The sequence below is a fragment of the Staurois parvus genome, unplaced genomic scaffold, assembly GCF_062004578.1.
Source record: "Staurois parvus isolate SC_StPar_1 unplaced genomic scaffold, SC_StPar_1.0 ptg000989l, whole genome shotgun sequence".
NCBI lineage: Eukaryota > Metazoa > Chordata > Amphibia > Anura > Ranidae > Staurois > Staurois parvus.
The window spans coordinates 177,726-321,904 of record NW_028318785.1 but is presented as its reverse complement, the minus strand read 5'-3'; the positions used below and the strand labels follow the sequence as shown (position 1 = coordinate 321,904).

The 144,179-nt window shown below is 43.6% G+C and overlaps 1 protein-coding gene across 1 annotated transcript; it reads right to left on the bottom strand.

Moving 5' to 3' along the window:
- Positions 1 to 23,574: 23,574 nt before the first annotated feature.
- Positions 23,575 to 123,197, bottom strand: LOC149441393 (solute carrier family 22 member 6-A-like). Its single transcript, XM_089657404.1, has 10 exons — positions 122,832 to 123,197; positions 118,445 to 118,548; positions 112,943 to 113,097; positions 84,595 to 84,763; positions 75,284 to 75,407; positions 66,420 to 66,535; positions 64,322 to 64,536; positions 40,320 to 40,428; positions 28,619 to 28,822; positions 23,575 to 23,792 (listed from the first exon to the last, which is right to left on the bottom strand). Exons 1-10 carry the CDS (start codon positions 123,195 to 123,197, stop codon positions 23,684 to 23,686), a joined length of 1,671 nt encoding a protein of 556 aa, XP_089513530.1. The 3' UTR covers positions 23,575 to 23,683.
- Positions 123,198 to 144,179: the final 20,982 nt, after the last annotated feature.

Below are 144,179 nucleotides of genomic sequence, written 5' to 3'. Positions count from 1 at the left end.
AGTGGAAATTTGAATGAGGTGAGGGGTATGGAAGGAGGAGTAAAAGGGGAAGAAAGGTGGGAGGGTAGAGGTGGGGCAGGGGGGAAGGAGGGGGTCAGGACGGTCTCAGATAAGGTGGGGAAGACAAGGCTTCACAGGGAGTTGGACAGCTCATTGAAGTAGGTATCAGTTTATACGAAATAGCTCCATGGTCTCCAACTTTCAGTACACAATTCTTCCATGTCACGTGGCGTAGCTGTAAGGTCCTCCATATCCCAGAGGTCACTGACTCCAAACCAGAGAACCTTCGTAGGAAGGTCAGCACTTCTGCAGCAAAGCAGAATGCATAAAGAATCTTTTATGGTACCATACTATATAGTCCAAATCAACACATAACCATTCTTAAAATACTATTCATATTCAATGATTTACACTGCTAAAATAAATATTTAAAATAACTTTTGATGCTGTTTACAGTCTACATAAGTATGTTTGATTTAGTGCTTTAACAGAAAACCTCTAAAATATATTCCCCCACTACAGTCAATTCATTCATACGGATATGGCATAAATTTTCACCTTTGTTATCTTGGCTGGAAGGAAGAGCTCACAACGTGTTTTTCAGGTCAATGGACTTGCTTCCTCATGTTATCACATAACTCATTTGAACAATAAATCTGAGATGGCAACCATTGTCTAAAACATTTAGGGCAAGATGGCATCCAGGGTAATAGTCACAATCCGCTATTCGGGTATCAACCACAGAGAGGGGAATATAGGCAAGTGTCTACCCAGTAAGCACAGGAGTAATGGATCAATGGTCACTTATTAGGATAGATCAAAAGAGAACCTTTAGAAATGCAGCAAAGGAGCTAATATCTAGATAAGGGATCCAATAAAGTTATCAAGGTGTCAACAGCAAGTGAGAATGCCAAAAGATATATACTGATTAAATTGGCTACTCATATACAGTACTAGCAAAGTACTCCCAATAGAGGTTATTAAAAACAGGGCTTATACCTTTAGAGTGTCAGTGCATCCATGTAGGAGGAACTTCCCTTTATGACAACATACTGTTGGTGGAAAGGTTTCCCTATCAATTAGAGCCTTTCCCTGTCCCTGGTCCCGTGCCACTACTGCCACGCCAAAGCATGCGTTTCGGTGCAATGACATCATGATGCTTCTGCGCACCATACTGTATTGGTGAGTGGCAACTTCACTACACAAAGCACAGGAACATATCCACCACCAGTGCCAGATGATTGGCACTGCATGAGAGGAGATAGCCATCCCCCAGTCCAGGCCACACCTGCTGGTATGCCCGGAGCAAGGAGGGGGCACAGCATCTAGCACAAGCACTGGATATGACACATGCATGGCAATGCAGTCACTGAAAAGCACCCTGAGCCATTGACTGATAATGTCACTATGTTGGACACAGAAACCTACACCCAACGCAGGATAACTGGTGTCATAGTAGATGGGCATTTTGGGAGGAGGGGTTCCACAGTCCAATAGTCCAGCCACAGAAAGTGAGATAGGTTGGAAGGCATCTCCATCCAAAATGAATTACCCTGCCCACTTAAATGCTTTCAAAGATGCACATAGTGCATTAAAGGGCCACTCCACCCCTCAGAGCATGGCATTACCAAGCTTTAGGGTAGGGACCCACAAGTGGGTACTCAGCCCCAAACTAAATAAAAGGGCCTGGACCCTACCCATCTTTTACAATTAAACAAGTTACAATGAATCCATATTGTATATTGTGTTCAGTACATATAACAAAATAATACAAATATACCATATAGCAAAGGTACAACATATACAGTTAATAATATAGGCGATTGTCAACAGATAAATTGTCTCAGGAGCATTTGCTTATAGCATACATACAGATTACAAAAAAGGTTTCTAACTTATGGATTTGTTCAGTCCAGCGGCTATAGTTGCCTGTAGCTAATGTATTCACTCTAATTCTACGTGTGGCTAGGGGTGCCAGGGAGTCAAGGGCAGCTGACAGTGAGTCGTTGTATGCAGTAGTGGCCAGGTCAGGGCATGACAGGGGGAGGATGCTGTCATACAGACGGTCAGCTGCTGGGTGGAGATGGGTCGGGTTCAGATTGCGGAGGTTGCGGGTGATGGTTAGACGCTTCGGGGGGGGGTGAGTTGAGGGAGGGGGAGATGGAGAATGTGAGGAGGTGGTGGTCAGAGAGAGGGAAGGGGGTGTTAGTGAAGTCGTGGGGGGTGCAGAGGTGGGAGAAAACGAGGTCCAGGGTGTTTCCATTGGAGTGGGTGAAGGACTGAGTGTGCTGTGTGAGCGCGAAGGAAGAGGATAGAAGGAGGAGTTGGGAAGTAGCCAGGCTGTTGGCGTTGATCGGGATATTGAAGTCGCCTAGAATGATGGTCGGTAGCTCGGAGTAGAGGAAGAAGGGAAGCCAGGCGGCAAAGTCGTCTAGGAAGGAGGATGCGGAACCAGGAGGCCGATAAATTACCACAATCCATAGGGGGGTGGGAGAGAAGAGCCAGATGCAGTGGGCCTCGAAGGAGGAGAAGGATAGGGAGGGGGGGTTAGGGAGGACCTGGAAGGTGCTAAGCGGTGGTAGGAGCATACCAACCCCTCCGCCTCTGCATCCGCTTGGTCTGGTTGAATGGGTCCAGACGAGGCCTCCATAGGAGAGGGCAGCAGGGGAGGTGGAGTCAGTGGCTTGGATCCAGGTTTCGGTAACCGCTAGGAGGTTGAGGGAGTGGGAGACAAAGAGGTCATGGATGGCGGTGAGCTTGTTGCAAACCGAACGGGCGTTCAGGAGTGCAACCGAGAGGGGAGGGGTGGATGTGGGGAGGAGGGGGACAGATATGAGATTGAGGGGGTTGCGGTGGTTGGCGTGAGTAGGGGCGTGCCGGGTGGGGGAGTGGGGGGATGGAGGGCCAGGGTTCGGGGAGATGTCACCGGCGGTTAGGAGAAGGAGGAGGGTGAGGAGGGTGGCATGGGAACGGGAGGTGCAGGAGCACGTGGGTCAGTTGGTGGTGGCTTCTGGGTCGGCGGGGGAGTGGAGTAATAGGAGGAGGTGGTGAGAGCCGTAGAGGGGGAGGGAAGAAGTGAGGGTGCGATGTAGAGGTGTTTTGGGGGAGTAGGGGGGTAGGATCCGGTGTCCGCTGTGTCCTCCAGACACAGTGAAACACCAATCGTTGGACGGGACCTGTCAGTGATCACATGCAAAGTAGTAAGCAAGATGTCACTTGTGACATCATTGCTTACTACGTGTGAAATCTGTGAATAATCACAGAGGTCACATGGTACAAGGCTATTCACAACAGCCTTGTACCATGTGACAAGCTCTGACCAATCACAACTCACACAGTATTTCTCAATGGCTGCAAGAATGCAGACAGAGAGAAAGAGAAATGATTGCTTTTACATCCTATATGGGTGTAAAAGCAATCACTGTAAAAAAAAAAAAAATCTTCATCACCCCCCACAAGTAGTACAGTGTTACCATGGTGACACTGTACTGCTAGGGTGATGGTATGTAAAAAAAACAAAAAACAAAACAAATATAAATATTAAAAAAATAAGAATGTAAAAAAAATGTTTAAAAATTATAATTTTTGGTTATAAACTAATTTGGCGTATTTTTTTTTTTTACTAAAAAGATAACAGAATACATTTCGGCCAAGATTTATGATGAAATATTATTTATTTGCAAAATTTTATAAGAAAAACACTTTTTTCAAAATTTTTGGACTTTTTCATTTACATAGCAAAAAAAATAAAAATCCCAGCGGTGAATAAATACCACCAAAATAAAGCTTTATCTGTCTCACAGAAATGGTAAAAAATTCATATGGGTACAGTGTTGCATGACCGCGCAATTTTCATTCAAAGTGTGATAGCACTGAAAGCTGAAAATTGCCCTGGACAGGAAGGGGGTAAAAGTGTCCGGACAGGAAGTGGTTAAACAGCCCACGAACACTCTAAAAGATCACTTAATAGAAGGTGGATTTGAAACTATTTCAGTTAGTGGTCAACACCCAGCCAGGGCTATCATCCTTATCCTTCCTTTACTACTTGATCAGCCACTGACCTGAAATGTTCATAGTTCTTCTGGATTTATAGAACTAAACACTGCAGACAGTATAAGAAATATAGCCCTGGAGCATGTAATTTAAAAAGTGATTAAAAGACGTAATCCCTTGTATTTCTATGTTGACAGTCTCTCTTTAGACTGTTAACTAGTGTCAATTAAGTAGATTTGGTATTTAGCTAGTAGTCATTATAAAAGGCTGGTATCCACAAAGCTAAACCTTTTAAAATAGAATGCTAGACAAAACGTTTTTCTATTTATGGATGGGGTTTGAAAGGGTTAGAACTTCTGTCAGCTTTTTATTGCTGTCTGTATTCCTGTAGAGGAGATCCACCCCATTATTTATTTTTATTGGTCACCACTGTCGCTGAAAGTCACAGTTGTCATTGGAACAGGAGAAAAGGGGAAATCTTCCAATGAGAACACTTGTTCTGATAGAACCTATATAAGATATCCATCATACATCAACATGGACACAGACAGCAATCAAAACCTGAGAAAGGTTTTACACGCCCACCCAATCAAAACTAAAAAACAAAGTTTTAGTTGGAGTTCTACATTAGTTGACATTTTTTGAAAAAAAAAAAGGTAACTGTTAACAATTCTAGGTACTACAGCCAAAAAAGCAACACTGATCCTAGTTGAAGTATTTTTTAATAAGTAACAATCTGGTATTTTATGGTCTATCCTTTTATGAGAGATACTAGATATATTTTATCAGGCTAACGCATTAATATGCATTTATTATAAAACATTTAACAAGATGGAAAAGTTCCCCATGGTTTAGAAATGTATTAGCAGATACACCTACTGGGTGTGTCCAGGCTTCTCACAGGAGGAGTCTTGATATGGTGTCCTATTGAACCATTGGTATGAATAAAAAAAAACAAAAAGAAAAAACACAGGCTTATAATTAGGATAGGGACATTTTAGTCGGCAGCTGAGATACCAATTGCTGGATCCTGCATCCAAAGGAGAATCCCATCCTTGGACTGTTTGAGAAGCTAAAGAAGCATACCCAGGACACTGGCAGCAGCATCCAGAAGAAAAATGGGCTGAAAGTGTGAAGTTTTCCATTGCAAGAGGTCACAGGGTTTTTAAGGACATCCTTCTGGTAAAACGTATTTGTTTCATCTTTTTCAGCAAAAGTCACACAAGGTAAAGTGAAGAAAGATGTGCAGCCGACTGTGTCACAAAGAACTGTTATGTAAATGGTTCAAGGTTTAAAGCCTAAACTTGCAGACTTTATGCTTAACATTGCATAACAAGTTTTGTATTAGTGTACTTGCTTGAAATCTTGAAGTAATAATAGAGGAGAAAAGACTTTTCCAAATTGTGTAGATTTCCTGCTTCTTTTATACATAATCTGAATTCCTGGGCCTGTCTTCATATTAAACATGCATGTAAGTCTTTAGTTACACTGTTAAAGACTTCAGATGTTAAAGCCAAGATGTGTAAGCCCAAAACCAAAAATGTTATTTATTGCAGCTTTTTTTTTGGAAAGTACAGAAAATACCTGTTGCTCTTGCCAGAAATGCAGTGTCCTTGTCAATTCATGTGAACTGAAAAGACAGCATAAACAATGTTGTCTCCGTTTTGTGAACTATTAGTTCCATCAATCCACTATGTAATGGATATGATCAAAGGCAGACATGTTTGAAGTCCAGCCTTTGTGAGAACCATGGCTTCTTCCATAGATACAATCAAGATACATTCATTATCTGCAGCTTTACCAGGCAAAAAGGAAGGAAAAAAAATTAAACCAATGACGCCACCATAGCTAAGGACTGGTAAGCTGTAACATAGTACATTTTTCGGTTTCAAATTTAGATACACTTTATATCTGAAGTCTTTACTGATGTAACTAAAAACCACGGTATGTTGGCAAGGGTATCCCTTATATCTAGCATCCTATAAAGAAACATCCTATGGGGCTTCATCATGCCAGTAATACATGGTTTTAGGGAGTTCAGTTTACTGTTCAAACAATACAAGCGAGGACCATGTGTACAGAGGGCACACAGCATTATTTTCATATCATAAAGATTTCAGTGTGGACTGGATGTTGCTATCACAGAAGCGATGAATGCTTTGTAGTACGCATGAGCACTGTATTCACTTTATTAGGACTCATTTTTGGCAGGCAAGATTTATTTCACTCCCTTTAGGCATTTTGGGTTCCTATTTTGCTGGGATCAGTAGGCAAAATCATTGAACCTTAAAGGATTCTGTTGCAAAATTACAATGCCAGTAAGCATCCCTCTTGCTATGTCACCAGCATACAGTCTTTGCTAAAGAGAATGCAAAGGTCAAGAACCATTGGGACTAGATGAGCAGGTTGAATTCCCATAAACATTACTACAAGAGTACTGTATATAAACCCAAGAACACCTGGCAATGTTTCCAAAAACACACTGCCTGTCCTCACACATGCTTCAGGTCTATAGAAACCTACCCCCACACCATCCTTCTCCATTATATAGAGGGGAGAGGTTTTTATCCCTCAGAAAGAACAAGAAATAATGCAGAATAGGCAGAGTAATTATCAACTCATAAAAAACTTTCTGGCAGGATCAACGGGTCTGTTTTTTTTGGACATTGAACAAATAAAGCAAAATGTTTCGTTGGCATATTTAACAGACCAAAATGGAGTAAATAATAGAAGTTACCATAATTGTTAGGGTTTACATACACTTGCCTATTTAAATCATCCTAGATTTCAAATGCTCTGATTCATTCTTTTTACACCCAATAGGGTTCACTATACCCTATGTCTTGCTGTGTATCTCTGTTATTTGGAAATCTTTTATAATTTGTGTACCATCGAAAATCTCTGTGCACATCCTGAAATCTACTTTGCCATTGTGGCTACTCATACAATGAATTACATGCACACTGTATTAATTATTTAAAAAGTGTATCAAGTCTAAACCTTTTCTTGCTAGTTTTAGATAGTGAGCATGGGTTTAAATTTATTGGGTTTATACTGCTCTCGAGGGCTCTGGTATAAAGATTTCCTCTCTTTGCTGCCTAGAGGGAACTCTCCAACAGGAACACAATCTGAAATAAAAAGGAGATGGAGATTTAGCCTCCCCCTCTTCTATTTCTAACTTTTTTTTGACTGTTTTGCTTTTCCTCTATAGTTACAGTTCTTAACTCTATCCAAAGCTAAGAAAAAAGGCTAAACATACCTAAGGAAAAAACAATTAACAGTAATTAACAGCTTGCAGGGGACCATAAAGAGTGGGGGGCCTATTTAAAAAAAATGCATTGCTATCCGTTCAGCAAATCAGCATGTGCATTCATTCTATGCGAATTGTGCATTAACAAATATCATGAATAAAGGTTGTTTTATTATAGGCAGTTGTGAAATAACACATTATGGCCACTAGAGGAAATTAGCAAATAAATGTAAAGTAACCTTTGTTACTGGCCAAATGAAGTGTATAACTGGCCAGATCACCAGGTGAAAATAAAAAAAAAAACAAAAAAAACTCACCTAAAAAAAAAACTATTGCAGCCAAAAAAATTAAGGATTGGTAACTTGTAATATATTACATTTTTGTTTTGGGTTTAGATGCACTTTAACCACTTGCCGCCCACCCATAGTAGTGTAGCACCCTCCTAGTCAGGTTCTAGGATTTGTATAGTTAGGTTAGGCATAGCTGTGTTTCTCTGCTTAACAGAGTGTTGTGATGGATTAGTCAGGTCTGCTCATGATTCTTCAGTGCTGTTGAGTTTGTGTGAGCTCTGCCCATCTTCAGGAAGCTATGAGAGCCATCCAGAACATGGGTCGGGGCTAGGCAAATGAACAGCATGAATATGGATACAGCCCTGGCCAATTGCAGGGGAGGGTGACCCCATTGCATGCTGGGAGTGGTATTTATGCTCTGTGAGAACATGGGTTCAGTGTCTTTCCTAGGAGTGGATTGCACCAAGCCAGGCTGGAGGCAGGCTTCCTTGCCTGGCTGCCTCAGCCTGTACCTGAGGACCTCAGCCCTGCAACTACTACTACTGCTAAAGGGTCTTAGCTCACTCCTGAAACTACTTGTTGTGACTATCGCGGCGTCAGACCTCCGCCCTTCTCACCAAACTCGTGACCGAAGAACTAGCCATTCTAAAACCGCGCTGTCACAAGCATAACAATGCCACGCCCAGCTGCACCCTGCACAACGATTTTCCAGCTAATGGACCACAATCTGTGTACCGGCAGCCTGGGAGCGATTGTTACTGGGTCAGGTTAATTACGCAATTAACCCTTCACACTGCCACCCCCTCCTTTTTGTACAGAGAAAGAGGAAACTCGGCAATATCAGCAGTAACACTATGATGTTTGAATAATCGTCATTATACCACTGTCACCGCAGGCAGAGATATACCGAAGTTTAAAACACACACACAGTAGCGCTTTTCAGAAGCAGGGATTCTTAGTTCGCATTAAAGAGGTTTAGAAACAGTTCAACACTTTCAGAAAGTAAGATTTATTACTAAAAGGTCAAAAGGGTGCTAAAAAATATTTACAGAAAAAGATGTAGCCAATATATATAAATATACAGAAAACAATAGCACAGCAAAGAGATAACAGAAGTTTAGAGGGATAAAGTACTTGCCGGTCCGCCTTGGGTTAAGCAGATCAGGTTTCAGAGCCAAAAGGGTCTTATCTCCCCAAAGTTAGTTCCGATGTTAAAAAGGGAGATTCTTCAACTTTTTTCAACTCAGCTCAGCTTAGCTTTTTCTAGGAACTCCACAGGGTGTTCTCCCTGAAGCATAGGACCAATCGCCTCATTTGGGGAGGGGGTTGTGTAGGCTGGGAGCTCAGGCTTTGACCAAAGCCTTCCCAAATTATACTATGGCCAATAACTTTTCCTAGGTACATATAACATTCTATCCATGAGTAGATTAATACCTAGAATCATCTGCTGAACGGTTAGATATGAAATATCTGCTTGAATGGTTAAGGAGATATAATTTTCTGCTTTCCTGTGTATGTCAGATAGGGGGTGTAATGTATCAGGTGATTTGTATTAGAGTGAGCCATCCGAATATGTGCTCCATGTTTGTGTAATTATTTCCTATTTGAAGATATAAAATTATATGGAAAAGTGAGTTTTTAAATGTAAGCCTGTTTTTACAACTACCTGGAATGTCTGTGAACTCAGTGAAGGACTTGGTTTATGGTTTTACGATATCCCAAATTGCGAAGCTAACAGGCATCTAACACAGCTCGGCTGGGGGTTTTATAGCCATGGAGCTCTCCCACTGGGGTCTGTTGCATTTTGAACTCTGCATCAAACAGACCACATTTCACTCAACGGAGAGGGAGGGGGGATATCGGAGGAATCTGATTTGGGAGAGAGAGATACAACATGGAGGGGTTTGGAGCAAAATGGATGATCGCGTCCATCTCTGTGTGCATGATTGCTACACTTGTTGCTACACTTTAAAGAGAAGTCTGCTGCTTTCAGTTAGGACTTCAATATTGCTCAACTAATAGAACAGCTAGATGTCCTCAGTGTAAGCAGTTCTAATTTTTGAGTATCCTACTACATCCTCTATCCCTATCCCCAGTTCTACAATAACACTCCTAAAACAAACATCCCAAAGACTGGTCATTGAAGACAGCGAGCTGAAGTGTGTGTGTGTATTTGGCTGAAGAAATACACTGTGCATGGCTGTGGGGCGAAGTAAGGGGAAACGGGGCAAAAATACAAACAGCCCTTGTGAGGGTAGTGCTACAGTACGGGTGGGCAGGCGAGCAGCACAGCCAGGCCGGATGATGTACTGGTATGTCTCCTGGCACGTGCATATGAGCGCATGAGTTTGGAGACTCTATAACTGTCACACAGACTAAATAACATACACTGATTTGGGTTATTATTACCAAAGAAATTTAGTAGAATACATGGCACTATTAATAATATTAAAATATTAATTATTAATATGAATATATATTCATATATATATATATATATATATATACCGTATTTTCCGGCGTATAAGACGACTGGGCGTATAAGACGACCCCCTACTTTTCCTGTTAAAATATAGGGTTTGAGCTATACTCGCCGTATAAGACTACCCCTCTTCCAACGCACACCAAATAAAAATGAAAAAACATCAGATTTGATTTCAATATGGTATGCTATTTCAGTATGGTATTCCAATGATGGGGTGCTATTCCTCCCACTGACACCAATGATGAGGCACTACTCCTCCCACTGACACCAATGATGGGGCACGATTTCATCCACTGACACCAATGATGGGGCACTATTCCTCCCACTGATACCAATGATGGGACACTATTCCTCCCACTGACACCAATGATGGTGCCCCATCATTAGTCAGTGGGAGGAATAGTGCCCCATCATTAGTCAGTGGGAGGAATAGTGCCCCATCATTAGTCAGTGGGAGGAATAGTGCCCCATCATTGGTGTCAGTGGGAAGAATCGTGCCCCATCATTGGTGTCAGTGGGAGGAATAGTGTCCCTTCATTAGTGTCAGTGGGAGGAATAGTGTCCCATCATTGGTGTCAGTGGGAGGAATAGTCCTCCATCATTGGTGTCAGTGGGAGGAATAGTGCTCCATCATTGGTATCAGTGGGAGGAATAGCACCCCATCATTGGTGTCAGTGGGAGGAATAGCACCCCATCATTGGTGTCAGTGGGAGGAATAGTGCCCCATCATTGGTGTCAGTGGGAGGAATAGCACCCCATCATTGGTGTCAGTGGGAGGAATAGTGCCCCATCATTGGTGTCAGTGGGGAGAATAGTGCCCCATCATTGTTGTCAGTGGGGAGGAGGAATAGTGCCCCATCGTTGGTGTCAGTGGGGAGGAGGAATAGTGCCCCATTGTTGGTGTCAGTGGGAGGAATAGTGCCCCATCGTTGGTATCAGTGGGAGGAATAGTGCCCCATCGTTGGTGTCAGTGGGAGGAATAGTGCCCCATCGTTGGTGTCAGTGGGGGAGGAATAGTGCCCCATCATTGGTATCAGTGGGGAGAATAGTGCCCCATCATTGGTATCAGTGGGGAGGAGGAATAGTGCCCCATCATTGGTATCAGTTGGGAGAACAGTGCCTCATCGTTGGTGTCAGTGGGGGAGAAACAGTGTCTCATCATTGGTGTCAGTGGGGGAGAGGAGCGGCTGCTCCTTCTTCCAGTTCTGCCGCTCGATTTTCGCGGGGCCGCTCGGCTCCGCCTCCTCACCGGTGATTGGTCGCCTGTGTGCCTTTCCAGTGCTGGCGCCCAATCACCGGTGAGGAGGTGGAGCCGAGCGGCCGCGTGACCATCGAGCGGCCGAACTGAAAGAAGGAGCAGCCGCGCTTCCTGGACCGGATCGTCGTGGGACCGGAGCCAGGTAAGGTACAGCAGCCCCTCTGCCCACCCCTGTACTTAGTGTCCCTTGGAGGAGGAGGGGGGGCGGCACCACGCCGCCCCTCGAAAAAGTGCCGCCCTGACACCGGCTCGCACCGGCGTATAAGACGACCCCCGACGTTTCAGAAGATTTTCAGGGGTTGAAAAGTCGTCTTATACACCGGAAAATACGGTATATATATATATATATATATATATATATATATATATATATATATAATTAATAATAATAATGGCCCTAAATGTATAAAAAAAAGAAAGAAAATTTTGATTTTTCTTTTCAAATATTTCAGTATTTTTACATTTATATAGCAAAGAGAAAAAAACAAGTAATGATTAAATACCACCAAAAGAAAGCTCTATTTGTGTGAAAAAAATGATAAAATTTTAATTTGGGTACAGTGTTGCATGACTGAGCAATTGCCACAATTGTAGTATGACCACAGAGATAGAATTTAGGCAAAGGGTTATTTTGACTATACTCTTTAAATGGCAAGATGTTTGTACTGGTATATTGTATTATATACTGTTACGTGAATTTTGTTGTTATATCACTCGTTGTATTTACTGTCTGAGGTATCACAGTGATATCACAAGATTATGCTTACTTTCATAATTGGGTTATAAACATCGATATGTCCAGTATAAACATAAAAAATCTGAGAACTCGTGGTGAGAGTCCAGAATAAAAACAATAGTGTTCATGACCAGCAGACAATGTAAAATAGTTTATTGGAACAATAAAACCAAATCACCATAGGGATGTATCCATAAATGTATGTCATATAGGGATCGGTGCAAACCATAGACTGAAGGCATGATGGGAGCAACTTACTTTTGTGTAGACATGGCAATGGAGAGCCTGGGTGGTGAGTGCTGTGCGTGGAACATGGGAGAGCCACAATGGATGGTGTGAAGATGTCCAAGGCCAGCAGTCTAAGGAAACACCACTAGAGGGATGAGAGGAGAAGACAGGACCTCCTCCGTGTGTCGGAGATTGCGCACCCGAAGTGACGTCACAGTGCACTGGAAATGACCTCAGTGGAACACAAGGAAGCCAAAAGCAACCATCGAAGGCCCTCACTGGGAAGGAGACCAATCACAACAAGTCCCGGTTCTCCTTCCCACTGAGGGAAGCGTCTGCATCATATGGTGCAGGATTATCTAGGGGCAAGAGCAGACTTGGAGACCTTTCCAACTGAGGATCCGCTGGGTCTTGAGGATGGATCACTGGCCAGAACTTGCTCAAAATGTAATTGAGCTACTGTCCTGCATTCAGCGTGCTTTCTTAACAGACATTGAGAGCTGCTGATTTTTAATTTTTTTTAAATAAAGGACTTGTCAGAAACTGGTGTTGTTTTGTTCAATAAAGGAATTTTTCAAATGTCTGGCGTGTTTATTTTTTTCCCAAAAATAGGTTTTTTAGAGCAGTGCCAATTCCTGCGCTCATCAAGAGTAACTGTAAGGGTTTACAGTGCAGGGGCATCAACACCCAAGGCCCATTTTTTCAACACACTGTGTGACAGGTGCATATAATTTGAATTTTTAGAGCAGAGTCCAATCCTGCACTCAGCAAGAATAACTCTGAAGCAGGGGCGGACTGACCATTTGGAAACTCGGGCACTGCCCGAGAGCCCGGGTCAGTAGGGGGCCCCATGAGATGCCCCTGGTACCTTTTTCATAGGCTTTTTTGAGTTTGGGCAAGGACACAGGGGCCCCATGATCCCCTATTGCCCAGGGGGGCCCCATGAGTTATCAGTCCGCCCCCGCTCTGAAGGGTTACGATGTGAAGGCACCACCAACTCTTCAACCGCCAAACATCCCACAATACACAGCGCTCTCACAGTGCACTGTCCCCGCCCCTCACTGTATAAGACAAAGGGGAGAATACTTTCCCCAAAAAAATAAATCAATTAATAATAATACCAATAATTAAGAAATACTAAAAAAACCCAAATAAAAATAAAACAAAAAATATATTAAAAAAAGCAGTGTGCCCCCCCATCCCCATCCATACCAGTCCCTTTAGGTCTGGTAGAAAGGTTAGAAGGGACTCCACAGTAAAAAAAAAATTAAAAAGTGAGTGGGTGCCGAAATTGTTATATTATTTTCGCACCCTCCCGGTGCGGGTTCCCCCTCACTTTCTTCGGTTGCTTCAGGCGAAGTTCATGCATTTTATCTGGGCCGATAAACACCCCAGAGTCTCTAGAAATACGCTCTTTGCTCATAGACTCCAGGGTGGTCTTGGGGTACCCAATGTAGCTAAGTATTATCAGGCGAGCCAGATTGCCCCGCTGTCTATGTTGCACGCTTCCTCCGATGTTCCTCTCTGGGTCCTGCTGGAACTACCTAATTGTGCCCCTATCGCACTGTCGATACTCCTATGGCTTCCCCCTGCCCTGCGCCCTATGGCGCTGAGTCCGATGTTGCTCCATGGCCTACAAGTCTGGGTCTCAGTACGTTACTCCAGTGGTCTGATGTCGCCTTTCTTGCCCTTGCTTCCAATCGTTAATAACCCTCTTTTCCCGCCGGGTCTAGATTGCCCGAGGGCATTTTCTTGGTGGGTGGCTCATGGTTTCTCACAGGTGCAACACTTTTTGACTTTTTGGTCCTTTCCCGCCTGGAATGTCCTTCGGGAGTCTAGGGATGTTCCCCCAGTGGAATTTTTTCGGTACCTTCAATTGCGGCACTGGCTACTTTCGCTGAGGGCCACTTCTGCTTTCCCATATCAGAAATCTGCCTTTGAACGGCTTTGCCAGCAGCACCCGGGCGCCCCGGGCCTTATCTCCCTTCTTTACGCAGCTTTGAACAGACGCTCGTCTCACACTTCTCTTTCATATGTTGTTCAGTGGGAACGCGACCTGGGAGTGGCTGTGGATCCGGAGGACTGGAGTAGGGCCTGGTCACTCATAGCTAAATGTTCATTTAATACGACCACGCTGGAAGCAGCCTACAAAGTATTGTTTCGTTGGTACTGGGTTCCGGCTCGTCTGGCCCAGGCTAACCCTGCCTGTAGTGATCGATGTTTTCGGGGTTGTGGCCATCGTGGCGATGTACTGCATATCTGGTGGTCATGCCCGAGGTTGGTTCGTTTTTGGTCTCGTGTGTTTGGCCTCCTTTTCACTTTGTTCCATCTCTCCATACGCCGGGATGCTCGGTATGCTTTGCTTCATTGCCCCATACCGGGCCTCTTGGCTCGTCATCAGCGGTTGGCTTCCTATTTGTTTTTATCGGCTACTAGGACAATTGCTCAGGCCTGGAAGAGTCCGTTTGTACTTTTCCAGGGGGTGCGGGATCGTATGACTACTATGATGCTCAACGAACAGATGTCGAGTATATGCAACGACTCTCAACATAAATTTTTGAAAGTATGGGAGCCGTGGTTGCAATACGCCTTTCCCACACTCCCCCCGGCCAGTGTGGGGAGGTAATGGAGTTTGGTATTGGCGCTCGTGGACCCCTGCTCTTTGGTTTTTTTTTTTTTTTGTTTTTTTTTTCCCTTTCTTCTCTGCTCTTCTTCTCTCCTTTTCTGTTTGTTTTGATGTAACAGTGGACAGCTGTCTTTAGTTGCGATAGTCAGAGTCTTATTGATGTTATTGTAACCTATGTGCCATTGATAGCCCCTGCGTGGGCATACGTTTTGCCTTATTGGAATTAGAGCGTTGTCTGCTCTATTATGCCTATTTTATTGGTGCAATTGATAGCCCCTGCGTGGGTGTGTTTTGCTGCCTCTGTTTTATACTGTTTAAAATTAATAAAAACCATTGAATTACAAAAAAAAAAAAAAAAGTGAGTGGGATTCCCCCTAAAAGCCATACCAGGCCCTTTAGGCCCGGAAGGATGTTTAATGGTACACCCCCCCCACCAAAAATGGGGGGGGGAAAGCATAGGGTCCCCCCTAAATTCCTACCAGACCCTTGATCCGAGCACAGGCCTGGAAAGCCAGGGGCACACTGATGCTGCCCCCCTTGTGAATGAGTAAGGGGTACTAAATGGTAACATTTGGAAAAATTAAACGTGCCAGACTTTTGACAAATTCCTTTATTGAACGAAAAACAAAACAACAGTTTTTGACAAGTCTAGCAGTGACGTCTGGTCTAAAGGGTCTGGTACGTATTGGGGGGGAACCCTACGCTGTTTGTTTGTTTTTTTAAATGTCAGTCCTGCTGAAGCAGGCTCTATACATTGTACAGATGTGCAGCTTTGCAGATAGTTTAGGGGACCCCCCAGGCAAGATATTAAAAGGAATTTTTCTTTCTTTTTTTTACTGCCCCTTTAAAAATTGTACTTTTGAAAAAATGTTTCCACTGATTCATGTCCCTCAGGGCAGTACCAGAGTCCCCATACCCCTTTTATGCCCATTTAACTTGCATATAAGCCTTCAAAATAGGCACTTTTGAATTTGCACGTTCGAGTCCCATAAACTTGCATTGACTTTGAAGTTTGCGGTTGAACTTTCGTTAGGTTCGAATGTTTGACCGCGAACTGAACACATCATTTACTAATGACAACATTGTTCACTGCAATAAGACATAGCATCTACTTTTAAGTGCGCAAGTAGGCACATCTTTCTATATGTTCAGCACACAAGACCATATGCCATGAGGTTCAGTTGCTGTCACTCTGTTATTCTTTCTTTGATGCAAAGGTAGAAAGTTACCTTTTATTGAGCAGAAGATCTTATGGGCAGAATAAGAGAAAGACTAACCACAAAGCTTCTAATGTCAAACACAGAACAGCTCCAAGAAAACTTAGAACATCAAAAAACTAAAAATACACCAGTTAATAGCTTTTTCGGTAATCTCATCAGCACATTTCAATGACATAAATTGGAAATTTTTTAAGTCATACAGAGGCATTTTTTGGCCAGTGGTGGCAAATTGTACCAAATGAAGATATTTTTCAACTGCTCCATGAAGTATGTGTTTTTTTTTGCCTCTCCTGCCAATATGGTCTGCTGTATGTTGGAAAAACAGCTCAGCGAAGCTGGGCCCCCTACAATCAGCACAAATAAAAACTCCAGTGTGCTATGTTTGTGCTGTTTTGTGCCATAAAAATTTTAATTTGTGCTGCTTTTATTTTTAAGATATTGGCAATTGTATTTTTTCCAGATGATGACATCACCCAGCCCCCCTACAACAGCCAAAAGATATGAAACAAGGCTGGTTGGTTAGTGTCACATTTGTGCTGATTTATGCTGTTCAACTCTCTCTTCTATCGTTTATCATTTTTGCATTATTAACGATTTATTAAAGGTCACCAAAGGCCCCACTACAGTAGCCAAAAGACACAAAACTGGGCTGAAGTTCAGTAAAGCTGCCCCCGTACAATCAGCATAAATAAAAAGTCCAGTGTGTTTATTTAGTGCTACATAGTGTAAAAAAGATAAAAGATAGATTGGAGATTTCAACGGCACAAACCAGCAAAAATGCAGCACTAACCAACCAGCCCAGTTTTATGTCTTTTGGCTGTTGTAGGGGGGCTGGGTGATGTCATCATCTGGAAAAAAAACAATTGCAAATAACTTAAATATAAAAAAACAGCACAAATGAACATTTTTTCAGCACAAACGTAGCAAACTGCAGTGTTTATTTGTGCTGATTGTAGGGAGCCAGCTTCGCTGGGCTTGGACAAACCATCAGAACACTTAGGTGTAGAGTTGGAGAACATCAAAGACTTATCGAAAAGGGCAGCCTGGACCATAATGTCCCAAGTGGTTACAAGATTTCACCAACTTGTCAACTTGAGACTTTTTGAACCTTTACACTACTGTAAATATGTTAGCTCCCATGCGTTTATATGAGTAATTAGGAGTCAATACTTTATTATAGTAGAGATCTGACTTCCAATGACTATTTCCCCCTCATCATTTTTTAAATTAAAGTGGAACTTTAGTCAGAAAATTAAAGTCCTGCTAGACCACTTCATGTTGACCCTTTTGCAGGTATAGCAATGTAAAACATTCAAAATAAGTGCTTATTATCTTTAAAATCCAGTAATACACTGTCTCAACCTGCATAAGCTCAGTTGCTCTCTATATTTCGGCACTGTGCTGAATTTGTATAGGTTGATCTGCTAACCAAACAAGAGTTACTACTGGCCAGGGTCACTGGGCTTCAGCAAAATGGCAGCCTCCAGCAAGAAGAAACAGGAACAATGCTGGAGGCAATTTACAGCACTAATGTTGGTAGCATAATTATTAATGTGAAATGTATGTTCCTTGCTAAAGAACATTACTTTTTTCAAATTGTTAAGAGTAAAGTTCTGCTTGAATTATTATAATTTTTACCATAGATGAGCCTCTTTGTTAATATTATATATCTAATTTCAATTGTTTTTAAACTAATTGCATTGCTCAGGTCCAGTTTTATATGTATTGGAGTTTATCTGCTACACTGTTATGGAAAAGTAACAAAAGATTTGATATAATGTATCTAACAGTGGTTTCATCACAATTGTGTGCTACTATTCCTTGGATTCCTGACTGATTTTAAAATAGCATATATTAAATGATGCATTTTATTTAGAGTAATTCCACATACAAAGCAAATGATGTTAGAATTTTAAATATTTATGGATTAATTTTATCCTTTGGACAAACATGCAGTGGGACTCAGGTTGTATAAAGATTTTTCAAATGTATATTTCTTTTAGCCCCATTGTTTTGTCATGGCACAGACAGTATTTAAATCCATTCAGCCAGTTTTCCCAATAGGCTTGAGAAAGAGTCAGAGCCATGCAATGCGTTGTCTGTACTAAGGAGCCCAGGAAGCAGTCTCATCTGGTGAGACTCTAGCAGCCTGTCAGCTAGAGGAAGAGAAAAGACACTGCTGTACTCCACAGTATCAGAAAAAGCAGTCTTTATCTTGTTAACCTAAATATTTATTTTTTTCTATGTGTGTGTTCACATACGTGTATTTTATAATTTATAGTCTCTATAATTTTCATGCATTTTTTCCATCTATAGTACCTGGTTGACCCTGCCAGTCACCTTTCTTCTTTGTTCTAAACTGACCACACCAAGCGCAGACTGTGCTTGTGTGGTCAGTTTTCATCCTTTGGCTACAGGACACTGTGCAGACACACAGGATGCCTTTAATAAGTAGTTTGTTTAGTACCCACATTCCCTGACCAACTACAGCCTGCCTCTGGCACACACACCCTTTCAGTCACAGCCTGCCTCTTGAACCCCCCCCTGCCCCCCCCCCCCCAAGCACAGCCTGCATCTTGCCTCATGCTGAACAGACTATGGAATACAGGCACACTGTATGTCTGCATGATGTCCTGTAACCCCACTCCCAGGTATCAGGAAGAAGAGATGATAGTGTCTATAACACTATACTGTATGTTCACAAATAATTTAAATGATATTTAAACACTAACATTTAAAGTGTATTTTTTTAAATCTGGTTGAGAAGTGTAAAAAATACCTGTTGATCCTGCCAGAAATTTTGAGAGCTGATAACATCCTGTGCTGCCGGGCTTTGCTGACTCTTATGTAAGCATTGCTCCCAGTTCTATGTTTGGACTGCAGAACAATTATGACAAAAAGGAGAAGTGGGGGTGTTCTGTAATCTTAAAACACTTAGATATAATCATCTTAGGATAGGTTTTGTGTTACTGGCAGGATCAGCAGTTGAAAGGAAGAATAAGAGCCTAAACTAAGAAAATGAATGCAGCCGTTACATCCAAGGACAGTTAAGCTGTAATATAGTTTAATTTTCTTCTTTTTTGTTTAAGGAAGATTTATTCTCTTTACGACAACATTAAACATAAGTAGTGGCCTGGTGAGTCTTAATGTCCAGTCAAGCATATATGTGTTGCTCCATCTACATCCCCACAAACAATGACACTCAGGAGCTGGTAGGTCCAAGCCCCCAATGATGTCAGCACTGTATGGTAAATCACAAAGCGGAAAGATCTGGAGTCCTGGCTACTCATTCCGTGCATCGCAGCCCACCAGAAGTGCCCACTCTGCTCAGCGTAAAGGGCTTAAAATATATCTCTAGGAAAAACATTTTTTTTGTAGTTTTCTGATAGTGTGGGATAGGGTTAGATCCTTTATTAAGTTTTTATTGCTGCCAATGTCCTACCTGGGGAGAGTCACCCTTCTATTTCTACTGGTGAAGAAACAATTGAGTACTGACGTGATACTTTTTTTATTTGCACTAACATACAATTTTAAGGACAAGCTTTTGGGGTATGTCCCCTTCTTCAAGGTCCAGGCAGTACTACTACAAAGTTTTAGCAGAATGTTAGAAGATATGTTGAAAGGGGGAGGAAAAAAAACAGAAAGAAACACACACAAATAGATGTACACAGCAATGGTTAAAAGACTAGGATTAGACTAGAGATAAGACACAGCAAAAGCAAAGACTGGGGGGGGGGGGGGCAGGGGCGGACTGACCATTTGAGCACTCGGGCACTGCCCGAGGGCCCGGGGTCAGTAGGGGGAACCATTAAATGCCCCTGGTACCTTTTTTATAGGCTTTTTTGAGCGTGGGCAAGGACACAGGGGTCCCATTATTATTATACAGTATTTATATAGCGCCAAAGGGTTTGCTCAGGGCTGTACAATAGCAAGGGGGGCAGAACATGAGACAAAATGGTAACAATACAATACACGAGGGGTTTGAGGGCCCTGCTCTTTCGAGCTTACAATCTAGGAGGGAGGGGAAAGTGGTACAGGAGGAAGTGGCTGTGGGGGATGGAGTGGTGGGAGAAACGTAGGAGATCAGTTGTTAGGGGAGGGTGGGGTAGGCTTCCCTGAAGAGATGGGTTTTCAGGGTGCGCCTGAAGGTGAGGAGGGTAGGTGACAGTCTGATGGATTGGGGTAGGGAGTTCCAGAGGATGGGAGAAGTCTTGGAGAAGTCCTGCAGTCGGGCGTGGGAGGAGGAGACCAGGGAGCTAGAGAGTAGGAGGTCCTGTGAGGAGCGAAGGGCACGGGTAGGGTGCTATTTGGGTATCAGGTCAGTTAGGTAGTTTGGGGCGGCGTTGTGAATGGCTTTGTAGCTCAGAGTTAGTAATTTGAATTTGATGCGCTGGGCAATCGGGAGCCAGTGAAGGGATAGGCAGAGGGGGGTGGCAGATGTGGAGCGGTTGGTGAGGTGGATGAGCCTCGCCGCTGAGTTCAGGATAGACTGGAGTGGAGATAGCATTTGTTTGGGTAGGCCAGTGAGAAGGGAGTTGCAGTAGTCCAGGAGTGAGATGATGAGGGAGTGTACAAGTTGTTTAGTAGTGTCTGGGGTGAGGAATGTACGTATCTTGGAGATGTTGCGGAGGTGGAGCCTGCATGACTTTGATAGTGATTGGACATGAGATTGGAAGGAAAGGTTTGAGTCCAGGGTGACACCCAGGACTTTGGCGTGTGGGGTGGGAATGATGGTGGTGTTGCTAGTAGTGATGGAGAGGATGGGGGGGTAGCGGGCTGGGGGGAAAACCAGGAGCTCGGTTTTGGACAGGTTTAACTTGAGGAAATGGAACGACATCCAGTCTGATATGCCGTTCAGGAGGTGGGCGATGCGGGCGGAGAGTGAGGGGGTGAGGTGGGGGGTGGAGGGGTAAATTTGTGTGTCGTCAGCATAGAGGTGATAATTGAAGCCGTGGGAGTGTATTAGTTTGCCAAAGGAGGAGGTGTAGATGGAGAAGAGGAGGGGTCCGAGGACAGAGCCTTGGGGGATGGTCAGCTGCCGGGTGGAGATGGGCCGGGTTCAGGTTGCGGAGGTTATGGCTGGTGATGGTTTGACGCTTTGGGGGGGGAGTTAGAGGAGGGGGAGATGGAAAATGTGAGGAGGTGGTGGTCAGAGAGGGGGAAGGGGGTGTTAGTGAAGTTGTGGGGGGTGCAGAGGTGGGGGAAAACGAGGTCCAGGGTGTTTCCATTGGTGTGGGTGGAGGACAGTGTGTGCTGTGTGAGCGCGAAGGAGGAGGTTAGGAGGAGGAGTTGGGAAGTAGCCGGGTTGTTGGCGTTGATGGGGATGTTGAAGTTCCCGAGGATGATGGTCGGTATCTCGGAGGAGAGGAAGAAGGGAAGCCAGGTGGCAAAGTCGTCTAGGAAGAGGGATGCGGATCCAGGAGGCCGATAGATTACCGCAATCCTCAGGGGGGGGGGGTGGGAGAGAAGAGCTGGATGCAGTGGGCTTCGAAGGAGAAGGATAGGGAGGGGGGGTTAGGGAGGACCTGGAAGGTGCTCAGCGGTGGCAGGAGCATACCGACCCCACCGCCTCTGCGACCACTCGGTCTGGGTGAGTGGGTCCAGACGAGGCCTCTATAGGTGAGTGCTGCAGGGGAGGTGGAGTCAGTGGCTTGGATCCAGGTTTCGGGTGACCGCTAGGAGGTTGAGGGAGTGGGAGACAAAGAGGTCATGGATGGCGGTTAGCTTGTTGCAAACCAAACGGGCGTTCAGGAGTGCAACCGAGAGAGGAGGGGTGGATGCGGGGAAGAGGGGGACAGGTATAAGGTTGAGGGGGTTGCGGCGGCTGGCGGGAGCAGGGGGATGCCGAGAGAGGGAGTGGGGAGGTGGGGGGCCAGGGTTCGGGGAGATGTCCCCGGCAGTTAGGAGAAGGAGAAGGGTGAGGAAGGTGGCATGGGAACGGGATGTGCAGGAGCGTGTGGGTCTGTTGGTGGTGGCGTGTGGGTCAGCAGGGGAGTGGAGTATCAGGAGGAGGTGGTGAGAGCCGTAGTGGGGAGAAGAAAGAAGTAAAGGTGCAATGTAGAGCTGTTTTGGGGGAGTAGGGGGGTAGAGGGAGGCGAGTTTGGGAATGGAGGAGAGGAGGAGGAGTGCAGGTGGCATGTTAGGGTGAGCGGAGTGCTGGTCGGATTGGGGAGGAGGGAGGTTTCAGTCAGGACCTGAGGATGCGGAGAGTCTGTCATGCAATATGCGGTGCGATGTGCAGAATCGGATCGCATAGGTGTGAATACCCATGCGATCCGATTCAGCTGTAGGGGGATTCTGAATTATACTTTGATGTTTTTAATCAAAAATTTTTTAAAAACTATCTAATTGTAGTGCAAACGTTATTGAGTATATTAATGTGACTCTGCCTAAGAGCAGACATTATAAGATGCCTGCAATTAGTAGCCGAAAAACCTCCTTCTGGCACCAGGACAAGAATAGGGGGGAAATCTTTCAATGGGCACACTAGTTCTGGTGGCCCTGGTGACAACAGTGAGGGAATCCAGGCATTTCTTCTCACTTCCTGTTTTGGCTATAGGACAGGAAGTGAGGGGTATAACCTTTGTTTACTTTATCCACAATTAAAAAAAGTTTTGCCTTTAAATTTACCATTTTTTTTAACCTTTAGTTCTACTTTAAGTTTAAATGGCTGACAGGTTCACTTTAAAGCCCAGTTGAGGTCACAGAAGTGTGTCTACACATAGGCACTCCAATAGGCACCACTCTGTCCAGTACACTCTTACTGACTTGGCTGGTCTCTTTCTCCATGGTATAGGTTTGTATGAGAATGCCTATGATAAGGGGTGTGGCCATCAGTCATTTATGTCAACATAAAGTAGCTCTTGGAAATTGAAAATTCTTAATATACAGAAGTACAGCAGTGAGACAGAAAAAATGTGAGACTTCTGTTTGTCTTTAAGCTGTTAAGGTAAGCTTAATTACAGTCCAGGGAACCAGAAACACTGTTTTTTTGTATTGCCCCTAGCTGCACAACATGGATCTGTACCCCACAAACTTCTCCTTTAAATGTTTGAAAGCTGTAAAATTAATTCCTCTTGAACACTGATCTTGTTTCTGAAGTATACCATTAACCTGCAAACCAGAGATATGTCTATTTTTGAGAAATGCTTCAAAGTAGATGGTGATGAATGTTTAAATAACGCAGATGCATGATGTAGCTGGCCAGTTATGTAATCCAACATTATGTAGAACCAACAACAGCAATAATAATACTATGAACAAACAGTATGTCCACAGTAGTAATCTGAATTAGAAGCTTCAGTTTTCAACTAAGAAGAGGTTTAAGGTTGCGGTTTAAATATAAAAATGCTTGCAGCTGTTCAATCTGTCAGAAAATACCTTATACACACACAATGTGAATTGTATAATTACCAGAAATGTCTATTTTGTCATATGAATTTAAACATTGTCTTTTATTCCCTAAATACATAGTAATGAAAATTGGTTTTGGTGTCTTGATTATTTGCAATTTGAGCACATGATTTCTGCTCCCATGGACAAATTGTCAACGTATCATACTGAATGCGTTGTATCCATGCCTATAGCTTAGGGCTGATTACACCGTTTCCACTAAGAGTCTTTTTGAAGGATGAGCTTGAGGTTGACTCTCTGTAAGGGGGACTTCCTCTTTTGGGATGATCCTGTGTATATCTTTACCTTTAGATCTGTAAAAAGATAAAGTTTATTTGGGTATTGTCTTCTGATTTTGGGACAAGCAGGTAAAATTTGATTTAATGTTTGGAAAAGGATATAGTCAGTTAAAGTCACCCTTTTGCTTCCAAAAAAAATATATACAAAAATGGCTTCTGTAATATAAGACTTACTTCTGGACGGCACTATCTTTAAGTACTAAATCTCTGGCAGAATCTTCAGTATTCAACACTTTTGAGACTCTCAGATGCCTGCATCTCTCTCGCTGTGCACTATGATTCCATTCTGCTAGGTCTATGTCATTGCAATACTGATGTAAGGACTGATGAGAGAAACCATTGAGCACAGTGGGGGACCAGGGTGTTGGATATAAAGATTCTGCTGTAGGCTTTAGAATTTGGAGACAAGAGTTCTAGAGTCACCACTTGCCAGAGATGTACACACAGTGAAGGAAATAAGTATTTGATCCCCTGTGGATTTTGAATGTTTGCCTACTCACAAAGAAATGATCAGTCTAAAAATCGAATGGTAGGTGTATTGTAACACTGAGAGACAGAATAGCAACACACATTTCAAAAGAAATGCAATTTTAACAAATTATGCACTGATTTGCATGTTCATGAGGGAAATAAGTATTTGATCCCCTATCATTCATCAGGATTTGAGGCTACCAGGTGTCTTTCATACAGGTAACAAGCTGAGATTAGAAGCAGTCTCTTAAAGGGAGTGCTGTTAATCTCATTTTGTTAGCTGTCTAAAAGACACCTGTTCACAGGAGCAATCAAACAATCGGATTCCAAACTCTCCACCATGGCAAAGGGCAAAGAGCTGTCCTAGGATGTCTGGGACAAGATTGTGGGATCGCTTTCTCAGGAATTACTCTGAACACCATCTCACTTTGTAAGTAATTAAACCATAGTACATAGGATTACATTCAGAAAATAAATCCCATGGTATAGCTTATATTTGTATTATTATTTCATTTCTCTTATTGTTTAATATACTTTATTTTATCTGCAGTAAAGTGGGTATAGGGATTACATTTCCTAAGTGTCAATTAACTTTTTAGAGAATCTATAGCCATTTTATTGTTGTAACATCTGTAATTGAAAGGAAGATCAGCTAGATTTTTATTTATGTATCGCTTATAATTGTATATATAGAGAAGGCCTCCATATCTGCTCATTATTATAGTAGGCTTCAAATACCCCTGGTCTTCATAACTACAGAGTTTCACAGCTTGCATAGGTTTTCAGATTGAAACATACACCTGCCCTTCAAGTTTAACCAAAAGGAAAAAATTACCAAAAGTCTTGCGTTGTAAGAACCCTTAACCTGCAGAAGTGACAGAGAAAGCCAGAAACCCCTATAAAGCAATGTTAAGGTGACTAGAGTCTATTTTTTAAATAACAAAGATGTTATACTTACCTGAATTGCACAAAGTGGGTTCTGAACCTGATTGTGGGGGGTCCCCTGCCGGCACTCCTGGCTTTTCATCTTCTCAGTGTGCCACCATAGGAAGTTGCTTCATGGTGGAACACCTCTGGAATCGATCCCGAGCTGCACTGCTCACGTCCATAAACACAAACAGCGTGGCTCGCCACTGCCCTCTGCTCCCCCATCACAGGATTAGGCTGACAGCAGCGGGGGCCAATGACTACTTCTGCATCAGTAATGCCTGTGAGAGTGAGGAGAGCTGCTACAGATGGGCACAGCACTGGATTGAGTAAGAATTCAAGTATAAGGGGGGGGGGGGGGGGTGAGGGGGAGATACAAGCACTGAAAGGTTTTTTTACCTTAATGCAGGGAACGCATTAGCGTAAAAAATGTTTAGGCATTTGAATCACTTTAAGCTTGCTCTAACAGAAAATTACCCTGATTGGTATTTATTTATATACAGTACATGCTGGATCAACATTCTACAGTTATTTTCTTATAAAAATTAATAACCGTTTATAGTTTGCATTAAAAAACATGTACACAGCCCTTTGTTTAGGAATTCAACTGAGCTGGCTAAAAGTAGCTCTTGTGGAAGACTATTTAACATTTTTCACATCCCTTATTATCTATTTAAAGCGGAAATCTTTCATACAGGTAACAAGCTGAGATTAGCAGCTGTCTCTTAAAGGGAGTGCTGCTAATCTCATTTTGTTACCTGTATAAAAGACACCTGTCCACAGGAGCAATCAAACAATCAGATTCCAAACTCTCCACCATGGCAAAGACCAAAGAGCTGTCCAAGGATGTCAGGGACAAGATTGTAGACCTACACAAGGCTGGACTGGGCTACCAAACTATCGGCAAGCAGCTTGGTGAGAAGGTGACACCAGTTGGTGCAATCATTCGCAAATGGAAGAAACACAAAACAACTGTCAGTCTCCCTAGATCTGGTGCATCATGCAAGATCTCACCTCGTGGAGTGTAAATGATCATGAGAACAGTGAGGAATCATCCCAGAACTACAAGTGAGGATCTTGTCAATGATCTCCAGGCAGCTGGGATCACAGTCACCAAGAAAACAATTGGTAACACACTACGCCGACAAGGATTGAAATCCTACAGTGCCCGCAAGGTCCCTCTGCTCAAAAAAGCACATGTCAAGGCCTGTCTGAAGTTTGCCACTGAACATCTGAATGATGCAGAGGAGGACTGGTTGAAAGTGTTGTGGTCAGATGAGACCAAAATCGAGCTCTTTAGCATCAACTCAACTTGCTGTTTGGAGGAGGAATACTGCCTATGACCCCAAAAACACCATCCCAACTGTCAAACATGGTGGTGGAAACATTCTGCTTTGGGGGTGCTTTTCTGCTAAGGGGGCAGGACAACTGCACTGCATCAAAGGGACGATGAAAGGGGCAATGTACCATCAAATCTTGGGTGAGAACCTTCTTCCCTCAGCCAGGACATTGAAAATGGGTCGTGGATGGGTGTTCCAGCAGGACAATGACCCAGAACACATGGTCAAGGCAACAAAGCAGTGGTTCAGGAAGAAGCACATTAAGGTCCTGGAGAGGCCTAGCCAGTCTCGAGAACTTAATCCGATTGAAAATCTGTGGAGAGAGCTGAAAGTTCAAATTGCCAAACATCAGCCACCAAACCTTAATGACTTGGAGAGGATCTGCAAAAAGGAGTGGGCAAAAATCCCTCCTGAGATGTGTGCAAACCTGGTGGCCAACTACAGGAAACATCTGACCTCTGTGATTGCCAACAAGGGATTTGCCAACAAGTACTAAGTCATGTTTTGTGAAGGGGATCAAATACTTATTTCCCTCATGAACATGCAAATCAGTGCATAATTTGTTAGACAGCCATTTCTTTTGAATTTTTTGTTGCTATTCTGTCTCTCAGTGTTACAATACACCTACCATTTGATTTTTAGACTGATCATTTCTTTGTGAGTGGTCAAACATTCAAAATCAGCAGGGGATAAAATACTTATTTCCTTCATTATATATATGTACATAGTTTATAAACTTTTTTATCATGATTTGAACTGTGCTTATAAATGGTGATGGGCTGTATGTTCAAGTCGAACGTTAGTTCGAACTTCAGCCATGACAGGTTGTATGTTCGAGTCGAGTGAACCCCTGGGTCACCAGAACTAGTGTCCCCACTGAAAGATTACTTTTCTGGGGATAACAAAAATTTGTGATTTTCTTTACTTTCAATGATATTGGTAGACAGGAAAAATAGAGAGGATGAACCTCCTTTACAGAGGCACACACGGCAATAAAAAAAACAGACAGGTATTCTAATTCATCTCCATTCTATCCAAAAAAAAAAAAAAAAGTTTTGCCCATAGTTATACTTTAATTTGTTTAAAGTTGCATTAAAAAAAGTGCAAAACTGAAAAAAGTCTTCTATATAGAAATAAAGAACTTAAGATGTAAAGTAAATAACTTTGCAATGCCTTGTAACAAAATCATAATTTCAATATAATTTTAAACCCGACAAGTTGTAGAGTATAAATTATAGAATAAAATACTTTAATAATAACATTACTGTATATATATAGTAACACTGACCACTGATAATTTTAGATAATTGCAGGCATTCTATTCTTTGTATACCTTTATTTTTTTCTTTTCCTCCCGAATATTCTTACAGTGGTCAGTTCTACAAGGGCAGATGAATCCATCTTTTTATGTCCTGGAACTCTGCCCAGAACTTTGGGTCTACCTACTGGAACAAGTGACAGGAAGTTCCCAGGATGCAGCTGTGAGGCCAGAGTTACATCACCAGTACCTCACATAACCAGGAAGTGAAAAATAATTGTATGTAAAACAAAAACAGCTTAGCTAATAAATGTAAGATGATTTCAGATCAGCATGCAGAACTTTATGCTGCTGTGATTATTAGCAAAAGGATAGAAAGATTTGCTTTATGAAATGACAATATTATTGTAGAATGAATAGGCCCAGAGCACAATTGTGAAAACTGCGTTGGTCAATTGGAGGTGTACAAATATGAGAGCTTGTACCTCTGCAAGTCTACAGATACACACCTAAGATGGTCATATACAACTTGATTAAAACAAATTATGAACAGTATTAGATTTTAGCTTTGTTACATTGCTTGGGCTGTGTAAAGACAGAACATGAATCATTCCCTGTTCTAAAAGGTGTAGAAATTCTTCGAAAAGAAGAAATTGATTTAATTTGAACAAAGACAAGCACGTTTCTTAATGTATTTCCTATATTTTATACAGATCTGCAGCACAATTTTTGGCTTGCTTCAGCAGAGGAGAAATGTAAAGTAACACTCAAAAACGTTAGACGTTTTTTTGTATAATGGCAGGAATCAAGATCTGAAAATTGTATATATTTTATGTTCACCTTACCTGGCTTCAACCTCTTCTATTGTATCTGGCAACTGCAGATTACAAGTTTCATTCAAAAACACAGCTACAATCCCGGATATTATTGCTGCCACTCCATATGTTGCTGAAGGAAAGATAGGAGAAATCTCTGATAACATCAAAACCAATGGAGCAACCATGGAGCCCATGCGGGCTTTCACCGCAACAATCCCCATTCCACTCTGTCTGGAAAAGAATGGAAAATAATTTTAATAAAACAAAAATGCAATATATGTATTCCAGTGCTGACTTTTATATGACAGAATATATTCCTAAAGTTGATTTGTATTTATTGTAACTCCCCCAAGTTGCAGGCAGCTGTGCAAAGTGAATACGTATAAGTGTCAAAACACACAAGCAGATTCTTTTTTATGTTTTGGGAACAACTATTGCGCAATTCTTATAAAACTGCAGTGCTTGTGAGCTACTATGGTGTATTTAAATGAATTTATAATGTGAAACAATGTGTATTATTCCTGTGGTTCGCTTACACTTATACACATACCCATATAAATGTGTGATAATGATTGTTAATTGTATTAAATTAGTGTCACACTCCACTATAATATATTAATTGTGTTGTGTGATAAAGTGACAATATTTCTATGCATATAAAAAGATGCTTAAAAACTCAACTCATTTACATGCAATCTGTGCTCTAATTAAAAAGACTTTCAAAAATAAATAAATAAAATATATTAGTGATCATTAATAACTTAATTAGAATAAAATATATTAGTGTCCCAAATTCAAATATATAAATATAGAAAATATATAAAAAAAATTTAAAAAGTCCACCCTGTGATTACTTTCAGAATAATATTCCTTCTCCTCTATGCGCTCACCTTATTTTTAGCCAAACTGTTAAGTGAGGCTAAAACAGTTTGTGTCCGTAATTTGGACTAGTGGGTAATTTTCAAGATTTATCTTTATTCCAGGGAGATGGGTAGATGGATGTAATTATAAACTTTTTCCACAGGGGGTCTTATGAGCTTGCTGATCCCTGTTTTGATGGTTTAATATGGATGAATGGATTTCTCCCTCTTTCCTCCAGGGGTTTTTCCACTTCCTTCTCCTCTCCTTATTTCTCCATATTTGTATGGTACCATGCAATCAAAAGAATAAATATAGTGCCTTATCCTTTTTATATTATTTATTGTTGTAACGGACCGCCTGGCGGTACCACTAGCACTCCACTGGTCAGGTGCCCCCAGAGTACGGAATCTAAGCCCCAGAGCACTTGTTCACCAGGGCCCCTGATGGTGGGGATGGACTTGGAGCGCTCTGAGACCAGGTTGTGACTACTGAGTACACCCACCAGTGGTAGGGGTGTTCGCCAGGGGCTCCCACAGGGGAGAGCCTGATATGAGGAGGTCGGGTGACCCCGATGGGATGGATGGCTGAGCAGGTGCGAGGTCAGACAAGCCGGGTCGATAGCCGTGGGGACGGTGCGGTACAAAGCAGCGGGCAGAGAATAGTCTGGTCACACGCCAGGTCAGCAACAGAAGATCAGATCCAATAGGGGGCATCCAGGAGAGAGGTCAGGCAAGCCAAGGGTCAGAGCAGGAGAATACAGCGTGGTCAAGGACAATCCGGGTCAGCAACAATCAGGATACAGGTTCACAGGTAACAGGAATGCAGAAAAAACCAGACGGAACTCAATGACAGTTCAGGGCTGTTTAAATATCGCGCCCTGCGCTGTCATTGGTGCCAGGCACGCGCCCGCAGCCTCTAGTGTGCATGCGCAAGTTTGGCCGGCCCAGACCTAGTGCCCACGTCCCTGCACAAAGTGGCGCACTGCGCCTGCGCCGGGACCAGCGACGCGGTGATCCCTGACAATTGTGCTTCAAAATAAATCCACTCACATTTAAAATAGGTAAAAAAACGCTTTGTATATAGTATTGATGTCCTCTGTGTGTTCTGCTCTGGATCGAATCCCCCAGATGAAGCCACGTGACCCGGTGGCGTAACGTGTAGGGGAGGGGCTATGACATCACGACGCTTAAATGAGTATCACACGGCGAGTGCATACAGTGTGCAGAGGACACAGAGGACATCAATACTATATACAAAGCATTTTTTTACCTATTTTAAATGTGAGTGGATCTATTTTGAAACACAATAAATAATATAAAAAGGATAAAGCACTATATTTATTCTTTTGATTGCATGGTACCATAAAAATATGGAGAAATAAGGAGAGGAGGAGAAGGAAGTGGAAAGACTCCTGGAGGAAAGAGGGAGAAATCCATCCATCCATATTTAACCATCAAAACAGGGATCAGCAAGCTCATAAGACCCCCTGTGGAAAAAGTTTATAATTACATCCATCTACCCATCTGCCTGGAATAAAGATAAAGCTTGAAAATTATCCACTAGTCCAAATTAAGGACACAAACTGTTTTAGCCTCACTTAATGGTTTGGCTAAAAATAAGGTGAGCGCATAGAGGAGAAGGAATATTATTCTGAAAGTAATCACGGAGAGGACTTTTTTGAATTTTTTTATATATTTTTTATATTTATATATTTGAATTTGGGACACTAATATATTTTATTCTACTTAATTTATTAATGATCACTAATACATTTTATTTATTTATGAAAGTCTTTTTAATTAAAGCACAGATTGCATGTAAATGATTTGAGTTTTGAAGCATCTTTTAATATGCATAGAAATATTGTCACTTTATCACACAACACAATTAATATATTATCGTGGTGTGCGACACTAATTTAATACAATTATTAATCCTGTGCAATTCTTACATAAAAGTAGCGAGTTCACTTGCCGAGGTTGTAATTTGTCTACCCCAGTGGTCGGCAAGCCGCGGCTCGCGAGCCACATGCGGCTCTTTACCCACTCTAATGCGGCTCTTCTGTGTGCCGGGCGCCTGCTCCCCTCCCTCCTCTCGGTCGGCCGCTCCCCTGCCTCCTCTCGGTTGGCAGCCCCAAAAGTCCGCGCGGACCTTTTAATCCGGCCCGCGGATGTGGCTGTCAGGATGTGTGTAGGCGGGGCAGCGTGCCGAACGTGAGGGGAGGGGAGCTAGGCTCCTCTCACAGTCCGCCCTGAAGACCCGAACGGCGCAGGAAGACAGCGAGAGGAACGCAAAAGGTAAGTGAATTGACACGGGGGACTTGGCTTACTAGAAGGGGGGAAGGGGGGATAGTACTGTGGGGGATGAAATACTATATGAGGGATGAATTACTTTATGAGGGATGAATTACTATATGGGGGGATGAAATACTATATGAGGGATGAAATACTATATGAGGGATGAATTACTATATGAGGGATGAAATACTATATGAGGGGATGAAATACTATATGAGGGATGAAATACTATATGAGGGATGAATTACTATATGGGGGGATGAAATACTATATGAGGGATGAAATACTATATGAGGGATGAAATACTATATGAGGGATGAATTACTTTATGAGGGATGAATTACTTTATGAGGGATGAATTACTATATGGGGGATGAAATACTATATGGGGGGATGAAATACTATATGGGGGGATGAAATGCTATATGGGGGGATGAAATACTATATGAGGGATGAATTACTATATGAGGGATGAATTACTATATGGGGGATGAATTACTATATGAGGGATGAATTACTATATGAGGGATGAAATACTATATGAGGGATGAATTACTATATGGGGGGATGAAATACTATATGAGGGATGAAATACTATATGAGGGATGAATTACTATATGAGAGATGAAATACTATATGGGGGGATGAAATACTATATGGGGGATGAATTACTATATGAGGGATGAAATACTATATGAGGGATGAAATACTATATGGGGGGATGAAATACTATATGAGGGATGAAATACTATATGAGGGATGAATTACTATATGAGGGATGAAATACTATATGAGGGATGAAATACTATATGAGGGATGAAATACTATATGGGGGGATGAAATACTATATGAGGGATGAAATACTATATGAGGGATGAATTACTATATGAGGGATGAAATACTATATGGGGGGATGAAATACTATATGGGGGGATGAAATACTATATGAGGGATGAAATACTATATGAGGGATGAAATACTATATGAGGGATGAATTACTATATGGGGGATGAAATACTATATGAGGGATGAAATACTATATGAGGGATGAAATACTATACGGGGGATGAAATACTATACGAGGGATGAAATACTATACGGGGGATGAATTGCTATGGGGGATGAATTACTATATGGGGGATGAATTACTATGGGGGATGAATTACTATATGGGGGATGAATTACTATGGGGGATGAATTACTATATGGGGGATGAATTACTATGGGGGATGAATTACTATATGGAGGATGAATTACTATATGGGGGATGAATTACTATGGGGGATGAATTACGATGGGGGATGAATTACTGTATGGGGGATGAATTACTATGGGGGATGAATTACACTATGGGGGATGAATTACTATATGGGGGATGAATTACTATGGGGGATGAATTACTATATGGGAGATGTATTTTCAGTTTTAAAAATGTGGCTCTCAAAATAAATTTCAATCATGGTTTTGGCGAGATTTGGCTCAGTTGAAAAAAAAGGTTGCCCACCACTGGTCTACCCCATCTGTCTTCCATGCATCTTTCAAGAATGTACTAATAGTGCAGAAAAGAAATAAGGATGGGGCAGGGTCAAGCAGGACTTCAAGCAATAAAGTACCTTTTGCATATTACAACTCCCAAAGCTTTGGGGATCCTGGGGAGTTCTACAAGGCATTTCACAATTTCTCTTTCCTCCAGTATGTACAAACACATGCATGTTCATATCTTATGTGCACAGAATACTACTTTGTTCATAGTAGAAAATCCCAGAGCATATGTAATACTAGAGGTACAGTAAGTGACTGGCATCAAAATCCAACAGTTATTAGATTTTTCCCTTTTCCATAAAAGGTTCTGTGCCAAGTCTATGGAAATTTGCAGATATTGTAATCTTTGCTTGATCACCTGATGCTCTTTAAAACATGAGATGTTACTTGCCTGATCACTAAGTGAAAACAGAGGGGAAAACCCAAAAATACGAATGCAGCCACTACATTTAAAGTGGTTGTACACCTCAGACATGAAATATGAACAAAGCACATATTTCTATAGTGATTAATTGCCTTTCTTCAAAGCACTAAGCGTCATTTCTCTCTGCTTCTCTTTTCCCCTGCTATCAGCATGAGTAGTGCCAAGCAAGTTTTCCTGACACTAAGAGCTAAAAAGGTGACAGGGGAGGGCACAGGCTGCAATTGACAGCTTCAGCTCTGTACCTGTTAGCTGTGTGACCCTTCCCTCCAATCAGCCCTTTAAGCTCTTGTACAGTGTGCAACTGCAGCTTCCCTGTCCCCTGCTTTGTGAATTTGAGAAAAATCCTTGTCATCTGAGATTTACAAGAATGTACAGGACACATAGCTTCAAATAAACAGGTACAACTTCCAGTGCCTTGAAAAGGTATTCATACCCCTTGAAAATGTTCACATTTTGTCATGTTACAACCAAAAATGTAAATGTATTTTATTGGTATTTTATGTGATCAACATAATCTGGCACATGATTGTGAAGTGGAAGGAAAATGATAAATGGTTTTCAAAATTTTTTACAAACAAATATCTGAAAAGTGTGGTGTGCATTTATATTCACCACCTTTTACTCTGTTACCCCTAACTAAAATCCAGTGGAACTAATTGCCTTCAGAAGTCACCTAATTAGTAAATAAAGTCCACCTGTGTGCAATTTAATCTCAGTTTGTTAGAGAACATTAGTGAACAAACAGCATCATGAAGGCCAAGGAACACGCCAGACAGGTCCAGGATAAAGTTGTGAAGAAGTTTAAAGCAGGGTTAAGTTATAAAAAAATATTCCAAGCTTTGAACATCTCATGGAGCACCGTTCAATCCATTATACAAAAATGGAAAGAGTATGGCACAACTGCAAGCCTACCAAGACATTGCCGTCCACCTAAACTGATAGGCCGGGTAATGAAAAGCATTAATCAGAGAAGAAGCCAAAAGGCCCATGGTAACTCTGGAGGAGCTGCAGAGATCCACAGATCAGGTGGGAGAATCTGTCCACAGGACAACTATTAGTAGTGTGCTGCACAAATCTGGCCTTTATGGAAGACTGGCAAGAAGAAAGCCATTGTTGAAAGAAAGCCATAAGAAGTCGCATTTGCAGTTTGTGAGAAGCCATGTGGGGGACTCAGCAAACATGTGGAAGAAGGTGCTCTGGTCAGATGAAACCAAAATTGAACTTTTTGGCCTAAAAGCAAAATGCTATGTGTGGCAGAAAACTAACACTGCACATCACCCTGAACACACCATCCCCACTGTGAAACATGGTGGTGGCAGCATCATGTTGAGGGGATGCCTTTCTTCAGCAGGGACAGGGAAGCTGGTCAGAATTCATGGGAAGATGGATGGAGCCAAATACAGGGCAATCTTAGAAGAAAACCTGTTACAGTCTGCAAAAGACTTGAGACTGGGGTGGAGTTTCACCTTCCAGCAGGACAATGACTCTAAATATACAGCCAGAGCTACAATGGAAATTGGAATGGTTTAGATCAAAGCATATTCATGTGTTAGAATGGCCCAGTCAAAGTCCAGACCTAAATCCAATTGAGAATCTGTGGCAAGACTTGAAAATTGCTGTTCACAGACGCTCTCCATCCAATCAGACAGAGCTTGAGCTATTTTTCAAAAAACAATGGGCAAAAATGTCACTCTCTAGATGTGCAAAGCTGGTAGAGACATCCCCAAAAAGACTTGCAGCTGTAATTGCAGCAAAAGGTGGTTCTACAAAGTATTGACTCAGGGGGGCTGAATACAAATCATTGCCACACTTGTCACATATTTATTTGTAAAAAAAATTCTGAAACCCATTTATCATTTTTCTTCCACTTCACAATTATGTGTCATTTTGTGTTGGTCTATCACATAAAATCTCAATAAAATACATTGACGTTTTTTGTTGTAACATGAAAAAATGTTGAAAATTGTCAAGGGGTATGAATACCATTTCAAGGCACAGTATGCAGGGGGATTTCACCTTTATGTATTGCCTGAGGCTGGTCACTTGGGTATAGGAAAGGGTTTATAACCACTTTAAATATCGGTAAGCTGCAAAATAAAACAATTTGGTTTTGTGATTAATACCACTTCAAAATTCACAACAAAGTCGTTGAATTTTTTCAAGGTGTTTTCTCACCACATCAGCCTCCCAGTGGTACTGAATTTGTGTTTACATTAGAAAAGAGTTCTGGAAGACTGTTGGGAGGGAAAACTAAACTGAACTGTTTTGGACAAAGAATTCAGTGCTTCTACTGAACATTTTGAAGATGAATTGCTCCACAGTGCCTACAGCTACAGAGATTATTGATGGTTTGTTGTAAAGCTCATGTACTGTTTGTTATGAATATATAAATATTTGAATGTATATGGGACCTGTTTGCACCTGTAATCTATCCCAAGCAGTATCCAATCCAAAGCCCAGTTGTAGTGATGCAGTGGTACAAGAGAGTGCTACCATGTGAGCAAACAGAACTGTCCATGCTCCCAAAGAATTCAGCACAAATGCATTGCATGTTACAAATCAGAGCTACCACATTGCAAACTATAGCTGAGTTGGATGAGAGACTGGTTCTTTGAAAACACTGCATTCTCAACCTTATTATACAATGTATGACTTCAAATTCATGCAACAGCTCCCAAGGTCTGGCCTTTGTATATATACATATTTCTGACCTGTATATATTAAGAGCAAGTTTGCAGTTATTTTGTACACATGTTCTTGGTTTATAATGGTTAAAGAAAATGAACATATTTCAGGTTAATATTAAATATTCCATATGAATGTTTGTGTTTTCATTTACAGTCAGCAGCTGTAGTTCTTGGCATATTTTCATATGTTTTAGGATCTCCTGTCCAATTTTGAACCACCTGTTGTCAATGGAGTTCAATAGCTCAAACTGAAATTTACCCACACAAGTGTATGAGTCAGAGCAGTGACAGCAACAAAGTACCTTTTGACTATACAGCATGTATATTTATCAGCAAGCTTGATACACAGTGAGAAATAGTGTGTGGCAGTGTATTAAAGAAATACACCTAAAGGATAAGTTCACCTACATGTTACATGCAAAAGTACAAGAAGTGCAGCGCTACATCAAATTAAATGGCAAAGAAAAAGTACAGTAAATTATCAATATAATCAAATAATACTAATATTGAAATAAGTCCACTGTAATATAAATATATGGATTCCTCAGTCCACAGTGAAATATCAGACGTTATAGGTGCAATCCGGTCTCCCGTTGTGATAATATGAATAGATTGCCTACTCACCAGAAACCCAGTAATAAACGCATATCTGTATCACATGCATCCTAGGATCTTGAATAAAGACAGCCTGGAAATGAAATCCTCTGATGGACCCTCAGTGGTGAAAGAAAGGATACCGATCTGATCTCCAAGTATTTACTTCATCAAGTCTGCAGCAATACCTAAATCACTGGGGCAGTATACATCTAATGTGGGCCGCCGGACCTCCTGATCCGGCGGCGTAGCGTCAAAGCGTGCAGGGGCTCCTCCTAGACGCGTTTCGTGTAAACACACATCTGCAGTAGGGGTGATGCCATAGGATGCCTTTCTTTCACCACTGAGGGTCCATCAGAGGATTTCATTTCCGGGCTGTCTTTATTCAAGATCCTAGGATGCATGTGATACAGATATGCGTTTATTACTGGGTTTCTGGTGAGTAGGCAATCTATTCATATTATCACAACGGGAGACCGGATTGCACCTATAACGTCTGATATTTCAGTGTGGACTGAGGAATCCATATATTTATATTACAGTGGACTTATTTTAATATTAGTATTATTTGATTATATTGATAATTTACTGTATTGTTTCTTTGCCATTTAATTTGATGTAGCGCTGCACTCCTTGTACTTTTGAGTTTATTAGAAAGGTTTTGTGGTTCCTTTTAGTGCATTGGTCACTTGTCGGATTGCGCTCACTAACTTATATATTTTTTGATACATGTTACATGCAATTCGGTTTTGGGCACCAATTCACAAAAAGAACACTGGGGAACTGGAGAAAGTACAGAGAAGGGCAACCAAACAGATAGGAGGCATGCTGGAGATCAGCTATGAGGCAAGATTAGAGGAACTGAATTTATTCTCTCTTGAGAAGAGGAGATTAACCACTTCCCGACCGGCCGTTGCATATAAACGGCCAGACGGTGGCACTGCAGGGACGGGTGGCCATTTATAAACGGCCTCCCCGCACCCTGCTTGTGCAGCTCCCTGGGAGCACGCAGCACCGCGATCCGGTGCCCGCTGTGTCCTCCGGACACAGTGAAACACCAATCGTTGGACGGGACCTCTGTACGAGGTCCCGATCATGTGATCACTGATTGGCCAATCAGTGATCACATGCAAAGTTGTAAGCAAGATGTCACTTCTGACATCATTGCTTACTACGTGTGAAATCTGTGAATGATCACAAAGGTCACATGGTACAAGTCTATTCACAAAAGCCTTGTACCATGTGACAAGCTGTGACCAATCACAACTCACTCAGTACTTCTCAATGAGTGAAAGAATGCACACAGAGAGAAAGAGAAATGATTGCTTTTACATCCTATATGGGTGTAAAAGCAATCAGTGTAAAAAAAAAAAAAAAAATCTTCATCACCCCCCACAAGTTGTACAGTGTCACCATGGTGACACTGTACTGCTAGGGTGACAGTATGTAAAAAAAAATAAAATAAAATAAAAAATAATAATATAAAAAAATAAAATAAAAATGTAAAAAAAAAGTTTAAAAATTATAATTTTTGGTTATAAACTAATTTGGATTTTTTTTTTTACTAAAAAGATAACGAAATAAATTTTGGCTAAGATTTATGATGAAATATTATTTATTTGCAAAATTTTATTAAAAAAACACTTTTTTTCAAAATTTTTGGACATTTCATTTACATAGAAAAAAAAATACAAATCCCAGTGGTGAATAAATACCACCAAAATAAAGCTTTATCTGTCTAAAAAAAATGGTAAAAAATTCATTTGGGTACAGAGTTGCATGACCGCGCAATTGTCATTCAAAGTGTGATAGCGCTAAAAGCTGAAAATTGCCCTGGTCAGGAAAGGGGTAAAAGTGTCCGGTCTGGAAGTGGTTAAGGGGGGATATGATCAACATGTATAAATACATCAGTGGTTCATATAGTGAACTCGGTGTAGAGCTATTCACCTTGAGGTCATCACAGAGGACAAGGGGGCACTCTTTACGTCTGGAGGAAAAAAAATGTAATCTCCACATACAGAAAGGTTTCTAGAAAATATGGAATAGACTCCCTGAAGAGTTGGTTCTGGCCAGCTCAGTGGATTGCTTTAAAAAAAGGCCTGGGTTCTTTCCTAGATACACAGAATATAACTGGATACTAAAATTTAGAGGTAAAGTTGATGCAGGGAATATCCAATTGCCTCTCGGGGGATCAGGCAGGAATTTTTTTCCCTGCAGGAGCAAATTGGATCATGCTTTGCTGGTTTTTTTTGCTTTCCTCTGGATCAACTGTGGGTATAGGATTATAATTTTTTTTTTTAATGGTTGAACTGGATGGATTTCTGTCTTTTTTTTTTCAGCCAGACTATTTATGTAACTATGTTACAATCCTATTCAGGGTGTAACTTCTCCTCGCTGTCACAATTTTTTTAAAATGTGGCTTCGCCCGCCTGGCCTTGTCATTCATTCACGGTGTTCTGTGAATGAATGAACTACAAATCCCGACAGTCTTTGTGGCTGTCAGCTTGTAGTTCTCAGTGAACTACCACTGCGCTGTGGAACGCATGGTAGTTCATTGATTCTTTCTGTCAGTATATATGCTTGCCCGTACATTACGTACAGGCAAGCAGATATAGTGAAAGGTCCGCAGGAGACCTGTATGGCAACAGAAATCTGATGATCAGTGGTGCAATGCTTTAGAGGCTTTAGAAACCAAAAATAATAAACGTACATATTTTTACCTGCAAACATATGTGCATTTATTATTTTTTTCAAAAAGGTGAACTTATCCTTTAATATTTGAAAAGGAAAAAATTGTTATTCTGAGTTTACCTAAAAAGTAATGAACCTGTGGGAGGAACCCCCTTGGGCTAGAATCAGTAAAATCTAGGAGCCTGGAAGAAGTTTTAGGCTGGATTCACAGTTCCGAAGTGCAGTCAAGTCTGGCCTTACTGCAATACAAAGTAAGTGCATTAGGGCAATGCACTTGTATTGTAGTGTGTTAATGTGTTGTATGAAAAAAAAAGGGTTATGTGCGATTTTAAGCATATTCATTTGCCTTAATGCAAAGCACATTAACAAGCAACATAACGCACATTAACATGCATGCATTAACTCATCGCATGTACATACAATAGGGCCTTAAAGATCAGATCTTTCCAGTGAGAGTAACAAAAAAGATTATAGATGTTGTACAGCTTAAGAAAAACCCTTCGGCCAGCCAATTAGAGAGGGCTCAGCAACTTTTACCAGTATTATCTAATATCGCACGGGCAGTCCTGGTAAACCTTTCCAGTCCAGTCATTAAGTCCTCCAGTGATTGTGTTGTGAATATGTCAATATACCTGATTACAGTTGGGAAGAGCTCACTAGAATACAGGTAAGCACAGCAAAATGAGGAGGCCAGACAGCCTTTCCCGATAACAGCCAACACTATTCTCACAATTCTCAGATCTAAAAAGGAGCAAAAAGAAAATATTTTTTTTAACAAATAAGGCTGTAACAAAGATGACCAATATGACACAAATTAATTTTCTTAGCCAAACAGCCTAGAGTATCTACCTTCTTCTGACATGTATCAGCTTTAGATAAGGGTGACCATACATGGATCAAGTTTTGGCAGGCTAAATTTTGATCCATTATTTGTTTTTTCCTAAACTGATCAGTGAATTCTGATGGGAGGAATGAGGGGATGTCTCCCTGTAATCAGAACACAATAGCTCAGTGGGAGCATGGATGGGGTAATTGTGTAATTGTTTTTCTTTGTTCGTTCAACCTGCTGGATGGATGAAATAAGGAATTACTCTATGGCCAGCTTTAGTTTAAATGGGGGTTGATCTCCATCTACACTGGAGAGTAATTTCAATACCAAAACTTACAACACACAGAATTTTGTGGAACATTACTTGAATAAACAGGGGCAGTGTGAACCCCATTAAATCAAAGTCCATCAAGTCAAATAAATGCCAGAAGCTATAGAAAATACATATAATCAGCTGTGCCATCTTAATTAGACATATTAATTATGGGTTAATGCATAAAAATGCATTTTCCCATGTTTAAAAAACAGTGCAAATTAAAAAAATGTCTGATGTTCCCTAACTTTTTGTAGCAAGATGACAGCACTGTCTCTGCTGTGATGAAATCCCCAGTAGCGTTATCAACCATGCTTGTGGTATTCCTTGCGAGACTACAGAACACTTCTCCTTATGTTATGGAGATGATGAGGGGGCTGTTCTGTAGTTCAACAGGGGAGATCGGGGTAGGCTTGACAACTGTGCTTGGGATTTCAGTGCGACAGAGGCCCTGCATTGTCAGCTAACTACAGGAAGTTAGGAGCCGAGTTTATTTCAGCCAGGATCATTAGGTATTTTGAAAGAGACAAAACATGAGGATATGTGTATGTATTGCAGAGATGTCCTGCATATTTTTTTATTTTGCCCAGGCATACGCTTTAAAGCCATTGCTTACATCAATACCTTATTTCTCATTATTTCGTTTATTTATTACAGGTATTTGTATAGCTCTGCCAATTTACATAGTGGTTTATGTTCGCATCAGTCCCTGCCCTAGAGGAGCTTACAATTTAAGGTCACTATCTCACATGCATACATACTCATACTAATGACAATTTAGACAGGAGCCAATAACTACCAACATGTCTATGGAGTTTGAGAGGAAACCAGAGTATCCAGAGGAAACCAACACAAGCAGAAGGAGAACATTCAAACTCCACGCAGCCAGTATCCTGGTTGAGATTCGAAACAAGGACCCCAATGCTGCAAGGCAGAGGGCCAACCACTAAGGCCCCATGTACACGGGATGTTTCTGAATGATGGAAACTGACTGTTGGAAAATGTAGATTACAAAACGTCTGTTTAGCCGCGTTTGCATAACGCGTTGATGTGCGTTTGCGTTTAGAAGCGTTTTTTAAAGCTAAGCACAGGAGAACCTCCCAAATGCCCAGAATGCACTGAAAAGTGGTAAATTATTAACTATTTCAGACTGTTTCAGAGAAATACACACAGTAGAAGCAGAGACAGCAGTATGTGTTGAGATAGGTGTGAGTTGCTCATTAAAATAAAAGTCTAAAATGTAATAAGTATTTTTAAAAACATATATCCCTTTTTTTCATTCTGTGTAAGGCTCCACGCACACTAGCGTTTTTTTAAGCTCCTTGAAGCTATTATCAGCATATTTATTTCTGCTCCTAGAAGCTAAATAGTGTTATATCATATGTGACCATGCACACTACTTTAGGCTATTAGCATTTTTTGAGCTTCAGTGTCTAGAAGAAGAAAAAAAATTGTTTTTGTAGAGTTTTTTTGTGCGTTTTTCCTGCAGAAAAAGATGCTAAACACTACTAAAACGCTCCTAACAGCTTTTTACTAGCTTTTTTTCCCCTCTATATGCACTGGAAAAATGTTAATAAAATGCAAACGCTCCCAAACTCTTCTGAAGGCTACTGAAATGCTACTAAAAACGCTATTGCCAGAGGTTTTTTCCAGCATTGTTTGAGTTTTAAAAAACGCTAGTGTGCATGGGGCCTAAAAGCGAAGACATAATGTGCATAAAGTGGGGTTTACTCAAATTTGATTGCAAAAGTGGAAATAAACTCTTTATTTACACAGCAGAGAATGTTTAACAATGATAAAAACACTGTTATATGGTTGGTATAATTCTGACTCCCTCAAGTCACTATTTGCATAGGAGGAGCTAACTTTCCCCATAATAATGTCATTGTCTACACAAAAAAGCACCAGGCATGCATTGTGGAATGGGAGCAGGGACTAATCCTAATCTCTTCTGCAGGAGGTGAAGAAGCATAAGGGGCTTTGGGTGGTTCTGTGCACCAATGCTACAATTTGTATGTCATGTACAGACAGCTTATTCTCTCAGCTCAGCTTGCCACATTTTGCTGGCTGGAAGCTGAAAAGTTGGAAATTTGGGTAGAGTTAAACACAGGAGTGGTACTTTTGATTGCTGATGGTTGTTTGTGGTTGCAATTGTTTTATTTCCTCTTTTTGGGATCTTTACTAACAACTTTTAAAACACCCTTACTGTCACATTTTAAACATTCTGCTAATTAAAGAGAGTGGTTATTTGTTCACAGGTGCTACAAGTACTCCATAACTTTCTGTAGAGCTCACATTAGAGCTTGCTGGAACTTTCAAAAAGTGGAAAATTTGAGTAAGTGGTGAGTTAAAAACAAGAATTTAAAACAAAATACTTCTAACCTGCAAGTACAGTCTGAAATTTCCTGAGTAATATTGATATTGTAACTGGGATAATGAGTGCAAGCGGAGATTTTGCACAGTGTGCCGCATGTATACAATAATAGAGCAACAGCCCCAGGATGTATACCGCTGCGACAGATGTGAGTGGGTTGCCCTTCTGGAAGTTCAAATTAGAGATCTGGAGGAGCAAACTGCAACACTGTGCAGAACTGACAACCTTGAATGGAATCTTCTGTTCTGAGAATGTAGTTAAAGGGATTAATATAGTTAAAGGGAGGGGTAAATCAGGATTTTCAGATAGGAAAATGGGTTACTGTAGTTAGAGGTAGTGGTAGGGGCTCACAGAACAGGAAGGCCAGCCCTGGGTTTGAGCATCCAAACAGATTTGCCAAGTTGAGTGAAGATGTTGGGGTGGCAAAATTTAAGGTTGATGTGGCAGCCCTAGATGTCACTGCTACCCCTAACAGATGGGAGAACAGGCGTGGAGAGGGTAGTGCAAGAAGGCCTAGACAGTTTTTGGTAAGAGGGGATTCTATAATCAGAAGGACTACAATCATTTGTTGTCAGGATCGCCTCAACCAAATGGTTTGCTGTCTCCCTGGTTCAAGGGTTTGACATGTGGTGGATTGGGATGATAAATTACTGGGAGGGGCTGGGCATGACCCAGCTGCCTTGGTCCATGTTGGAACCAATAACAAAATACACATAAGGTGGAGGCCCCTTAAGAATAAATTTAAAGAACTAGGCTGGAAGTTGCAAGACAAGGGGAGCTTAAAGAACTGAATGCATGGCTAAAGACCTGGATTTGGGGTTCTAGAGAACTGGGCTGACTTTTCATTGGGGTACAACCTATATACTAAGGATGATTTTCACATAAATGGGAGGGGGGCTGCTGTGCTGTTCATTTATGGGAAGGCTGGAAGAGTACTTAACCACTTGCCTACCAGGCACTTATACCCCCTTATTTACCAGGCCAATTTTCAGCTTTCAGCGCTGCCACACTTTGACAATTGCGCGGTCATGCAACATTGTACCCATATGAAATTTTGATCATTTTTTTCTCACAAATAGAGCTTTCTTTTGGTGGTATTTAATCGCCACTGGGTGCTTTACTTTTTGCGCTATAAATAAAAAAAGTGCAAAAAATTTGAAAAAAAAAAAAAGTTTCTTTGTTTCTATTATAAAATTTTTCAAACAGGTATTTTTTCGCCTTCACTGATGTGCGTTGATGAGGCAGCACTGATGGGCACTGATAGGCGGCACTGATGGGCACTGATAGACAGCACTAAAGGGCACTGATAGGCAGTACTAATGAGGTGGCACGGATAGGCGGCACTGATAGACAGCACTAATGATGTGTCACGGATAGGCGGCACTAATATGCAGCACTGATAGGCGGCACTGATAGGTGACACTGATGATGGGTACTGATAGACGGCACTGACTGGCATCACTGCTGGGCACTGACTGGCGGCACTGACTGGCACAACCCCTGGGCACTGACTGGTGGCACTGACTGGCAGCACTGCTGGGCTGCACTGGTGGGTGGCACTGGTGGGAAGCACTGGTGGGTGGGCACAGGTGGGTGGCATTGGTGGGCACAGGTGGGTGGGCACAGGTGGGTGGCACTGCTGGGCACAGGTAGGTGGCACTTCTGGGCACAGGTGTGTGACACTGCAGAGTGGCACAGGTGGGTGCACTGCTGGGCACAGGTGGGTGCACTGCTGGGCACAGGTGGGTGATCTGCTGGACACGGGTGGGCGGAGCTAGTGGGCGCACTGCTGGGCACAGGTGGGCGGAACTTGCGGGTGGCACTGCTGGGCACCGATCATCAGGGCACTGATCATCAGTGCCCTGATGATCGGTGCCGATCCTCGCTCTGACAACTGCCGGTACTCGGCAGTACTTTCCTCACGATCTGACAGCGTGAGGAAAGTGCAGCCGAGAACCGGCATTTGCATTTCCCTGTGATCAGCGTGTCATTGGACACCGCTGATCACGTGGTAAAAGGCCGCTGTGATTGGCCTTTTACCACATCACGTGATCAGCTGTGTCCGTGGGACACAGCGATCACGGAGATCGCCGGGTGCGCGCCCCCTGGGGCGCGCAGGAGAGCGCGTTCTGGGAGGACGTCATATGACATCCACTCAGAACTGGCCGGCCGCAGTGCAGCCGTCATTCGGCTATCTGCGGTCGGCAACTAGTTAAACTATGATTGAGGGGGGAGTGTGAATTAGATTATACTGGGGCAGACAGGTCAAAAGGAGTCAGTCCCCAATGGTGGGTGGCATGGGGGAAGATGGGGGGAGGGCCATGGTAGGTGATAAGAAGGATACGTTTAAAAACAACACTGGAAATGGTACTATTTGTACTACAAAAAATGTGGCTGAGTGAGTTTGGGGTGCAAGAACTTGACTGGCCTGCACAGAGTCCTGACTTCAACCTGATAGAACCCATTTGGGATGAATTAAAGTGCAGACTGTGAGCCAGGACATCTTGTCCGACATCAGTGCCTGACCTCACAAATGTGCTTTTGGAAGAATGGTCAAACATTCCCATAGACACACAAAGCTGTTCATAACACTGCCCCAAACTACATCACCGACCTGATATCCAAATACCACCCAAAACGTACTCTCCGCTCCTCACAAGAACTCCTACTCTTTAGTTCCCTGGTCTCCTCCTCCTATACCCGTCTCCAGGACTTCTCCAGGGCTTCCCCCATCCTGTGGAACTTCCTACCCCAATCCATCAGACTATCACCTACTCTCCTCTCCTTTAGGCGCACCCTGAAAACCCATCTCTTCAGGGAAGCCTACCCCGCCCTCAGCTAATTGCCGATCTCCTCCACTCTTCCTACCACTCCATCCCACACAGCTATTTCCTCCTGTACCACTATCCCCTCCCTCCTAGATTGTAAGCTCCAAGGATCAGGGCCCTCGAACCCCTCGTGTATTGAATTGTATTGTTACTGTACTGTCTCGTGTACTGTCTCCCATTGTAATGTACAGCGCTGAGCAAACTGTTAGCGCTATATAAATACTGTATAATAATAATCTAAACCTTGTGGACAGCCTTCCCAGAAGAGTTGAGGCTGTTCTAGCTGCAAAGGGTGGGCTAACTCAATATGGAATCCTACAGACTAAGACTGGGATGCCACTACAGTTCATGTGCGTGTAATGGCAGGTGTCCCAATACTTTTGGCAATATAGTGTATATTCTCATAGGCAACATGTGTAACCACTTTTAGCTCTGGAAGGTTTTACCCCCTTCATAACTAGGCCATTTTTTGATATTCTGCACTGCGCTACTTTAACTGGTAATTACGTGACCATTAAACGCAGCACCCAAAAGAAATTTATATCTTTTTTTTTAACACAAAAAAGTGTTTTTTATTTTTTGCACTACAAATGAAAAGACTGAACATTTTGGGAAAAAAAAATCAATATTCTTTAGATTCTGTTATAAAACATATCCAATAAAAAGTTTTTAAAAAATCTAATTTCTTCATACATTTTGGCCAAAATGTATTCTGCTACATGTCTTTGAAAAAAAAAGTCCCAGTAAGTGTATATTGATTGGTTTGCATGAAAGTAATAGCGCCTACAAACTATGTTATATATACAGTGAGGAACAGAAGTATTTGAACACCCTGCGATTTTGCAAGTTCTCCCACTTAGAAATCATGGAGGGGTCTGAAATTCACATTGTAGGTGCATTCCCACTCTGAGGAGCTGGTCAATGAGATGAAGAGAGCTGGGACCACAGTTTCAAAGGTCACTGTCAGTAGAACACTACGCCGTCATGGTTTCAAATCATGCATTGCACGGAAGGTTCCCCTGCTCAAATCATCACATGTCCAGGCCCGTCTGAAGTTTGCCAATGACCATCTGGATGATCCAGAGGAGGCATGGGAGAAAGATCATTGGTCAGATGAGACCAAAGTAGAACTTTTTGGTCTAAACTTCACTCGTTGTGTTTGGAGGAAAAAGAAGGATGAGTTGCATCCCAAGGACACCATCCCTACTGTGAAGCATGGGGGTGGTAACATCATGCTTTGGGGGTGCTTTTCTGCAAAGGGGACAGGATGACTGCACTGTATTAAGGAGAGGAGGAAAGGGGCCATTTATTGTGAGATTTTGAGCAACAACCTCCTTCCCTCAGTCAGAGCATTGAAGATGGGTCGTGGCTGGGTCTTCCAACATGACAACGACCCAAAGCACACAGCTAAGATAACCAAGGAGTGGCTCCGTAAGAAGCATATCAAGGTTCTGGAGTGGCCTAGCCAGTCTCCAGACCTAAATCCAATAGAACATCTTTGGAGGGAGCTGAAACTCCATGTTGTTCAGCTAAGCCTCCGATCTAGAGGAGATCTGTGTGGAGGAGTGGGCCAAAATCCCTGTTGCAGTGTGTGCATACCTGGTCAAGAACTACAGGAAACGTTTGACTTCCGTAATTGCAAACAAAGGCTTCTGTACCGAATATTAACACTGATTTTCTAAGCTGTTCAAATACTTATGTTCAGCAGTGCAAGACAAATAAATTCTTTAAAAATCATACAATGTGATTTCCTGAATTTTTTTTTTAATTCTGTCTCTCAGCGTGGGAATGCACCTACAATGTGAATTTCAGACCCCTCCATGATTTGTAAGTGGGAGAACTTGCAAAATCGCAGGGTGTTCAAATACTTCTGTTCCTCACTGTATATGGGAACTTTTTTTATACTACTTATGGCGGTGATCAGTGACTTATAATGGGACTGTGGGCAGAGTGCAATCTGATGTTGATTAAATGCTACTGACATCACCATTGACATTAATACAGTGATCAATGATCATACTATGCACTGTCACTGTACTAATGGCACTGGCTGGGAAGGGGTTAACATCTAGGTCGATCAAGGGGCTAAAGTGTGCCTAACTATGTGTAATGTGTGTAAAGTGTACTGCTTTTACTAAACAATCTCTAAGTTTATCATCCCTGCTTTACAGAGATGAGAAACATACAGATCACTCCCTCTGTACAGAACTCTGTGTTGTTTACCAACACAGAACTATGGGGCTGTGATCATACACAGCCGATCAGCATGTCCCAGCTGTGAATCGTTGGCTGGGACTTGCTGACAGGTTCCTGCTGTGCAAAATCACAGCAAGTGCCAGCAGGGCGGCGCATGCACCCAAAACCTGGAAGTAGGTAGTGACGTATGCTGCTTTGCCTACAGTGGTCACCCATCCACAGTACATTGCGCGCAAGCGGTCGTGAAGAGGTTAAAAGGCCAAAAATAAAATGTATGTGGCTCACAGCCAAAGTTAAAGAAACTATAAATAATAAGAATAAAGGAAGGAACGCTATTATCATTTAAACGTTACAAAGAACATAACAGAATATGTAAAGGATGTATAAGGAAATCAAGGCCGCAAAAATTCGAAACACTAGAGAGATTGCAAAAGAAAAAGGACAAACCCCCAGAAATTCTTCAAGTATATTAATAGCAAAAAGGTCAGTCCTGAGTAGAGATGAGCGAATCGAAGTATCCGAAGTGGAATTCGAGTCGAATATCGGAAAAATTTCGATTCGTGCCGAATCCGAAAAACAGCCTAATTCGGACGCGCGAATCGAAATTTTTCCGAAAATGGCGGCTGACATGTGCGGCGACGGAGCGGGGATGTCGGGGAAGGCGCGCAGACAAGGCGCGCTGCCCCATAATGCATTCCTCAACGACATGTGATCGCATCAGCCAATCAGCAGCCAGCCAGCCAGCACTGTGTAATGGTCGAGGTATATATAGCGGCCATTTTGGAAATCTTCATTTGCCTGCAGTCATTGAACAGAGGCAGACCGCTCTGTACTAGGGACAGGGACAGAGTTAGGGCCACAGAAACGAGAATTGGGGACAGAGAGAAGTTACTTAGGGACAGAGAACCATTACTCAGGGACACAGACTTGTTAATGAGGGCCACAGAATCGTTATTTAGGGACAAAGAAACGCTAGTTAGGGCCACAGAATTCATACTCAGGGACAGACAGAATTTTCACTCAGTGCCAGAGAATTGTTACTTAGGGCCACAGAAACGTTATTAGGGCCACAGAATTTTTACTCAGGGACAGACAGAATTGTTACTGAGTGCCAGAGAATTGTTACTCAGGGACAGACAGAATTGTTACTGAGTGCCAGAGAATTCTTACTCAGGGCCACAGAATTCATTCTCAGGGACAGACAGAATTGTTACTCAGGGACAGACAGAATTGTTACTGAGTGCCAGAGAATTGTTACTCAGGGACAGACAGAATTGTTACTGAGTGCCAGAGAATTGTTACTCAGGGACAGACAGAATTGTTACTGAGTGCCAGAGAATTGTTACTCAGGGACAGACAGAATTGTTACTGAGTGCCAGAGAATTGTTACTCGCACAGACACAAAATTGTTATTGCACAGACACAGAATTGTTACTCGCACAGACAGAATTGTTACTCAGGGCCACAGAATTCATACTCAGGGACAGACAGAATTGTTACTGAGTGCCAGAGAATTGTTACTCAGGGACAGACAGAATTGTTACTGAGTGCCAGAGAATTGTTACTCAGGGACAGACAGAATTGTTACTGAGTGCCAGAGAATTGTTACTCAGGGACAGACAGAATTGTTACTGAGTGCCAGAGAATTGTTACTCGCACAGACACAAAATTGTTACTTGCACAGACACAGAATTGTTACTCGCACAGACACAGAATTGTTACTCAGGGCCACAGAATTCATACTCAGGGACAGACAGAATTGTTACTGAGTGCCAGAGAATTGTTACTCAGGGACAGACAGAATTGTTACTGAGTGCCAGAGAATTGTTACTCAGGGACAGACAGAATTGTTACTGAGTGCCAGAGAATTGTTACTCGCACAGACACAAAATTGTTACTTGCACAGACACAGAATTGTTACTCGCACAGACACAGAATTATTACTCAGGGCCACAGAATTCATACTCAGGGACAGACAGAATTGTTACTGAGTGCCAGAGAATTGTTACTCAGGGACAGACAGAATTGTTACTGAGTGCCAGAGAATTGTTACTCAGGGACAGACAGAATTGTTACTGAGTGCCAGAGAATTGTTACTCGCACAGACACAAAATTGTTACTTGCACAGACACAGAATTGTTACTCGCACAGACACATAATTGTTACTCAGGGCCACAGAATTCATACTCAGGGACAGACATAATTGTTACTGAGTGCCAGAGAATTGTTACTTAGGGACAGACAGAATTGTTACTGAGTGCCAGAGAATTGTTACTCAGGGACAGACAGAATTGTTACTGAGTGCCAGAGAATTGTTACTCGCACAGACACAAAATTGTTACTTGCACAGACACAGAATTGTTACTCGCACAGACACAGAATTGTTACTCAGGGCCACAGAATTCATACTCAGGGACAGACAGAATTGTTACTGAGTGCCAGAGAATTGTTACTCAGGGACAGACAGAATTGTTACTGAGTGCCAGAGAATTGTTACTCAGGGACAGACAGAATTGTTACTGAGTGCCAGAGAATTGTTACTCGCACAGACACAAAATTGTTACTTGCACAGACACAGAATTGTTACTCGCACAGACACAGAATTGTTACTCAGGGCCACAGAATTCATACTCAGGGACAGACAGAATTGTTACTGAGTGCCAGAGAATTGTTACTCAGGGACAGACAGAATTGTTACTGAGTGCCAGAGAATTGTTACTCAGGGACAGACAGAATTGTTACTGAGAGCCAGAGAATTGTTACTCGCACAGACACAAAATTGTTACTTGCACAGACACAGAATTGTTACTCGCACAGACACAGAATTGTTACTCAGGGCCACAGAATTCATACTCAGGGACAGACAGAATTGTTACTGAGTGCCAGAGAATTGTTACTCAGGGACAGACAGAATTGTTACTGAGTGCCAGAGAATTGTTACTCAGGGACAGACAGAATTGTTACTGAGTGCCAGAGAATTGTTACTCAGGGACAGACAGAATTGTTACTGAGTGCCAGAGAATTGTTACTCAGGGACAGACAGAATTGTTACTGAGTGCCAGAGAATTGTTACTCGCACAGACACAAAATTGTTACTTGCACAGACACAGAATTGTTACTCGCACAGACACAGAATTGTTACTCAGGGCCACAGAATTCATACTCAGGGACAGACAGAATTGTTACTGAGTGCCAGAGAATTGTTACTCAGGGACAGACAGAATTGTTACTGAGTGCCAGAGAATTGTTACTCAGGGACAGACAGAATTGTTACTGAGTGCCAGAGAATTGTTACTCGCACAGACACAAAATTGTTACTTGCACAGACACAGAATTGTTACTCGCACAGACACAGAATTGTTACTCAGTGCCAGAGAATTGTTACTCAGGGACAGACAGAATTGTTACTGAGTGCCAGAGAATTGTTACTCAGGGACAGACAGAATTGTTACTGAGTGCCAGAGAATTGTTACTCAGGGACAGACAGAATTGTTACTGAGTGGCAGAGAATTGTTACTCGCACAGACACAAAATTGTTACTTGCACAGACACAGAATTGTTACTCGCACAGACACAGAATTGTTACTCAGGGCCACAGAATTCATACTCAGGGACAGACAGAATTGTTACTGAGTGCCAGAGAATTGTTACTCAGGGACAGACAGAATTGTTACTGAGTGCCAGAGAATTGTTACTCGCACAGACACAAAATTGTTACTTGCACAGACACAGAATTGTTACTCGCACAGACACAGAATTGTTACTCAGGGCCACAGAATTCATACTCAGGGACAGACAGAATTGTTACTGAGTGCCAGAGAATTGTTACTCAGGGACAGACAGAATTGTTACTGAGTGCCAGAGAATTGTTACTCAGGGACAGACAGAATTGTTACTGAGTGCCAGAGAATTGTTACTCGCACAGACACAAAATTGTTACTTGCACAGACACAGAATTGTTACTCGCACAGACACAGAATTGTTACTCGCACAGACACAGAATTGTTACTCAGGGCCACAGAATTCATACTCAGGGACAGACAGAATTGTTACTGAGTGCCAGAGAATTGTTACTCAGGGACACCTAATCGTTGAATTAAATAGTATGTCAGACAACATGCAGAGGAGTGGCAGAGGAGGCAATGTTTTAGGAGCGAGCAGACGTGGCAGCAGAGGAAGGGGTCGAGGCAGCAGTATTCGCAGCCAGAGGCCAGTGCTCCCGGTGTCATCCAGCGGTCGTGTCTCCACCGACAACCCTGCCGTCATTGATTGGTTGGCTCGGTCGTCTTCCTCTTCCCAGGTCACCTCTGACACCTACAGCCAACGGTCGGTGGGTACGTCAGACACAACCGTTAGTTGGCATGGCCCGGGAGCAAGCCCACAGAAATCACGTGTCCTCTACCTGCCCCTGTCCTTTGCTGTTCCCTCACCAAGCGAAGTATCGCATGCTGTGGGCTCAGCCCCACTGTACAGTGAGGAAGAGCTAACAGAGGGCGGTCAGGAACGGGGGGAGACATCGGCCTTTTCAGCAGCCAAGCGAACAAGTACTGGCGAGGAGAGTGGCTCGGTAGCCGGTCTAGAGACAGGTCTGTCTCCTGACCCAGACGCAGCCGAGGGGGCTAGTAGTGAGGCGGAGACCCTACTTGATGATGAGGAGGTTGATCGCACTTGGCAGCCTCGTCGTCATCAGGCAATTTCTTCCGCATCATCAGGAGAAGAGGGTGGCAGCTTGGCAGCGAGCAAAACAGTCGGTGGGTTGCCCAGGAGACAGCAGCAGGGTCGCATCAGTGTCAGTGGAGCCAAACGTCCACGGAGTAGAGCACCAGCTCCACTGCAGCCTACCACCACGGCCAGTAGTGGTGCCGGTGCGCACGGAGGAAGTAGCAGTCAGCCAGTGAAGAGTAGCGGGGGCAAAGTTTCCTACTCGGTGGTGTGGCAATTTTTCCTCAAGCCGCCCGAGGAAGTAAACGTAGCCGTATGTCGACTATGTGGCCAGAAATGCAAGCGTGGCCAGGGGGCCCATGTTGGGACTACAGCGTTGCGTCAGCATATGCAGCGTCACCATTCGGTGGCCTGGGAAAACCGTGATAAACATACGGCGGTTCTGCCTGCCCCAGCCCCCGCTCCATCACCCGCTCCGTTACTTGCTCCGTCACCCGACGTCGTCAATCGCCCTCTATCAGCCAGTCAAGGCTCCAACACCTCTGCTGAGGGGAGTTGTCGCTCGTTGGCATCTTCCGCTCGTTCAGATGCTCCTTCTCCTGCTACTCCTCTTCTCGGATTCCGTCAACAGTCTTTCTTGGAATTCGTATCCAAGAGACAACAGTTTGCGAGCACGCACCCGACGGTGCAAAAGCTGAACGTCCTCCTGTCCAAGTTGCTGGTGCTGCAGTCCCTCCCTTTCCAACTGGTGGACTCAGCACCTTTCCGAGAAATGATGGCTTGTGCCGCGCCGCGGTGGAGAGTGCCAAGCCGTCATTTCTTTGCCCAAAAGGCAGTGCCAGCCCTGCATTCACATGTAGAAGAGATGGTGGGCCAGTCTTTGAGCATGTCGGTCTCTGCCAAAGTGCACGGCAGCGCCGACGTGTGGAGCTGTAACTACGGTCAGGGACAGTACATGTCATTTACGGCCCACTGGGTGAACGTGGTGCCGGCACAGCCGCACCAGCAACTTGGACAGGTCACGACGCTTTTGCCTCCACGTTTGCACGTCCTTGGTCCAGCAAGCATGTCCGCCTCTACCACCTCTTTTTCCGCCGTGTCCTCAGCCGCCACCCCCGTGCCAAGTCCCATTACCCGACCGGCATATCACATGTGCAGGGCGCAACGGTGTCACGCTGTGCTGCACCTGGTATGCCTTGGCGAACGTAGTCACACAGGGGAGGAACTGCTGAGTGTAATGAACAGAGAAATCGACAGATGGCTGTCTCCGCGCAAACTAAAAATCGGAACCATGTTGACTGACAACGGAAAGAACATGGTGTCTGCTCTGCGTCAAGGAAGGTTGTGCCATGCGCCATGCATGGCTCACGTGTTCAATCTGGTTGTCAAGCGGTTCCTAAAATCCACCATCCCACTGCAAGACATCCTTAAAATGTCACGTAAACTGTGCATGCATTTCAGCCATTCCTACACCGCAAAGAACACCCTCATTGAGCTGCAGCGGCAGAACGGAATTCCACAGCATCGCCTGATCTGCGACGTTGCAACAAGGTGGAATTCAACCCTACACATGTTAGACCGCCTTTACGAGCAGCGAAAGGCCATCACCGATTTCCTGATGTTACAAGCGGATAAAGGTACTCCCCTGTGTAACTTAGATGTCAGCCATTGGCAGCTCATGCGTGACACCTGCCGCTTGCTCAGGCCCTTTGAGGAGGCCACGCTATTCGTGAGTCGGCAGGACTATGGGATGAACGACGTCATTCCTCTGTTGCACGTCCTGGAACAAATGCTGTTAACAATGGCTGGTCAGGGTGCGGTAGACGTGGCGCACAGATCTCAACGCCACATGACCCCTGTGGGGGCAGGACAGGAAGAAGAGGAGGAGGTAGAGGAGGACATTTGTGCTCAGGAATTATTGAGTGAAATGGGTGGTTTTTCCACTCAGCGGACAGGAGTGGAGGAGCAGGAGCATCTGGTAGAGGAGGAGGAGGAGGAGACAGAGGACCCAGACGCACCGTGGCAGTATGCTGTGGAGATGGAGGCAGGGAGTCCCTCGCATTCCTTGGCACAAATGGCCCATAGCATGCTCGGTTGCTTGCGTAGCGACAGCCGAATAATAACCATCAGACAGAGGGATGACTTTTGGCTGTCCACCTTGTTGGACCCTCGCTACCGGTCCAAAATGGTGGCCTTTTTCACACCTGCTGAGAGGGAGGCCAAAATTACGTACTATAAAAACCACCTATGTAGTCAGTTGGTCTCTGCCTTTGTGCGCCAACGTCCATCCTCAGACACTGTGGGCCCTGTGCGCTCGCGTTCCGCTGGCATGGCAGCAGGGGAGGGGTGGGGTGGTAGGAGCAGTGGCAGCTCCACCAGCAGTGGCTGCCTCAGTCTGCAGTCGATGATGAGTAGCTTTCTTCACCAGCGCAGTGAGGAAACTACTAACCAGCCGCAGCAGCAGCAGCAGCATCAGGTGGACCTGGAGCAGGAGCTCAAACAACAGGCTTGGGCCTACTTGGACAGCACCCTGCCAACCGAGGTAGACAATCCCCTTGACTACTGGGCAACGAAACTTGACCTTTGGCCCCAACTAGCTGAATTTGCCCTTGAAAGGCTGTCATGCCCGGCCAGTAGCGTGGCATCGGAGCGCGTGTTTAGTGCGGCAGGAGGTATTGTAACTCCGCGGAGGACACGACTGTCCACCCAAAGTGTGGAGAGACTCACGTTTGTGAAAATGAATCAGGCGTGGATTAGTCTGGATTTCAAACCACCAGTTCCTGACACAACTGACTAAATCCGCCATGAATCATGCCTCAAACATGTGCCACTTTCAGGTCTCCTCACACTGCTGGTGTGTTTAATTTTTTGACATAGGGTGCTGGCAGATTACGGGCCTCCTATAGCTGCTGCCAGGCCCCTAATCTGCCATAGGCCCCTATATACCGCCTCCTCATGCTGCTGCTAGGTCCAGAGTCTCTCATGGGTCCCTGTACGGCCTCCCATTGCTGCTGTCTCCATCGCCACACTCTGCTGCCATGTGCCACTTTCAGGTCTCTTCACACTGCTGGTGTGTTTAATTTTTTGACATAGGGTGCAGGCAGATTACGGGCCTCACATAGCTGCTGCCAGGCCCCTAATCTGCCATGGGCCCCTATATACCGCCTCCTCATGCTGCTGCCAAGTCTAGAGTCTGTCATGGGTCCCTGTACGGCCTCCCATTGCTGCTGTCTCCATCGCCACACTCTGCCATGTGCCACTTTCAGGTCTCTTCACACTGCTGGTGTGTTTAATTTTTTGACATAGGGTGCAGGCAGATTACGGGCCTCACATAGCTGCTGCCAGGCCCCTAATCTGCCATGGGCCCCTATATACCGCCTCCTCATGCTGCTGCCAAGTCCAGAGTCTCTCATGGGTCCCTGTACGGCCTCCCATTGTTGCTGTCTCCATCGCCACACTCTGCTGCCATGTGCCACTTTCAGGTCTCTTCACACTGCTGGTGTGTTTAATTTTTTGACATAGGGTGCAGGCAGATTACGGGCCTCACATAGCTGCTGCCAGGCCCCTAATCTGCCATGGGCCCCTATATACCGCCTCCTCATGCTGCTGCCAAGTCTAGAGTCTCTCATGGGTCCCTGTACGGCCTCCCATTGCTGCTGTCTCCATCGCCACACTCTGCTGCCATGTGCCACTTTCAGGTCTCTTCACACTGCTGGTGTGTTTAATTTTTTGACATAGGGTGCTGCAAGATAACGGGCCTCACATAGCTGCTGCCAGGCCCCTAATCTGCCATGGGCCCCTATATACCGCCTCCTCATGCTGCTGCCAAGTCCAGAGTCTCTCATGGGTCCCTGTACGGCCTCCCATTGCTGCTGTCTCCATCGCCACACTCTGCTGCCATGTGCCACTTTCAGGTCTCTTCACACTGCTGGTGTGTTAAATTTTTTGACATAGGGTGCAGGCAGATTACGGGCCTCACATAGCTGCTGCCAGGCCCCTAATCTGCCATGGGCCCCTATAAACCGCCTCCTCATGCTGCTGCCAAGTCTAGAGTCTGTCATGGGTCCCTGTACGGCCTCCCATTGCTGCTGTCTCCATCGCCACACTCTGCCATGTGCCACTTTCAGGTCTCTTCACACTGCTGGTGTGTTTAATTTTTTGACATAGGGTGCAGGCAGATTACGGGCCTCACATAGCTGCTGCCAGGCCCCTAATCTGCCATGGGCCCCTATATACCGCCTCCTCATGCTGCTGCCAAGTCCAGAGTCTCTCATGGGTCCCTGTACGGCCTCCCATTGCTGCTGTCTCCATCGCCACACTCTGCTGCCATGTGCCACTTTCAGGTCTCTTCACACTGCTGGTGTGTTAAATTTTTTGACATAGGGTGCAGGCAGATTACGGGCCTCACATAGCTGCTGCCAGGCCCCTAATCTGCCATGGGCCCCTATATACCGCCTCCTCATGCTGCTGCCAAGTCTAGAGTCTCTCATGGGTCCCTGTACGGCCTCCCATTGCTGCTGTCTCCATCGCCACACTCTGCCATGTGCCACTTTCAGGTCTCTTCACACTGCTGGTGTGTTTAATTTTTTGACATAGGGTGCAGGCAGATTACGGGCCTCACATAGCTGCTGCCAGGCCCCTAATCTGCCATGGGCCCCTATATACCGCCTCCTCATGCTGCTGCCAAGTCTAGAGTCTCTCATGGGTCCCTGTACGGCCTCCCATTGCTGCTGTCTCCATCGCCACACTCTGCTGCCATGTGCCACTTTCAGGTCTCTTCACACTGCTGGTGTGTTTAATTTTTTGACATAGGGTGCTGCAAGATAACGGGCCTCACATAGCTGCTGCCAGGCCCCTAATCTGCCATGGGCCCCTATATACCGCCTCCTCATGCTGCTGCCAAGTCCAGAGTCTCTCATGGGTCCCTGTACGGCCTCCCATTGCTGCTGTCTCCATCGCCACACTCTGCTGCCATGTGCCACTTTCAGGTCTCTTCACACTGCTGGTGTGTTAAATTTTTTGACATAGGGTGCAGGCAGATTACGGGCCTCACATAGCTGCTGCCAGGCCCCTAATCTGCCATGGGCCCCTATAAACCGCCTCCTCATGCTGCTGCCAAGTCTAGAGTCTGTCATGGGTCCCTGTACGGCCTCCCATTGCTGCTGTCTCCATCGCCACACTCTGCCATGTGCCACTTTCAGGTCTCTTCACACTGCTGGTGTGTTTAATTTTTTGACATAGGGTGCAGGCAGATTACGGGCCTCACATAGCTGCTGCCAGGCCCCTAATCTGCCATGGGCCCCTATATACCGCCTCCTCATGCTGCTGCCAAGTCCAGAGTCTCTCATGGGTCCCTGTACGGCCTCCCATTGCTGCTGTCTCCATCGCCACACTCTGCTGCCATGTGCCACTTTCAGGTCTCTTCACACTGCTGGTGTGTTTAATTTTTTGACATAGGGTGCAGGCAGATTACGGGCCTCACATAGCTGCTGCCAGGCCCCTAATCTGCCATGGGCCCCTATATACCGCCTCCTCATGCTGCTGCCAAGTCTAGAGTCTCTCATGGGTCCCTGTACGGCCTCCCATTGCTGCTGTCTCCATCGCCACACTCTGCTGCCATGTGCCACTTTCAGGTCTCTTCACACTGCTGGTGTGTTTAATTTTTTGACATAGGGTGCAGGCAGATTACGGGCCTCACATAGCTGCTGCCAGGCCCCTAATCTGCCATGGGCCCCTATATACCGCCTCCTCATGCTGCTGCCAAGTCTAGAGTCTGTCATGGGTCCCTGTACGGCCTCCCATTGCTGCTGTCTCCATCGCCACACTCTGCCATGTGCCACTTTCAGGTCTCTTCACACTGCTGGTGTGTTTAATTTTTTGACATAGGGTGCAGGCAGATTACGGGCCTCACATAGCTGCTGCCAGGCCCCTAATCTGCCATGGGCCCCTATATACCGCCTCCTCATGCTGCTGCCAAGTCTAGAGTCTCTCATGGGTCCCTGTACGGCCTCCCATTGCTGCTGTCTCCATCGCCACACTCTGCTGCCATGTGCCACTTTCAGGTCTCTTCACACTGCTGGTGTGTTAAATTTTTTGACATAGGGTGCAGGCAGATTACGGGCCTCACATAGCTGCTGCCAGGCCCCTAATCTGCCATGGGCCCCTATATACCGCCTCCTCATGCTGCTGCCAAGTCTAGAGTCTCTCATGGGTCCCTGTACGGCCTCCCATTGCTGCTGTCTCCATCGCCACACTCTGCCATGTGCCACTTTCAGGTCTCTTCACACTGCTGGTGTGTTTAATTTTTTGACATAGGGTGCAGGCAGATTACGGGCCTCACATAGCTGCTGCCAGGCCCCTAATCTGCCATGGGCCCCTATATACCGCCTCCTCATGCTGCTGCCAAGTCTAGAGTCTCTCATGGGTCCCTGTACGGCCTCCCATTGCTGCTGTCTCCATCGCCACACTCTGCTGCCATGTGCCACTTTCAGGTCTCTTCACACTGCTGGTGTGTTAAATTTTTTGACATAGGGTGCAGGCAGATTACGGGCCTCACATAGCTGCTGCCAGGCCCCTAATCTGCCATGGGCCCCTATATACCGCCTCCTCATGCTGCTGCCAAGTCTAGAGTCTCTCATGGGTCCCTGTACGGCCTCCCATTGCTGCTGTCTCCATCGCCACACTCTGCCATGTGCCACTTTCAGGTCTCTTCACACTGCTGGTGTGTTTAATTTTTTGACATAGGGTGCAGGCAGATTACGGGCCTCACATAGCTGCTGCCAGGCCCCTAATCTGCCATGGGCCCCTATATACCGCCTCCTCATGCTGCTGCCAAGTCCAGAGTCTCTCATGGGTCCCTGTACGGCCTCCCATTGTTGCTGTCTCCATCGCCACACTCTGCTGCCATGTGCCACTTTCAGGTCTCTTCACACTGCTGGTGTGTTTAATTTTTTGACATAGGGTGCAGGCAGATTACGGGCCTCACATAGCTGCTGCCAGGCCCCTAATCTGCCATGGGCCCCTATATACCGCCTCCTCATGCTGCTGCCAAGTCTAGAGTCTCTCATGGGTCCCTGTACGGCCTCCCATTGCTGCTGTCTCCATCGCCACACTCTGCTGCCATGTGCCACTTTCAGGTCTCTTCACACTGCTGGTGTGTTTAATTTTTTGACATAGGGTGCTGCAAGATAACGGGCCTCACATAGCTGCTGCCAGGCCCCTAATCTGCCATGGGCCCCTATATACCGCCTCCTCATGCTGCTGCCAAGTCCAGAGTCTCTCATGGGTCCCTGTACGGCCTCCCATTGCTGCTGTCTCCATCGCCACACTCTGCTGCCATGTGCCACTTTCAGGTCTCTTCACACTGCTGGTGTGTTAAATTTTTTGACATAGGGTGCAGGCAGATTACGGGCCTCACATAGCTGCTGCCAGGCCCCTAATCTGCCATGGGCCCCTATAAACCGCCTCCTCATGCTGCTGCCAAGTCTAGAGTCTGTCATGGGTCCCTGTACGGCCTCCCATTGCTGCTGTCTCCATCGCCACACTCTGCCATGTGCCACTTTCAGGTCTCTTCACACTGCTGGTGTGTTTAATTTTTTGACATAGGGTGCAGGCAGATTACGGGCCTCACATAGCTGCTGCCAGGCCCCTAATCTGCCATGGGCCCCTATATACCGCCTCCTCATGCTGCTGCCAAGTCCAGAGTCTCTCATGGGTCCCTGTACGGCCTCCCATTGCTGCTGTCTCCATCGCCACACTCTGCTGCCATGTGCCACTTTCAGGTCTCTTCACACTGCTGGTGTGTTTAATTTTTTGACATAGGGTGCAGGCAGATTACGGGCCTCACATAGCTGCTGCCAGGCCCCTAATCTGCCATGGGCCCCTATATACCGCCTCCTCATGCTGCTGCCAAGTCTAGAGTCTCTCATGGGTCCCTGTACGGCCTCCCATTGCTGCTGTCTCCATCGCCACACTCTGCTGCCATGTGCCACTTTCAGGTCTCTTCACACTGCTGGTGTGTTTAATTTTTTGACATAGGGTGCAGGCAGATTACGGGCCTCACATAGCTGCTGCCAGGCCCCTAATCTGCCATGGGCCCCTATATACCGCCTCCTCATGCTGCTGCCAAGTCCAGAGTCTCTCATGGGTCCCTGTACGGCCTCCCATTGCTGCTGTCTCCATCGCCACACTCTCCTGCCATGTGCCACTTTCAGGTCTCTTCACACTGCTGGTGTGTTAAATTTTTTTACATAGGGTGCTGGCAGATTACGGGCCTCCCATTGCTGCTGCCAGACATGTAATCTGCCATGGGCCCCCGTACCGACTCCTCATGCTGTGACGTTGCAACAAGGTGTAATTCAACCCTACATATGTTAGACCGCCTTTACGAACAGCTAAAGGCCATCACAGATTTCCTGATGTTAAAAGCGGATAAAGGTACTCCCTGTGTAACTTAGATGTCAGCCATTGTCAGCTCATGTGTGACACCTGCGCTTGCTCAGGCCCTTTGAGGAGGCCACGCTATTCGTGAGTCGGCAGGACTATGGGATGAATGAGGTCAAATCGGCCATGGGCCACCGTACCGCCTGTTCACGCTGATGCTGGTCCCACAGTGTGACCTGGGTCCCTGTACGGCCTCCCATTGCTTCCACTCTGCCATGTACCTCTTTGAAATCTCCTCACACTCCTGCGGTTGTCCATTTTGTCATAGGTTGCTGGCAGATTAGCGGCCTTCCATAGGTGCCGCCAGGCCCCATATCGACCATGGGCCCCCGTACCTCCTGGTCACGCTGCTGCTGAGCCCACAGTGTGACCTGGGTCCCTGTACGGCCTCCCATTGCTTCCACTCTGCCATGTGCCACTTTGAAATCTCCTCACACTCCTGCGGTTGTCCATTTTGTCATAGGTCGCTGGCAGATTACAGGCCTTCCATAGGTGCCACCAAGCCCCATATCGGCCATGGGCCCCCGTACCGCCTGGTCACGCTGCTGCTGGGCCCACAGTGTGACCTGGGTCCCTGTACCGCCTCCCATTGCTCCCACTCTGCCATGTGCCACTTTCAGGTCTCCTCACGCTCCTGCTGGTTTCCATTTTGTCATAGGTTGCTGTATGGCCTCCCATTGCTGCTGCCTCCACCGCCACACTGTGGCTCCAAACACTGGTTTTGGCCCCGTGACTGGCCAAAGGAGTGAAGTGTGCAGTGATTCTAAGATCGACGGCACTCATCTGCATGTCATACTGACAGACAGTATTATTTCTCTTCCCCAGCAGACTCCAAGGGCATTTAAATTAAAGGTACAGTGTTCTGCACTAATATTAAGTCTCTCTGAAGCCTAGAAACACCCTTTTTTAAGTTAAATTCACAGCGAATTTATTCGACTCGAATCGAATATTGTCCACGAATTCGCCGAATCAGTCGAATCGAATTTTTCATTTCTTCGCTCATCTCTAGTCCTGAGCATGTATGCACTTTACAAAATAATCCAGAATAGGTGACTGGTGACAAAGAGAAGGCAAATCTATTAAATACCTTCTTCAGCCCTGTGTATACAAAGGAGCATGATGGAGCTCTTGTCCATAATGGGGCTGACATTGACACTGCTCCAAATTATCCACAATAGCTCAAAATTGATATTGTCCAGAAATATTTAGACAAAATAAAGGTGGGTAAAGCACCTGGACCGGATGACATACACCCACGGATCCTAAACTAATTGAGCTCTGTCATTTCAAAGCCATTGTTTCTCATTTTTAGGGACTCTTTAATTACTGGCATAGTACCACTGGATTGGCTTAAGGCCAATGTAGTGCCAATATTTAAAAAGGAATAAAAATATTTACGAAGTAATTATAGACCTATTAATTTAACTTTTATATTTGGGAAGATACTGGAGAGTTTAATAAAAGACCACATAGATGAGTTCTTGCTGGAAAAAAATTCATGAAAGACAAAAGTTGTCAAACAAACCTGATTTCTTTTTATGAGGAGGTAAGCAAAAACCCTAGACAAAGGAGTGGCTGTGGACATAGTATACTTGGATTTTGCAAAATCGTTTGACACAGTTCCCCACACACAGCTAATGTGTAAGGTAAAGTCTACAAGCTTGGAAAAATCTGTATGTAAATGGATAGAAAACTGGCCAAAAGATCGTATTCAGAGAGTAGTGGTTAATGATTCATACTCTGAATGGTCTAGAGTTGTCAGTGGTGTACCCCAAGGCTCAGTGTTGGGACCCTTACTATTTATTATATTTATAAACGATATAGGGTCTGGGATTAAAAGTACCGTTTCAGTCTTTGCAGATGACACCAAGCTGTGCAGTGGCAGAACATCATTAGAGGATGTCTCCAACTTACAAACTGACCTCAATACACTGTATAATTGGACAACCATGTGACAAGTGAGGTTTATTGTTGGTAAATGTAAAGTTATGCACTTGAAGGCTAAAAACATACATGCAACATAGATGCTAGAGGGAGAACAGTTGGCGGAATCAATGGTGGAGAAGGATCTGGGTGTTCTTGTACATCATAGGCTTATTGATAGCATACAGTGCCATGCTGCAGTTTCCAGAGAACGCAAAAAGAGGTATAGAGTCCAGAGAGAAAGAAATCATTTTATCCCTGTACAAATCATTAGTAAGACCTCATCAGAAACATACTGTTGAGTTTTGTGCACCAATTCACAAAAAGGATATTGGGGAGAAAGTGCAGAGAAGAACAACCAAACTGATAAGAGGCATGGAGGAGCTCAAATATGAGGAAAGATTAAGAAAAAGAAGATTAAGGGGGGATATGATCAACATGTATAAATACAAACAGTAAGTGATCCATATAGTGAACTCGGTGTAGAGTTATTCACCCTGAAGTCATCACAGAGGACAAGGGGGCACTCTTAACGTCTGGAGGAAAAAGAGATTTAACCTCCAAATACGGAAAGGCTTCTTCACAGTAAGAGCTGTGAAAATGTGGAATAGATTCCGTCAAGAGTTGGTTCTGGCCAGCTCCGTAGATTGCTTTTAAAAAAGGCCTGGATTCTTTCCTATATGCACAAAATATAACTTGATAATATTTATAGGTAAAGTTGATCCAGGGAAAATCTGATTGCTTCTTGCGGGATCAGGAAGGTATATTTTTACCCGGCTGGAGCAAATTGGATCGTGCTTTACTGGTGTTTTTTTTTTGCCTTCCTCTGGATCAACTGTGGATATAGGATTGTGTATATTGGATTTTATATAATTTTTCCGCTTCTATTGGTTGAACTGGATGGACTTGTGTCTTTTTCAACCAGACTAACTATGTAACTATGCAGCTGTTTCTCAGGATGCTCTTTTTTATGCATGAGCTTGCTGTAAATCATAATGTAATGCAACCAAAAAAATGTTTTTGCTTGTTTTTGACACCTCCACCTCTCCACTGTTGGATGAACTGACCTTGAGGTAGAAAAGCATTACAAAGTAATACAACTCCAGCAAGAATCAGGGACCCTGATTGTGTCACTCTGCGCCCTATACAGCTCATCAGAATGGCTGATGCCAGTTTAGCTGGTAATTCAATGCTTCCAAAGACAAACTGCAACAAGAAAATGCTGATTCCAAAATTCTGCAAGTCCATGCCAAGGCCGTAAAATGCAAAACTAGTGGAGAACCTGTAAAACATAATAAATTAGCAACTTCTGTAAAATATATATATATATATAATATTTAAAAAATGTTCAATTAGTTACAGTGGCCATTGTAACACAACCAACCCTTGGTTCTTTTAGTATACTCAATACAACACTGCTGTAGGGCCATGGCACAGTAGAGATCCTGTTGCTGGCAGTACTGGGAAGAAAAATAGGGAAGACCTAGGAACATGAAATAAAGAAGCCAAAAGCTCTATATTCTGTCTGCATATGAAAATTCTGTATTTCATATTTACCTTATTAAAGGAAAAAAAAATAAAACAAATATATATTTTTTAGTCCTGACAAGAATAATGAAAGAATAAAAATGCAAAACCACCACATATTCCCTCCAACAGTTGAGATAACATATGCAGGGCTTTTTTTGAGCTGCAACTTGGCAGAACTCAGTTCCACCACCTCTGGCTCAGGCCCTCTGTTCTCTACTCACTACTATCACTTGTAAACACAGAAGTCCAGCTTGTTTCCCAACAGTTTCCACAAATATGATCTCCTGAGTGGCTCCCACTGAGTGCAAGACGGGGACAAGGGAGATGCAGGTGCAATACCAGAGCCAGCTAGGTGCTTCAGATTAATCCAGCAACAAAAGTAAGACGTGAAAGATGGTGGAGCTTTTAAGGAGGGGGGGAGAAGATGGAGGAAGTGGATGGGAGGTTGCTTGCAGAGATCAGAGCTGAAGAGGGGTGAAAGTGAGATGTGGATGGGGGATGCAGAGGTATGCAGCTGTGGAAGAAGGCTGAACTCTGCACTCTGTGTATAGCACACCCCTGAACTCTGCAATCTGTGTGTACCACACCACTGAACCCCACACCAGGGGCGGACTGACAACTCATGGGGCAATGGGGGATCATGGGGAGCCTGTGTCCTTGCCCAAACTCCAAAAAGCCTATGAAAAAGGTACCAGGGGCATCTCATGGGGCACCCTACTGACCCCGGGCCCTCAGGCAGTGCCCGAGTTTCCAAATGATCAGTCCGCCCCTGCCCCACATTCTGTATGCAGTGCACCCCTGAACTCTGCACTCTGTGTGTAGCATACCACTGAACCATGCACTCTGTATGCAGTGCACCCCTGAACTCTGCACTCTGTGTGTAGCAAACCCCTGAACCCTGTGTTTGCAGGGGAGAGGGTTGTTTTCAGGGTTGTGGTTAAGTTCCAGCACCTGTTTTCTGAGAAAAAAATCCCTGCATATCAGTCACATAAGTAGTGTTTTGTTTTCACAGAGTTAGCAAATCATAGACCTGCATTACCAGAAGAAGCTGTAAAGTCACAATTGTGCATAGGGGAAGCCATAGCTGTTGATTAACCACTTGAGCGCCAGAGGATTTACCCCCCTTAATGACCAGGCCTTTTTTTGCTGTTTGGCGCTGCACTAATTCAAATGATAAAACCAAACTCTCCCTCCCACTCTCCTGCCACTGAGCAGGCTCCCTAGCTAAACTAGAGGGTGCTACACATGTTCTCCAGGGCAGTCCCCAGCCCTATGCGATTTTTTTTACAATACCTTTGACTAATAACCCAGAAAATGGCCGTTACTGTTTTTTTACCATTTGGCACCCATTGACTTCAATGGAGTTTGGATTCAGCACACGAACCTCAGTATAGTTCACTGAATCCACCCTGGTGCGTTCAGCTCATCCCCATTAAAGATTAAAAATACATAAATAAATGAGCCCTTAAATGTTAAGAGCAAATAGAAAATGTGCATTATTAAGGATATCATTATTAGAATTAACATGTTGATTAGCTAAAGTAGAGAGATAAGTGCATTGTTTTTCTCAGCAGCAGCTCCAGGGACAAAGCGTAATGTATATTATGTAATGTATATCATTAAATAGGTACTTACCAAACCAGCATGAGAAAGATTGTGATCTGGCGTATCCCAGGAGTGCGAAAAAGATCCAGAAGGGAATGAGTTTGCTTTATGCTAGATAACTCAGATTGCATGTGAGCGATTAAGTCCTATAATGACAGGTTTTAGAACTTTATTAAATTAATACTAAAGGGTTTTTCTTCAAATTAAAATTTAAAAAAAGGTTATACATACCTGCTCTGTGCAATGATAAAGCACAGATCCATCCCTTATCTACTGTTTGCAAGTCCCCTGCCGACACTCCTCCTTCCTCAGGGTGCCATGGAGGCACCACAGACAGACAGTACTGCTAAGCCACACCCCCCACTCCCTCTTCACAGGAGTTTGACTGACAACAGCAGAAGCCTATAGTTCCCACTGCTCTCAGTGTCTCTTGTGAAACCAGAAAGTAAGAGGAGTGGAGCTGCAGCTGGGACAGCGCTGCTTCAGTGACCGGAATTAGGTAAGTGCTTATGGATGAGGGTGCGCAGGATAGGTAGAGTGGTGTTTTGTACCTTAAAGCTAAGTTCACTTTTGGAACATCTTACATGTTCCATCCATATTTAGGGTGCAACATGTAACATGCTCCAGCTTCCACAGCCTCTTCTCTCGATGCCTTTTGCATTATGACAGTGGGTGAGGGATATTTTCCCTGCACCTGCTGGCAAAATTCAAAAGCAGTATGGCTGTGCGGAGCTCTGTCCACGCAGCTACGTCATTCATACACAGAATCCTGTGGGAGAATAAACTACAACTACCATTAGTCATTGTGGCTGACAGTTTGTAGTTCTGAATGGAGGGTGCACTGAGCACCACTGATCACAGGTGCAATGCTTTCCAGGCTCCCACAGGAAAAAACAATAAATGCACATTTTTTCTGCAAAAATAAGTGCATTTATTAATTTTTCTTAAAAAGTAAACATAGCCTTTAACCATTTCTTGCCTACCCTCCTGCAATGTACTGTGGCTGGGCAGCAGCTACAGGCAAAGCAACCTACCCAAGCAGGCGCGCAACATTTCCCCCCTGCGACTGGCGGACATCGCAGAATGAAGATCCTGGTGAACGGGACCCGGTTCCGATGTAAGCAGGCTGTTATGAATCAATCTTATTCATAACAGCTCTGCTTCTTTTCCTAGTGAGCTGTTATTGGCCCACAGCTGTCACATGATACATGGGGCCAATCACAGCACCCTGTACCATGTGACCAGCTTCAGCCAATCACAGATCACTATCTTGAGCTGCCAAAAACCTAACTTATTCATGACTTAATCTTGCGTTGCTTCCTATTTTGGGGTGTGAACGTGCTACCCTCCCCCCCATTCGGTGCAGGGAGAGAAGAGCAAACACTGCACCAAGTAAAAGCACTACATTTTACACACACGTTAGAGTAGCACATTTAACCGTTTGATCGCCTCTATTAACCCTTTGATTGCCCTGTCACCCAGCCAGTGCCATTAGTACAGTGTCAGTATATAACATTTTTCACTGATCACTGCATTCCTGCCACTAGTAACATCAGATGGCCTCAGGGTCTGTAAGTGCCCCTCCCAGCCAGGGTCAGCTAGCATTAGATTGCCTGCACACTATCACACTCACGCTATAGGTCGCTGATCACCGCCATTACTAGTTTAGTGTTTGTACGGATCAATATAATGATCATGAGCAGAACTATACTAGTGCTTGTTCAGTATAGTGTCCCCAAAAATGCAGTGTTAGGAGGATTAGCCCGTTCGTTGCTAGCACTAGTGTTTAGCCCCTCCACTATTTTTCATGGAAGATTTGTACAAATTGATTGTGGGCCAAAGCAATTTATACGCACAACAATACATCGCCACACACCCAAATTCAGCTCTTGCCAGACAATTTGCATGGAAACCTATAACGGTTTCTGAATTTAAAACTTTTTGAGCCTAACCCTCCTCCTGCCGCCTTCCACAGTTTACTTGGACTTTCCTGTCCCACAGGAAAATCCAAGAATGCAGCCGGCAGATCCGCTGCCTGACCATAGAGCTGATCAGAGATCAGAATGGCACCAATCATCTCTATAGTCTAAGAAATCAGAAGCTAGGAGCGTTTCATCACTTCAGTTTTGCAGGTTATAAACAGCACCATTTGTAAATTGGTAAAGCATCTGATCACACAGATCTTGGTGAGATCAGATGATGTAAGGGCAGCGGAGATATCTAGAGTCTAATAGACCCCAGATTTCTCAAAAAAGAATACCTGTCAATGCATAATGCAGTCAGAGGGGATAATTACATTCCCTGTGATAGCAATAAAAGTGATAAAAAAAGGGACAGTGTAAAAATAATTTAAAAAATAAAAATAATTAAAAAAAAAAAAAAAGCACCCTTGCCCCCCTGCGCGCGTGCACCTGTGTGAGCAAGCGTTGATCCTGTGCTGGTATGTAAACAGTAGTTGCATCATACATGTGAGGTATCGCCACGAACGTCAGATCAATGGCAGTAATTCTAGCACTAGACCCTCTATGTAATATAAATTGGGGACCTGTGAAGGCTTTTAAAGCGTCACCTATCGATAATAAAAATGTATGTACTTTGTTGTAATTGCTCGGGCATGCGCAATTTTAAAGCGTGTCATGTTTGATAACTATTTACTCGGCTTAACATCATCTTTTATATTTTCCCACAAACAATTGAGCAATATATTTTGGTTTTGTGCATTAAAATTCTAAAAAGTGTATTTTTCCCAAAAGATTTGCGTTTGAAAAAAATCGCTGCACAAACACTGTGTGGCATAAAAAATGTCAACACCCACTGTTTTATTCTCTAGGGCCTCTGCTTTATAAAATATATAATGTTTGGGGGTTCAAAGTAATTTTCTAGCAAAAAAAACAGTTTTTTCATGTGAACAAAGTGTCAGAAAAGGCTTGGTCTTCAAGAGTGGGTGATGTGTGGCATAAGCTTCTAATGTTGGCTCTGAAATGCCAGGATAGTAGAAGCAACCCCTCCAAATGACCCCTTTTTGGAAAGTAGACACTCCAAGGTATTTTCTAACAGGCATGGTGAGTATTTTGCAGATCTTACTTGTCGCCACGTTTGTGGAAAACGAAGAAAGAAAACAAAAATGTATTTTTTCTTTTCTTTTTTTTTTCTTTTTCAAAACCCTGTGACAAAAATGATATGTGTAAAATACTCATCATGCCTCTTATAAAATTCTTTGGGGTGTCTACTTTCCAAAAAGAAGTCATTTGAGGTTGGGGGGGGGGGTGTTTGTACTATCCTGCCATTTTAGGGCCTCCGAAAATGTGATGTAGTAGGTAGTGGGGAAGTGATATGAGGAAATATGCCCTTGAAAGCCTGGAGGTAGTCATTGGATTTTGGGAGCCTGTATGTAGCTAGGCTGCCAAAAAGTCTCTCACATTTGGTATCCCCATACTCGGGAGTAGAAGAATGTGTTTTGTGGCATTATTCCACATATACCCATGGCATGCATGAGCAATATATCACTAAAATGACAACTCTGTGTAAAGAAAATGAAAAACAAATTGTAATTTTCAAAAAATTTGAGGCAAAAAATAAAATGTTCCGTGGACTCAACAAGCCTCTATGCCAAACCCCTGGGGGGGGGGGGGGGTTGTACTGCCCTGGTATTTTAGCACCTCAAGAAATGTGATGGGCAGTCAGAAATTCAAAGCTATGTTAATTCCAATATATATACCATAGTTTGTAGACACTATAACTTTCACACAAACCAATTAATATACATGTATTGGGCTTATTTTTACCAAAGACATGTAGCAAAATACATTTTGGCCTAAATTTATGACTAACTTTGAGTTTATTGGATATATTTTATAACCAAAAGTGAAAAATATTGTTTACTTTCAAAATTTTTGGTCTTTTTTGTTTAAAGCGCAAAAAGTAAAAACCGCAGAGGTGATCAAATATCACCAAAAGAAATCTCTATTTGTGTGAAAAAAGGACATACCGTATTTTTCGCTCCATAAGACGCACTTTGTCACCCCAAAAAATGGGGGGAAATGTCTGTGCGTCTTATGGAGCAAATATGGAGAGACCGGACCGGTATTCCCCCTGTGTTAGAATACCAGGCCGGTTGCTCGGCTTTTCTCTGCAGACCTCCAGCGGTCCTACCTGTTCCTCGGTCCAGCAGTGTCCTCAGTCTTCTCTCCCCGGCTCCGGCACAGGCATTCGGCTGTGACAGCTTGTGGCTTCTCAGCCGGGAGCCCACTGCGCATGCGCGACAAGCGCTACGCCTTGTGGATGGCCCTGTAATCTTCCGAGACCTGTCACATGTCCCAGAAGATTACGGGGAGGGAGGGGGGAAGGACAACTCTGCGGAAGTGGGAGCGGGTACCTGTCAAATTTTGGTACCTGCCCCCCCCCTGCTCCCCAAAGGTCCTTAGTCTCTGGTCTTCTGTACTATGTCCTTAATCTCTGGTCTTCTGTACTATGTCCTTAATATCTGGTCTTCTGTACTATGTCCTTAGTCTCTGGTCACCTGTACTATGTCTGCAGTCTCTGGTCATCTCCTGTACTGTGCTTGCAGTCTCTGGTCATCTCCTGTACTATGTCTGCAGTCTCTGGTCATCTCCTGTACTATGTCCACAGTCTCTGGTCATCTCCTGTACTATGTCTGCAGTCTCTGGTCATCTCCTGTACTGTGTCTGCAGTCTCTGGTCATCTCCTGTACTATGTCAGCAGTCTCTGGTCATCTCCTGTAGTATGCCAGCAGTCTCTGGTCATCTGTACTATGTCCGCTGTCTCTGGTCTTCTGTACTGTGTCTTCAGTCTCTGGTTATCTCCTGTACTATGTCCACAGTCTCTGGTCATCTCCTGTACTATGTCCACAGTCTCTGGTCATCTCCTGTACTGTGTCTACAGTCTCTGGTCATCTCCTGTACTGTGTCCGCAATCTCTGGTCATTTCCTGTACTGTGTTTACAGTTTCTGGTCATCTCCTGTACTAAATCAGCAGTCTCTGGTCATCTCCTGTACTATGTCTACAGTCTCTGGTCATCTCCTGTACTATGTCAGCAGTCTCTGGTCATCTCCTGTACTATGTCCGCTGTCTCTGGTCTTCTGTACTGTGTCTTCAGTCTCTGGTTATCTCCTGTACTATGTCCACAGTCTCTTGTCATCTCCTGTACTATGTCCACAGTCTCTGGTCATCTCCTGTACTGTGTCCGCAATCTCTGGTCATTTACTGTACTGTGTTTACAGTTTCTGGTCATCTCCTGTACTAAATCAGCAGTCTCTGGTCATCTCCTGTACTATGTCTGCAGTCTCTGGTCATCTCCTGTACTATGTCAGCAGTCTCTGGTCATCTCCTGTACTATGTCCGCTGTCTCTGGTCTTCTGTACTGTGTCTTCAGTCTCTGGTTATCTCCTGTACTATGTCCACAGTCTCTGGTCATCTCCTGTACTATGTCCACAGTCTCTGGTCATCTCCTGTACTGTGTCTACAGTCTCTGGTCATCTCCTGTACTGTGTCCGCAATCTCTGGTCATTTCCTGTACTGTGTTTACAGTTTCTGGTCATCTCCTGTACTATGTCTGCAGTCTCTGGTCATCTCCTGTACTATGTCAGCAGTCTCTGGTCATCTCCTGTACTATGTCAGCAGTCTCTGGTCATCTCCTGTACTATGTCATCAGTCTCTGGTCATCTCCTGTAGTATGCCAGCAGTCCCTTGTCATCTCCTGTACTATGTCTGCAGTCTCTGGTCATCTCCTGTACTATGTCTGCAGTCCATTGGCTCAGAATATTTTTTTTTCCTGTTTTCCACCTCTAAAATCTAGGTGCATCTTATGGTCAGGTGCGTCTTACAGTGCGAAAAATATGGTAAATTTTGTTTGGGTACAGCATTGCACAACCATGCAATTACCAGTTGAAATACAGCATTGCCGAACAGCAAAAAAATGGCCTGGTCATGAAGGGGGGTAAATCCTCTGGAGGGCAAGTAGTTAAAGTGGAGAATGCATTAAGGGGAAAAACATTTAGACTTTAGAACCACTTTAAGAATGTGCTCATGTGCATTAAAAATAACCGTGTGTACCATATGCCTTTGCTAACTCTGTTACTTTATAAAAGTAGCAATGGCATCATCAATGTACTGCACACAGCCTGTGCAGAAAGCAGAGTTGTGGGAGGGACCCAGCAGGCCCAATCACTATGGGTTGCCCTTGGAAAACTAGAGGTGGGGGTGGATCCAAGACCAGTCACCTGATACAACAGGAAGAACAGCAGTGACTGGTTTTTAATATAGGGAGCTCCTGCAGAGAGGAAAAGTTTTGTGCTGGATTACTGCACAAATCTTGAAGAAATACACAAAGCACATCAAAATTCAAGTAAGAATACACATGACGTTTGTGTTTAGGCAATATTTGCTTATCTCCAATTTCAAGAGAAGTTCAGGAATGAAAAAAAAATAACATATATACTCACCTAGGTGGATGCATCTGTCCCCTGCCACTTCTAAGACTGAGAATTTAGCAATCAAAGACCGCAGATTGCTCAGTTCTCAGTCTTCGCTAACCGTTTTTGATGCATTTTGCCATGCTCTAGTGCAGTTCCATGCAGAAAGAAATGCAGCATTTATTACTTTTGTTGACTGCACTGGAATGCACTGCACTGGTGTGAACTAGGGCCATTGGAATACATGGACAACACTGTGCATGCGTTTTTGATGCAGATCAAAAATGCAGTTGACTGCATGTGGTGTGAATCAGCCCTCAGTCACAGGCTCTGTGCTCTGCCCCTCCAGTGCTCCCTGGAGTGCTGGACTGTGAAGGAGACAAGAGCGGCTGGATCAAGTTCTCAGCTGCTCTCTGAGAACCTGAGCCATCTGCTGGTCCAGACATTTAGGTGGACCCCGACATTAAAGTCATGATCTCTCCAGAGTCTGGACCGGCTCTGCGATGTCGGCCAACAGCAGGCTTTAGCGCGCTGATGGTTGAAAACAGGTCACAGGAGTGCAGAATGAAGTGCACTCCTGTAATCCCCAGGAGAAGTATGGCCAAAAGAACTTTGGCCCTATTTCTCCTTTAAATTGCAGACCTAACTTTCAAAACTACTTTTGAATACAGTAGGCATAAAGTACTGCAGAGTGAAAGTGCCTAAAGGGGATCTTTGCTCAAGTATTTCATAATATAACCAAAATCTACTTACAGATAAACCTACAGCTCTTTAACAACTTTATAAAAAGGGGTAGGTAGGTTTTGAAGGTGCTACACTATATTGCCAAAAGTATTGGGACCCCGCCAAATCATTGGATTCAGGTGTTACAATCACCTCTATGGCCACGGGTGTATAAAATCAAGTACCTAGGCATGCAGACTGCTTCTACAAACATTTGTGAAAGAATGGGTCGCTCACAGGAGCTCAGTGAAAAGCGTGGTACCATGATAAGTTGCCACCTGTGCAAGAAGTCCATCCGTGAAATTTCCTTGCTAGTAAATATTCCACGGTCAGCTGTTAGCGGTATTATAACACAGTGGAAGCAACTGGGAACAACAGCAACTCAGCCACCAAGTGGTTGGCCATGTAAAAATGACAGAGTGGGCTCAGCGTATGCTGAAGTGCACAGTGCACAGAAGTCACCAACTGTCTGCAGCGTCAATAGCTAAATACCTCTGAACTTCATGTGGCCTTCAGATTAGCACAACACTGCGTAGAGAGCTTCATGGAATGGGTTTCCATGGCCGAGCAGCTGCATCCAAGCTTTACATCAACAAGTTCAATGCAAAGCGTCGGATGCAGTGGTGTAAAGAACGCCGCCACTGGACTCTACAGCAGTGGAGACATGTTCTCTGGAGTGATGAATCACGCTTCTCTGTCTGGCAATCTGGACATGTCTGGGTTTCCCAGTTGCCAGGAGAGGAGTACTTGCTTGACTGCATTGTGCCAAGTGTGAAGTTTGGTGGATGGGGGATTATGGTGTGCGATTGTTTTTCGGGGGTTGGGCTTGGCCGCTTGGTTCCAGTGAAGGGAACACTTATGGCGTCAGCATACCAAGACATTTTGGACAATTTCAAGCTGCCAACTTTGTGGGAACAGTTTGGGGATGTTCTCTTCCTGTTCCAACATGACTCCGCACCATTGCACAAAGCCAGACCTTCTCATCCAACATCATTGCCTGACCTCACAAATGCGCTTCTGGAAGAATGGTCAAACATTCCCATAGACACACTCCTAAACCTTGTGGACAGCCTTCCCAGAAGAGTTGAGGCTGTTATAGCTGCAAAGGGTGGACCAATTCAATATTGAACCCTATAGACTAAGACGGGGATACCATTAAAGATCATGTGCGCAGCCATTCCAATACTTTTGGAAATATAGTGCATGTCCAGTCCCTTTTTTTGTCACAGGTGTGGGAAGAAGGGGCATTTTGCAAAGGATTTTAGGAAGACCCAAGTGCAAAAGTACAGAGTGGTTTTTCCTGAGAAAAAAAAACAATAAAAAAACCTAAATGAACAAACGTTTGTTTTTTCTAAACCAGACTCACTATGTAACTATGTGTTCAAAGTATAAGTGAAACATTTCAGGTGTTCACCAGCAATGTTAACAGTGTTAAACCTTTTGTTTGGATAAAGTGGAAAGGGTTAGAGCCTCTGTCAGATATTTATTGCTGGCTGTGCTTTTTGGGAAATTTCCCCTCACTGCCTGTTAAAACAGGAAATATGTGGAAATTTCTTTATTGAGGCATGCACAAAATAATAAGGGATAAAAAACCCTTTTTATCCTGAAATTACTTTTCAGTTAATTTATGTGAAAAGGATAGCTGTAAAATCACATTATAGAAGGGTCATGTGTTTCTGTGTTGCAGATGGCTTATTAAAAACTAACAAATAAAAGAAACAGTAGATATTTAAAATTCACCTTTTCTGTGAGTTTTTTGCCCTCTTCTTTTTTCCCATTTATCCAGGCTACTCTCTGAAGATTTCTAAGAGCATGAAATGAGCGCCCTTTAACAATAAGCCAACGAGCCGATTCTGGCAGAAACCTGCAGCCATAAAGACAGTTTATTTTTTTTTCTAGGGGTGATTTAGAGAAACTAGAGGTAACAAAATCTGAACATATATAAACTGGATCAGCTGTAGCAGTTACCCATAGCATCTATATTGCCTGCTTCATATGAGGTTTGAAACATTATTGGCTGTTGTGGGAAAGTTAGCCAGTTTTAGTAAAGCAGTTTTATATATCCCTGTAGAGTCTAGACTAGGGTTCTGCAAACCTTTGAAACAAAGGGCCAGTTTACTGCCCTTCAAACTTTAAGAGGGCCGGACTGTGGCCAACGGGAGTAGAAAATGTCCTGGCATTGGTGGGATTAAACAATGCCTCAGGCTTGGTGGTCAGTATTACATCTTTATCTTCAGTGGGAAGAATAGTGCCCCATAACTGGTGTCAGTGGAAGGAATAGTGCCCCAAGGACTGGATAAAGGCAATCAAAATTTAAAATTGAATGACAGATGCTTACTGTAATTTTCCTTTCCTGATGAGCTTCATGTCAGCACAGCTGGGTATGGGCCCCACCCTCCCATGCTTCCAGGACCTAACTCATAAATTTAAGCCCACCTTCAGCCTCTTCATTCTGTAATTAGTCCTACCAAGCTGGGTGTGAATTGTGCTGATATGGAGCTCGTCAGGAAAGGAAAATTATGGGAAGTATTTGTCATTCAATTTTTCATTTTCCTGAGGCTCCATGTCAGCACAGCTGGGAACTAACTAGCCACACAGAGAAAGGATAATGCTATACACTCCTTAATTCTGGCTAAAAGCAGAAGCCAGGTTGCCTCTGCCAAACTCAACTGAACGTATATTTATTTCAGGTACTTGTATAGCGTCGTCAATTTACGCAGTGCTTTACATACAGAAAAACTAGAATATCATGCAAAAGTTCATTTATTTCAGTAATGCAACTTAAAAGGTGAAACTAATATATGAGATAGACTCATTACATGCAAAGCAAGATAGTTCAAGCCGTGATTTGTCATTATTGTGATGATTATGGCTTACAGCTCATGAAAACCCCAAATCCACAATCTCAGAAAATTAGAATATTACATGCAATCAATAAAACAAGGATTGTACATAGAACAATATCAGACCTCTGAAAAGTATAAGCATGCATATGTACTCAGTACTTGGTTTGGGCCCCTTTTGCAGCAATTACTGCCTCAATGCGGCGTGGCATGGAAGCTATCAGCCTGTGGCACTGCTGAGGTGTTATGGAAGACCAGGATGCTTCAATAGCGGCCTTGAGCTCTTCTGCATTGTTCGGTCTCATGTCTCTCATCTTTCTCTTGGCAGTACCCCATAGATTCTCTATGGGGTTCAGGTCAGGCGAGTTTGCTGGCCAATCAAGCACAGTAATCCCACGGTCATTGAACCAGGTTTTGGTACTTTTGGCAGTGTGGGCAGGTGCCAAGTCCTGCTAGAAAATGAAGTCAGCATCTCCATAAAGCTCATCTGTGGAAGGAAGCATGAAGTGCTCCAAAATCTCCTGGTAGATGGCTGCGTTGACCCTGGACTTTTTAGAAGCACAGTGGACCAACACCAGCAGATGACATGGCTCCCCAAATCAACACAGACTGTGGAAACTTCACATTGGACTTGAAGCATCTTGCAGTGTGTACCTCTCCATTCTTCCTCCATACTCTGGGTCCTTGGTTTCCAAATGAGATGCAAAAGTTGCTCTCATCAGAAAAGAGGACTTTGGACCACCGAGCAACAGACCAGGTCTGTTTTTCTTTAGCCCAGGCAAGACACTTCTGACGTTGTTTGTTGTTCAAGAGCGGCTTGACAAATGGAATACGACATTTGAAGCCCATGTCCAGGATCCGTCTGTGTGTGATGGGTCTTGATGCACTGACTCCAGCCTCAGTCCACTCCTTGTGAAAGTACCCAACCCTTTTGAATGGCCTTTTCGTGACAGTCCTCTCCAGGCTGCGGTCATCCCTGCTGCTTGTGCACCTTTTTCTTCCACACTTTTCCCTTCCACATAACCTTCTATTAATGTGCTTTGATAAAGCACTTTGGGAGCATCCAACTTCTTTTGCAATTACCTTTTGAGGCTTTCCCTCCTTATGGAGGGTGTCAATGATGGTTTTCTGCTCAACTGTCCGGTCAGCAGTCTTTCCCATGATTGTGATTCCTACTGAACCAGACTGAGAGACAATTTAAAGGCTCAGGAACCCTTTGCAGGTGTTATGGCTTAATTAGCTGATTAGAGTGGGACACTTTGAGCCTAGAAAATTGCACCTTTTCACAATATTCTATTTTTCTGAGATTACGGATTTGGGGTTTTCATGAGCTGTAAGCCATAATCATCACAATTATGACAAATCACACCTTGAACTATCTTGCTTTGCATGTAATGAGTCTATCTCATATATTAGTTTCACCTTTTAAGTTGCATTACTGAAATAAATGAACTTTTGCATGATATTCTAATTTTTCAAGTTTCACCTGTATATATTGTACATTCACATCAGTCCCTAACCCTCAAGGGGCGTACAATCTAAGGTCCCTAACTTACATTCATACATACTAGGGACAATTTAGACAGGAGCCAATTAACCTAGCAGCATGTCTTTGGAGTATGGGAGGAAACCGGAGCACCCGGAGGAAACCCACCTTTAAACCTGTTAGCCAAGGAGATGAGCTTCACCAACCAAGAGACAATAATTTCGTTGGAAGCTGTGAAATCATTACACGCTCCACCTGGAATGACAAACAAGTGCTCTGACTTTTTGATGCCAGATTACGCCTTGATATAACATTTTAAAGCTTGGCCCACAAGAGTAACATTGGAAGGACAACTTCTTGTGTGATATGGAATCTGAAGGCCACTTTAGGCACAAATTCGAGCACTGGCATGAGTACCACTCTGTCTGGGAAGAACACAAGAAAGGGTTCTTTAAACCCCAAGACAGCTAATACCGACACTCTTCTGGCTGATGTAATTGCCACCAGGAAAGCAGTTTTAGGTGAGAGGTACCACAGGAGGCCACTTTGATTGAAGGCAACTGATGCAACAAAGTCCAACACCAAGAGGAAATCCCACTTTGGGAACAACAATCCCTTATGGAGGTTTCAACCAAATTGCAGCTTTAAGAACAGTTTAATTAAGTGTTGAGTTCTTACTCTATGTCTGTGAAGGCAGAGATAGCTGAAATGTGGGCCTATAGTGTACTTACGCATAAACCTAAATCAAGCCCTGCCCGCAGAAACTTAAGTTTGTGTCTGACTTGTGAAGAGCCCAGTGTATGCCATATTCCACTATAGACACTATTAGTGAATTTCTTCCTTGCTTTCATAAGAGTATTCACAACCTTTACAAAGCACCCACTATCTATTAACCTCTGCCTCTCAAGACCCAAGCCATCAGCTTGAGCCTGTTGGGTGATGGATGAGTGGGACTTTGGAGAAGATCTGACCTCACCGCAGAGGAAGTGGATCCTTGATACTCATTAGGATGAGCAGAGGGTACCAAGGCCCCTTTGACCAATCTGGGATCACCACCAAATCTGTCACCTTCTCCCAAACGCCTCAGCAAGAAGCTGAGAATGAGAGGGAGCAGCAGAAAAGCATAAGCTGTCTTGAAGATCCACTCTGTGATCACCATCTCCACCCCAATTGCTTGTGGATGCTGGACATAGAGCTCTTCACTAACCACTAGGAGTATGTGCTGACTTACCAATTTTTCCTGGGCTCCGAGCCTGAAATGCAGAAGCTACCTTCTCTAGATTGAGCATGGAAACTGACTCTTAAACTTCGGTCTCCTATAACTCAACAGACGTTCATTTTGAGGCAGGACACCAAACTGACCGTTATTAATTACAGTTACAGTGATTGAGTACGCTCTTGAACACCACAGCATCTTCTAATGGTAAGGTCATATATCTGGCAAATTTCATAAGGGACACATCAACCAAAGGGGTGATTCCAAACCCTGAACACCATCCCTGGGCATAATTTTGACATCCTGCTGTAACAACATGCTCCAATCTTGTAGAATGAGCACTTGATTCAGTCACCAGAAGAGAATTATCAAGCAGTCCTCTGGAGGCATTTGAAATACTTTCACAGCTTTGCTTATATTTAAAGGCATTACATCAACCTTACAAAAGGAGGAATCAAAAACCTGGACAGAGGTAATCTTCTGATCGTCATCGTCATGTTGTTCAGAAGGGACTGAAGAGGATTGATTGGCTTGAGAAAGTTCTGAGGCCAGTTTTAATGGCCCTGAAAAGAAAACTGGACATTGCCAGAAAAGATGGCCCCTGCAGAAGGTGAATTCAGCAACTCCTTTAGAGTTGCTGAATTCTAGTGGTAAGGTCTTCTAATGGTAAGGTCATATATCTGGCAAATTTCATAAGAAACACATCAACCAAAGGGGTGATTCCAAACCCTGGACACCATCCCTGGGCATAATTTTGACATCCTGCTGTAACAACATGCTCCAATCTTGTAGAATGAGCACTTGATTCAGTCACCAGAAGAGAATTATCAAGCAGTCCTCTGGAGGCATTTGAAATACTTTCACAGCTTTGCTTATATTTAAAGGCATTACATCAACCTTACAAAAGGAGGAATCAAAAACCTGGACAGAGGTAATCTTCTGATCGTCATCGTCATCTTGTTCAGAAGGGACTGAAGAGGATTGATTGGCTTGAGAAAGTTCTGAGGCCAGTTTTAATGGCCCTGAAAAGAAAACTGGACATTGCCAGAAAAGATGGCCCCTGCAGAAGGTGAATTCAGCAACTCCTTTAGAGTGTCTTGACGCAGTGGTGTATTTACTGCAAGGCAAACAAGGCATTTGCCTAGGGTGCAATTTCCAGAGGGGCGGTTTCTCCCCCTGCTGTCATAAGACAGTGGCTCTCCTGCAGGTTCCTTGCTTCTGCCCCTGCAAGCCATTCCCTCGGTTGGCGTTGAGGATTTTCTGACTGCTCATTGATAGAATAGATAACCCTTTTACGGGGTGAGTGGAAACACTCCTTTACAGTGTGTTAGCCTCATGTGACAACCTGTAAGGTGTTGTCATCATTATCCTTGGTTGCTTGACTAAAGCAGTATACGTGCAGTCATGTTCATCTGCATCGTCCTCCTTGGAAACTCTGAAGAAGGCTGTTTCGCCCGGGAGGCTAGGTGGCTTCTCATTGCCAGAGCAGATAAACCTTTCAAAGTGTGAGTGGAAACTACTCCTTTAGAGCAAGGGGCTGCGGCATGTGTACACCTTTGGTTGGGGGTAGGGACTGGGGTGGTAAAACTGTGACTCAACCACAGGGTTTTACCACTCCCCAACTTTACATGTGAACGAGCCGTAAGAGTGCCGCTAGTGGATGCAACTAAGGGCGCATTCACAAGTGCAGCAGGCACTGCTGCTCCTCTGTAAAGTGCTCTAAGTGTGTTTGACAGGTGGTGATATGTTTCCTCCTCACCACCTGATTTGAACCCATGATTGCTGTGCATTGCATGCAACTGTGACACAGTAGTACAGCAATTAGAGGTTTAAATCAGATGTGAGGAGGTGACACTGGACGACACTGCGCCTGGTGATCTTTGACTTCTTCATTGTTGTTCAGGTAGATCTCCATCTCTTTAAGGTTGCCTGCCCCTGCTGTAGAGTGTATTAACAATGTGCTTATTAAATGCGACATCCTGTTAGGTGTCATCATCTCTATCCCTGGCTGCTTAAACCAGCAGGATACATACAGTCATGCTCATCCACATCTCCCTCTTTATAAAGTCTGAAGAGGGCTAAGTTGCCTGGGAATGCTTTGAGACTGTTTATTGCCACAACATATACCGTATTTTCCGGCGTATAAGACGACTTTTCAACCCATAAAAATCTGATGAAAAGTCGGGGGTCGTTTTATACGCCGGTATACGGCGAGCTGGTGTCAGGACGGCACTTTTTCGAGGGGTGGCGCGGCGCTGCCCCCCCTCCTCCTCCAATGGACACTAAGTACAGGGGTGGGCAGAGGGGCTGCTGTACCTTACCTGGCTCCGGTCCCAGTCCCACGACGATCCGGTCCAGGAAGCGTCGCTGCACCTTCTTTCAGTTCGGCCGCTCGATGGTCGCGCGGCCGCTCGGTTCCGCCTCCTCACCGGTGATTGGTCGCCAGCACTGGAAAGGCACACAGGCGACCAATCACTGGCGAGGAGGCGGAGCTGAGCGGCCCCGCGAAAATCGAGCGGCCGAACAGGAAAGAAGGAGCAGCCGCTCCTCTCCCCCACTGACACTAACGACGGGGCACTATTTCTCCTCCACACTGACACCAACAATGAGGCACTGTTCCTCCCCCACTGACACTAACGATGGGGCACTGTTCCTCCCCCCACTGACACCAACGATGGGGCACTATTCCTCCTCCACTGACACCAACGATGGGGCACTATTCCTCCTCCACTGACACCAACGATGGGGCACTATTCCTCCTCCACTGACACCAACGATTGGGCACTATTCCTCCTCCACTGACACCAACGATGGGGCACTATTCCTCCTCCACTGACACCAACGATGGGGCACTATTCCTCCTCCACTGACACCAACGATGGGGCACTATTCCTCCTCCACTGACACCAACGATGGGACACTATTCCTCCTCCACTGACACCAACGATGAGGCACTGTTCCTCCCCCCACTGACACCAACGATGGGGCACTATTCCTCCTCCACTGACACCAACGATGGGGCACTATTCCTCCTCCACTGACACCAACGATGGGGCACTATTCCTCCCCCACTGACACCAATGATGGGGCACTATTCTCCCCACTGATACCAACGATGGAGCACTATTCCTCCCACTGACACTAATGATGGGACACTATTCCTCACACACTGACACTAATGATGGGGCACCATCATTGGTGTCAGTGGGAGGAATAGTGTTCCATCATTGGTATCAGTGGGAGGAATAGTGCCCCATCATTGGTGTCAGTGGGAGGAGTAGTGCCTCATCATTGGTATCAGTGGGAGGAATCGTGCCCCATCATTGGTGTCAGTGGGAGGAATAGCACCCCAACATTGGAATAACATACTGAAATAGCATACCATATTGAAATCAAATCTGATGTTTTTTCATTTTTATTTGGTGTGCATTGGAAGAGGGGTAGTCTTATACGGCGAGTATAGCCCAAACACTACATTTTAGCAGGAAAAGTAGGGGGTCGTCTTATACGCCCAGTCGTCTTATACGCCGGAAAATACGGTAATCCTTTCATAGGGTTAGTGGAAACCACTTCTTTTGAATGTATTGGCCACTTGTTTAATGAATGTGGCAACCTGTTAGGTGTCATCATCCTCATTTCTGGTTGCATAAACAAAGCAAGACTCATAGGGGTTTATTTACTAAAGCTGGAGAGTCCAAAATCAGACTCCCTTCTGCATAGAAACCAATCAGCTTCCAGGTTTCATTGCCAAAGCTTCATTGAACAAGCTGAGGTTAGAAGCTGATTGGTTTCTATGCAGAAGGGAGTCTGATTTTGGACTCTCCAGCTTTAGTAAATAAACCCCATATAGTCATGTTCATCCACATCTGTTAGTCTGAAGAGGCTGTTTTGCCTGGGAAGGCTATGAGAATGCTCATTGCTAGAACATATAACCCGGTCACAGGGTGAGTGGAAACACTTATTTTGAGTGTATTGGCCACTTGTTTAACCACTTGATAACTGGGCTATAGCTGAATGACAGCTACAGCATGGTTGTCCAGTTCTGGGAGGGCGTCATATGAAGTCCTCCCAGAACATGCCCTCCCATGCGCCCCTGGTGGCGCGCACCCGGCGATCTCCATGATTGCTGTGTCCTACTGACACAGTTGATCATGTGTTGTGGTAAAAGGCCAATCACAGCGGTCTTTTACCATGTGATCAGCCGTGTCCAATGACACAGTAGATCATCGGTAAATGCAGTTGCCGGTTATCGGCTGCACTTTCCTCACCTATCACATTGTGAAGAAAGTACTGCCGATAACTGACAATTGTCAGAGAAAGGATCAGCACCGACCATCCGGGCACTGATGATCAGTGCCCTGATCATCAGTGCCTAGCAGTGCCACCCACCAGTGCCCAGCAGTACCACCAAGTACCCAGCAGTGCCACCCACCTGTGCCCATCAGTGCCACTCACCTGTTCCCAGCAGTGCCTAGCAGTGCCACCCACCTGTGCCCAGCAGTGCCACCCACCAGTGCCCATCAGTGCTGCCCAGCAGTGCCACCCATCAGTGCCCAGTAGTGCCGCCAGTCAGTGCTGCCCATCAGTGCTGCCTATCAGTGCAGCATCATCAGTGCTGCCTCATCAGTGCCTGCTCATCAGTGCCGCCTATCAGAGTACTACTTCTGGAGGAGCTCAGGGTACAATACCTAGGAATGCAGCATTCATTTGGATACAAAGCATTTTTAAATTTAGCTCACCCAACCTTTGCTAACTGCAAACACGGGCACTGTGCAGGAGCATGAGCCTAGGGGAGATACTGCTGACACCGCTGCCCACTTCACATGGACCCAGCGGACCCCCGACAAGGCTGTTAGCCATACAAAAAGACGCTTCGAGGACCAGCAGCAGGGCTCCCTGGATAATGGGTCATTTAGCCGGTATACCAGGGACGGCATCCAGCTGAAACTCACCGGCATGGACAGACATCCAGCCCTTTAGACCAGACAGGTAGAGAAGCATGCCTCGGTCCTGCACATAGGAGGAAAAAAGCAGGAACACCAAGGCTGCAGGTGGGCTCAAGTTTATGAGTTAGGTCCTGGAAGCATGGGGGGTCCTGGAAGCATGAGGTAGTGGGGCCCATACCCAGCTATCCTGACATGGAGCTATCAGGAAAGGGTCACATCCGGCCTGTGGGCCACAGTTTGGAGACCCCTGATCCAGGGGCGGACTGACAACTCATGGGGCCCCCGGGCAATAGGGGATCATGGGGCTCCTGTGTCCTTGCCCAAACTCAAAAAAGCCTATGAAAAAGGTACCAGGGGCATATCATGGGGCCCCCTACTGACCCCGGGCCCTCGGACAGTGCCCAAGTTTCCAAATGGTCAGTCCGCCCCTGCCCTGTTCTAGACCACACTTACTCTGCTCTCCAAGTGTCTGCTACAAAGTATCTAATTTAACAAATAAAATGTAGGAAATGTTTTATTTTTCCAAATGATTAATAAAGTTACATATTTATACCTCTTACCATGAAGTCAAGAAGAAGACATAGTATGGGGCAGAAACAATGAACTGCAGCCAGCGCCATTCTCGAATCCCATAAGCAAAGCCTGCTAGTAAAAGCTGTCCACATGTAAAACTGTAGGAAAATAGCGTGCCAACCACAGTCCGCCCTTTGGGTGGGGTCCATTCTAGGCCTGAGAGATATTAAAAACATGCAAATACATAAAACATCCTGATGTTTACTCATGTACAGTGTTACTGAATTTTTTTTAAAACCTGGTTTTAAATCAAAACTAGGAAGATTAGGAAATTAAGAAAAGAATCCAATTTACTGACCAGACTATAGGTAAACATTATACTGTGAATGGTGGTGGAGAACATTAATAGGAATCATTTAAAAGGTAATAAAGATAAACTCCTTTGTCAGATTTATCCTCTAACTTGTTGATTAAGGCTTTAGAGGAGGACAGAAACGATCTTCTAATGCAGCAATGGGCAAACTACGGCCCGGCGGACCTTTTAATCCGGCCCGCGGAGCGTGATACTGTCAGGATGGCTGTCAGGATGTGTGTAGGCGGGGCAACGTGACGAACGTGAGGGGAGCTAGGCTCCTCTCACAGTCCGCCCTGAAGACCGGTGTAGCGTGAAAATCTGTCTCCTATGAGGATCTGTCCCCCTCGACGTATCTGCGCATGTGCCGGAGATCGCCGATCGGCTGCTAATGCCTGAAACTGGCACATGCGCAGATACGTCGAGGGGGACAGATCCTCATAGGAGACAGATTTTCATGCTACACCGGAACGGCGCGGGAACACGGCGAGAGGAACGTGCGGAGCAAAGGTAAGTGAATTGACACAGGGGGGACTTGGGGACTTAATATGGAGGATGAATTACTATAGGGGGGATGAATTACTATAGGGGGGATGAATTACTATATGGGGGATGAATTACTATAGGGGGGATTAATTACTATATGGGGGATTAATTACTATATGGGGGATGAATTACTATGGGGAATAAATTACTATATGGGGGATGAATTACTATGGGGGATGAATTACTATGGGGGATGAATTACTATATGGGGGATGAATTACTATATGGGTGATGAATTACTATGGGGAATGAATTACTATGGGGGATGAATTACTATATGGGGGATGAATTACTATGGGGAATGAATTACTATGGGGGATGAATTACTATAGGGGGGATGAATTACTATATGGGGGATGAATTACTATATGGGGGATGAATTACTATATGGGGGATGAATTACCATGGGGGATGAATTACTATGGGGGATGAATTACTATGGGGATGAATTACTATATGGGGGATGAATTACTATGGGGGATGAATTACTATATGGGGGATGAATTACTATGCTTACTATGGGGGAATATTATTATACTTACTATGGATGACACATACACATTATTCATCTACTCTTGGTTCGGCCCCCGGGTCCAGTATATGAACCCATTGCGGCCCTCAAGTCAAAAAGTTTGCCCACCCCTGTTCTAATGTATTCCAACAATCACCCAGCTGTAGGAGGTACATATGAGAGGCTACAACAAACTAAACTGGAGCCTTTCTCCTGCAGTGCCCCCTATTGTCAGAAATGCATATTTCTCTTGCTTGAGAACTGCATTGAGAAGTACAGTGTTATTTGAGTTTTATTACAGGATTTTCTTATCTTCAGCTGAGAGAACTTGCAATAATTTAGGACTTTACATAAACTTTCAGAAATATTTCAGTACGTTCTTCATGCTATATACTGTAGTTCTAATACCATGTCATAGATATGTTATTTGTCATTGTAAAATAGCATATTCCACACTCCTTTTTTTCCCTATTTTTCCATTTTTTCCAGGCCTTCTCATCTCTTCTCACGACACAAGATTATATATTTTGTTTATTTTTGCCTTTTGATTAAACTTGAAGGGCACATGTGTTATTTCAATCTGAAAACCTATGTAAGCCTATGTAAGCTATGTAACATAGTTAGACCAAAGACCATTTAAAAAGGGGTCAAAGTCTTTACCAAGTAACTACAGACCAGTTAGTTTAACTCCTGCAGTTGGGAAGATACTGAAGAGTTTAATAAAAGACCCCATAGAGGACTTTTTGCTAGAAAAAAATATTTTAAGCAACAGACAATGTGGATTCATGAAAGACAGAAGTTGTCAAACAAATCTGATTTCTTTTTATGAGGAGGTAAGAAAAAAGTCAGAAAAAGTAGTGGCTGTGGATGTAGTATACTTTGATTTTGCAAAAGCATTTGACACAGTTCCCCACACATGGCTGATGTGTAAGGTAAAGTCTATAAGTTTGGAAAAATTAGTTTGTACATGGATAGAAAACTGGCTAAAAGACCGTATTCAGAGAGTAGTGGTTAATGATACATACTCTGAATGGTCTAAGTTTATTAGTCGTGTACCCCAAGGTTCAGTGTTGGGACCCTTACTTTTTAACATATTTCTAAATTATATAGGGTTTGGGATTTAAAGTACAACTGGGGGAATCAATGGGAGAGAAGAATCTGAGTACTCTAGTGGATCATAAGCTTAATAATAGCATACATTGCCAAGCTGCTAAGCAAGCAAAATCCTTTCTTGTATTAAAATATTTTGTCCCTGTACAGGGGCGGACTGACCATTTAGGCATTGCCCGAGGGCCCGGGGTCAGTAGGGGGCTCATGAGAGGATCACTGTCCAGTGACAGTGTGGGGAGTGGAGGAGGAGGCAGTCTCAGATCCCGACCCAGAAGTAGCTCACCTGTCACTGCACCTGGTGGCAGAGTGAGTCGGGTGACGGGTCCGGACACTGTGCTGGTGATGGAGCCGGTGGGCAGTGGGAAGGTGAGAGGCATATCATCCATGGTGTGGGATGTTCACTGCACACACCCTGCATACACCCTTCCCCCATGGATGATCAGGAATAAAGTCAGAGGTGATCGGTGCAGTGGAGGGACAGTGACAGCACCGATCTTACTTAATGGATTTCAATGAAGCAGCTGAAAGCTGTGGGAGGGAGAGACTTCCAGCTGCCTCGTTGAAATCCATGCAGGGGGATCGGTGTTGTCACTGTCCCTCTACTGCACTGATCATCCCTGACTGTGCATCGGATTTCCCTCCTGGGCCCCTCCTCTGTGATCCTCAGCCCCCCCCCCTCGCAAGTCTCTGATGCCTCGCCTTCTCTGACAGTGCCCAGCCCTTCCCCCCATCCTCCACTGCAGAGCAGAGGAGAGAGGATCTACTCTGCCTCTCCTGTCTAGATCAGTCGGCAGCTTTGTGATTCTCTCTCTCTCCCCCCTCCATCTCTCTCTCTCTCCCTCCCTCCCCCTCTCTCTCTCCCTCCCCTTTCTCTCTCTACCCCCTCTCTCTCTCTACCACCCCCCTCTCTCTCTACCTCCCCCCTCTCTCTCTCTACCTCCCCCTCTCTCTCTACCCCCCTCTCTCTCTTTCTCCCTCTCTCTCTTTCTCCCCTTCCGTCCTTCCTCCTTCCATTCCTTCCCTCCCTTTTCTTCCTTCCTTATTTCCCTCCTTCTTTCCTTCCTTCCTTCTTTCATCCATTCCGTACCTCCCTTTTCTTCCTTCCCCTTCCTTCATTCCTTCCTCCATCCATTTCCTTCCTTCATCCATTCCTTCCCTCCCTTTTCTTCCTTCCTCCATCCCCTCCCTTCATTCTTTCCTTCCTTTCACTCTCCCTCCCTCTCTCCCTCCCCTTCTTTCCTTCATCTATTTCATCCCTCCTTTTCTTCCTCCCTCCCCTCCTTTCTTCCCTCCCCTTTCTTAATTCCGTCCTCCATCCATTTTCTTCCTTCCTTCCTTCATTATCTCCCTCCCTTTTCTTCCTTACCTTCATTCCTTCCTCTATCCCTTCCCTTCATTTTTCCTTCCCTACCTCCTCGTCCTTCAATCATTCCTTCCTCCCTCCCTTCATTCCCTCCCTTCATTCTTTCTTCCCTCCCCTCCTTTCATATCCTTTCTGCCTCCCTCCCCTCCTTTAATTTTCTTTCTTCCTCCCTCCCCTCCTTCCTTCCCTTTCCTTAATTCTTTCCTTCATCCATTTCCTTCCTTCCTCCATCCATTCCCTCCCTCCCTTTTCTTCCTTCCTCCATCCCCTCCCTTAATTCTTTCCTTCCTTCCCTCCCTATTTCCCTTCCTTCCTTTCGCTCTCCCTCCCTCCCTCCCTCCCCTTCTTTCCTTCCCTTCCTTCATCTATTTCATCCCTTCTTTTTCCTCCTTCCTTCCTCCATCTCCTTCTTCCTTCCCTCCCCTTCCTTCATTCCATCCTCCATCCATTTTCTTCTTTTCTTCCTTCCTCCATTCCCTCCCTCCCTTTTCTTTCTTACCTTCATTCTTTCCTCTATCCCCTCCCTTCATTTTTCCTTACCTTCCTCCTCGTCTTTCATTCATTCCTTCCTTCTTTCTCCCTTCCCTCCCCTTCCTTGCTTTCTCCCTTCCTCCCTCCTTTCATATCCTTACTTCCTCCCTCCCCTCCTTCCTTCCCTCCCTTTCCCTTCATTCTTTCCTCCATCCATTTCCTTCCTTGCTCCATCCATTCCCTCCCTCCATTTTCTCCCTTCCTTTCTCTATTTATTCCCTTTTCTTCCTTCCTTCCTTCCTTCCTTCCTTCCTTCCTCCCTCCCTCCCTCCCCTCCTTCCTTCCTTCATCCCTTCCTCCATCCATTCCTTCCTTCCTCCATCCATTCCCTCCCTCCTTTTTCTTCCTTCATCCCCTCCCTTCATTTATTCATCCCTCCTTCCCTCCCTCTCCTCCTTTCATTTCCTTCCTTCCTCCCTTCCTTCCTTCCTTCTTTCATTCCCTCCCTCTCCTTCATTCCTTCCTTCCTCCATCCATTCCCTCCCTCCCTCCCTTTTCTTACTTCCTTCCCTCCCTTCTTTCCTTCCTTCCTTCAACCATTCCCCCTCTCCCTCCCTTTTCTTCCTTTCTTCCTCCCTCCATCCATTTCCTTCCTTCCTCTATCCATTCCCTCCCTCTCTTTTCTTCCTTCCTCCATCCCCTTCCTTTCTTCGTTCCTCCATTTCTTCCCTCCTTTTTCTTCCTTCCTTCATCCCTCCCCTTCCTTCATTTCTTCCTCCATCCATTTCTTCCTTCCTTCCTCCATTTCCTCCCTCCCTTTTCTTCCTTACCTTCATTCCTTCCTCTATCTCCTCCCTTCATTTTTTCATTTCCTCCCTCCTCGTCCTTCAATCATTCCTTCCTTCCTCCCTCCCTTCATTCCGTTCTTCCTTTCTCCATCCCCTCCTTTCATTTCCTTCCTTCCTTCCTCCCCTCCTTCCTTCCCTCCCTTTCCTTCATTCCTTCCACCATCCATTTCCTTCCTTCCTCCCTCTATCTAGTCCCTCCCTTTTCTTCCTTCCTTCCTTCCTCCCTTCCTTCCCTCCTTTACCTTCATTACTTCGTCCATCCATTTTCTTTCCTTCCTTCATTCCTTCCTTCCTCCATCTATTCCCTCCCTCCCTTTTCTTCCTTCCTCCCACCCCTCCTTCCTTCCCTCCCCTTCCTTCCTTCCTCCATCCATTCCTTCCTTCCCTCCCGCCATCTATTCCCTCCCTTTTCTTCCTTCCTTCCTTCCTTCCTTCCACCATTCATTCCCTCCCTCCCTTCTCTCCTTTTCCTTCATTCCTTCCTCCATCCATTTTCTTTCCTTCCTCCATCTGTTCCCTCCCTCCCTTTTCTTCTTTCCCTTCCTTCCTCCATCCATCCCTTCATTCTTTCCTCCCAACCCTCCTTCCTTCCCTCCGCTTTCTTCATTCCCTCTGTCCCCTTTTATTCCTTCCTTCCTCCCTCCCCTTCCTTCCTTCCTTTTCCTTCATTCCTTCCTCCATCTATTTTCTTTATTTCCTTCATTCCTTCCTCCATTCATTCCCTCCCTCCCTTTTCTTCCTTCCCTTCCTTCCTCCATCCCCTCCCTTCATTCTTTCCTCCCACCCCTCTTTCCTTCCTCCATCCATTCCCTCCCTCCCTCCCTTTTCTTTCTTCCTTCCTTCCCTCCATCTACTCCCTTCCTTCCGATATAAGGGGGTACAGGTTCTGTTTATTCATCCCAATCTAATGACAGCCCAACATATACTAGTGCTCCCTGTTCACTCCCTACTGACACTGTCCACTGCCCCCACAAAATCATTGTGAAAAAAATAATACAGAAGTAAATTGTAAAAAATAATTTTAAAAAATTAGATAATAAAAATTAAAACATTCTGACACCCACACCATTGCCCTACTGACACCATCCACTGGCCACCCAAAAGCATTTTGAAAATAAATGATAAAAATAATAAAACATTAATTTGTAAAACAAATCATAAAATTGTAAAAAAAAAATAATACTAATATAAATGAAGAACTACTGACACCACCTACTGACTCCATCCTACACATACTACCCACCGTCATACACTCCACACTCCTCTCCCTGTACATACTACCCACTGTCATGCACACCACACTGTACATTCCGTATATAAGTCATCTCAGACACTGTTCATTCTGCACTATATAAGTCATCTCAGACATTATTTAACCACACCCCTTTTAAGCCATGACCAATTTTTAGCGCAATTTAAAACACACCCCTCCTCTCTCGTCCCTTCCTCTCTCTCTCCTCCTCCTCGCTCTCTCTCACACTCCTCCTCTTTTTCACCCTCTCACTCCCCTCTCTCTTTCACTTCCCCCACATGGCAGCCATCTTTAAACCTGGAAGTATCCAGTAGCTGCTACGGAAAGAAGTCAAGAACATTCATGCAGTCTTTGCTGCAGTAAATATGTAAATGCCCCTTCTATGCAGCTGAGCTGCAATATGTAGGTAGGGTGTTGTGTGGGTGTGGTTGAGTGTAGGTGGGGGCACAGGGGGCCCCATTATCTCTTACTGCCCAGGGGCCCCATGAGTTGTCAGTCCGCCCCTGTCCCTGTATAAATCATTAGTAAGACCTCATCTGGAATATGTATAATGTGAAAATATTACCCCTTGAATGGGACTTTAACCAGTTGCCGCCTGGCCGCCATCTGGCTATAGAATAGCTCGCCCCTCCTGGTGGACGCCATATGGCGTCCTTTCAGGTGCGCGCAGTGTGCCTGCCCGCAGGGCCGCTCTGTGCGCGATCTGTCACCGGCCGTGTACCTCGTTGCCAGTACCATGTGACCTGCTGTGACCAATCAGAGCAGCTCACATGACAGTTTTATACAATGGATGGCTTCCTTTCATGCCATGCATTGTATACAAGTGTGTCTAGCTATGAATGGTCACAGCGATCACATGCACAAGCTGGGCCAATTAAGGCCCATCTGTGTCATGTGATTAGCCGTGGCCAAATCACAGCTAAGCACAAAAAAACCCCTGAATAAATCAATGTCATTCAGATAAATGCTTGCTTATAGCAAAGTAAAAAAAAAAAAAAATACTGATCACTTCCCCAAAGTAGTACAATGTTACTATGGTAACATTATACTACTTTGGTCATAGTGAAATATAAAAAAAAAAATCTTAAAAGAAGAGAAACAAATGTCATAAACAATTAAAACGAATAAAAAAAATTAAAAAAATTATCAATTTTTTATATTATGACAGTACGATATAATGCCAGTATATATGATGATGCTGTACTGCACTGGTGACAGTATGTAAAAAAAAAAATAGTGAAAATAATTTTTTTAATTTTTTAATTTTCCAAAAAATTATGACAAAAAAAATGACAACTTCAAAAAACTCGCCATGCCTCAAATACGTCAGACTGTCTTCTTTGCAAAAAGTGGTCATTTGGGGGATATCTGTACTGTTCTGACATTCTTGGACCTCAAGAAATTAGATTGGCCGTCAGTACTTCAGGACTGATCAATTTTCAGATATATCTAAACTTTCCCCCCTACTGCTCTGCATTTTCCTATTCATTTCTGGAGAACTTAATCCCTATAAAAGAGAAAAGGAAAAAGTATAAGCATATTATTCTGAGAAATGTCCATGGCATCCAAAAAGCTTCCCTTTAGGTCAAAAGCGGTTTTAGACCAGATAGAGAACAGCGATAGTAAATTAGAACTACTTGCAGAATTGAGTGATAATGATTTGTGGGGAAATTCGTCAACAGACACTGAAAATGATTTTGCTACTTCGCTCAGTGACGTGCGAACCTGGCGCTATATTTCAAATTTCAGTGTTTTTGGTTTGATTATATTATTGAATTAAATTTATTATTATAATATTATTTTTTATGATTATTTATTAAATTATAATTTATGATTTCGTGTTTCAAATTTTAACATACGGGATGTTTACTAGACTCTTGTTCGGACAGATTTCAATGAGTTATTCCTAAAAATTACAGGGCTACAATAAAAAAATACATATTTCCATGCAAAAAAATGTACCACTTTGAGCACAGAAATATGGACATAATCAGACTGCTAGGGAGGTTAAACCACTTCCCTGTGATATCTTCTTTACCTGGGGGAAAAAACTCGGAGGACCCTAAGGGCATTAACAATGAATTAAAATTCCCATCCCATCTGTTTGTGTAAAACATCCCACACTCTTAAAACATTTGATGTGAACAAACTTGTGCTATCTGCTAATCCTTGATATTGTGGAGGTAACCATACAATTTTACTTAAATTAGTATTACTAAGTATATTTTCTATTTTAACCCAGTTTTTCCCTTTTGCATTATATGTCCAATCAAAAATTCTCGCCATTATTATCGAGTTATAATATCTTTTCAAGTCTGGTACTCCCAGTCCGCCTCTTTATTTCTACATAAAATTTTGTGGCTTATTCTCGGTTTTTTATTCCTCCAGATAAATCTTGTTAACATTTTTTTAATTGTTCTTAAATATACTTCTGGTAGTTTATGTCAAGGTCCTACCTTTCCTCAGAGCTTGTGCATCCCATGTGCTGGCGTCCATCTTGGGCTTCTGCAAAGCATGGTGGGAACCTTTATGCTTTCAGGCTTCTGCGGCTCCTCTTCAGAAGGGTGTGGTTCATCACATTTAAGCTTGCTGTCTGCAAGTGCTCTCTGCATTCCTGTCTTGTGTGTTTGTGTGACTATAGCTCTGTTTGTACTCTCGTGGCTCTACTGAAATCTGACTCGGCTTTTGACTGACCATTCTCTGCGTTTTCCATTGATCTGACCTTCCGTTGCTGAACCCGGCCTGTGACCTGTTATTCTTGTCTACCGTTCTGTACCGTTGTCCCGTTGTTATCGACCCAGCCTGCCCCACTACTCTTTGTCTAATCTGGTCTCTACCAGCTACACGCCATTGGCGGCGGCCATTACCGCAGCTGGGGTGTCTCGGGGGCTGCGACCAGGTTCCTGGCTGCGTCAAGTCCATCCCCACCATCAGGGGCCCTGGTGAAGGACAGCCTGGGACTTAGACTCCGTGCCCTGAGGGACTCCAGTCTGTGGGTGGTGGTGGTCGTCAGTCAGTGCGTGACCCTGCCCTGACAGTTTAATTGGTATCATTTGAAATTTATATGAAGCTTTTGGATTGATCACCATTTTTATCAAATTTATACAACCTATCCATGACGGGGTTCCCCCTCCTAATTTCCTTAGTTCATCCTTGTTCTCATTTAACAATGGGATATAATTTAATTTATATAAGTACTTAGAGGATACAGTTAATTTTATTCCTAGATATTTTAATTCTTTTTCTCTCCAAACAAAGGAAAATTCCTCCTGTAACCTATTATTCTCTCTATTTGGAAGATTTATGTTTAAAATCTCTGTTTTTGTTGGATTAATTTTTAAATTTGATATCTCCCCATACTCTTTCAGTAAGCTCATTAAGTTTGGCAATGCTATCCTTGGGTTTCCCACATAAAACAGCATATCATCTGCATAAACTGCCACCTTGTGCTCTGTGTCTCCTATCCGTATCCCATTTATATCTATATTATTCCTTATTGTAGCCAGTAGAGACTCCAATGACAAAACATATAGCAGTAGAGACAGAGGGCATCCCTGTCTTGTTCCATTTTGCATCCTGAAATACTCTGATAATTCCCCGGTAACCATGATTGCTGCAGAGGGTTGACTATTTAGTTTCCTTATCCATTCTCTCATTCTATGTCCTATCCCCAATACTTCCAATGTATCCTTCATATATCCCCAATCTACTCTATTGAATGCCTTTTCAGCATCAATCAAGAGTACCACCGCAAACCGCAGGGGTTTTCTCTTTCCTACTTTTTTGTATGAGAAACAAAGATCTCAGTCCATTGTCTCTACTCTCTCTTCCTGGGACAAAGCCTACTTGATCTACAGTGGGGATCGAAAGTTTGGGCACCCCAGCTAAAAATTTGTATTAATGTGCATAAAGAAGCCAAGGAAAGATGGAAAAATCTCCAAAAGGCATCAAATTACAGATTAGACATTCTTATAATATGTCAACAAAAGTTGGATTTTATTTCCATCATTTACATTTTCAAAATAACAGAAAACAAAAAAATGGCGTCTGCAAAAGTTTGGGCACCCTGCAGAATTTATAGCATGCACTGCCCCCTTTGCAAAGCTGAGACCTGCCAGTGTCATGGATTGTTCTCAATCATCGTCTGGGAAGACCAGGTGATGTCATTCTCAAAGGTTTTAAATGCCCAGACTCATCTGACCTTGCCCCAACAATCAGCACCATGGGTTCTTCTAAGCAGTTGTCTAGAAAACTGAAACTGAAAATAGTTGACGCTCACAAAGCTGGAGAAGGCTATAAGAAGATAGCAAAGTGTTTTCAGATGTCAATATCCTCTGTTCGGAATGTAATTAAGAAATGGCAGTCATCAGGAACAGTGGAAGTTAAAGCAAGATCTGGAGGACCAAGAAAAATATCAGACAGAACAGCTTGCAGGATTGTGAGAAAAACAATTCAAAACCCACGTTTGACTGCACAATCCCTCCAGAAAGATCTGGCAGACACTGGATTTGTGGTACACTATTCCACTATAAAGAGATACTTGTACAAATATGGTCTTCATGGAAGAGTCATCAGAAGAAAACCTCTTCTACGTCCTCACCACAAAAATCATCGTTTGAACTTTGCAAATGAACATATAGACAAGCCTGATGCATTTTGGAAACAAGTTCTGTGGACCGATGAGGTTAAAATTGAACTTTTTGGCCGGAATGAGCAAAGGTACGTTTGGAGAAGAAGGGGCACAGAATTTAATGAAAAGAACCTCTGTCCAACTGTTAAACACGGGGCTGGATCAATCATGCTTTGGGGTTGTGTTGCAGCCAGTGGCACAGGGAACACCTCACGAGTAGAAGGAAAAATGGATTCAATAAAATTTCAGCAAATTTTGGATGGTAACTTGATGCCATCTGTGAAAAAGCTGAAGTTAAAGAGAGGATGGCTTCTACAAATGGATAATGATCCTAAACACACCTCAAAATCCACGGGGGATTACATCAAGAGGCGTAAACTGAAGGTTTTGCCATGGCCTTCACAATCTCCTGACCTCAACATAATTGAAAATCTATGGATAGACCTTAAAAGAGCAGTGCGTGACAGACAGCCCAGGAAATCTCAAAGAACTGGAAGACTTTTGTAAGGAAGAATGGGCAAAGATACCTCAAACAAGAATTGAAAGACTCTTGGCTGGCTACAAAAAGCGTTTACAAACTGTGATACTTGCCAAAGGGGGCAGTACAAGATATTAACTCTGCAGGGTGCCCAAACTTTTGCAGACGCCATTTTTTTGTTTTCTGTTATTTTGAAAGTGTAAATGATGGAAATAAAATTTAACTTTTGTTGACATATTATAAGAATGTCTAATCTGTAATCTAATCTGTAATTTGATGCCTTTTGGAGATGTTTCCATCTTTCCATCTTTCCTTGGCTTCTTTATGCACATTAATACAAATTTTTAGCTGGGGTGCCCAAACTTTCGATCCCCACTGTATGTGTATCCATTCCGGCATTAGGTCTTTCAACCTGTTTGCCAGAACTTTTGCATATAATTAGTATCTGTATTTAACAAGGAAAACGGTCTATAACTTGAGCAGTGAGTAACATCCTTACCTTTTTGTATGTATGAGAACTACATGTTCTTATAAGGATTCCGTCCTCATTTCCATCTCTCCCCCCAACGCATTCATATATTTCCTCAATTTAGGCACTAATAGTTCTTTATATTTTTTATATACCTCACAGTATATCCATCTGGACCTGGACTTTTCCCAGCTGTAGTACTTTTTAATGCTATTTCTTCCTGAGTTATTGCTAATTCAAGGGATTTTAACTGTACCTCGCTTATGTTTGGTAATCCCGCCATTTTTAAGTATCTCCGTCTAATTTCTATTTTTCCTATCTTTATTTATAGAACTATGGGGAATAATATTATATAGATTATTATAGTATTCTTTAAACACTTTAGCTATATCTTTAGTTGAATACACTAATTCTCCTTTGGGATCTCTTATTTTCTCTATATACTGTAGTTCCTGGGTTTTTTTTCTCTCTGAGAACTCATTAAATACTTTCCTGGCCTGTCTATATCTCTCACTTGTTTTATTAAATACTCTTCTCTTATCTTCTTCCAGAAAATTATTTAATTCTTCTCTTTTATTTATTACCCTCTGCATAATCTCTTTTGTTACTCTATATTTATGTGTCTGTCTAGCTCACAGAGTTCCCCAAGAAGTGCGTTCATTTTTTCTCTTCTTTCCCTCTTCTTCTTTGTGCCAATCATTATCAGGCTTCCTCTAATATAGGCCTTATGAGCCTCCCACACCATTGCTACAGACACATCCCCTGAATCATTTTCTTCAAAATATTGCTCTATTTCTTTTTTAATTCTTTGATCCGTCTCTTGATCCTGGAGAAGTGTCTCATTTAACCTCTATACTTTTCTCCCATTCGGCTCCTTTCCCCATAATAAGTGCATTGTGACAGCAGCATGGTCCGATATTGACATCACTTCTATTTTTACTTTGACCAAAGACTCAATAAGTCGATGTTCCAGCAATATATAGTCCAATCTTGAAAACATCTCATGTGCATGGGAGTAAAATGTGTAGTCTCTGTCCTTCATATGCTTAATTCTCCATATATCTACAAGTTGGCAATGGAATATAGTTTTTTTCAAGGACCTCAAAGACACACTTTCCTCTCTCTGCACAGGAGACGTCATGTCTATCTAAGGGTCCATACAGAGATTAAAATCTCCTGCCACAATTAGACTACCTTTTTTGAAATCCATTAATTGTTTCAGAGTATTTTTTAGGAATATCTCCGGTTTCTTATTCGGGCAATAAATATTTGCTAATGTACACACTATTTCTTGTACTTTTCCTTTCAGAAACAGAAATCTCCCTTCAGGATCTACCAATCTGTCTTCCAACTTAAACCATTATATTTTTCGCAAAACCTATTGCCACTCCCTTAGCTCTTCTAATTGGGGAATCTGCATAGAACCACAATGGATAATATCTGGAATTTAATTTCACATATGTTTCTTGCCCCAAATGCGTCTCCTGTAAGAAAACTACTGAAGACAATCTATGCTGAATCTCTTTAAATATCTTAAATCTCTTCCTGGGGCTATTTAATCCATTAACATTATAAGTCACAAAGTGAATCTCTTCCATTCTTTCCTTATTCTCCTATCCTCTCCTCCATCTCCTCTCTCCTCCTCTCTTGTCCATATCTTCCCCTTCGTTCTCTAGGACTTGTCCAAACTAATATATCTCCTACTATATCGCAGAGTTTTAAACTACCTACCCACTCTCCATACCCTCCCTCCCACCCCCCCTCCCATCTCTCCACCCCTCCCCCCTCCCTAATCTTCCCCCCAATACCCTCCCCAACCCCCCTTAGGCCTATAATTTGCTTACGAATCATTTGTGGTCATAATCCCACCTTTGATTCAACTTTAAGGTGGAGCTCTGACCATGTACCTCTTCCAGATTGTTTGTCCCATTTCCCTTGTTCCGCCTTTCCCTAATAACCAAGAGAGAGGAGGAGGGAGGAGAAGTAAAAAAAAATAAAAAATTTACAATTTATATAGCAGATCCCTCTGTTCTTTTCTCATTTCCGTTATCCGTCTCTCTAAATTTATTATGGCTTGGGCATGTTTATCCAGTTTTTCCTCCGTCTCTTCTTCCCTCGTCAATACCTGTCCTAAATCTTTATGCAATTTCGCCATCTCCTGTTTTATTGATCTTTGTAATCCTTTAAACATTTCTGCTATTTCTATTTTAGTGGGTAATTGTGAATTCTTTTTTTGTTTTTCTATGTTCTCCAAATCCACTATTTTTCCTATAGCTCCTTCCTCTATATCTTGACTAATATTTGTCCTTTCCAGGGATAGTCTAGAGCATTCTCCAGTGCTGTTTTCCATCTCGGTTCTTCCACTTATTCCTTGCTGTCTCTTGGGGGTCTGTTTCTCTGTTGGGGTATATATTTTTTAATTGAGCTTGCCTGGGAGGCCTTTGGCCCTCCTCCTTTTATCGCTTTATTTTTCATATTGTTGAAATTTTTCTTTTTCTCCTTTCTCTCCCCCCTCCTAAAGACCTCTGTTAGTATCCAGATCCCTTTTGGGTCCTACCGATTTTAATTTCTCTTCCTTCCACTTCTTTTTTTGACAAAATCCCCTGGGTGCAGTCCCCTGGTGTCACCCCCCCCCCCCCCCTCAATTTTACTTCACAGTTCCAATAAATTTTAATGAGTTTATTTCATTTACATTTCATTACACTCACCATCATGGCCTCTGCTTCCTCCACACCAAATGATTCAGGCTTCTAGTGTTCTTCTCCTGGGTGAGTGGGATGCCAACTTCAATGGCTGTTGGTATAAGCCTTCAGGGGGGACTCCCTTGGTGCACCTGCAGAGGTCCCGACAGCTCCAGCTATAGTCTAATGGTAACAGGGGAGGGGGGTAACGGAGAGCCGGCCGGCTTCTCTCAGCTCCCAGGACTCCCCTGCGGCAAGTCACATGACCGCTCGGCGTCCCCGCTGCTCCTTCCCACTGCCAGGGATCTCTGCTCTCCTCCTCCAACCTCAGCTGCAATCTCCGACACTGGCCAGCCCGACATGGAAGGGTCTGCACGGCTCACTCTCCTGCACAGGGGACCACTCCCGCACCTAGGTAGGTCACGGCGGCGATCCCAGGGGATTTCCTCCTGTGTTCTAGCGGGACATTAGAGATGCCTGGTGCTGGGAGATCTCACATTGATCTCCCGCATGGCGCCATGTTCAGGTTGCTGTCTTTTTTTGTTAATTTGGCAAAAAATAAAAACCCCAGTGTTGATTATATACCACCAAAAGAAAGCTCTAGTTGTGTGAAGAAAATTATAAACTTTTAGTTTGGGTACAGTGTTGTATGACCGCGCAATTGTCATTCAAAGTGTGAGAGCGCTGCAACGTGAAAAATGGCCTGGGCAGGAAGGGGGTAAAAGTGCCCTGTATGCAAACGGTAATGGCAAAAATTTACAAAATATTAAAAAATAACATCAATCTTTATTTTAACCACAGCATAAAAAGTATAAAAATTCTCAACTTTATATTTAACATACGCGGATATTGTCATATCACTTTGATATATGATTGTTTACAAAGAAGTCTGACATTGTCACAAACCTTGTATCAGAGCCTGATGTGTAAAGGGAGGCCTCTCTTACCACCCCAGCTCATGGACCACTGATGTTGCGCCAGTGGCTGCGAGAGTGTGTCGAGGAATGAGTGCCTGTAAGATCTTCTGCCGGTCGAAGTGGTGTGTAGCAGGTACGTTGAGTTGGGTCAGATAGATGGAACAGCTGATGGAAGCAGGAGCAGTAGACCCTCAGCTGGGCAGACAGCAGGCGGCAGTTGCTCGGCAGACAGCTGGCTGGTTGCAGATGTGGGAGGGCTGGCAGCACACAGCAGGTGAAGAACCAGCAGGAACCAGGTAGCATGCAGAGTAGGACAGACAGACAACTTGATGCATGGTCAGACAAGCCAGGTCAGCAACAAATGGTCAGACACAGGCATAGATGGCAGGCAGAGAATGGTCAGAATACAGGCAAAGGTCAGCAACACGGGATCAGGCAGATGAGCAGAAGGCAGAGCAGAGTCTAGAGATAAGCCAAGGTCTAGGCAGGTAGCATTCAAGTGTGGTCAAGATAAGCCAGGTCACACAAAAGTCAAACACAAGAGCAGATGAAGAAACACAGATAACAGCTGTAGATCAGACAGCACCAGTTAGTACAACTGCTGCAATTTTAATAGTCACATTGACGCCAATGTTAATGGCGGGTGCTTGCACGTGCATATGTGCATGTCTATGCAAAGCCAAGCGAGCATCCACAACTTTGTGCCTGCACATTTGTGTGCACCTTGAACCTTCATCTGTACTATTGCCAGTACCTACCTTACAGATATGCAGAGACTATACAAGCTACACAACGCTTTTCAGAGACAAAGTAGCTCCTACATAGGTTATGGTATACAAAAAGGTATTTCATACTCACAACTACCAAGTGATAAGAAGAGTAGCCATATTATAAAAACAAAAGCAGTAAGCCACCATTTACTCATGTTAAATGTTATAGATGCCCCCACATTTTTACGTCACAATCAGAATACACTATTGTCTTGGAGAGCTTAAAAAGGAATGATGGCTCATAGCTTCGGTAGGAACGATTATATCTTTATGCATATGCGTGCTGTTTCTCAGGTTGACTCGATCTCTATCCTGTCCTCTCCGTGGTCAGACCATGACCCCATAATCCTCTCCCTTTCCCTCTCTGGTCTCTCCCATTCATCCTTCCAGTGGAGACTTAATGAATCCCTTTTTACCTCTGAATACTCCTTTCTAGAGATCCAGTCTCATCTCAAAACCTTTTTCTCTGACAATGTGGGCTCGGTCTCCTCGGCAGTCACCCTCTGGGAAGCCCACAAGGCCACAATTTGGGGTAATCTAATCCAGCTGGCTACCGAGAGAACGCACACGAGAGAACGCAGATTTCAGGAACTTTCCCAGCAATTGGCTTTAGCGGATACCATTTGGAAATCGCATCCCGTTTCCTCTCTGAACTATCTGGGCATTAAGCTCACTCCTTTCTTCTCAGCTCTCTCTCCATCACACTTCAACAGATGTCCCTTTTGGGTACTTCTGTAGCTCCCCAACTGCACCCCAGTCCCTGTGGCGGCACTTCTTTGGCTCCCTCATAAGCTTCGTCCCTCTCCACTTATCTCTCTAATGCTTCACAGCCTGCATATCTGGGACTCTGTTCGTTACTCAGGTAATCTCATGTCTCCTTTTCTGCCTCTCCTCCCTCTTCTCAACAACCCCCTCTTCCCTCCAGGCCTAGAGCAGCGTAAAGCATTTACGTGGTGGTCCGCCCATGGTTTCACACAGGTCCGCAGCTTCCTCACCTCCAGGGTTTTTCCCTTGTGGACCTCAATTCAGGAGACTTATGACGCCCCACCCACGGAATTTTTTCATTATGTACATTTCAACATTGGGTGACCTCCCTGAGGTGTAACTCTACCTTTCCATATCACACTACAGCTTTTGAACACATCTACCAGCATTCCCCTGGGGCCTTATGTACAATTTGCTCAATCTATTCTTCTTTGAATGCTGCTATCCATGCCCCTTCTACCTCTTATAAATCTAGTTGGGAGCGAGACTTGTAGTCCTCCATTGACCCTGAGGACCGAAACAAAGCCTGGTTGTTCATAGCAAAATGCTCCTTCAATACAACCACACTGGAGGCAGCCTATAAGGTCCTGCAGAGATGGTACTGGGTTCCGGCACACATTGCAAGTTTAAACCCCTCTTATGATGATAGGTGTTTCAGAGGCTGTGGCCAACAGGGGGGATGTGCTTCATACCTGGTGGTCATGCCCATGGTTAACTAGGTTCTGGTCTTGGGTATTCGGCTTCCTTCACACACTATTCCATATCTCAATCCACAAAGATGCGAAACTGGCATTGTTGCATTGCCCTATCCCAAGGCTATTCTCACATCAACAAAAATTCGCCACCTATCTATTCATTGCCGCGAAGTGGGTCATAGCTTGAGCTTGGAAGTCACTGTCAGCGTCCATCAATGGTTCAGAACATGCTGACCACCCTGATGGTTAAGGAAAAGATGTCCAGCATCCTACAGGACAGACATGCCAATTTGTTTTTAAATTTGGACGCTACATCCGACAAGCTTGGGCACCTATAACGGTTGCAATTCTTACCTTAGCCTGCAGGACTTACCCCTTTCTACCCCTCCCCTGACGTTTTCCTCTCTTCTCCATCTTTTTCCTTTTTCTATTTGTTCCTCTTTTTCTAGGACCGTCTTCTGGTTCCCTTCTTTTCTACTTTTTGTTTTTGTTATTTATATGGGGCATCCATCCAGGCCGACGGGCCCAGAAAATATATATAGACCGACGGCTTCACCCGTGCGGTCGTCCTTTGGTTTCTACTCTGTTAAAATGGTTGTTGCACATTTCTTTATCCATGTATGATTGACTGAACTTTTATAAATCTCCCCTGCGTGGGTAATTTGAACTGTACTATATCTTTTTTTTGCAACAATAATAAAAAAACTATTGAACAAGAAAAAGGAGTGATGGCTAATTGCTTCTGTTTTTATAAATATGGCTACTCTCCTTTAACTTGGTAGTGTCTTGTGATATACAAGACAGATATACCTCTTTGAATACCATAACCTATGTATGATGTGAAGATGTACATTCTAAAAATATTACTGTATTTTACTTTAGATCACATTGCATTGATTGCAGAGTTACCCCTGAAAAAGGAGCTACTTAATCTCTGAAACATGTCGGGCATCCTGTATAGTCTCTGCATATCAGACTTCTTTGTAAATAATCATATATCTGAATGTATTACAATCATTACACGATATCCATGTATGTGGAATCTATTAATAATTAGAATATGGACAGCGCCACTAAATATAAATCAACCAACCAATGTGCAAATTAATATGCAAATTTGAAAGAGCAGCTCACCAAACCTTTAACAAGGTGTACATATAAATCAAAGAAAGGCAGCGCTCCTTCTTACTATACTTTCACAGTGCTAAAATAAATCCTGCATATATGGCATAGTTCAAAGGGGCACACACTTCTTCTCAATCTCGGAATAAACTCGGAAAGCAAGAGAGGAAAGACTCATAGCGTAACAATGTAGCCCAGGGGGGCGGGGCTTCTGGAGGTGACGTCACTTCGTTCAGCGAGCTGCCGGCGTTTGTGTATGCTGGAGCAGGCTGTTTGTATTTGGCTGTGTATGCTGTTTATGCTGTGTGTCGGCTCGGACACCAGTAAATGTGAGTGGAATGTCATGTTTTTATGAATAAACTTTTTGCTACATTGTTACGCTATGAGTCTTTCCTCTCTTGCTTTCCGAGTTCATTCCGAGATTGAGAAGAAGTGTGTGGCCCTTTGAAATATCCCATATACGCTGGTATCCATCTGCAGATCATTGCTCCCAGAGCAGAAGCGCTTGTGCTGGTTTATAATCTGACCAGCATATTGCTCTGGTGAGTTTATTCATTCTATCTGGTGGTGGATTTATGCACTTTTATATATATTATTGGTGTTGGATATTTTATATATATTTTTTTCACAATTTGAATTTATTGAATATGTCATACAAGGACATTTTTTTCTGGGGACAATTTATTTTTGATATTTTTTTGATTATTTATTTTGTTCATATTGATTTTAATATATGATTGGTTAAGGATTTATTTTAGCACTGTGAAAGTATAGTAAGAAGGAATGCTGTCTTTCTTTGATTTATATGTGGAATCTATAGTTGAGAAATTCATTTGATACTTTTTATGGTATGGTTAAAATGAAGATTGTTGCTATTCTTTTAATATTTTGTGAATTTTGTGAAGAAACTGATAAGAGGTATAGATTTGCTCAGCTACGAGGAAAGATTAGCTGACCTGAATTTCTTTTCTCTTGAGGAGATTAAGGGGGGGAATGATCAACATGTATAAAAACATACAGTAAATAATCCATATAGTGAACTTGATGTAGAGTTATTCACTTTAAGGTCATCACAGAGGACAAGGGGACACTGTTTACTTCTGGAGGAAAAGACATTTAATCTCCAAATACGGAAAGGCTTTTTCACAGTAAGAGCTGTGAAAATGTGTAATAGTCTCCCTCAAGAGCTGTTTCTGGCCAGCTTGATAGATTGTTTTTAAAAAGGATCATTTCCTAAATTTACAAAGCATAACTGGGTACTAGTATTTATAGGTAAGTTTAATCCAGGGAATATCCAATTGCCTCTTGGGGAATCAGAAAGGATTTTTTCCCCCTGCTGGAGCAAATTGGATCAAACGTTATTGGGTTTTTTTTTGCCTTCCCCAGGAATAACTGTGGGTATAGGATTGTATATATGGAGCTGTTCTATGTGTGTGTGTGTATGTCCATAAAACTATGTAATCAGAGGTATTTGAAGCCTACTAATATATTTAATTTTATTTGTATTAATGTTTTCACAAAGAGAAACAAATCACATGGAAGTGTCATACACAATGCGTAAAGCGTATAAAAAATAAAGAAAAACATCACGGGACGTACAGTAGTATGTTATAACAATATCAGACCATAGTATGTTCCAAGAAAAGAAATCGGTGCATCCACACATCTATTATCTATGAACAATAATGAGATGGAATTCCCCAGTATGTCTAGTTCAGTGGTCACTTAATGGTGGACTGTGGTCTGCGAATGGCCCCAGCAGCGCTGCTGCCCAGACTGCCAGCTCACAATGACAGATCTGCTGCTGAGCAGGGCAGTGGTCACGGCAACATGACATCACGTGTGCGCCTCGCCCCTTTCAGCTCATTGTCTCTCCGGCTCCTGCTCCCTGCCTGTACACAAGCGTCCAGCAAGGATCCCGGCACAGCTCCTGTCTGCCCTCAAGGTAGGGTGTAGTCTTACAGGGGCACTCTGATAGGCTCATTGAATGTTAAGGGGCACTCTGATGGGCACTACATAGAATGTGCCCATCAAAGTGCCCCTTAACATAAATGTGCCCATCAGAGTGCCCCTTAACATAAAATATGCCCATCAGCATGCCCCTTATTTTATGTTAAGGGACACTCTGATGAGCACATTTTATGTTAAGGGGCACTCTGACAGGCACATTTAATGTTAGGTGCACTCTGATGGGCACAACATAGAATGTGCCCATCAGAGTGTCCATCAACATAAAATGTATCCATCAGAGTGCCCCTTAATCTAAATGTGCCCATCAGAGTGCCCCTTAACATAAAATGTGCCCATCAGCATGCCCCTTATTTTATGTTAAGGGGCACTCTGATGGGCGCATTTTATGTTAAGGGGCACTCTGATGAGCACATTTAATGTTAAGGGGAACTCTGACGGGCCCATTTTATATTAAGGGGGCACAAATGGGCACATACTGTGGAAAGGGGCACTCTGATGTCACATGTGATGGAAGGGGGCACTCTGATGGGGAATATGATGTAAAGGGGCACTCTGATGGGGAAATATGATAGAAAGGAGTACTTTGAGTATAAGTGGGCACTCTGATGGGAATACCTGATGTAAAGGGGCACTCTGATGGGGACAACTGATGTAAAGGAGCACTCTGATGGGAACACCTGATGTGATGGGAATACATGATGTAAAGTTGCACTCTGATGCTTACACCTAATGTAAGGGGGCACACTGATGGGCACACCCTATTTGGATCTCGACAAGAAGAAAATTTTAGTGATCAGACCTCCTTGAATTTTAATTCAATACCCCTGGTCTAGTTGATATAAATCATTTCATGCATTTTTGGAGTGATCGTATATTGATGGAACTGCATTAGAGACAATCTAGCAGTGAGTTTTATGCAATTCAAATCTAAATTTATGTGTATGCTATGTTTATTGGTGTCCCGAACAAAGTACAGGGAACAGTGTGTATCTATCTAGTAACATAATAACAAGGGTGTTGCACAACAACTGATTTTAATGAACAATGGAATAAAGAATGTCTTCCTAATGTCATTGTGAGGGTGTCTCAGGTTTCTACACAGGGAGTAGGTATTGATGCATCATATATAGTAAGGGAAAATCAATGGAATATCTAAATCAGAGACTAGATTGTACATGTAATTTTATAGGTTTCAGACTTGCCGTTTTCCCATGAGACCATCTGCTCCAAATCGCATATGGCATCCAACTCACAGGCCCACTCCACTAAAGAAGGGATCTGTGATTTAAGTCAGTGCCTGGCAATGACAGCACGTGCTTTGGTAAGGAAGTGAAGTAGAAGACCCTTTTTTATTTGTTTATATGGCCCCAGTATCATTGAGAGAATAGTGAGTTGGGGTATATTCGCAACCTTATCGCTTATAGGTAGATACCCAATATTTTGTCCTAGAAAGGAAGAGTCAAAGGGCAGGTGCTCCAAATCTGTGTCATAGTACCTGTAGGGGACAAGCATCTTCAGCAGATATCAGGTATAGAAGGGTCTATGACGTGCAGTAGTGTAAAGCATCTATACCAACAATAAAAAGTTTACAGTTGCGTTCTGGGGCTCTAGACGATTAGGAGGCCTTGTTAGTGAAGGTTAGAATCTTTTTCAAGTCCATGTTGTCATGAGGAGTCTCCAATTCCTCTGCCCATTTACAGATGAAGTTTGATGGTTGAGGATAAGATTCTTTCAGCAACACTTATTATATCAAAGAGAATGAGTGTTCCGCTCTAGTGGTCTGGAGTGGTAAGGACTCAAACTCCATGTGAGATCTATCAATGGATTCCACCAAGGGGATATAATTCTGGCATTGTTGCAGTTGAGAATATTCTAGCCAGGCCTTAGATGGTTTGTGGCATGATGGTAGTAGACTTATCAGAGGTAGCAGCTTCCCTTGAGAGAGGGCCTGTGTACAGAGAGGCTTATCTCCTCTCATCCAGTATAAAAAGTGGGTTTGGTGTAGAGTCGGAAGGAAAGCAGCATTAACAGACACAGGCATCAAGGGACTAGGCCTAGGGGAAAGTAAACCCATTGACGCATACAAGTCCCACACCTGCAGTGTTGCAGTGTATGAGCAATTAAAAGTGGGAGGGAATCTTTGGGAGGCCTGGAAGTAGGTGAGGTCCAAGGTGGAGTAATGATGTCGGGAGCGATGAGGTTATTCTCTAAAAGTAGTCCAGCGCTTAGTCGAAGTGCTATGACAACAGTCAATAATTCTGATGAGGGATGCAGTATGAAGGTATAATGTCACATTTGGTAGGGACACTCCACACTTTCTTTTAGGTAAAGATAAAATTGTGCAGACCTTCCACCCAGCTAACTGAAGTGCAAGAAAGGTGGTTGGTTGGTTGATATCTCATACCTCTCTCTAGATGACTGGAAGGAGGTGTATGCCTCATATCCCATTACTGTAATCTCTGCTAGGGACAAGCTCATACAATTGAAATACTTACACAGAATATATTATACACCTAAGCATTTATTATGCACAAACACACCACCCCCACATGCCATAAATGTGAGTCAGGACAAGGAGACTTTTATGCATATGGTTTGGTCGTGCATTAAGATCAGACCATTCTGGTCTGAGATTACTGCATTTATTTCAGTTCATTTTGATCTCTTCAATGTCTCCTGTAGTCCTAAGTGGTGTCTTCTCTGAACATTTGATGATATTGAACTGACTGCTAAAGCTAAACTATTCTTACGAATATTGCTTTACTATGCCAGGAAAACCATTACATTATACTGGATACGTTTTGACCCCTGCACATTGGTTTGTGAAAACTTTTAATTAATCATAACTTCCCACTTTATAAGCTATCTTATGAGGCGAGAGGGTGTCCAGGGAAGTTTACTAGACTCTGGGGACCCTGGCTAGACACACAAGACACCAGTGACTATCACATTTGACCTCTGACCCCATACCTTAGTTGCCCTCTGTTTTAAGTCAAACCTTCCCCTTGGTTCTTGCTACTACCCTTGCTTGGAAGTCAGAGTGTTATTATGACTTTTGGGACAACTACTAACATTGTGCCTTTCTCTTTCATTTTCCTTTAGTAAGTTTTTATGGTGCTGGGCACCTGGGTGGACACACTCAGTCTAAAAACATACATTTGTGCAGAATTCATATGTTCGATTGCTTACAATTTTTTTTTTTTTGTTTAGTTTTTTTGTTACTTGTTTAATGCAAGTTTTTTCTTGTTTGATTTTTCTGATTATGTATATACAGGGATGTACCTATTTGTTACTATGGTATGTACGGAATTTACAGGCTTTGATACTCCAGAGCTGTGACAATTCCCTTTGTATACAATGTTTGCTAGATAGTACTTTGCCACGGTATTGGCTTGACAAGTAAGATATGTATGTGCATGTTTTTTCAATAAACTAGGTTAAAAAAAAAAGGATAAAATTGTGCTCATTATTCTAGTTTTTTTTGTGATTCTATACGAAATTGCATATGGGTTTATTAATTTGAGAAGTGCTCGCAGAGGGAGCAACCGAGATCATCTAGAATATATAAAATAACTTTGGTAGAATGTCCATTATAATGATGTTAATTCAGCCAAACCAGGAAAAGGTAGGTCTGTCAAAAGATTGTAGGCAAAATCCGATTGTTTTCAATATGGGAGTATAGTTCAAATCTGCTAAACTAGTAAATTTAGTAGGGATCTGGACTTCTAAATACCTGATGGATGTGTGTTGCAATTTCAAGGGAAAATTAATTTCTATCCACGATATATCCTTAGCTGGCAATTAAATATTCAGCGTTTAAGTCTTCTCGTAATTTACCTTAAAATTGCTTACCTGCCCTATAGCTTCAAATTTGCTTATAACTGATGGGAGAAAGGTATGTGGAATAGATTCATAGAGGAGGAGATCATCTGCATAAAGTTGATCCTCAACCTTAATTCCCCTAATGCCCTAATTACGTAATGCCGCTGCACGGTGTTCCATGCTCTATGGTTAAGATGTATAGTTGAAGGGATAACGGGCACCCTTGCCTGATACCAATATGAATTCTAACAAAGTTTGATAAGAGACCACTATAGCGGACCTTAGCTGTGAGGTCGTGGTATAAGGCTAGTATTTTATGGAGGAACTTAAGATCTAAGCCTTTCTATTGAAGGGTGACTTTAAGAAAGCCCCATTACACTCGGTCAAATGCCTTTTCATCATTTTTCTGGGCGTATAACATCAGGCAGATCATCTTTTTATTGTCCTGAGTTTCCCGATTGGGGTTAAAGTCCACCTGGTCTAAATTAATATTGCAGTATAGGCATAGGTCAAAATTTTGCAGTATAGGCATAGGTCAATGTTCGTGAGCAACATTGGACGGTAATTGCCACATTGTGGTGTCTTTGGCAGATTTAGGTAACACCACAATGTGGGCTTCTAGAGCCTGCAGGGGGGAAAGATGTGTTTGCAGATACAGCACTGAATACTCTGTGGAGAAAAGGAGTAATAGCTTCTTTAAAGAAATTATAGAAGCAGGTGGTAAAGCCACCTGGGCCTGGGCTTTTATTAATTTGGGGGAAAGGCAATGGCACCTACCATCTCCTCTGGGGGATGAGTTTATCTAAATTCTCTGCCTGTAGCAGAAAGTGAAGATAGAGCTTTACGATCTATATATTCTGAGATTAGTTCACCATGAGAGTCAGTCTGCAAACATCCTAGTGTGAAGGGGGAATAGCTAGGAATGTTGTAAAGTGTGTCATAGTAGGATTGAAAAATTCGGGGAGCAATATGCCCAGCAGTCTTCTTGGGTTGTCACATTCCACGTAGAATAATTTACAACATCTATCTCTGATACTAAGAGACGTTTAGTTGAGTTGAAGTCTGTTAATATAATGAGCAGGTATGATGGCTCGCTCCAAACATATAATTATAAACTATACATGGATGAAAGAATTTTAACACAGTTTAAAAATATATTTGACATCTAGCTGATCTTTCTGGCATGTACATATGTAAAACAATAAAATGGCTATAAGTCCTCTAAAAAGGGTAATTGGCCCTTAGGAAATGTAAGCCATATACTTCTAATGCAGATAAAAGATAATATAGTAAATAATAAATAGAATTAAATATTAATACAAATATAACCTATACCATTGGAATATACAGGTGAAACTCTAAAAATTAGAATATCGTGCAAAAGTTAATTTATTTCAGTAATGCAACTTAAAAGGTGAAACTAATATAGGAGATAGACTCATTAAATGCAAAGCAAGATAGTTCAAGCCGTGATTTGTCATAATTGTGATGATTATGGCTTACAGCTCATGAAAACCCCAAATCCACAATCTCAGAAAATTAGAATATTGTGAAAAGGTGCAATATTCTAGGCTCAAAGTGTCCCACTCTAATCAGCTAATTAAGCCATAACACCTGCAAAGGGTTCCTGAGCCTTTAAATTGTTTCTCAGTCTGGTTCAGTAGGAATCACAATCATGGGAAAGACTGGTGACCTGACAGTTGAGCAAAAAACCATCATTGACACCCTCCATAAGGAGAGAAAGCCTCAAAAGGTAATTGCAAAAGAAGCTGGATGTTCCCAAAGTGCTGTATCAAAGCACATTAATAGAAAGTTATGTGGAAGGGTAAAGTGTGGAAGCAAAAGGTGCACAAGCAGCAGGGATGACCGCAGCGTGGAGAGGATTGTCAGGAAAAGGCCATTCAAAAGTGTTGGGTACTTTCACAAGGAGTGGCCTGAGGCTGGAGTCAGTGCATCAAGAGCCACCACACAGAGACGGATGCTGGACATGGGCTTCAAATGTCGTATTCCATTTGTCAAGCCGCTCTTGAACAAACAACGTCAGAAGCGTCTTGCCTGGGCTAAAGAAAAACAGACCTGGTCTGTTGCTCAGTGGTCCAAAGTCCTCTTTACTGATGAGAGCAACTTTTGCATCTCATTTGGAAACCAAGGACCCAGAGTATGGAGGAAGAATGGAGAGGCACACACTGCAAGATGCATGAAGTCCAGTGTGAAGTTTCCACAGTCTGTGTTGATTTGGGGAGCCATGTCATCTGCTGGTGTTGGTCCACTGTGCTTCATTAAGTCCAGGGTCAACACAGCTGTCTACCAGGAGATTTTGGAGCACTTCATGCTTCCTTCCGCAAACGAGCTTTATGGGGATGCTGACTTCATTTTCCAGCAGGACTTTGGCACCTGCCCACACCAAAACCTGGTTCAATGACCGTGGGATTACTGTGCTTGATTGGCCAGCAAACTCGCCTGACCTGAACCCCATAGAGAATCTATGGGTCATTGCCAAGAGAAAGATGAGAGACATGAGACCGAACAATGCAGAAGAGCTGAAGGCCGCTATTGAAGCATCCTGGTCTTCCATAACACCTCAGCAGTACCACAGGCTGACAGCTTCCATGCCACGCCGCTGTCAAGGTCCTACCTTTTCCCTGAGGTTTTGTTACTCCATGTGCTGGCGTCCATCTTGGATTCTGCTGTGCATGGTGGGAATCCTTTTATGCCTTCAGGTCTCTGAGGTCCATCCCCCAGAGGGGTGTGGCTGATGACATATAAGCCTGTGGCCCGCACATGCTCTTTGCACTTGTGTCTTGTGTCTTTGTCTTCCTACAGCTCTGTGTATACGCTCGTGACTCTTCTGGTATTCTGACTCGGCTTGTGATTAAGACCATTCTCTGTGTTTTCCTTCGATCTGACCTTCCGTTGCTGAACCAGGCCCGTGACCTGTGATTCTCTGTCTACTGTTCTGTACCGTTTTGTCCCGTTGTTGTCGACCCAGCTTGCCTGACTACGCTATTGTCATTCTCACCAGCTACACGCCATTGGCGGCGGCCATTACGGCAGCCGGGGTGTCTCGGGGGCCGCGACCTGGTACCTGGCTGCGTCAAGTCCATCCCCACCATCAGGGGCCCTGGTGAAGGGCAGCCTGGGACTTAGACTCCACGCCCTGAGGGACTTCGGTCTGTTGGTGGTGGTTGTCGTCAGCCAGTGCGTTACCCTGCCACTAGGCCTACCTGTCCGTTCCACAGCCCTGCCCTGACAGCCGCATTGAGGCAGTAATTGCTGCAAAAGGGGCCCAAACCAAGTACCGAGCACATATGCATGCTTATACTTTTCAGAGGTCCGATATTGTTCTATATACAATCCTTGTTTTATTGATTGCATGTAATATTCTAATTTTCTGAGATTGTGGATTTGGGGTTTTCATGAGCTGTAAGCCATAATCATCACAATTATGACAAATCACAGCTTGAACTATCTTTCTTTGCATGTAATGAGTCTTTCTCATAAATTAGTTTCACCTTTTAAGTTGCATTACTGAAATAAATGAACTTTTGCACGATATTCTAATTTTTTGAGTTTCACCTGTACTATTTTCTGAACGTAATCCTGTTACATTTTTTCTACTTACAAAGTGAGATGGTGTTCAGAACAATTCCAGAGAAAGCAAACCCACAAAGACAGCGGAAAGTGCAATAAGTGACAAAGTTGGGGAGGAAAGCCACACATGTGCCAGATACTGCCATCATGAAATAAGAGCCAGTCAGAATTGCTTTTCTACCAAACCTAAAACAGACAAAGAAGCATATGAATTGTATTTATCAAATATTCAATCAGTAAGGATTGTGTCTGTATGTTCCTTATTTTAATATTATAAATGTAAAATACATTGTACTTTCCATTATCTACTACAGTAGTATTATTTTCAAGTTTTATGTAGTACTTCTTACTGACACAGTTGGTTGCTGTACAGAAGCAGGTATAGCAGACTAGTACAAGGTATACAGCTTAAAGACTACAATTAAAGTAATTCTAAAGGGTGTAATTTTTTTGTTTTTAAATAGCACACATAATACTTACATGCTCTGTGAAATGGTCTGGCACAGAGCAGTCCCGATCCTCTTCTTTTTGGGTCCTCCACCAGTGGACCTGGCTCCTCCCCCTGCTGAATGTCCCCAATAGCAAGCCTCTTGCTATGGGGGCTCTTGAGCAAGCTCACTCCTGAGCTGCACTCCTGTGAATGGACATTGTCCATTCACACACACAGTGTGGCTCGGCCCTGCTCCCTGCTCTCTCCTCATTGGCTCACTGGCTGTGATTGACAGCAGCAGGAACCAATGGCTCCCACTGCTGTGTGAGCCGATGAGGAAAGAGAGACCCAACAGAGCCACGGTTCTCATGCACACTGCTAGGTCAAGATGGGGCTCAGGTAAGTATCAGGATCCCTTAATGCATAGACTGCATTAAGGTAAAAAAACCCTCTGCCTTTAGAACCACTTTAAGGCTGTTTTCACACAAATGTGTTATGGTAGTAAGCAGATGGCACAGATGGCCATGCGCATTATGCATTCTGAAAGATACTGTAAAGTACCTTTACAACACGCATGCATTGCAGCACACCACAATGCTCACAATACTGTTGCAAAAAATGTTGTTGACACATATTTTGTGCATTCTGGTGTATTTATTTTTGATTTCTCCACCTGGCTACCCTACTTTCTCTCCTCTGAAGTACCCACTATCATTCTTGGAGATTTTAACATCCCCATTAACGTCAACAACCCAGCTACATCCCAACTCTTCAACCTAACTTCATCTTTTGCCTTAGCACAATGGACACAGTCCTCCACTCACTCTGATGGGAATACATTAGACCTTGTCTTCTCCCGTCTTTGCACTCCTTACAACCTCACAAACATCCCCTTTCACAATCTCATCACCTTCACAGTGTCCTCATCTTCAAACACTTATCCCTCCAAGCAGCAAACAATTAAAAAAATTACCTTCACAACTTGAACCCTGCTCCTTTTCACTCTGCAACTGACCGCCTCTATGACAGAATCTCTCCCCTGTCTTGCCCTGACCTGGCCACTGCTGTCTACAACAGTTCGCTTTCACCACATTAGATTCACTTGCTCCTCTAACAACACGAAGTATCAGGCCCCGACCATTACAACCTTGGCAGACTGACGACACCAGAAATCTTAAACGACATAGTCGTGTGCTGGAGTGACTGTGGCGTAAAACCAAATCTCACCAAGCTTTCGCCCTATATAAATCTGCTTTCTTAACCTACAATTCCTCCCTCCATGCTGCCAAACAAGCCTACTTTGTCACTCTCATTAATAACTTATCATCCAGTCCTCGTCGTCTCTTCTCTACTTTTAACTCTCTACTTTCTCCACCTCCAACTCCACCCAGCACCTCACTCACTGCTTACGAGATTGCAAATCATTTCAAAAACAAGATTGATGCAATTCATAGGGGCATCGCCGCTGCACAGACATTCATCCCACTTAGCATACCTTATACTAAACGTCCCTCAACACTTTCCTCTTTTGACCTTGCTACTACTGAAGAGGTCACTAAAGTTTTCTCAGAATCCCGTCTCACTACCTGCCCCCTGGATCTTGTCCCCTCTCAACTACTACGGTCACCCTGTTCTTCTATCCTATGCTCCCTCACTCACTTCTTCAAACTATCCCTCTCTAACGGTGCCTTCCCCTCCCCTCTAAAGCATGCACACATCACTCCCATACTTAAAAGCCCTTCCAGGACCCCACCAACTTGAACAACTTAAGACCTATCTCCCTGCTCCCATTCACCTCTAAACTCTTAGAACGCTTAGTCTACAATCGCCTGAGCTCCTACCTCACTGACAACAACCTTCTTGACCCTTTACAGTCTGGCTTTTGCTCACTACACCCCACTGAAACTGCCCTACTAAAACTCACTAATGATCTACTAACTGCTAAAACCAATGGCCACTACTCTGTACTCTTACTACTTGACCTTTCTGCGGCTTTTGATACTGTTGACCATCCCCCCCTCCTCAAAAAACTCCACTCTCTTGGCCTCCGAGACTCTCTCCTGGTTCTCCTCCTACCTATCACAGCGCTCCTTCAGCATTACCTATAACTCTGGCTCCTCCTCTCCACTCCCTCTTTCTATAGGGGTCCCTCAAGGTTCCGTCCTTGGACACCTACTCTTCTCCATCTACACCTCCTCCCTTGGTCACTTGATAATCTCCCATGGCTTTAAGTACCATCTCTATGCTGATGACACACACATCTATCTTTCTACTCCTCACCTGTCAGACACCGCCTGGCAGTAACTCTAGCAATCCACAGGACAGGATTCCCCAGAGCGCGGAGTCTAAGCCCCAGTCTGCTTGTTCACCAGGGCCCCTGATGGTGGGGATGGACTTGGAGCAGACAGTGACCAGGTCGCGGCCCCTGAGTGCACCTGCCTGTGGTAGAGGGATCCGCCAGAGGTATACACTGGTAGAGAGCCTGACGTGAAGAGGCGGAAAGGCCTGAGCAGTGGTGACCGGATCCGTGCAGGACGGATGGATGGCAGAGTCGCAAGCGTGGTCAGACAGGCTGGGTCGGTAACGGTGGGGACAGCACGGTACAAGGCAGCAGGCAGAGAGTAGTCAGGTCACTTGCCGGGTTCGGTAACAGGAGTTCAGATCAATAGGGATATCCAGGAGAGTAGTCAAACGAGCCAGGGATCAGAGCAGGAGATAGTCAGAAAGGTCAGGATCAAGCAGGGTCAGCAAAAAATCAATCAACAGATACACAGGAGCAGGAACAGGGTAAATAGACCATACGGCAACTAGTGTCTGTGCAAAGCTGATTTAAAGAACGTGCCCTGCGCTGTCATTGGTGCCAGTCACGTGTCCGCGATCGCGAGTGCGCATGCGCGGCCGCCGCCCAGGTCCTAACGCCTGCTGATTAGAGTACATTGGTGTTCTGTGCATGCGCAGACCCGTGCGCCGCCGTGATTGCTGACATCACCCCTTCAGTCTCCTCTTGCATTACCAACCTACTAAGCGACATATCGGCATGGATGTCACTTCACTTCCTCAAACTCAATCTTTCCAAAACTGAGCTCTTAGTATTCCCTCCAGCCCATGCCCCCTCCCCTGAGTTCTCCATCAAGATCAATAAAACAACCATCAGTTCCTCCCCTCATGCCAGGGTACTAGGTGTAGTCCTAGACTCACATCTGTCCTTTCAGCACCAAATCCAATCACTGTCCAAATCATGTAGACTTCACCTCCGCAACATCTCCAAGATACGGAAACCACTAAGCAAATTATTCACTCCCTTGTTATCTCTCACCTTGACTATTGTAACTCCCTCCTCATTGGCCTACCTCATCGCAGGCTATCCCCTCTTCAGTCTAGCATGATTGCTGCTGCCAGACTAATCCACCTTACTAACCGTTCTGTATCTGCCACCCCTCTCTGCCAATCCCTCCACTGGCTTCCCATTGCCCTACGGATAAAATTCAAAACATTAACAATAACACATAAAGCCATTGATAACTCTGCCCCAAATTACATCACCAATCTTGTCTCCAAATATCACCCAAACCATACTCTCCGCTCCTCGCACGACCTCCTGCTCTCTAGCTCCCTTGTCTCCTCCTCCCATGCTCATCTCCAGGACTTCTCCAGAGCTTCCCCCATCCTCTGGAACTCTCTACCCCAATTTATCAGACTATTGCCTACTCTGCTCACCTTTAGGCGATCTCTGAAAACCTATCTCTTAAGGGAAGCCTATCCTGCCCTCAGCTAATAATGGAATTTTCTACTCCTCCTACCAGTCCATCACCCGCAGTTACTACCTTTTGTACCACTAGCCCCTCCCTCCTAGATTGTAAGCTCCCTCTTGTATTGAACTGTATTGTTGCTGTATTGTCTCCCGTTATATTGTAAAGCGCTGAGCAAACCGTTGGCACTATATAAATCCTGTATAATAGTAATAATAATATTTAACTACAATAAAGAGATGAAAAATTGTGGTGTATGTGTGTATATATTTTCTCAATGTATTATTATAACTAAAAAAAGGAATTTTTTAATTTAGTTTAAGTCTAGTAAATGAATATATACTTCTTACACTAGCAACTCACAGCTAGTACAATCAGGTGAGTTAACCTACTCTGCTGAACCATTTAACTACTTTTCTGAATATAGAACACTATCCTCCCTTTCAAGCCCATATAGCTCTGAATGCAGTTAGAAAGTCAAAAAATTAGCATCTCCTGTTGTACTTAGTTTTTTTGGAAGCCCAGTGTAAGGACTGTATAATTTAAGCACTCTGTATTCAATATTTTTTTTACATACAAGTAATGATAATAAAAAAAAAACACTTGATTTATAAACTAATGGTACAACAAAGTCATATATCAAAAGCAATAATAACAACTATCCCTAACAACTATCACCATATGATGATGTGACCTCCTCTGTCCAACGCATTTGTCATATTGATTTTATTGCAATTTATGATTAGGCTAGATTTACGTGTGCTTTTTGTGTGTTTTCAGAAGTACAGGAACACACAATAATTGATTTAACATGATTTCCTTTGGGTTCTGTTCACATCTATGTAATTACTGCATACCATGCTTTAAAACATGTGCGCTAAAACAACGCAATAGTGTGAAGGGGGCCTTAATGTTTAGTTTATGATCTAGGAAAACATATTAAGGTAAATCCACCCAATTCTCACCGTCTCTAAGAACAACTGCTATATATAACATAAATATATAAATTATGCTTCTTTTCACACAACATTTGTTTTTAAAATTCACGCATTTTGTAATTGGATTTGATTGGAAAAATTGATAAATCCTGGATCAAAGTTGTGTGAATCTTTTATTAAACCATTTATAAATCGATCCCTAAAATAAAAATATATGTGAAAACCAGATTTGTGAAAATTTCTTTTACCATCTGGTTTTGTCATGAATTGCCAAACAGATGGGGCCAGCAAGTGTGTTTTCATGCTGTATTTTATTTTGCTACAGGAATGAAATACCTGCCATATTATTATTAACATGGTTGTTTTGATGTTCTTTGTGCTTAGATATGAATTATTGTATGTTCTGTTGTCATTACCTGTCAGATAAATTTCCAAGTATGAAGGCTCCAACCAATACTCCTGCCATATATATTGATTGAGCTACTTGTCTCATTTTACGCTGGTCACAGACCAAATCCCACTGCAAGAAAGAATTAAATATTCACTTTTCCAATAATATTTTGCTGGTAAGTATAGGTATCCTAGGTTCATCTACAGTGAGAAAATCTGAGAAAATGTTTCAGGTTTTATTATTGCATCTCCTTTGGGGAACTATTTGGATTTGAGCACAGAAATGTTTGCAGTTGTTTTGTATAGTGCAGGTCATTGAACAAATATGAGTCTGTTTTTCTCCTCTAAGTGAGTAAAGTTCACCCGATACCGGCACAGCCAGGCAACACGCATTTTTCAACTTGTATCCAAACACAAGAAATTGACCATAGGCTTGTTTTTTGTATTTATTAAGGATTTCAACTTGGGTAGAGTAAAGGGGGTTATGGGTGCCGAACTAGAATGAAGAGCAACAAAATGAGGACAGTTTCCTTCACAAGCATACTGCAAAAATGACAGATATTTGACTGCGTTCCAACCGGAACAGTCTTTAGCAAAATAATCCCCTGCTAGGAATTTGGTGTCCGCTGAGTGGATTTTTAGCAAAGAGACAACTTGTAGGAGCTTTGGGTCCCATTAGTGAACAAAAAACCACACCACCTGGCTACTGTATCTGATCCTAGTACAAGGGATTGGGTAAACATTAGACTGTCCCCTGAAGACTTGCCAAGAACTTGTATTGAGCAGACTTCTCCCTTATAGGTCCTGGGGTTGTAGAGATACTCATACTGTTCTTGTCCTGCAGCCATGGGTAGAACTGCTTTCAGGCCTTCCGCTGGTCTGGTTCTTTTCCAAAAAATGCAGGATGTCCTTTCCTGGTGGACTGCAGGGCAATGAAGCCTCCAGCCTGGATTCAGAACACCCTTTCCTCCGTGGCCCCCTCCCCAGCTATACAGCAGTACTTCGTTTTCCACCCGACTCCCCTTATGGTCATATTTATGCGCTGCTCTGCCACATTACCAGGTTTCCTGCCTGGGATTGGTCAGACTCCCATAAATATGCAGATCAGCCCATCCTCACCTCCACCTACTGGCTTCTAGAAGCTTCTCCAAGCTTCTAGAGCAGGGGAGGTACCAGAGGACTGCCTTTTCGATCCCTCCAGATTAACTTGAAGTAACACTTTGTCTAAACCCAGGCTTCTAGCAAGCCTCTAACTACTATCAACAAACTATGTACACTAGGGGGCATATATATATTGCTGTTGAAAAAGTGCTTTGTTGATGGACTTTATTTTTTGCTTGGAGAATTGTATAGCCTTTTCTGTAAAATACCTTACTCCTGCAATCTGTTTCTACAATACAGTATAGAGTACAGTTTAAATATCAAAGTGTGTTGACTCCTCACAATTCCTGGCTATGCTGGTCTGGCCCCGCTCACATGTGCAGCAAGCTCAATAATCTTCAAAACGAGGATGAACATAGTCAAAAGGGGATCTTCAGATTTGGAAAAGAGGAAGGAAAAAGGGGGGAAGGGGTGAGTAAATGGAGGAAAACAGATGGGGAAAGGGAAGGGTGAAAGAATATAAAGAGAGGGAATAAATGGGGGGGAGGGGCATCTGTGAAGAGACAGGTTGTAAAGGGAAGGCATCAGTAGATATTAAAGATGGGAAAACATGCAATCTTGGAGCATAGGTCCTAGGGGATTATCTTGTGGCAACATTAGTTTGGTCCTAAAGGGGTTGTTCCACAGAGAAACAAGTAGGGGCACACCACAGGAGGAGCCACACACAGTAGGATAATTCATTAAGAAAGCCAAAAAAAACAACCACATTGGGCAGTCAAGGGGATGCAGGGCTTTAGCATGAGTGAAGCAATGCAAGGTATAATCAGGATTTCTACCAATAATTTTTATATTTTTTGAAAAGTGTTAAAGCCAAATGAATAAAATCTGAACATTGTAAGCACCCCTGCCAGTGTTATATCATTTGTTCCAACATCTGTAAGTGCCACTTTTGTTGGATAACTTTGTCTGTTAAAGGAAGGTATGTTTAACCTCCCTAGCGGTATGATTATGTCAATATTTCTGTGCTCAAAGCGGTACATTTTTTTGCATGGAAATATGTATTTTTTTATTGTAGGCCTTTAATTTTTAGGAATAACTCACTGAAATCTGTCCGAACAAGAGTCTAGTAAACATCCCAGGTATGATAAAATTTGAAACACGAAATCATAAATTATAATATAATAATCATAAAAATAATAATATAATAATAATAAATTTAATTCAATAATATAATCAAACCAAAAACACTAAAATTTGAAATAGAGCGCCAAGTTCGCACATCACTGAGCAAAGTCACAAAATTGTTTTCAGTGTCTGATGACGAATTTCCCCACGAATCATTATCACTCAATTCTGCAAGTGGTTCTGATTTACTATTGCTGTTCTCTAGCTGGACTAAAACCGCTTTTGACCTAAAGGGACGCTTTTTGGACGCCATGGACTTTTCTCAGTTTCTAGGCAGAAAGAACAGTCAAAATGCAGGCAGGGCACAGGACAAAGCAGTAGGGACACAATGTATGTGAAATAGTTTGATACAGTAATGTTTTACTATGTGATTTTAGTGTATTTTGTGAATGTACGTTTTTAAAATTTTTACATTTCCCGCCGGTTCCGGCCCCCGTACATCCTGATGCTCGCAGGGACCGGAACCCAGAAGACGGATGCTGGCATCCGCCGGAGGAGATGGCCGGGGACGCTGCAGGGGACACATCGCAGGAGCCCAGGACAAGGTAAGTGAAGCTGGGAATCCCTGAGCAACGCTGCAGGGTAATCCCGAGTGCAGCTCGGGGTTACCGCTTTTGGCAATGATAATTAACCCCGAGCTACACTCAGGAATACCACTAGGGAGGTTAATAGTTGATAAAACTATGTTACAGGGGTATTCAGGAAAAAAACCTGCTGTGTTAATACTAGTTACAGACTGCATCATGGATCCACTTTGAATTACAGCATTGTATGATTGTGGTAGATTTTATTAGTGCAATTTAGCTACTGAAAATCTCCTGCGTAGCTCTAGGTTAATTACTAGCAATACTCTTAAGCCTAGTACACATGATGAGAAAATCATACGAAAAATATTTCAGAACAATCATTCGATAATATGATTATTCATACACAGTTTTTGAGAGCTGATCACGACAGTTCATGCAAAATTATCCAAAGGGACAAGCACGGAAAGTTTTCTTGTATGATACCGGAGCAAATGATTTATGTTTAATCAGTACAGTGTTCATCCAAAAACAATTGAGTACAAGAATTTTCATAACTTTAGTAACCTCTTCATTTTCAATATGAGACTAGCATGCAAAAAAAACCAGATGATTGTTTGTCCGACATTTTCATTGTGTGTAGGAGGTTTTAAGATGATTCGGCTACTAAAAGTAACCCAAAAGAAAACAAAACAAAGGATGCAATAGCCAATGTTTGCCCTGAATGACAATCAAGAAGGTATTTGGAACAGTCCCTAAACAATGCTTTCAAGCTCTGAACTGATTATCCTAGTAAGTAATTGAAACTAAAATGTCAGAAAAGAACAAAAGTGTGTTGCAATGTGCAGATCATTACATCTACTGAATTAAACTAAAACAAACTTCAATTTTGAAAACAGTGCAGCTAAGAATACCTTTCAATAGAATTCTACAGTTTTGCAAAGTGTCAACAATAAGGATAGGTTCACACCACAGAGAGCACATCTGTGCACATGCATTGATGTGCGCTGGCAATGTGCACTGTTGTGTGTTTTTGCATGTGCTGCGGTGCATTGTCTACATGCCTTGTATTTTTTTTTTAAGGAGAACACCAACGCATTGCAGTGATGTGAAATATATCAATACAAAACAATGGGGTAGATGTACTAAAAATGGAGCACTCAGAATCTGGTACAGCTGTGCATGGTAGCCAATCAGCTTCTAACGTCAGCTTGTTCAAATAAGCTTTGGCAATAAAACCTGGAAGCTGATTGGTTTCTATGCAGAATTGCACCAGATTTTGCAATCGTCAGTCTTAGTAAACAACACTTATTGGGACTTTTTTTTACTTTATTTTCAAATTCAGATTGGAATTGTTAGGTGCAATCTTGTTTAGTTTGATAAAAATAATGATCTATGTAACCCAGTGCTCTTGTTATATTCTAAACATTACCGATGTAGGTCTAGTCTTACATTTTTGTAAATATTTACCAATCATATGCAGAAATAAGTAAACATGTATTTTATTTTCACATGATTGAATAATTGAATCTTCACAAATTGTGCTGTGTGAACATTCTGAAAGCCTTTATTACATTTAGCATCATCGTATTCTGTGCATTACCTCTGTGACGATAGTGGAGATGAAGGTGCTCTTGTCATAGACCCAGCCATCCTTACAGGATTCAGTGTTGTTTGTTGAAGTGACATTAGTCCACAGGCCAAGCTCTGCATTTCTGAACTTTATACAACTTTTGCTCTTCAGGGTGTCATCCTCTGGTATAAACATTGCAATGTTGCTAAGATTAAAAGAAACTGAAGCATTGTCCAAATGTGGAATACGACAGCGATGTAGGGGTACTGCAGCTGTAAAATTCTGCAGGAAATTATGTGAAGCCATAAACATCATAGGAAAGAGCAACACAGCAGTATTGAGAACCTGAAAACGACCCAACCCTCCAGTGGTTTGTAGGAGGTCATTAAAACCCATTGCTACTCTTGGAAATGATGGGTTTACATCCAAGTTCCTTTTTTTTAAATTATCCTTGTCAATGATTTGTGTTTTTTAATCTTCGGCAGCAGCTCTAATTTGGATGGTATGATAACTGCCAATGCTTAGAGGATTCCATATACCTGTATGCGTTGACCTGTGTGTTTTGAGCCTGTAAAAAAGCTTCTGTCTAATCCATCTGGCATAACACATTATAAACGAGTATAAATGTAGATTATCTGCTACTATGCAAAAGGTCCACCCACATTCATTCCAGTTCTCTCTGAAGGTTAGTAATAAATCTGGTTAAATCATAACTGATAACTTACAGGTTGATTTCAAAGTTATGGAAAGAGCCAAAATGTTTAAAATAGTTTGAACTAACGGGGCTACGTAATGTGACTACAATTAAAAAAAAATGCTTTTGCCAAATTATAGAATTAATTTAAAGGCTATATTCACCTATAAGAAAAAAAATAATATGGGGGGTGGATACTTAGCAACATGTTACACGTTACACCCTAAATACTGATGTAACATGTAATGTTGCTAAAGTGAAACACGTTGCCCTACTGGGTATCCATGAGGATGACCAGCGTTCACATCATGCCAAGCTTCTGATCTCTAACTGTGATAAAAAGGAGATACTGTTAAAATAGTCCTCATCAGCTTCCCCTGAGCTGTCTGCCTGGGAAGCCCTAGTAGGTGCAGCTTTTGCCGCTGTATAAAATCACCTATATCAACCATGGTTTCCCTTGGAAGTATGATAGGGTATGGGCTCCATGGACATCTGATCAGTGTTTACCCCCCCCTCCCTCTCTTTGGGGTTGTCCTCCCTCCCCCTCCCCTTTTCCTTCCTAACTCTTTACCCCCATCCCTTTTCCCTTCCCCCTTACCTTTTCCTTTCCTGGGAATATTGAAGTGCCCCCTATCCTCCTGCTGTCTTATTTGGTATTTTGCCCTTTGCTACTCTTCCAATGATTCTCTCTGGCACTGTACCATGTTGTCTTGTGCATTTATGCTGTAATGTGAGCTTGACTTCAATAAAGCACATTTAAAAAAAAAGTGAAACATGTTGCTTAAAGGTAGCTTTTAAAGTGTAAGTATGTCTGCTTTGTAGATCCACTACAGTACATGTCTGGACTTCCCCTGTTTGTCTCCCAACCATTCTTCGATTCCCTACTGAAAGCTACCATTCAAAGATTATGGGAAATATATTTCTGGTCACAGCATCTCCCACCTCTTCTGTGCTAATGGCTAACAGATACAGTTCCCATTCCATCGTGGCTGCTGAAAACCACAAAGTTGCCAAAACCCTTCACAGAAGATGCCTGGTGATACTGTAACTCTTAATTTGTGTCCAAATCCAATCTCACGCACGATATACAGTATTTTGTAGCTTACTATTCCTTCATTGTGGTAGCAGCATTTGTTTCCTTTTTTCCCAGGCATTTTTTCAATTGGTGATGCTGCAAAAAATATGCTTTCTGTCCTAGGGTGACAATACTCACTCGAAGCACTGTATCTACAGTACAAAGGAGCAGTGCTGTCATCATAGGACAGGAAGTGTGTTAGAACTACAGAACACCCCCTCTCCTCATCTTCATACCATTCGAAGGAATTAGTCTGTAGTTAACAGAGGAGAAATGGGCAGGTTTGATGATACTGCTTGAAATATTGCAGACTGTTCAGTGACAATGGTAAATACAGTGAAAAACCCCAGAGTAGCTTTTCTTAATGAGCCTGTTGCTGATGTTCCTAAACACACTCAAACACTAATATATTTTATGTTTCTTGTGGTGAAATTCTCCATAGCGACTGTCTGAAAGAAACCAGTAGTAGACCTAGCTGTATTGAAACATAAGCTTACATGGATCATGCTTTATGAAAAGCTGGTCAGCATTCTGAAAGATCAGTCTTCGAGGTTTGACAGTGTTTGGGACCCTTGGATTAGATATCTCCAACTTCCAGCTGATTGAAGTGTGCGGGCAGGAGGAGTGGCCTCAAGATGAATGCCTGTTGAGTTAAAGGAGACCAAAGTTCAAGAGTCAGTTTCCTCGCTCACTCCAGAGAGGTTAGCCTCTGCATTTCTGGCTGGGAGTCCAGAAAAAACTGGTAATCTAGCCCATAATCCAAGAAGTCAGTGAAGAGCTCCATGTCAGGATGCTTTCTGGTATTTTGGGGATTGTGCCACCCATACATGTCTTATAGGCAATTGGTGGCTCCACTTTGGACATAGATATAGCTTTGGTGATGGACACAAGGTCCCTCAAGGCAAGCATTCAGGTCATATTTGGGAGATCTTTCATCCTTCATGCCTCAGATTTCACCTCGCTCTAGCAGGTCCGATAGGCTCAGTTGAACTCTTGTACCCTTTCAAGTCGGATTTCTGGACCAGTGGCAGGCAGAGGTCAGAAGATATGGAATATGCTCTCTATTAAAGTGAGCCTAAACTTGTGATTGGAGTGCAGTCAGACACAAGCAATATAGTTGGGGACCCCTATTTCTGGAGCAATTGGCTCAAGACCAATGGCCTTTTTCAAGGGTCCAATATGGTGTCCAACATCCTGGACCTGAGAACAGCATTTCAGGCTCCCCTAGCCTTCTATCACCTCACCTGGGGTGGACCTGTCCTGGTGAAGTTAGACAGCACAAGGACTGTGGCCTACATCCATAAACAAAGGGGCACTCACAATCTCTCCCTCCTGAAGGAGGTTTTTCTGATTCTGTGGTCTATGTGCTTGGTTGGAAGAATCTTCAGGTGAACTATTTGTCCAGGACAATCCTTGATGACAATGAATGGTCCAGACTGCCCTCAAGTCTTTTGAGAACGAATGAAGCTTGGTAATTTTTTCAAATCCCCAGTCAACACCAAGTTGTTGAAGTTCTATTCCAGGGTCCAGCATCTGCAGGCAATAGGGGTGGAGGTGCTGATCGCAGAGTGGATCTCCAAGATAGCTTATGCCTTTCTGCTGCTTCCTCTGATTCTCAGCTTCCTGCTGAGGCTGTTGGGGGGGAGGTGACAGTTCTCCTGGTAATCCCAGATTGGCCGAAGGGGCCTTGGTACCCTCTGCTCCTCCTAATGAGTGTCAAGGATCCACTCCCTCTGCCAGTAAGATCGAATATTCTCCAAAGTCCTATTCGTCCAGCACCTGACAGGCTCAAGCTGATGTCTTAGGTCTTGAGAGGCAGAGGCTAATAGATCTCGGGTGCTCTGTAAAGGTTGTGAATATTCTTATGAAAGCAAAGGACAGCACTAACAGTGCCTATGGCACAAATAACAGGATTGCTGCTGATCAAAGTTTTACACTGGGCTCTTCACAAGTCTGTCATATTCTGAAGTTTCTGCAGGTGGGGCTTGATTTAGGTCTACGTGTAAGTATACTATAGGTCCACAGTTCAGCTATCTCTGCCTTTACTGGCATACAGTGAACATCCAACACTTAATTATACTGTTCTTCATGCTGTAATTTGGTTAAAACCCTCCTAAGGGATTGTTGTTTCTGAAATGGTATCTCTGATTGGTGTTGGACTTTGTTGCATCAGATGCTGTAAGGGATTTCTGGCAAGACAAATCGCGATCAGAAACGCGCATGCGCATAGGAATTCCCAGAGAAGAATTACCGGTTGTGCGCATGCGCGCATAAAAGCGCGATCGCGCACGTGCACACGCACGCCGAAGATTGGCGCCAGACAGCCTATTTAAAGAGTGTCTCTGCCCATGTTGAGTGCTGACTGGTTTTCAGCTCCCCCATGTCCTGCTTATTCCTGTGTGATTCCTTTGTTGCTGACCCGGCTTGTTCCTCAGCTGACTCTGATTGCTCTCCTGATTGATACTGGTTCCTGACTTCGGCTCTGCTCCTGACCTTGGCTTTCCTTCTGATTCTGTACCATGCTGCCTGACTGTTGATGACCCTGGCTATTCCCATGACACTGCTCCTGTCTCTTACCCTCACTACCTGCCTTGCTCTGGTGAACGCCTGGCAATCTACAAGACCTGTGAAAAAAGATCCTGCTTGTTACTACTGTGCCTGAATCAGAAGATTATCAGTCTTCCAGGGTCATCATCTGCAAGAGCTGCAAACAACAACTACTGGCGCTTTTGTTCCCCTGTGTCCTAGACTCCCTCTGTTCCAACTCCAGTGAGGTCAGGGCTAGTGCCACAAGTGAGGCCGACCTCGTCATTTCATTCTCCCATCAGGTATGTGACAGTACCAATCAGCCAATGATGGAGTCTGAAAGGGAGGCCTCTGCATTGGGGGACATTTGTCAATCAGTATCTGCCTTGTTTTACTTGGTGCAAGATTTGCAAAGAGACCATGAGCATCTGGAGAGTCAACTTCTACCTGAGTCTGATGACCCCACAGCCACGGAGCTCTCTGCAGTCTCAGATGTAACTACTCAAACAGAGTTCAGTATGATTCATGGAACTTCTCCTCCACCAGAACCCCGGGTTCCAATACCTGAGTTTTTCACGGGAGACTGCAGGAAGTTCCAAACTTTTCGCAACTCCTGCGAGCTATATTTTTCCCTGCTTCCAAGAACCTTTACATCACCAAGCACCAAAGTAGGGTTCATTATCTCACTCCTTAAGAATGAACCCCAATCCTGGGCACACCACCTTTGTGAGCAACACGATCCGGCTCTAGCTTTGGTAGACTCTTTTTTCACAGCAATGGCACAACTCTACGCTGATCCTTTCCTGCGTCAGACTGCTGAATCTATGCTTAGCAAGCTACAGCAGGGCCAAAGGTCTATTGAGGAATATGTTACCAATTTCCGCATATGGAGTTCTGACACTCAATGGAATGAGTCTGCTCTCCGCTACCAGTTCCTTCTTGGCCTTTCTAACACTCTGAAAGATGAGCTTGCTCAAGTGGGGGTACCTACCCGGCTAGAGAACCTGATAGACTTGGCTATCCACATCGATCGTTGGATCCGGGAGAGACAGGATGAGAAAACTAACGGGGAGATCTTGATATGTTCAGAAATGGGGACCCCTGTGTCCTCTACTACTGCTGTCCCATCAGAGTTACTTATCAACAAAGGAGAACATCTTAATTCTCCTAGAAGGAGCTTTTGGAGACCACCGTTGTCCTCTGCAGAACGTCTTCGACGACAGAAGTTCAATCTCTGTCTCTACTGTGGTGACGCAGGTCACTATGTATTGACGTGTCCAGTAAGACCTCATAAGTCCTCTCCTAGTTGGTTCTATATGATGCATCCCCAAGGAGCAAACCGAACGCATCTCTCCTTCCACTTTCAATTACAACTGTCCAAAAGGACGATTATGGTCCCAGCCATTATAGACTCTGGTGTGTGTAGTTGTTTCATGGATGCAAAGTTTGCTACCCAAAACAAGATTCCTCTCCGTACCAAGGCACAAAGACTTTTAGTCCATCTAGCTGATGGCTCTCATATCGGTTCTGGTCCTGTGACACAAGAGACCATGCCAATGTTATGCCACTCCTCCTCGGGACACTAGGAATTTCTTGGTCTGGATATTATTACTTATCCAATATTTCCAGTTATTCTCGGCATGCCCTGGCTAAAAGCACACAACCCATCCATCAATTGGTTGTCTGGAGAGATCTTTCTCCCTTCTGAATACTGTCTGAATCACTGCATTCCTAAAGAACCAAGCGCAGCAACTCTTCTTCTTAGTATTCACTCTGATCCCGAGACCATGAAACTCGTTCCTGTTGTTTACCACGATTATCTGGATGTATTTAATAAAATGAGTGCCAATACTCTTCCTCCACATCGCCCCTATGATTGTCCGATTGAGCTCCTTTCCAGCGCCGAAATTCCTTTCGGACGAATTTACCCCCTATCCGAAGTAGAATTAGAGGTCGTCCGGGGTTATATTAATGAGAGTTTGGAAAAAGGGTTTATTCGGCCTTCTACATCACCAGCAGGAGCTGGCATCTTCTTTGTTGAGAAGAAGGATCACACCCTCAGACCTTGTGTGGACTACCGTGACCTGAATAAGATAACGGCCAAAAATCGTTATCCCCTTCCTCTAATTCCTGAGTTATTCCAAAGGCTACAAGGAGCATGTTTCTTCTCAAAACTGGATCTGAGAGGCGCTTACAATCTAGATAGAATTCATGAAGGTGACAAATGGAAGACGGCCCTTCAAACTCGTTTCAGGCATTTTGAATACCTGATGATGCCCTTTGGTCTCTGTAATGCCCCAGCAACCTTCCAATACCTTGTAAACGATATATTTCGGGACTATTTGGATCTATTCATTATCGTTTACCTGGATGACATCTTAGTTTTTTCCAGTTCAATTGAAAGACATCGGGATCATGTAAAATAGACTCTGGATAGATTACGTCAACATCACCTTTACGCAAAGGCTGAAAAATGTGAATTCAAGAGACAGACTATTCAGTTCCTCGGACTTGTGATCACCCCCGAGGGCATTTCTATGGACCCCCAAAAGGTGTCCTCTGTATTAGAATGGCCCGTTCCAAGACACAGGAAAGCAGTGCAACGTTTTGTAGGATTCGCAAATTTCTACAGGAAATTCATCAAAAACTTTTCTGGGATCATTGCACCAGTAACACAGCTAACCAGGCAACATGTTACCTTCAGGTGGGCTCCTGAGGCCCAAGCAGCCTTTGAACAATTAAAGACCTTGTTCACTTCCGCACCTATCCTGAAGCACCCAGATCCTGCTCTAGCCTTTGTCCTTGAAGTGGGGGCTTCTGAGAATGCTGTAGGAGCCATTTTGTCACAAAGACAGGGACTCAAATCCCTTCTGCATTGTTTATTTAGGTATTGATATCACTACTTGAGGAATGGCGCTACTTAATGGAGGGAGCATCCCATCCCATTCTCATCTTCACGGACCACAAAAACGTTGAATATTTGAAAACGGCAAAACGTCTAAGGCCACAACAAGCAAGATGGGCACTATTCTTCTCCCGGTTTGTCTTTCATTTGACATACCGTCCTGGATCAAAGAATGGTAAACCCGACGCACTCTCCCGTATGTTTCCCGACCCAATTGTACAGTCTGAACCTGACACGATTTTGCCAGCCAAGAACTATTTGGTTCTGCAGACAGATCTTGTAACACTAATAAGAGAAGTGATGGACGATCATCCACCCTCTATTGATATGCATCTTCAGCTAAAGGACGGTCTGTATTTTCATTAAGGAACAAATCTTTGTGTCCGAACAACTCAGGACTCTTATCCTCAAAAGGTGTCGCAATCACCCCTTAGCGGGTCACTTCGGGATCCACAAGACCTCAAATTTGGTCTCCCGTTCCTTCTGGTGGACAAACTCAATGAAAGATTGCCAGAACTATGTGAAATCTTGTGCAGTTTGTCTTAGAAATAAATCTGACAAAGCCAAGACCTGGGGCCTGTTGGAATCTTTACCCGTACCGGAAAAACCTTGGAATATGATCTCTATGGATTTTATTGTGGAACTTCCCCTATCGGAGGGATTCACCACTATTTTTGTAGTGGTTGACCGCCTATCAAAGATGGCTCACTTCATTCCCTTGAAAGGGACTCCTTCCTCCACGGAAACTGCTTCTGCCTTCATTAAAGAGATAGTAAGATTGCATGGCGTTCCTATCAATATTGTATCCGATCGAGGAGTACAATTTACATCCAAGTTCTGGAAAGCTCTGTGTGTGGCATTAGAGATTGAATTACGCTTCTCCTCTGCATATCACCCACAAACAAATGGACAGATGGAGAGAACGAAACAAACTCTAGAACAATACCTCCGATGCTTCTCCGCATATTTACAGGATGACTGGGTATTTCTCCTTCTGTTAGCGGAGTTCGCATACAATAATTCCATTCACTCAGCTACCAAGCAGTCCCCTGGTTGCAATTACATCAGCCAGAAAAATATCGGAATTACTGACCTTGGGATTTAAAGAACCCTTTCTCAGATTCTTCCTAGACAGGGTGGTACTCATGCCAGTGCTCGAATTTGTGCCTAAAGTGGCCTTCAGAGTCAATATCACACAAGAAGTTATTATTATTATTATACAGGATTTATATAGCGTCAACAGTGTGCTCAGCGCTTTACAATATAATGGGAGACAATACAGCAACAATACAGTTCAATACAAGAGGGATAGGAGGGCCCTGCTCCTTGGAGTTTACAATCTAGGAGGGAGGGGCTAGTGGTACAAAAGGTAGTAACTGTGGGGGATGGACTGGTTAGAAGAGTAGGAGATTCCATTATTAGCTGAGGGCAGGATAGGCTTCCCTTCAGGATGACAGCTGTGGGGGGGGGGGTTTATAAAACTGTGGCACAGCCACCTGGGTGAAGGAGCCCTTAGAGGTAAGTAGTGCTTAAAAGTTCTTTAATAAACAGCAAAATTAATTGCATTTTTACACTTCAGACACTAAGCCAGCAGTAGTGGAATCTTTATAACGAACACAAAAAAAATGTTCCGTGCTTATTTGGCCAACATCACATGATATTGATACAAGTCACCAAAATCTTGGATGTCACACAGAGAACATCATTACATTATACAGTCAAGGAAGCTCTGTCTGGGATGTCATAGATTACCCGCTGTGGGTAAAAGCATTACACCAAGTACAAAAATCTCTCATAATCACTTCATTTGCTCCTAAAGTAAACCTGTTGCAAACTCAGACTTGGCCTATGACAGCACTGTGCTCAGGCCTCCATCAGTGAAAACCACATGTAGAAACAATCAGTACATCCACAGATACATACGACTATAAATATCTGCAAATCTTGACTTTTCTTGAAAAGGTCAAGTTTGGCCCCGCCCCTTCCTGCCTCCTAAGCCTAAGAAGTTGTCCTTCCTATGTCCCTTTTGGGGACTGCCCAAGAAATTAGCCCATCGGATGTGAGCCAAGCTTAAAATTTTACAGAAAGGCAACACCTGGCATCAGGAAGTCAGAGCACCTGTTGGTCATTCCAGATGGAGCGTTAAATAATTTCACAGCTTCCAACAAGATTATTGCCCGGGGGCAGACTGACAACTCATGGGACCCCTGGGCAATAGGGGATCATGGGGCCCCAGCGTCCTTGCCCAAACTCAAAAAAGCCTATAAAAAAGGTACCAGGGGCATCTCATGGGGCCTCCTACTGACCCCGGGCCCTTGGGCAGTGCCCGAGTTTCCAAATGGTCAGTCCGCCCCTGTTATTGCCTCTTGGTTGGTGAAGCTCATCTCCTTTGCCTACAAGTTGAAAGAGTTGGCTGCGCTAGGGGGATCACGGCACTCTCCACATGAAGGGTCTCAACCTTGTGAGCAGCAGCAGGCTGAGTGTTCCCAGAAACAATCTGCAAGGCAGCTACGTAAGCGTCAACATATACAATCATGGCTCACTACTGTATAGAAGCAGCCTTAAAGACAGTTGAGTTCGGCAGAGGCATCCTGGCTTCTGCTTTTAGCCAGAATTAAGGAGTGTGTAGCATTAACCCCCCCCCCGTGTGGTTAGTTAGTTCACAGCTGTGCTGACATGGAGCCCTCAAGGAAAATAGAAAATTGAATGACATACATTTAATGTCATTTTCTTTTACGAGGAGCTCCATGTCAGCACAATTTTCACTGAGCTTGGTAGGACTAATTACAGAATGTGGAGGCTGCAGGTGGGCTCAAATTTATCCTGGAAGCATCGGTCCTGGAAGCATGGGGGAGCAGGGCCCATACCCAGCTGTGCTGACATGGAGCTCGTCAGGAAAGGAAAATTATGGTAAGTATCTGCCATTCAATTTTCTGAAGTTCAGTTTTAAATTATTTTAGAAACCCATCAAGAATAAATACAGAGGATAACAACAAACTCACTTTATTTTACAATCCCTTTTTTATTAGGGACGTTTTAACATTTTCAACCAAAGTTCAGCCTTAATTGTACATAGATTATGCATTACATGTACAGTGTTAAATGACCTCTTGTGACATTGTGAATATATATAGTATGTGTGGAATTGTGGCGCACTTTGACTTTATTTCATAATTCCTTATTTTATTATAGGCCTTCTAACAATTTTCAACCAAAGTTCACCCTCAAAGGATAAGTTCACTTTTCTGAAGATGTTACATCCATATTTATGGTGTAACATGTTCAGCCTAAGACCCCTCTTCCCCCAATCCCCCCCCCCCACCTTGTGGCAGTGAACCGGAGATCTTCTCCCTATGCTTCATGCCAAAATTCAAACAGAGTGTGGCTTTGCGGCTGTCAGCGTGTAGTCCTCAATGAACTATCATGGCACTGTTGAGCACTGTGGTAGTTCATTTATTCTTCCTGTGTAAAACCATCTGCTCGTACAAGGTATGAGCAGACTGATTACACTGGCAGTCTGCAGGAGACCTGCATGGCACTAGCGATCTACTGGTTCCTAAAAAAGAAAAAGGTAAATGCACATTTTTACCTGCAAAAAAAATGTGCATTATTATTTTTTATAAAAAGGCGAACTTATCATTTAACACTATACTGATCATGCAATACATATGCAGTGTTAATGGCTCTCCTAAAGTGGTTCTAAAGGCTGAAGGTTATTTACCTTCATATATTCTATACATGCAGGTAAAAAACCTTCTGTGTGCAGTGCCCGCCCCCCCAATCTTTACCTGAGCTCCCTCCAGTCCAGCAATTTTCTCGGCAGCCTCTACTGTCTGGGGACTCTTCCTCCTCATTGGCTGAGAGAGCAGCCAATTGTCAATCACAGCCAGTGAGCAAAAAGAGAAAAGAGTGTGGGGGGATGTATAGAGCAGTAGCTCGGCGACGAGCACGCAGCTGTGCCCCCTGGGCGAATGGCTTTCCCGGGGGGGGGGGCATTGCTCAAAGGGGAAGGAGCCAGGAGTGCCAGCAGGGACCCGAAAAGAAAAGGATCTGGGCTGCTCTGTGCAAAACAATTGCACAGAACGGGTAAGTATAGATTTGTTTGTTTGGGTTTTTTTTAAACAAAACTTTAGTGTCACTATGAACTTTTGTGACTTTCTGAACAACATTTTTTAATTATACATTTCTGATATTCTTAGGCTGTTGTAGAATTCAAAGCCAAACTCCAGGATTTAAATGTAACACTTTCTAGCATGCTACTAGTGTAGTGTAGGTACATCTATTGTCTATGACTCATGGTAACTGTGTGGGTCTGTGGTCAAGGTCAGATTACTGCAGGTCAAGCTGGATGGCTTAACAGGTTGGGACTCTATTACATCCACCTGGTTGTGGAGGACCATGGAACCTTCTAGAAGCCAGTGGGCAGAAAAGGGGAAGATATAATCTGCATGTTTATTGGAGTCTAACCAATCCTAGGCTTGGAGGCCCTGGTAGAGTGGTGAGACCAACTCATAAATATAGGATAGTCAGGCCTGCAGGGGAGTTGGGTGGAAGAGGGAGTGCTGAGGAGACTGTCAGTGGCCTGGGAAGGGTCCTCTAGGTCTAGGGTGGCTGGCCTCCAGGCTAGGCTCAGGCTGGTTCAGGAGGATCAATTCAGCATCACAGCCTGAACAGGATCAAGGCCTGGTAGCTGTGGGAGCAAGGAGGACAGAGTGAGTACATCACCATACCCAGGGGGAGAGACTGACACATGTAGCAAGATTTCAAAGCTGTGCTTAATACTTTGTCCTTGTCCTGGGAGATCTTCAGAGTAGTCAGGAGGGCTGGTAGTGTCTGCAGGATATGGAGCTCAGAGCACTTCTACAGGGGAGAGGAGACATCTCTGCACGTTGTTTGTAACAAGCCATGCTAACTTTCTGGGGGCTACGAGTCCCAAGCCCGTAAAGGCAGTTGGTAATGATCCATAATGACTGGCCGCATTCAAAGAAAAGAACAGTCCAGGATCTGTTTTGTAAATAGGAAGGAAGTTGTCCCTGTGCATTGATTCAGTTAAGTTGGGCATCCCATAATCCCTATTACCCTATCCAAGTTACATCCCCTAATAAAATAACAAAAATCAAGCTCATGGACTGTTCACTGACTGTGGATGCAAATGTGGAAAATGCATGTTGCCTGGCTGTGTGAAGCTTGGAGAGATCCAGAAACACAGCAGGCCTCAAGAGGGTAACGCAACATTTGGGGGTTCTCATCTACAATATCCCTATAGCAACCTGCATGGCCGTTACCCCTAGTAATGGGCAACCATCAAGCCAGAGAATTGTTATGTGCTGTCAAGTGATCACAGGAATCAAGCAGGAATGTGGAGTTGTGCTGTATTGCTATAACTTTGACTACTGTGCTATGCTGTTGCTTGTAGCAACCGCATCAGGCCTGTAGAAATGTCTACCTCCTGCTCAACAGCTGGCTACATCCCCTAATAAAATAACAAAAACTAAACTCATTGACTGTTCACTGCCTGTGGATACAAATGTGGAACATTTGTGTTGCCTGGCTGTGAGACGCTTGAAAGGATCCAGAAAAACAGCGGACCTCCAGAGGGTAGAGATACATAAACATAAAATACCTTTACTTTGCCCCCCCTTGTCCAGCACTGCAAATGTTAGTCAGTTCTAGGGGTGGAAGAATAAGGTGTATTACCATATTCCTTCCTCTGGCAGACTTACAGCCTTCTCTCTGATACTCTGGGTTGTGGGTAGGTCCTCACATACAATGCAGGACTATTAGTCTAGTTTTGTGTAATTAATATCCCAGATTCAGTCATGTAATTGCTCAGTCTGAAGAAGCCTATTGGAATGGAGAAAAGCATTCATTCTGATACTTCTCTTTGGTATTATCCTGTGCACTACACTGTGAATATGGACTAGAAAAAGAAAAGGAAAGAGTTGTCTCAGAAGATCAGAAAGCAAATTACACACCAGCATGTTAAACATTATTATTTAAAAAAGCTACAGTATAAGACCATCTCCATGCAGCTATATGTTCCTGTGACTACAGTTGCAAATATTATTAAGAAGTTTAACCAGTTTAACTTCAGTGCTGTGTTATAGACCAAGGACAGCTACTGCGCAGTTGTCTAGTTCTGGGAGGGCATCCATGGACGGTCTCCCATAACCCCACCCCCTGTGCGCCCCTGGGGAAGCAGCTGGTCACAGATCAGGGTAAAGGGCCAATCACAACGGCCCTTTACCATGTGATCAGCTGTGTCAAATCATAGCTGATCACATGTAAACAGACTTGCCGGTTATCGGCAGTCGTTTCCTCATGCAGTGGGGGAGATTTACTAAAACTGGAGCACTCAGAATCTGGTGCAGCTATGCATGGTAGGCAATCAGCTTCTAACTTCAGCTTGTTCAATTATGATTTGGTAATAAAATTTGGAAGCTAATTTGGAGCATGGTTTCTATGCAGAGCTGCACCAGATTTGGCACTCTCCAGCTTTTGTAAATAACCCCCACTGTGTCTGTGTGAGGAAAGGTGAGCTGTTTTTTTTTTTTTTTTTTTTTTTAATTTTCAGTCTTTTTCCCTTTGTTTAGCAATACATAGAAAACCCAGTGGTGGTTAAATACCACTAAAAGAAAGCTCTGTAAGTCTCAATTATACAAATTGCATATGCGTACAATGTTACATTGTTACATGCGCAATTGTCATTCAAAGTGGAACAACACTGAAAGCTAAAAATTCGTCTGAGCAGAAAGAGGGTGAAAGTGCCCAGTATTGAAGTGGTTAAGGTGGTTGTTAAGGCTCAAGGTTTTTCATCTATGCATGAAGGTAAAAAAACCTTCTGTGTACAGCAGCTCCCCACCCCCAATACTTACCTATGCCCCAAACCAATCCAGTGCTGTGCATAACTAAATATTGGTTATTTTATTTGAGCTCCCCATTGAGACCACTCTTTTGTGGACTAGTACTTCTCTTCTCCCCCCTCCTCTCTGTTCTTTGGCTCTTTCCTCTTCCTAACTCTTTTCTTTCTTCCTTAGTTTTCTATTTTGTGCAAATTGACCACAAACCCCGCTATCATATAAGTGTATGATTGCAGTTTAGAACATTTATTATTGTTATTGGTTTGTCAGTCCTATGTGATATCCCTTGCAGTATTTTTACATTGTTATTTTTCTTTTGTATCATGCACAAAAAAGAACACTGTACCTATTGGAAACATGAAGGAAGCTCATTCTGGTTTGGATCTGCTTTGCTGCACACAGCACAGATGGCTGGAATCTGTGGGAGATACAATGACACCTCAATACTCTCAAGGAATTCTGGAGCAGGACAGTGTGAGAAAGCTCTGTCTCAGTTCCAGGTCATGGGTTCTCCAACAAGATAATGGTCCACAACATACAGATAGGAGAACCCAAGAACTGCTAGGAAGAAAATGCTGGACTATTCTGAAGTAGCCTTCTGTGAGCCCAGACCTGAATTCTTTAGAATAGCTATGGAAAGAGCTAAACCCCTCAAACCTGAGAGACTTGGAGTAGTTTCCTCAAGAAGAGTGGGCCAAACTGATGCTTAGAAGGTGCAGAAGTCTCAATTAGAGCTACAGAAATCTCCTTTTGTAGTGACTGCCTTGAAAAGTTGTGCAACAAAATATCACTTTAAGGGTCCCTTTTATTAATGACATTTTAATTTGTTTTACTGTACAAAATAATCTGTTCAATCAAAAGCAAAGCACTATTTTTTTTAATGAGGCCTAAGTTTAACTGAAATAAAAAAATTAAAAATCAACACAACGGACATAACTTACAGTTAGTATGATGTGTCCCGACTATGCCTACAGGTTTCTGCCATGTCTACCATAGATAGAAACAGTACTACAGCTTCTATGAATGACCCAGGATTTATAAATGGCGGATCTGGAAGAAAAGGGCAAGCACAGTCAGGATCTCTTGATGAGAACTGCTGTCAACTCTTTAGCTGTATTACCAACTTCCATACCATGGCAGGTTTGAGGGGTAGGATGTCCACAGATTTCTCCTACAAGAAGATTAATCGGCACAAGAACATATAACACTAACTGTAGGTTATGTCCCTTGTGGTGATTTTAGCTAAACTTGGGGTTTAACCATGGAATAGACAATGATGGATACCAATTAATTTTGTCAGTTTCAAGTTATTTCTGAATAAATTGTGGGTTCTTCACTTTTCTTACAAGGATACAAACATATATGACCCTGGCTGTACATAACATGCCATTTACTGGGCTGTTCCTAGTGATCCACTAGAGCTTAAAACTGAATCACTGACTGAGGGAACATATGAACTTTACAAACCTGCTCTGGGTATCCAAATTATAGTGGGATTCCAGGCACCATATAACTAAACTTAAATACAACCTCCCCTCCCAATACTTGTGTAGTGCTACCCCCAAAGGAGCCGCTTGTATGTTTTCCATGGGTTTCCCTTGCTTTGCCTCACAGCCAGGCACAGTGTATTTCTGCAGTCAAATACACTCAAACACACTTCCGCTTGTTGTCTTCAATGACCAATCTAGTGGATGTTTTATTTTGGAGTTTTATTGTAGAACTGGGGATAGGGATGGGGAATTGTAGTAGGATAGTCCAACATCAGTAAAGGAAGAATGACAGGCGCATGGTGTAGCAATCCATGTATGTAGTATGAAGTTCCAAATGTGCAGGGGTAGTCCAGTAGGCACAAAGGGCAAGCTGCGATGGAGCAAAGCGTAACTCTGTGTTAGAAGGAACAAAGGAACACAGCGCCTCTGTGTGTATTGTAATGGTATTTAACCACCTCCCGACCGGCCGTTGTATATAAACGGTCGGACGGTGGCACTGCAGGGTCGGGTGGCCATTTATAAACAGCCTCCCCGCACCCTGCTTGTACGCACTCCCCGGGAGCGTGCAGCACCGCGATCCGGTGCCCGTTGTGTCCTCCGGACACAATGAAACACCGATCGTCGGACGGGACCTCTATACGAGGTCCCGATCACGTGATCACTGTTTGGCCAATCAGTGATCACATGCAAAGTAGTAAACAAGATGTCACTTGTGACATCATTGCTTACTACATGTGAAATCTGTGAATGATCACAGAGGTCATATGGTACAAGGCTATTCACAACAGCCTTGTACCATGTGACAAGCTGTGACCAATCACAGCTCACTCAGTAGTTCTCAATGGCTGCAAGAATGCAGACAGAGAGAAATAGAAATGATTGCTTTTACATCCTATATGGGTGTAAAAGCAATCGGTGTAAAAAAAAAAAAAAAACTTCATCACCCCCCAACTGTAGTACAGTGTCACCATGGTGACACTGTACTGCTAGGGTGACAGTATGTAACAAAAATAATAATAATAATAATAATAAAATAAATAATAATAAAAAAAATTATAATTTTTGGTTATAAATTAATTTGGCTTATTTTGTTTTTACTAAAAAGATAACGGAATAAATTTTGGCCAAGATTTATGATGAAATATTATGTATTTGCAAAATTTTATAAGAAAAACACTATTTTTCAAAATGTTTGGACTTTTTCATTTACATAGCAAAAAAAATTAAAATCCCAGCGGTGATTAAATACCACCAAAATAAAGTTTTATCTGTCTCAAAAAAATGGTAAAAAATTCATATGGGTACAGTGTTGCATGACCACGCAATTGTCATTCAAAGTGTGATAGAGCTGAGAGCTGAAAATTGCCGTGGTCAGGAAGGGGGTAAAAGTGTCTGGACTGGAAGTGGTTAATAAGAAGATAAGTAGTAACTCACATCTTAGAAATAAAAAACAGGCTCATGTAGTGGAGAGGTAAAACGTATTATAGCCAGATGTTGGGTGACTGTACCAGAAGGAGATAGCCTAGGTCCACCAGCAGATGGTGCTATGTATGTGTAGCATAGGTGGTGAAGCCTGGCAGAGTCTCCAAGATGTCCGAGGTCGGTCACGTTTGGCGTCTGACATCATCCTTGTGCAATGCTTTTCTGAGGGCTGGGGGGGGGAGGCATTTTAAGATTGGTTAAGTGATGACTGGAATTCCACTTTAAAGTATTGATGCCAAAGTCAGCATGACAGCCAGAGACCCCATTGGGGAGATTGCCTTCACCTTCTACGTGGGACATGAGGTGAGGGGCATTCTCTGGTCCCTTGGACCCGAGGGCATATTTCTATCTGCCATTTTTTCCCCACTACTGCCAGAGTGATTTTTGGTCCTCCGGAGTGTCCACATGGTAAAACACGGGCTTTTATTGTGCAGAAAGCTATCAGCGTGAGAGCCATAGGGGATGGGGTGTGTTGCACATTTAACACTGTGTACTTTTTTTCCTTCTAATTTTGATGAAATGTCAAAATTAAATTGTATTCATCTTTATCCAGCACAACTTGGCTGTATTGTGTAGAGCAGACAGCGTACTGAGCCTTAAGGGGAGTTCTGGTCCATTGTGGAAAAATGCATACAGTATGTACCCTTGAAGGGATGGGAGAAGGGGGGGGGGCAAAGCAGGTATGTGCCACAGGTGCTGTGTTGAGAGGGGGTGCTGGCGATGTGGCTGCTCCTTCCACTCCTCACTGACAGGTGTGACTGCACCTTCACTCCTAACAGAAGCAGCAGCCATAGCTCCTGGAGGGAGGATTCGGCTTCCCTCCCTTCGGCCTGCAGGTGGTGGAAGAGAACCAGCACTGAGAATAAAATCTCATCTCAGTCTCAGTGTGGCACTGTGAGAGTGAGAGCAGACTGCCCTTCTTCCTCTCTCCCCTTGTCATGTGATATGTCACATAACTGGAGAGGGGAAGAAGCTGCTTTCAAGCTCTGGGCAGGCAAAGTGATAATCTGAGTCAACTGTAAGTATGGGAAGGGGAGGAGGGGTAACAATTCAGCCAAAGACAATTTTAAATTAATTTAATTTAACTTAAAAGGGACAATGTAAAAAATAGCTCCCCCATCCCTTTGTGCTCGCGTGCAGAAGCAAACGCATACACAGATCATGCACACATATGTAAATGGTGTTCGCACCACACATGTGAGGTATCGCCACAAACTTTATAGTGTGAGCAATAATTCCAGCGTTAGACCTCCCCTGCAACTCTAAACTGGTAACCTGTAAATAATTTGAAAACATCGCCTGTAGTGGAGGACTGTGTATATTGTGTTAGGTTGAACGATGAGGTAAAGTTGAAAAGTTGAGAATTATCTGGGCTATTAACATTAATAGGGATGTTAAAATCACCAAGGATGATAGTGGGTATTTCAGAGCAGATAAAGTAGGGTAGCCAGGCAGAAAAGTCATCAAGGAAATGTGACACTGGTCCAGGAGGCCAATAGATCAATGCAATCCTTAGAGAATGTGAGAAGACAGACAAATGCAGTCCCAAAAGAATAGAAGGATAGAGAAAGCTGAGTAGGAAAGACTTGAAAGGTGCTCAGTAGGGATAGAAGAAAACCAACTCCACTTCCTTTCCAACCACTGGGTCTGGGTGAGTCCAGTGCAGGAGAGGCAGAGTCAGCCCAACCCAATTATACCCATGACACTTCAACAATCTTTGGGGCCCCCTGGATCCTCTTTATGAGTACTGCAGTCTATCTAACCCATAAATGTACCCCCTCTAAAGGGAGAGAAGTTCTGTAAATAAACCTCAGGAACAAGTATCCTATAACAAAAAAAAGGCTGGTGTCCTGCTGTATACCCAAAGGGCTTAACCCTTATGCAAGCTAGAGTTGTCACACTGCTCCTTGCTTCCTCCTCCCCTCCTCTCTGTACCCCTGACCTATACCTACATCCTCCTCCAACATTGCCTCTCACTCCCATTCCTCTTTATAATTGCCCATCCTCTTACTTTCATTGGCAGCACAATGACTTTGTAGTCATCTCTTTTTCCTTGCAGCATTGGGCTCCTCAGTTTAAATCCCAGAAAGGGCACTATCTGCATGGAGTGTGCATGTTCTCCCTGTGCTTACATGGGTCTCCTCCAGGTACTATGGTATCTTCCCACACGCCAATAAACTGCTGGCTCCTTTCTACAGTATGTGTGTGCATGTGAGATAGGGACCTTAGATTGTAAGCTCCTAAAAGAGTGTGTAAGCCCAGCACCGGGGAAGTATACAGGAGCTCAGGGCAGCAGGAAATAAATAGGGGAAACAATCCATGCATTTCTCTCCTATCGTTGCTGAATGCCTGCAAGGGGAGGAGAAGCGGGCAACAGTAGCGATAGAAGTGAAATGCATGGATGGGTCCCTCTATGTGTCACTTGGCAGCCCCCTCCTATCCAGGCAGCCCCGGCCCACCATGCAAATGACCAGGGAGCCCTATGGCCAGTCCGGGTCTGGCTAGAGCATTGGGAACATGTTACATGGTCCACCCTAAAAACAGCTGGAACATGTAGCAGGTTTCCAAAGGTGAACGTATCCTTTAAAGCAGATTTCCGGGCATTTTTATTTGTACCCACACTACATGGATTTACTGCTCATTTTGCTCTAGGGGAGAGGGCAGCAGACAGCAGAGATATAATTACCTGAACCACCAATCCTCCTTGCACCAGACCGGTCCCTTCAGTTCCTGCTCCCCCACGGTTCAGCAGTCTTGTAAATTATTATACAGTATTATTATACAGTATTTATAAAGCGCCAATAGTTCACTCAGCGCTGTACATTACAAAGGGGGGAATGGACTATTCCTCATGTCAACACACTCCATAGACAGGAACAGTCCACTACTAGACCATGGGGGAGCACGGTTTTCGGAAGAATCAGCTGGTCAGGTGAAAAAAACAAGCAGCTGATCTATGCAGTAGGGGCACAACCCAACTGTGTGGTAGAACAAAAAAAAATTGACTGGAGTTCCACTTTATTAGACTGAGCCGCGACACAAGCAGTGGAGGGGAAGCAAAGCACCAAGGCCGGAGCCCCAACATGACAGCAGAAGGCAGAGCAGCAAGGAACAAAGACCATCTATAAAACGCCATACATCACAGCCCAGCCAGACGACAACCCACCCGCCAACCGCACCCATCACCAAAGTAGACCCATAGGAAAAACTGTTTCATTGTAGATGAAGTAAGGGAGGATTATAAACCCTTCCAGATGTTTATGTTTTTGCCCTCTGTGTCCCATTGGGGAGATTTCCCTTCACTTCCTGTCCTATAGCCAAAAGAGGAAGTGAGAGAAATTCCCTCCAAAGTGAGAGAATCTCTGGTTATCACCAGAACTAGTAACCCCACTGAAAGATTTCCCCTCTATTCCTGTTCTGGGGACAACCCAAAATTTGGTATTTTCTTCTACTTTTGTCCTAGGGTGTCACCAGAACTAGTGTTTCTGCTAGAAAATTTCCCTGTGATTCTCCTACTTTGGAGGGATTGCCTCTTACTTTCTGGTTTGGCTATGGGACAGGAAGTAAAGGGAAATCTCCCCAATGGGACACAGTTGACAAAAAGAAAACTGACTGGGGTCATAACCCTACTTTAGGCTATCTTTATAAACAAAAAATTGTCTTTAGTTTTATGTTAAAGCACAACTCCGGGCAATTTTTTTCCTGTGCTGTGAGGATATGCACTGCATGGGTTAACTGCTCCTTTTGTTCTAGGGGGGAGGACAGCGGAGATATACTTAACTGATCCGCCGATCCTCACCACAATACTAGTCCGGCACCCCTGCGCTCCAGCATTCTTATAAATGGACTGGTTCTGAGGTAAGCACACTCCATGAATAGGAACAGTCCACCATTGGACCATGGGGGAGCTTGGTTTTCCAGAGGATCAACAGATCAGGTGAATATGAGCTTTCTGCTGACCCCTAGAAAAAATGAGCAGTTGACCTGTGCAGTGCGGGCACTGCCCCACTGCATTGGAGAACAAAAAAAATTGCTTGAAGTTGGGCTGTAAGTGATAAAAGAAAATAATATGGCTCAATTTTGAAATGAAAAGGTAATCATAAAGTGACACCTAGTGGAAAGTATGAAAAATGCAGTGTGAAAAATATTTCAGATTATTGTATTTATTACATTATCAATGAAGAGGATAAAACTTTATTTTTCAAGACAATGCATTATTTATAGAAGTAAACATTTCAAGAAGTAAAAATATTCAGTACCATTTTTGAACTGCCATTATTAATTCTCAGATATATGTTCCAGGGAGCGAACTGTGCAGTCCATAATTCAACATGATGGCCTTTGCC

Coding starts and splice junctions, on each gene's coding strand:
- LOC149441393 (XM_089657404.1), bottom strand. CDS start 123,197: ATGGGTTTTAATGACCTCCTACAAACCACTGGAGGGTTGGGTCGTTTT. Junction 118,549..122,831: donor TCTCCACTATCGTCACAGAG/GTAATGCACAGA, acceptor TCTTTCTTGCAG/TGGGATTTGGTCTGTGACCA. Junction 113,098..118,444: donor CTTGGAAATTTATCTGACAG/GTAATGACAACA, acceptor TGTCTGTTTTAG/GTTTGGTAGAAAAGCAATTC.